The following is a 131,706-nucleotide window of genomic DNA, read 5'->3' on the forward strand; positions in this document are numbered from 1 at the left end:
TGCCGACAGAGCCGGCCCAGCAGGAGCAAGACGGGGAGAGCCCGCAGGGCCAGGAACAGCCAGGCTACAAACAAGCGGCTACCTGGGCCTCCCCTGCAAGAAAAATAACTCAGGAAACACAGCGTAAGAACATGAATTCAATCACCATCAAGTTCTGTGGGAAAGCATTTCACACATCCCTTCAGTAACAAATAGAACACAGAACAAGCAGCTGAAATCAGGAAGAGATACAGAAGATTCAGAGTGCAATTAGCAAACTTGGCGTATTGAACATACATAGAACTTTGCACTCAACTGAAAACTACAGAAAAATATATTCTTTTCAAGTTCCATGAATATTTACAAAAATTAACTGTTAACCGGGCCATAAAGCTAGTCCCAACAAATCATGGAACTGGCATAAAGCAGAACACGTGGGGGAATTCCCTGGTGGTCCAGTGGTTAGGACTCCGCGCTTTCACTGCCGGGGGCCCGGGTTCAATCTCTGGTCGGGCAATTAAGATCCCACAAGCCACTCAGCATGGCAAAATGAAAAAAAAAAAAAAAACCGAAAAACCAAACATGTGGTCTAGCCTCAGGGCAGCTAGTCTAGAGATGAACAACAAAGATTCAGAAAACCCCATGTTTGGAAATTAAACTTCTAAATTATCCATAGGACAGAGAAGAAATAAAAATAGATTGTTGTGTTTTTAGTATGTCATTATAAATTGGTTAAAAAACTGAAAGAATAGAATATAAATATGTATATTTAACTCACCAACTTGTAGAAGAATAAATGGAAAAAACCTTGGTTAATCTAATAGGGGATAGTAACGAGCCGGGGAGAGAAGCAAGTAGAAAGTACAAAAAAGGTGGCAAATCCAAGTCCAATATATCCAGTTACATCAGCCATCAGAGCAGCTGACGGGGTGGCCGCCTGTGTCCCGGGACTCTCTGCTGGTCATTCTGGTCACCTCCCAGCTGCCCGCATCCGCTGCTTCGTCTGATGCCTTTTTCCAGACGGCAGCTCCGCCTTTGCGTGCAGCCAGAAGTCCCAGGGAGCTGACACTCTAGCACCGGCCGGGGCGGGGGGGATACGGGTGAGCTACCCCAGCTCCTTCCACCCTGGAACCAGACAGGGAACATCTCCAAGGCACATGTGTCCCCCAAGTCCCAAGCTCCCCCCACAGGAGTAACCTTTGGTCACCATGAGGCTGGCTCAAGAGGCGGCCTCTTCTGTGCCAACGTCCTGCAGCCAAAATCCACCAGCAGTGCCCTGCAGCAGAACGAGTTAGGGAGAGGAAACACACGATGGGCGTCTCGGTGAGAAGGGACCGCTAGGATTTGGGGGACGGTGGGTGATTTGGGTGGAGGGTTTGAGGAAGCGGGCTTCGTCCTGGCTCAGGTGCTGTCAGGAACTGGGAGACTTTCTGTGATGGGGCTTCTCAGTACATCTCATCTGGAGGGGAGAGGGCTAGCGGGTAACACTGTGATTGCTAAACACGGCCAGGGTGGGGATGCTGGGTCATTTCTGTGGTCAACGTTTACATTTTGTCTGTGTTCAGATGCAGTTACTATGTGCTCTTGTTTATGTCTTGATCCATCAGGGCGGCTCTGCCTGGTGGTGTGTCGTGTGAAATTGCTTCTGATCGAAGGGGGACGCCAGCACCTGGTGGGGGGGGGGTGGGGCCGGCTCCCGGGGGGGTGGTGAGGGCTTAGCTCCTGGACGTCAGGGCTGCTTTCCTCTTTCTCACTGGCTGCCTTCCAACCCCGAATCTCATCCCTGCTTCTCATGTGGTAATCCCCGCACCTCCAAGTGAAGGAGTTGGACACCAGCCTTTGTGTTTGGGGTGACTTCTGGGTGAACTGTCCACACCAAAAGTGGACTGAGAAAGCAGGCCCTCAGGATGAGATCAGAAGGGGGGGCTTTTGGCCAATGGGGAGGTTACACCCAGTGACCACACCTGTCACCTGGTGATGTGCCCAGCACCATAACAGCCACGGCAAGGCTGCAAGGCAGCTGGTCACTGCTGGTGCCACCTGGTCCCAAAGGGTGTGGACACCCTGGCTCTAGGGGCCTCGGGCAGCCTATCCAGAGACCCTGTTTGTCCGGCTACCGCTGCCCAGGACAGGGCTGTGAGGGTGGCAGGCCACCAGGTCTCCCGTGCTGAGTTGGGCCTTGCTGGGGACAAAGCTCACCGGGTTGAAGTGCCCGGAGGGAGCCCGGGGCCGTCTTGAACCCCATTCCCTTGGAGGCCTGAGCGTGAAGGGTGGCCTCCCCACAAGCTGTCGCCCTCCTCTTGCAGCTGCTGCCCAGAGAGTGGGGTCCTGCCTCAGCCAGACTGGGCTGGGTCGGAGGGGCAGGGCCACAGGACCCCGAGCTCTGCCATCTGGGTCCGAGGGTGCCGGGCGGCAGGCAGGGCACAAGGCGGGTGCTCTCCTGCGGCTCCGAGATCTGCGTCCCGGCAAGGACTCTGGAGCTGGTCCTAAAGTGCAGTGTGGAGAAAACCAGTGCCCTTCCGTGGATGGGATGGAGACGCTGCAGCTGCCCCCAGCAAACACCGCGAGGGCCCCTCCCAACCCCAAGCTGCAGGGTGCGGATTCCAGAACAGATTCCAGAATGACGCGGCCGGTGGTCCCCAACGCCCCTTTACTTCACCGGACCCTCAGCAAGCCTGTGACCTCACAGGTGCCGGAGGCACCGACAATTTAAGCTGAGCGGCCGCCGTGCTGGAGGACGCCCCCTCCCCAGGGGTCAGCGAGGCCCCCGCACCTGGCGCGCAGCCGTTGGTCAGTGTGTCTCGGGGGTGGGCAGCCTGCACTCCGTAAAACAGCCAGCAGTGTGCGCTCAACGTGGACCCTCCTCCTGGTGGCCATGTCGTCTGAAGAGTGCCCAGGCCCCCTGGACACCCTGCAGGACATCCCACTGGCCCGTGGCATCAAGGCGGGCAGAACAGGCCACGGAAGCTTGAGAGGGTGGAGAAAACCCCAGAGATCCAGGGGCCGCCGACACCAAAGTCTCCTTTTGCGTTCTTTTTTAAAATCGTGGACGAATTTACATACAGAAATATGCACAGACCTTAAGTGCAGAGTTTGATGATTTTTGACAAACTCTAGTCACCTGTTCCTCTGGTCAGGATGCAGGATCTGTCCGTCACCCCAGGAAGGTCCCCCACGCCCCTCCCGTGCAGCCGCAATCCTCCGACAGAAGCAACTGCGGGGCTTCTTCCCTCCACCAGCTCTTGGTGTTTCTGCTTCTCACCCGGACACGAGTGGGGTCGTGTGGTAGATCCCCTTTGTGCCCAGCACTTTCGCGTGTCTTGGAGGCGGTGTGCCCACCTGGCGGAGCCGGGCCGTGGAGGCCCCACGCTCGCTGTGTCCGCACGGATGACCACGGGGTCGCGTGCAGCCCGGTCGCGAGGAGCTGCCGCAGAGCCCCGTATGGACGCCCGCCTCTGCTTCTCTTTGCTAAATTCCCACGAGTGGCAGTGCTGGGCTGTGGGCGGGTCCGGCCCAACTGAGAAGAAACAGCCGAGCTGTTCTGGGGGGGTCAGCGGAGCCAGCGATGCCTGGAGAACCAGTCCCACGTCTTCGTCAACTGGCCTGTCAGCCTCTCAGTCCGTTTGGGCTGCTTTCAAAAAGCACTGCAGGGCTTCCCTGGTGGTGCAGTGGTTGAGAGTCCGCCTGCCAATGCAGGGGACACGGGTTCGAGCCCTGGTCCGGGAAGATCCCACATGCCGCAGAGCAACTAAGCCCGTGAGCCACAACTACTGAGCCTGCGCGTCTGGAGCCTGTGCTCCGCAACAAGAGAGGCCATGATAGTGAAAGGCCCGCGCACCGTGATGAAGAGTGGCCCCCACTTGCCACAACTAGAGAAAGCCCTCGCACAGAAACGAAGACCCAACACAGCCAAAAATAAATAAATAAATAATTAATTAAAAAAAAAAAAAAAAAAAAAAAGCACTGCAGACCAGGAGCTTTAACAACACAGTTACTTCTCACGGTTCTGGAGGCTGGAATTCCGAGATCAAGGTGCCAGCAAGTTCGGTGTCTGGTGAGGGCAGCTTCTCGCTGTGTCCTCACGTGACAGAAGGGTGGACGGAGCCCTCGGGGGCTCTTCTAAAAGGACACTAATCCCGTCCACAATTGAATCGCCTCCGAAAGGCCCCACCTCGTAACATCATCACACCGGTGTTTAGGATTTCAACTCATGAATCTGCGGGGGACACAAACATTCAGTCTGTAACAGTCTAAAGTTTTAGTCGTTTTGGTGGGTTTGTAATGGTGTCTCTTCTTGGCTTTAACTTGCTTGCCTGAAGCTCGTGGTGAGCACTTCTTCATGTGCCTGTTGGCCATTGTCTATCTTCCTTTGAGAAGTCTCCGATCAAATCTTTTGTCCATTAAAAAAAATTCGGTCATATGGTAGTTCTAATTTTAGTTTTTTAAAAAGGAACCTCCACACTGTTCTCCATAGTGGCTTTATCAATTTGCATTCCCACCAACAGTGCAAGAGGGTTCCCTTTTCTCCACACCCTCGCCAGCATTTATTGTTTCTAGAGTTTTTGACAATAGCCATTCTGACTGGCGTGAGGTGATACCTCATTGTAGCTTTGATTTGCATTTCTCTAATAATTAGTGATGTTGAGCATCTTTCCATGTGTCTCTCTAAAAAAAAATGGTACTGATGAACCCAGCTGCAGGGCAGGAATAAAGTAGACATAGAGAATGGACTTGAGGACACAGGGAGGGGGAAGGGTAAGCTGGGATGAAGTGAGAGAGTGGCATGGACATATATACACGACCAAATGTAAAGTAGATAGCTAGTGGGAAGCAGCTGGATAGCACAGGGAGATCAGCTCGGTGCTTTGTGATGACCTCGAGGGGTGGGATAGGGAGGGTGGGAGGGAGGCTAAAGAGGGAGCAGATATGGGGACATACGTATGCATATGGCTGATTCACTTTGGTGTACAACAGAAACTAACACAGTACTGTGAAGCAATTATACTCCAATAAAGATCTATTAAAAAAAATTGGAAAGGTTCATGCACCCTAATGTTCACAGCAGCACTATTTACAATAGCCAAGGCATGGAAGCAACCTAAGTGTCCATCGGCAGATGAATGGATAAAGAAGATGTGATACACACACACACACACACACACACACACACAATGTAATTTACTCAGCCATAAAATAAAAAAAAAAAATGCCATTTTCAGAAACATGGATAGACCTAGAGATTATCATACTAGGTAAGTCAGACAGAGAGAGACAAATATCCTATGATATCACTTACGTGTGGAATCTAAAAAAAAATGATACAAATGAACTTATTTACAAAACAGACTCTCAGACATAGAAAACAAACTTATGGTTACCAAAGGGGAAAGGAGGGGAGGGATAAATTAGGAGTTTAGGATTAACAGATACACACTACTACATATAAAATAGATAACCAACAAGGACCTACTGTACAGCACAGGGAACTATATTCAATATCTTGTAATAACCTGTAATGGAAAATAATCTGAAAAAGGATATACCTATATATCTGAATCACTTTGCTACACACTTGAAACTAACACATTGTAAATTAACTATATTTCAATAAAAATACAGTTGCTGTCTATTTAAAAACTTAATAGACTTTATTTTTTGGAGCAGCTTTAGAGTTACAAAAAAATTGAGTGGCAAGTACAGAGAATTTGCATACATCCCCTCACGTCCCCTCCAGTTTCCCCTATTATTTTTATCTTGCATTAGTGTGGTACATTTGTTACAACAGTGAACCTATGTTGATACACTGTTATTAACTAAAGTCCATAGTTTACATTAGGGTTCATTCTTTGTGTTGTACATTCCACAGGTTTTGACAAACGCATAATGACATATATCCACTATTATCATATAAAATCGTTTCACTGCCCTAAAATTCCTCTGTGCTCCCCCTATTCATCCCTCCTTCCAAATCCTTCCAATCACTGATCTTTTTTTACTGTGTCCATAGTGTCGCCTTTTCTAAAGTTTCATACAGCTGGAATCATACAGTAGGTAGCATTTTCAGATTGGCTTCACTCAGTCATTTGCATTTAAGGTTCCTCTATGTCTTTTCATGCATTGAAAGCTCATTTCTTTTTAGCACTGAATAATATTCCACTGCCTAGATGGACCACAGTTTATTCATTCACCTTCTGAAGGACACCTTGGTTGTTTCCATGTTTTGGTACCTATGCATAAAGCTGCTATAAACATTTGTGAAGAGTTTGTGTGGATGAAAGTTTTCAGCTCATCTGGGTAAATACCAAGGAGCACGACTGCTGGGTTGTATGGTGAGAGCATGTTCAGTTTTGTGAGAAGCCACCAACCTGTCTTCCAGCGTGGCTGCCGCATTCTGCGTTCCCAGCGGCAGCGATGCGAGTGCCCGCTGCTCCGCCTCCTCGCCAGCATTCGGTGCTGTCACTGTCCTGGATTTTGGACAATCTAATAGGTGTCTCATTATTATTTTAATTTGCAATTCTCAAATGACATATGATTTTGAGTGTCTATTCATATGCTTATTTGCCATTTGTGTATCTTTTTTGTGATGTGTCTGTTAGGACTTTTGCCAATTTTTTGAGTTGTTTTCTTATTGTTGAGTTCTAAGAGTTCCTTGTATATTTTAGATAACAGTCCTTTATCAGATGTGTTGTGTTTTGTGCTTTGCAAAGATTTTCTGCCAGTCTGAGGTCTTTTTATTCTCTTGATGGTATCTTTCACAGAGCATAAGTTGTTAATTTTAATGAAAACCAACTTACGAGTTTTTTCTTTCATGCTTTTTGGTGTTGTACCTAAGAAGCTGCTGCCAAACCCAGGATTATCTAGATTTTCTATGTTATTTTTTAGGAATTTTATAGTTTTTAATTTTACATGTAGGGCTATGATGCATTTCAAGTTAATTACTGTGAAGGGCTTAAATTCTGTGCTTAGTTTCTTTTTTCTTTCTCTCGCTTTTTTTTTTTTTGGCATATCAGTGTCCAGTTGTTCCAGCACCATTTGTTGGAAAGACTACCTTTTCTCCATTGAATTGCCTTTGCTCCTTTGTCAACAGTTGACTATATTTGCATGGGTCTGTTTCTGGTCTCTCTATTCTGTTTCACTGATCTGTTTGTCTCTTTTTTCACTGATACCACACTGTCTTGGTTATTGTAGCTTTATAGTAAGTCTTGAAGTAGGGTAGTGTGAATCCTCCAACTTTGTTCTTTTCTTTCAATATTGTGTTGGCTTTTGTGGGTCTTTGCCTCTCCATATAAACCTCAGAACGAGTTTGTCAATATCAGCAAGAAAACTTGCTGGGATTTTAATTGGGACTACATGGAACCTATAAATCCAGTTGGGAAGAACTGACATTTTGACAGTATTAAGTCTTCCTACCCATGAACATGGAATCTCTCCCCATCTATTCAGATCTTTGATTTCTTATATCAGAACTTTATAGTTCCTCATGCAGATCTTATACATATTTAGTTAGATTTATACCTATGTATTTAATTTCTTTTTGGTACTACTGTAAATGGTATTGTACCATGAACATGGAATCTCTCTCCTTTATTCAGATCTTTGATTTCTTACATCAGAACTTTATAGTTCCTCATGCAGATCTTATACATATTTAGTTAGGTTTATACCTATGTATTTAATTTCTTTTTGGTACTACTGTAAATGGTATTGTGTTTTTAATTTCAAATTCCAATTGTTTACTGATGGTAGTTGCTGTTTTTTTAATTTATTTTTTAAATTATGATACACTAAGACCTTTTTCCTTTAGTATACAATTCTATGAATTGTGATGTACAGAATTGTGTAATTGTGTAACACTAAACGGTGAAATACTGAATGATTTCCCCCTAAGAAACAAGGTAAAAATGTCCTCTCTCACCACTCCTACTCAGTGTTGGAGGATCCAGCCAGTGCAATAAGGCAAGAAAAGGAAATAAAGGTAATATAGATTGGAAAAGGAGATACAAAACTTCTCCTATTCACAGACTACATGATTGTCTATGTAGAAAATCCCAGACTAATCTAAAACAATATGGTCACAGGGTAACACACAAAAATCAATCCTATTACTATGTACAAGCAATAAAAAGCAATAAAATATTGAAAACTGCAATTGAAAACAACAGCAGCCTTGAAAGAAAGAATGCATGTGTGAGGGAGAGAGAGAAAGAGAAAGAGAGAGAGAGAGAAAAGCAGACAGACAGACTTAGGTATAAATCTAACCAAACATGCACAGGATCTGTATGCACAAAATCCTGATAAAAGACATGAAAGAAGACCTACATAAACGAAGAGACATAACATGCTCATAGACTGAAAGACTCAACGTGTTATTGAACCAAACTTGGGTCCACTCACCAGCACACAGTAATGCCAATCTTCTGACACCGGGTTGTGGTGAAGCAAAGTGCAGCATTTATTGCAGGCATCAAGCAAGGAGTCCAGGGCAGCTAGTGCTCAAAAGACCCAAACTCCCCGATGGCTTTCAGGGAAAGGGTTTTAAAGACAGGGTGAGAGACGGGGGTCGAGGGGTGTGTGATCAGCTTGTGGACCTTCTTCTGATTGGTTGGTGGTGAGGTAATTAGGAGTCAACATCATCAACCTGGTTTCAGCCAGTCTCGAGTCTATGTGTTTGTGGGCAGCATACAGTTAACTTCTTCCACCTGGTGGGGGGTTTCAGAATCTGCAAAACAGCTCAAGAATATGGCTCAGAATAGTATCTATAGCCCTCGAGGAGGAACTAAAGGTCCTTGACTATTTAATGGCTAAACTATTATTATTTTGTCTTGCTTGGCTGTTTTCCTTTGTTTCTGCATTTTCTCACTTCTCTGATTAAATGTATTCTTTGGAACTCAGGGAAGGCCTAGGAGGCTAAAGGTTTTCTACAAACAAGAGGCAGGCGGTGGACATGGTGGGGGATGTTTGTCCCGGGAAGGCCCCCCAGGGTCCTGCTCGGTTACCAACATAGTCAAGATGTCATCTCCCCCAAAGTGATCTATAGAATTAACACAATTCCAGAACTCCCAGCAGAACATTTTTTAGATATAGATAAGAAGAGTGCAAAATTTATATGGCAGGGTAAATGAGCCAGGGTAGCTAAAATAATTTTTACAAAGAAGAACAAAGTTGGATAAATCACTCTACCCAATTTGAATGCTTTCCATAAAGCAACAACAATCCAAACAGTATGGTATCAGCAAAGGACAAATACACAGTCAATGATCAGAAATTAATGATAAGGAGTCCAGAAACAGATCCACATAAATATGGCCGTTTGACCTTTGACAACAGTGCAAGTGAATCCAGTGGAGAAACGACAGCCTTTTCAACAGTGATGAAAAGTTGATCAGTTGATCGTCCACATGCAAATAATCGAACCTCAACCTAAGCCTCACATCTTACAATTAATTCAAAATGAATCACACATCAGTGTAAAACACAAAACTATGAAATGTTTGTAAGAAAACAGAAAAATACCTTCATGACCTGGCCTTTGTCAAAGAGTTCTTAGACATGATACCAAAAGCATAACCCATAAAATAATTCATAAACGAAGAAATCAATTGGACTTCATCAAAATCAAAAACATTTGCTCTGCCAAAGACAGTGTAAAGAAAATGAAAACACAAGATAAATACTGGGAGAACTATTTGCAAATCACATATCAAACTTAGGACTTGTATCCAGAATATATAAAAACTCTCAAAACTCAGTAAGAAAATAACTCAGTTAAAAAGTAGGCAAAAAAAAAAAAAAAAAAGTAGGCAAAAGACATGAATAGACACTGCACCAAAGTTGATATAATGACAGATAAGCACATGAAAAGATGATCAACGTCAAAGCCATTAGGGAAATGCGAATTCAAACCACAATGACATACCACTACACACCATCAAAAACGTCTAAAATCAAAGAGAACACTGACAGTTTGGGATGTGGGGTGCCTGGAATGGCTCAGGCCTTGCAGCTGGAAATGCAAAGTCGGGCAGCCAGTCTGGAAACTGTCGTTCGGAGGTTTCTTTTCTCTTTTTCTTTTTTTTTGGCCACACCACGCGGCATGTGGGATCTTAGTTCTCCAACCAGGGATAGAACCCGTGCCCGCTGCATTGGAAGGCGGATTTTAACCACTGAATCATCAGGAAAATCCTGTTCAGCAGTTTCTTAAAGTTAAACATACACTCACCATACGACCCAGAAATCCTACTTTGTAGAGAAACAAACCTTATGTCCACATGCAAACCTGTACATGAGGTTCACAATCATCAAAAATTGAAAATGCAAAAGCCTTTCATCAGGTAAACTGGCAAACTGTGGTCCATCCATGTCACAGGAAGTATGAACTATTCGGCCACTCAGATAGATCTCAAAGGCAGTATGCTGAGTCAAGGAATCCAGTCTCAAAGGTGACGTGTACAATTCTATTTACACGACATTTTTTTTTTGACAGATCCTGCCTCAGGTTTACTTGTACAAATAGCACAGGACACCAGCCCCATGCAGACAGCAGCCCAGGGGTCACACTAGTCCTTCTGTCCTCACATGGGCAGATAAAGGTCTCTACTCGGGAGCCTTTGTGGGAACCTGAGCGGGAGCTGGAGCCGCCTTGGCCTTGGTAAAGGCAAGATTATAATGCCGCAGATCAGTGGTTGCCAGGAATTACGGGGGGTGGTGGCAGAAAAGGACCGGCACTCAGGAGGTCCTGGGATGATGGAGCCATTCTGTGTCCTGATTGTAGTGGTGGTTGCATGAATCTGTGTATGTGTTAAAAATCCAAAAACAAAACAGAAAGGTTAAATTTTTTTTTTTTTTACTTAAAATTTGTAATTTAAAAAATGGAAATTACACATTCTAAAATGTCTAGTGAGCTTTAACAGAAGGAAATTTCTCGACTTAGTCAACGGTATTTATCAAAACTCCACAACTGTGCTTAAATGGAGACGTTTAGAATCTCCTCACTCAAGTCGGAACGCACAGCAAGCTTCCTTCACCGCCAATATTCTTCGAGATGCAGCCGTGCAGATGCAGCCCGCAGAGGAGCAAAGGGGTCCGTGTGTTTGCTGTGACGCTGCTGCCTGGGTGGGCGTCCAGGACACCCACCAGCCGCTCTCGGGACCAGCAGATGCGGTACAAACACCAGTGTTTTCTCTATTCCACATAACCAGATGCCCCACCTCCCTGAGAAAATACAAGAAATATACCAAACTAGAAATATGTGAGGCCTGTAGGAGGAAAACCCGGAAGCCCCTTTGCAAGACCCTGAAGGGGGTCTGAGCGCACGAGCGTCATGGGTGAAAAGGCAACACTGGACGACAAACAGCACACACACCCTGCGATTCTGGCAGGTCCCCGGGGGCCCCACCGGACCAGCCGCAGCTCCATCAGGCAGTATTTCAATCTGTGTTGGCTGCGTTCGCAGGAGATGGGGCTCTGGGCCCCTCCCGCTGCCCTGGGTGTGGGCTCAGAGACAGCCGAGGGGCGGGAGGAGTAACACCTGTAACACCTGCACAGCCAAGGCACCACGCAGGACCCGGAAGAGAAGTGTGGATCCCGGGGACCCCTGACTCTCAGAAGCCCTGGCTGTCCTGGGACCATTCCCCATCTCTCTCCAGAGCCCTGGGGTCCTAGGACCACACCCCTCCCTCCAGAGCCCTGGGGTCCCAGGACCACACCCCTCCCTCCAGAGCCCTGGAGGCCCAGGACCTCCTTGCTCAAGCCCTGAGGTCCCAGGACTCCCCGCCCCCCCCAGAGCCCTGGGGTCCCAGGACCTCCCCGCCCAAGCCCTGGGGTCCTACAGACAACAGCCTGTAAACAGTAGAATCGCCAGAAACGCCTCCCAGGACCGAGCTGGAATTAATGCCTGCTTTGTGCTTCCTGAGATGTTAGTGGAAAAAGCCATTTCCCACCAACAAGAATACGTACTTAGTTGGTACATTTTTATACTTGGTCTGTTTGTTATAAAGGCCAGATCTGCTTACGCCTCAAAAGATTTTTGACTAAAAATGTTCCTAAAGAAGCAACTTTGTTATTATAGTATCCAATACACATTATAAAAAAAAACCCCACAGGATTCATTGTCAAATGATTTACATTTTCACATTCAAATAAAATCCAGAGACAATCAGGCTGCAACAAGAGTCCGACGGACACGTCAGCCTGCTGGTGGTTGAGACCGACAGGCCTCAGGCACTGGGCAGGCATCTCATGGCCACCTGCCACGTAAAACCAAAACACACCAAATGCACGGGGTGCTGCGTGCCACCTGGACGGAGGGGTCGCCTGTTACTTACAGGAGCACGGCTGCGCTCCAGCGCAACTGGGAGAGGGCGCCGCGAGGCTACCGACCTAGCAGGAGGGCCCCATCCCCCGGGCCTGGCCACAGCTGCCCCTACGAGGACTGCTGGCCCCACTGGGGGTTTTATCCGTTAAGAACCAAAAGTCAAAGGGAGACATTTACCCTCGGCCAGGCAGCAGGTATGGCGGAGGTCCCTGGCCGTGCGTGCTGTGTGCTCCTTTCCTGCGGCCTCCAAAGCCTCTGTCTCACGGCAGGGGATGCAGGATCACATCTGTAACAGCGCTGCCGGTTAAAGCGGGACTTACATGTTCATGCAAACAGAGTCTTGCTGGAGAAGCAGATCTCCCGTGAGCGCTACGGGTGGGCGCAGCTAACTGTCCGTCAGCAGCCCTTCCTCCCAGGCTCAGGCGCTGGGGGGCAGGGGAGCCTTGGGCCTGGCTAATCTCCTTCTCACTCTTTCCTGGAGTCGCCTTTTCCTGGCGTCTGGGGCCCCGGCTCGTTGCCCATGTGGAGCCCAGCGAATGGGGCCGGATGAAGCCTGCTTCCTGCCAGCCCTGCTGTTCGCCCAGCGCCTCGGTGAACGTGGACGTTTACACGCGGCTTTGGCATCTTGACATTCGTTAGGTGGAGTAAACGACTTACCAAACATAAGTAAAATAGGTAAAATCAGTTTCTTAAGACTAAATTTATCTTTTAAGTTTAATGATCTGAAACCCACGAGAGCATAATTTTGGTCAACATATTCTCCCTTTTTTTCAATTCTAGTTTCCTCAGATTTTCAAGATTGCTGTAAATTACTTAACCTTAAAAAATTAGAAGTTTTGGGTATAGTAAGCTGTCTGCGATAGCTGATTTCACATGTCGACCTGGCAGGGCCCCAGTGCCGAGATTAAAATTACTCTGGAGTGTGTGTGAGGGTGTTCCCAGAAGAGATGAGTCTTAGAGCCGGTGGGCTGGGCCCTCCCGTGTGGGTGGGTATCACTCACCGCCCCCCACCAAGGCCTGGACAGAACAAAAGCGAGGCAGAGGGCACCCTCACGAGAAACGTGTATGCACACGTGTCCTAACACGCCAAGAGAGGGTGCAACTCCCACCGGCGGTCCACCGCTCACGGGATCAGAGGTTTTCTTTAACACAGGCTCCCTGCACACACAGCTGCAAACCAAAGACAGTTCTCTCTCCAAGCAAACAGGCGAGTGTGGGCTCCCAGAGGCCCCACCAAACCTCGGGTGCCAACACTGGGCCAGCTTAATGAAGTTCTGCAACCAAGGTGACAGTCACAAACACCATGTGGGGCAGAGTCATTAACCTGTGAGGGTCCAGGCCGCGGGTGGGAGGGGAGGGCCTGGTGTGGCGTGTATGCGCCCTCACCAATACCCACGGACTCTTCGTTACACTGTATCACCTTAACAGGGCACCTATCTCACGCTCTTACAAACATCTTAGGTAACAAATGTCCAGCCTCAGAGAACTAGGTAGGTTTTCCTTTTGCTTTTATTACAAGCATATAATATCAATTGGCAAAACACTGAGTACAAGCTTCACTATCATAAAATCAAAACAGTTAAGCAATATTCCAAAAAAGATTTTAGATAAAAACTAGCCACCAAGAGTACAAAAAATTACACACCAACACAAAGCATAAAAAATGTAAACTTCCAAACTAAACAGTCAAAAACATTTGTCTGCAGCGTCACCTCCACAATCCCCCAGAGCCCCCAATCTCCACACGGGATGCCAGGGCCGGCAAGGGCTCTCGCCCCTGAACGCTGCATCATACGGGAAAAATGGTTTTCTTGCACCCAATGAAGCTGTTGAAATAGACATTTACGCTAATGCTACACACGTTCTAGGGGACACGTAAACTTCAGATGCACCCATGGACGCGGAGACTCACGTGAGCTGGTGAGGGGCCCGGCAGTCCCCAGGAAGGGACAGAATCTCAGTGATGATTTCGGTGTCACTTGAATCGTTTTCTAACCGACTTATCCTAACCTATTTAGTTTGTTTAAATACCAAGGCAGAGGAACACATTGGTTTATCACACTAAGGTCACATGTGATGTGCTGGAGTGTAAATGATTTCCTGAGGAAACAGAGAAACTGAACTTTTTGTGATTTATCTGCACTACATGTGTTTTCAATGTTTTGAGAGCACATCAAATATTCACGTACAAAGTAGAAATCAGCTGGCTTGTTCCTATAATATTCAATCCAATGACACACTTCAAAATCACTGTAAAATCCATCCTGTGGGCTTTGAAGAAAAAACAAACGAATTTCTAAAGACCTCAAATGCCACGAGGAGGCATCAAGGCCGCACGCCCTGGCGGGCTCAGGAGCCTGGGGAAGTAGCACCGTCACATCTGTGGTCGACACAGGGGTGCGTCCCGGGCCACCAGCACGCGGGGTCTGAGGCACGAGGCCAGTCTAGGCCACGTGTCACCTTGCGGCCGCTGGCCGGTCACTCACTCTTACCCACGGCCCAGGCCCCTTGCACAGGCCCACGCGCACTCCCAGCAGCAGTGTTTTCATGAGAACGACGACGGAAAAGGAAAACCAAAGAGCTGAACGTACATGTTCTGAGAGTCTGCCTACACTGCCTCAATTCAGCAGAACAGACGCTACGGACAATGCAACGTAAGTCTAGTGAACGCGCGCTGCAGCCTGTTGCACAGAAGCGTAAACTGCTCCTCATCCACGTACAACAACACACACAAATGAAACGCTACTCAAAGTAAAAAGAAGAAGCTTGCCAAACACCTCACAACTTTACCTTATATGCCTGTAAATAAAGCTGGACCACTGAAACCAAACAATTGGATGGGAAAATATGATAGAAGGCTTAAAATAGAATAAATAATTTTATAAAGTTAAGTTTTCTTCTTTTTAACCCCCCAAATCTTAAATTCAATATTATATATTCTATCTGAATCTTCTATTTTCATGACGCCTGTACCTAGTGAGACCCTGTGCTGCTGACGGGCCCACGCTGCTGATGAGGGTGCCGTTCGGTAACTGACAGCGTTTGTTTTACCAGCATAAATAGCTGTGAAAACTACTTCACAGTAACTCCATCCGTTAAAAAAAAAACAAAACAAAACTTAATAGGATCCAATCTCTAACTGATCCTGGCTTTCATGCTGGAAAAGATAAAATCCTGCCTTTGATGTTAAACGGACATGAGAGAAAAGTGAAAGTTTCCCTCTGACGGCGAGGCCCCCAGCTCCGTCCCCATAAGGCTGTGGTCAGACCAGAGGTGGCGGGAACAGGGATCTCTTGTGGTGAAGACGGTCTGCACGAGGACATCTTAGAAAAATGGGTACTTCTGCTGCTGAGGTTTCATCAGGGTGACACGGTTACAAACGTGGGATCAGCAGGTGGTCAGGGCCCAGTGGGGGTGGTGACGCCAGCTCTGACTCATCTCCACCTCTCTGTGTATTAAGTACATCAACTTAGCACCATAGCAAATTCAAGTGATTGCAAAGATAGCTGCAAAGTTACAAATATATACTATGAGATTATACAGCCAGGTCCATTTTAATCTGACCTGTGAATTAATTTTATTTGAATTTGGACGCTCATACTGTTTAATCCTTCCTTACTTTCATCACACAGGAAAATACCTAAATTCTAATGTTACACTTCAACTGCATTGAGAACACACGGTTTTACAGAATGCTTCAGCAGAAATGTGTATTTGAGGTAGACAGGTAATACTTAGTCATACACATCTACTCACTGAACCCTTGAATAGTAACCCTAAAAAATGATCTGGACGAACAGCAAGCTCAGGTAACTGAATAATTCAAACAGTCCCGGGAATAACAGGCTGAAACAAAGAGATGAATTTTGACCAATTCCTAAGAAACACTTGGTTTTATGTTTTTGAAAGGCCTTATATTAAAACCACTTGGACTGAGTTAATTTGCTTTTCCCATCACTAAGGAGCTGCTTCTGACATTTATAAGTATGAAACAGGAAGCAGAAAAAAACAAACAAACTTGAATGTCGATGAGCCCAACCACCACTGCCAAAGCAAGTTCAAGAAAAATTCTAGTCACCAAGGTGAAGTTCTTCATGGAAAACCCGGCTCTCAAGCCACTGTCAGGACCACCTACCAAATGAAGCGGCCCCAGGACCCCAGGGCCCTGGTGATGCAGGAGGTGACAGAAAGGGAGGAGCCCAAAGGTCAGGCAGAAGCCACCGGATGCGGACAGGGACGGCCATGGAGCGGGGACCAGCTTACCACCCGGAGAAGGCCCATCTCCTCGTTCCTGTCTTCACACATTCCAAGTTACTACCTTAAAGGAACAAAAATGGATGTGCCGGCAAAGAGTTTATTCTCCAATTCCACAAAAATATTAACATTTGGGAGGAGAAAGGGCTAACAGAGGGTGTGCTGCGTCTGCCCGCGCTGCAGGTCATTAAGTCACTGGACAGGCAGCCGCAGCCGCACAGGGGCCCGCCCGCCCGCCCTCTGTGGCTCCAGCGTCCCCGCCAACAGTGGCCAGAGTGCCAGCTGCTCCGTGCCCACCTCCGAAGGCGGGCGCGGTGGGACCCGGGGTCTGCACACGTGGGGCTTTGGTGGAGGCACGCCCCCTGGGCACCAGCCCCGCCGCGGACGGGGGCGCCGTCTCGGGAAAGGCCCCCCGCCACCACCATCAATCTCTTCAGCAAAACAAAAATGGGAAAGAATAAGCGGGAAGTAAAACGACGGCACTGAACCACCTGTGCCCTATTTAAGAGAAGCAATTTTTGAGAACAAGAATCGTCCTGCGAACTGTCGTCTTCCGGCCCGCCCTGCTGACCGGGCGGGGCGGCCGCATCGGGGTCAGGGTGCAGCCCCCCAGCCGGGCCGCGGGCCCCCGCGAGTCAGGGCAGCCCTCGGCTTCACGTTCCCTGACGTGGAAAATGAAATACCATGGTTAACTCACGATACTCATGGAAACCTCTTTTGGTATGCTTTTAAATTAAATTTTTATATATCTTCTAAGTCTTCAGGAAGCTAAAGGCAACATAAATATCGTCATTCACCGTGAAAAGACATTTTGTCAATAACTTAGGAAGGATTCAATAAACGTACAAGTTATTTTGGGGGCTTATCGTGAAACCTAATTCATAAACTGAACGGAAGTGACCGAGATTTTCAAGACCTGGAAAGCAAGCAAAGGTCACGGGTCGGGATGAAGGCCGTCGCCGCACCCTCCCGCTGGTCGGCGAGCCGGAGCAGAGGTGGCTCCGGCCGCGAGGCGCGTCCCGCCTGCAACCCTGTGCCGGGGCGGCTCGGCGAGTGTGATTCTCATACAGAAGTGATACGTATTCTCTGCTCGGGATCCAGTCCAAACGGCGCCCAGGGCAGCACCCTACGCGTTGGCGGCCCCACCTGGCTGCGTCCTCGCGGGGCCCCCGGGCGGCTGAGTCTTTGCTGTGCCGCGGCTCACAGCAGGTCCATCTTGGGTCTGTAGTGCAGCAGGAGCGGTGCTTTCTGCAAGACAAGGGGGCAAGGGAGCGGCACCGGTGACCCTGAAGGGGACAGGCTGGCGACGGTCCCACACTCGTCAGCGGCCGAGGATGGGCCCCACGCCCGTCCCCACACCTGCTCCTGCCCTTTCTCTCTGTGCCCCACTCGCCCTCAGACCTCGGCTCCAGCTGGGGGTGTCGGCCAGGCTGTCTCTCCCCTGCTCCCAGGCAGCCCCTGAAGATGGGGTCCCACTCATCTGCCTCCTGTTCCAGAGAGAGGCGCTGCGGCTCGAGGGGACGTGTCCTCTGATTGCAGCGGCCACTCCCTCCCCGGACATCGGTCACCTCCACCAGGAGGGGTGGGGCGAGTCAGGGCCTGGAGGCCACGCCTTCCCCGACCACACAACTCTGAGGCCGATGACTTCAGAACGGCTGCGTTCCCGACAACCCCGTGCCTGGTCTGGTAGTCATTCCTAAGCTCCAGAAAACAAATGTGCCCACAAAAGCAGCTGCTGTTCCGAGCAGATTCTGAAAATCACATACAACGTATCATGTCAAAGTCTCACCTTGAATCTCCACCTTGTGACAACGACGAATTTGAGCGTGTGGTCCTTGCCAAGGATCTCCTCGTTGCATAAAATGTCCAGCTGGCGGGAGAACAAGACCTCGGTCAGCGGGGCCAAGGGCTCGGCGCTCAGGACCCGTGGTCTCTGGTGCCGCAGCAGTCACGCCAGTCGCTGAAGGGCCACCTGCCCTCCTTCTGGGGCAGCACAGGTGGGAAGGAGTGCCTGGAAGGCCCATCCCCCCCAGAGGGCCCAGAGCACCGGGGGGCCTCCGTCCGCACACTACGAGGCAGCGCCCCCGTCACGGGGCTTCGGCGCCCAGACTGCCTTCACTGAAGAGCACGCTGTCCCCCAACATTAGTCCGCTCTTGGCCACGACTGTCCCTTTCACCTCGGTGGAAAAAGGTAATGGGCTCCACACACAGCTTTCTCGTTCTCAGTTTTAAAAGAGTTTTTAGAGCGGTTTTAGGTTTGCAGCAAAATTTCGCAGAAGGTACAGAGTTCTCATGTACCTCCTGCCCCCACCTCACAGCCTCCTCCACCATCAACACCCCCGATGAAAACGTTCGTTACAACCAATGACCCTCATCACCACCCACAGCCTGTAGTTTACATGAGGGTTCACGCTCCCTGTTGTGCCTTCTGGGGGTTTGGACAAACGTATGACGACGTGTGTCCCCCATGACAGCATCACACAGAGTAGTTTCCCTGCCCTAAAAAATCCTCGGCTCTGCCTGTTCATCCCTCCCCGTCAACCCCCAGCAACCACTCATCCTTTCACTATCTCCACAGCTTTACCTTTTCCAGAATGTCACAGAACTGGAGCACACGGTGGGTAGCCTTCTAGACTGGCTTCTTTCACTCAGTCATATGCACTGAAGGTTCCTCCATGTCTTTTCGTGGTTTGATAGCTCCTTTCTTTGTAGTGCTGAGTAATATTTCTCTGTCTGGATGGACCACTGTTTATGTATCCGTTCACTTTCTGAAGGACACCTTAGCTGTTTCCAAGTTTTGACAACTATGATGAAAGCTGCTATAAACATCTGCGTGCAGGTTTTTGTGTGGACGTACGTTTTCAGCTCCTCCGGGTAAGTACCAAGGGGCTTGATGGCTGAATCGTACGGTGAGAGGGGGTTTAGTTTTGCGAGAAGCCACGCAGCTGCCTTCCGAAGCGCCGCAGCGTCCTGCGCTCCCGCCAGCAGCGAGGAGGGCTCCTGCTGCTGAGTGTTCGTGTTGCCAGTGCTCTGGATTTTGGCCATTCTGACAGGTGTGGAGTGGGATCTTGTTGTTGTTTTAATTTGCATTTCCCCGATGACAAATGCTGTTGATGGTCTTTTATTTTTATAAAAGATGGTCTTTTATTTTTATTTTTTCTAGTTTTTTCTGGCAGCACCGCACGGCTTGCGGGATCTTAGTTCACGACCAGGGACTGAACCCGGGCCACCTCAGTGAAAGTGCTGAGTCCTAACCACCGGACCACCAGGGAAGTCCCCAGATGGTCTGCTAAACTTCTCCCTCAGGGCAACGGAAGAAGGGTCCAGCATCTGCGTCTCCTGTGGCTGCCATGGAAACACCATAACTTCGGGACGTGTAACTCCACAAACGCAGCCTCAGAGTTCGGTCTGGGAGCCCACAGGCTCGCACCCTCTGGAGTCTCCAGGGTTCCCTGACCTGTGGCTGCATCCCTCCAACCTCTGCTTCCATCCTCGGGTGGCCCTTCCACTCTGTGTCTCAAAACTCCCTCTACTCTTTTCTCTGTGGGTATCAATAGTTCATTCCTTTTTATTGTTAAAAAAAATTGTGGTAAAATACACATAAAATTTACCATCTTAACCATTTTTAAGTGCACAGCTCATTGGTATGAAATACATTCATAACGTGCAACTGTCACCACATCCATCCACAGACTTTTCATCTTGTAAAACTGTAACTCTGTCCCAATTATAACTTCCCATCCCCCTGTCCCCAGCCCCTGGAAACCCTGATTCTACCTTCTGTCTTTATGATTATGACTCTAGGGACCTTGTATAGTGGAATCAGACAGTATTTGTCCTTTTGTGACCAGCTTATTTCATTTAGCATAGTGTCCTCAAGGTTCATCCATGCTGTAGCAGGTGTCAGAATTTCCTTCCTGTTTAAGGCTGAATGTTCTATTGTATGGACGGACCACATTTTGTTCATGTATCACCCATTGATGGACACTTGGGTTGCTTCCACCTTTTGCCTACTGTCCATGATGCTGCTACGAACATGGTACAAGTATCTCCTTGGGATCCTGTTTTCAATTCTTTGGGGTATTACTCAGAAGTGGAATTGTTGGTGCTCATGGTAGTTCTATGTTTAATTTTTTGAGAAACCTCTGTACTGTCTTCCAGAGCGGCTGCACCATTTTACATCCCATCAACAGTGCACAAGGGTTACAATTTCTCCACATCCGACTCACCAGCACTTGTTTACTTACTTTTTACAGTAGCCATCCTTCTGGGTATGGGGTGGGTCTCATTACAGTTCTGATTTGCATTTCCCCTATGATTAGTGATGTTGAGCATGTTTTCATGTGCTTATCAGCCATTCGTATATCTTCTCTGGAGAAATGTCTACTCAAGTTGTCTGAGTTTGTGTTGAATTTTAGGAACTGTCTAGATATTCTGGATAGTAATTCCTTGTCAGAAATATGACTTGCAAACACTTTCTTCCATTCTGTACAATTTTTTTTTCTTTTTAAATTTCAAGGAAGTCCAAATTGTCTATTTTTTCTTTTGTTGCCTGTGCCTTGGGTATTCTATCCAAGCAATCACTGCCAAATCCAATGTCATTAAGTTTTGGTCCTATGTTGTCTTTTAAGAGTTTTATTGTTTTAGGTTTTACATTTATACCCCTGATACATTTTGAGTTAATTAAAAATATATATATTTATTTACTTATTTGGCTGCGCTGGGTCTTAGTTGAGGCATGTGGGATCTTCGTTGCGGCACGCAAGTATCTTTAGTTGCGGCATGTGAGATCTAGTTCCCTGACTAGGGATCGAACCCGGGCCCCCTGCACTGGGAACACGGACTCTTAATCACTGGACCACCAGAGAAGTCCCTTGAATTAATTTTTGTATATTGTATTAGGTAAGGGTCAAACTCCATTATTTTGCATGTGGATATCCAGTTTTCTCAGCACCAATTGTTGAAAAGACTGTCCTTTCCCCCACTGAAGGGTCTTGGCACCCTTGTCAAAAGTCAGTTGACCACATATGTGAGGGTTTATTTTTGAGCTCTCTATTCTGCTCCATTAGTCTGTTTGTCTTTATGCCAACACCACACTGTTTTGATTAGTGTTATCTTTATAGTAAGTTCTGAGTCCTCCAGTTTGGCTCTTTTTCAAGACTGTTTTGGCTATTTGGGTCCCTTGAGAGTCCATAAAAAATTTAGGATGGATTTTTTTTTTTTCTGCAAGAAACATCTTTGGGATTTTGATAGGAATTGCATTGAATCTGTAGATTACTTGGGTAATATTGACATTTTAACAATATTAAGTCTTCCAATCCACGAATGTGGGATGTGTTTCCACGTGCTTGTCTTTCTTTCAGCAATTTTCATAACTTTCATTGTACAAGTCTTTCACCTCCTTGGTTAATTCCTAAGTATTTTATTCTTTATGATGCTATCATAAATGAAATGAGTTTTGTCATTTCCTTTTCAGATTGTTCATTGCTCATGTACAAAAATGCATCTGATTTTTTTTAACATCTTTATTGGAGTATAATTGCTTTACAATGGTGTGTTAGTTTCTGCTTTACAACAAAGTGAATCAGCTATACGTATACATATATCCCCATATCTCCTCCCTCTTGCGTCTCCCTCCCACCCTCCCTACCCCACCCCTCTAGGTGGTCACAAAGCACTGAGCTGATCTCCCTGTGCTATGAGACTGTTTCCCACTAGCTATCTATTTTACATTTGGTAGTATATATATGTCCATGCCACTCTCTCACTTTGTGCCAGCTTACCCTTCCCCCTCCCCGTGTCCTCAAGTCCATTCTCTACGTCTGTGTCTTTATTCCTGTCCTGTCCTGCCCCTAGGTTCATCAGAACCATTTTTTTTTTAAGATTCCATCTATATGTGTTAGCATATGGTATTTGTTTTTCTCTTTCTGACTTACTTCACTCTGTATGACAGACTCTAGGTCCACCCACCTCACTACAAATAACTCAATTTCGTTTCTTTTTATGGCTGAATAATATTCCATGTTATATATGTGCCACATCTTCTTTATCCATTCATCTGTTCATGGACACTTAGGTTGCTTCCATGTCCTGGCTATTGTAAATAGTGCTGCAATGAACATTGTGTTACATGACTCTTTTTGAATTATGGCTTTCTCAGGGTATATGCCCGGTAGTGGGACTGCTAGGTCGTATGGTACTTCTATTTTTAGTTTTTTAAGGAACCTCCATACTGTTCTCCATAGTGGCTGCATCAATGTACATTCCCACCAACAGTGTGAGAGGGTTCCCTTTTCTCCACACCCTCTCTAGCATTTATTGTTTGTAGATTTTTTGATGATGGCCATTCTGACTGGTGTGAGGTGATATCTCACTGTAGTTTTGATTTGCATTTCTCTAATGATTAGTGATGTTGAGCATCCTTTCATGTATTTGTTGGCAATCTGTATATCTTCTTTGGAGAAATGTCTATTTAGATCTTCTGTCCATTTTTGGATTGGGTTGTTTGTTTTTTTGATACTGAGATAATGCATCTGATTTTTCCGTTGACTTTGTATTCTGCTACCTTGCTGAATTAATTTATTAGTTCTGACAGGTTTTTTTTCATGTCTCTGTGTGTGGAATTTTTAGGGTTTTCTACATATAAAATCATATCATCTGCAAACAGAGATAATGTTTTAAATTCTTCTTTTCCAATTTGGATGTGTTTTATTTCTTTTTCTTGTCTAATTTTTCTGGCTAGGATTCCCAGTATTATGTTGACTAGAAAGGGTAAAAGTGGACATCCTTGGCTTGTTCCTTATCTTAGAGAAAAAGCTTTTTACTTTTTCACCACTGAGTATGATATTCATAACAGGTTTTTCATATATGGATTTTATTTTACTTTCATATATGGCTACTATTTCTAGTTTGTTCAGTGTGTTTATCATGAAAGGGTATTGAATTTTGTCAAATGCTTTTTCCGCATCAATTGAGATGATCGTGTGGTTTTTCCTTCACTCTGTTGATGTGGCATATTATATTAATCAATTTTCATATGTTGAACCATCCTTGCATTCCAGAAATAAATCCCACTTGGGCATGGTGTGTAAAACCTTTTAACATACTGAATTCTGTTTGTTAGCATTTTGTTGAGGATATTTGCATCAATGTGCATATGGGATATTGGTCTGTAGTTTTCTTTTCTTGTAGTGTCTTTATTTGGCTTTGTTATCAGGGTTATGCTGGCCTCATGAAATGAGTTGGGAAGTGCTCCCTCCTCTTCGACCTTTTGGAAAAGTTTGAGAAGGATGGGTATTAATTCTTTAAATGTTTGGTAGAATTCAGTGAAGCCATCAGGTCCAGGGCTTTTCTTTGTTGGGAGATTTTTGATTAGTGATTCAATCTTCTTATTAGTTATAGGTCTATTCAGATTTTCCATGTCTTTGTGATTTAGTTTTGATAGGCTTTGTGTTTCTAGGTATTTGTCCATTTCATTTGGTTATCCAATTTGTTGGCATACAATTGTTCATAGTGCTCTCTTATAATCTATTTCTGAAGAATCAGTAGTGATGTCCCTACTTCCATTTCAGATTACATAATTTGAGTCTTCTTTCTTAGTTCATCTAGCTAAAAGTTTGTCAACATTGCTGACCTTTTTGAAGAACCATTGATTTTCTCTATTGTTTTTCTATTCCCTATTTTGTTTATTTCTGTTCTAATCTTTATTATTCTCTTCCTTCTGCTAGCTTTGGGTTTAGCTTACTCTTCTTTTTCTAGTACCCTAAGTTGTAAATTTAGGTTGTTGATTTGAGACCTTCCTTGTCTTTAACGTAAGTGTTTATAGCTATAAATCTCCCCCTTAGCACTGCTTTCACTGTATCCCATTAGTTTTGGTATGTTGTGTTTTTGTTTTTATTCTTCTCTAAGTATTTTCTAATCTCTCTTTGATTTCTTCTTTGATCCGTTGGTTGTTTAAAACGGTGTTGCTTAATTTCCACAATTCTGTGAATTTTCCAGTTTTCCTTTGGTTATTGATTTCTAACTTCATGCCACTGTGGTCTGAGAAGATACTTTGTATAATATGTATCTTTTAAAATCTACTGAGACAATTTGTGTCTGCCCTTCTCTTATAAGGATACTTGTTATTGAATGTAGGGCCCACCTGGATAATAAAGGATGGTCTCTTCATCCCAAGATTCTTTACATGTCTGCAAAAATCTTTTTTTCAACTAAAGTCATATTCACATGTTCTGGGGGTTAGAAGTAGACATATCTTTTGGCTGGGTCACCACTTAACCTACACCACTTAACATACTACAGTCTGCCTTCTGACCCAACAAAATCCACATCCATCCCACATGCAAAACACATTCACCTAACCCCAACATCTCCAAGAGACCCAATCTACTCGAGCATCAACTCCAAATCCCCAAATCTCATCTACACACCATCAGCTCAAAGTCCCTGATCTTATCTTCTAAATCACAGGAATCAGGTATGGGTGAGACTCTGGGTATGATGCCTCCTGGGGCAAATTCCTTTCCAGCTGTGGATCTGCGAAACTAGAAAACACATTATCTGCTTTCCAAATACAAGGCTGGGGCAGGACAGATATTCCTAGTCCAAAAGGGAGACACATTAGAAGGCATAAGGGATCACTAGTCTCAATAAAGTTTGAAATCCAGCAGGGAAAATTCCATGAGGTTTCAAGACCTGAGAACACGTCACTGTGGGTCAGGGTTCTGCTCTCTGGGCCCGTGATGGCTTCACCCTCTGGGCCCCAGGCTCTGCCTTGGAGTCATTCTTCCTTTTTCTTTAGGGGTAGCTCACCTTGGCAGCTGAGCAGCTCTATCAGCCTCTTTCCCGCGTGCAGAATTTTGGAAGTCTGATAGCCTTCTCTCATTTCTTCCTGTCTCTGTCCCCTTCAGCACGAGTTGGTGGTGCTTCTGCTGATAGCACATTCTTAGAAACCCTGTGAGTCTCCCATGTGTGTCAGAGGTCCAGGCTCTGCAGATCTTTCCTGGATAACTCCTCTCTATTCCTCCCATGAGATGGCTGAGCCACCATGAGTCAAACAACTAATCCCTTTAGCAAAAGGCTGAACAGCTACACACTTGGCCTTCTCTCCAGAGCATGTTTTTCTAACAGTCAAACTCCTAATATTACCATCTTTTTGCCATCTGGATAGGCTGTGAATTTTCCAAATCATCAAGTGCTGGTTTCTTTTTGCTTAGCAGTTCCTTCCTGAATTCATCTCTCTCCTCTGACATTTTATTACAGGCAGCAAGAAGAAACCAGACCACGTCTTCAGCACTTCGCTTGAAAATGTCCTCAGCTAAATATCCGTGTTCATCACTTCCAAGTTCTGTTTTCCACACACCGTAGAACACAACTAAGCCAGTTTTCTGCCACTGTGTAGCTAGAATCACTTTTCTTACCATTTCCAATACTATGCTCCTTCTTCCCTTCTGAGCTCTCGTCAGTAGCATCTTTAATATTCCTATTTCTACCAACACTCTGTTTGTGTAACATGTACCTTCAAAGATGACGGGTGCTTTCTCTACCATGCTCCTCGCTTCCTTCTGGGCTATCACCAGAGTCACCTTTAATGACCATATTCATAACAACAGTCTCTTCAAGGCAGTTAGGGTTTTTAAAAATCATGTTTCTCAAAATTCTTCCAACCTTCCAACCTGTGGCACCGCCACATTTTTAGGTATTTGCTACAGCAGCACTCCACTTCCTGGTATTGAAATCTGTTTTGGTTTCCCACGGCAGGTATGCCAACGTACCACAAACCTGGTGGCTTAAAACAACAGGTACTTATTTTCTCACAGATGTGGAGGCCAGAAGTTCAAAATCAAGGTGCCGGCCGGGCTGTGCTCAGTCTGGAGGCTCCAGGGGAGGGTCCTTCCTGCCTCTGCCAGCTTCTGGGGGCTCCAGGCATCCATTGGCTTGTGGCCGCATCGCCCCCATCTCTCGTCTCTGTCCTCACACCATCTTCTCCTCTGTGCGTGTCTCGAATTTCCCTCTGCCTCACTTTTGTGAGGGCACATGTCACTGAATTTAGGGGCAACCCAGATAATCCAGGATTATTTCATCTCAAGATCCTTAACTTCAGCATATCTGAAAACACCCTTTTTCTGGCAAAGACCATGCTTACAGGTTGCGGGGTTGGCTGTGGACACACGTCTTTGCGGGGCCACGTCCAACCCACTGTTCTCTACAGCCCACCTCAGAAGTCGGCCTCATTTCTCCATCCTTGCCACACTACCCTGGCCCGTCTCTCCTGGGACTTCTGCCACAGACTCTCCTCAACTGGTCACTCCTGCTTCCGTCTCAGAACCCCAGCAGCCCATCTGCCTCACAGCCTCAGGGCTGTTCTCATCACAAGCCCCCGGCTTAAGGCCCCCCAGGGCCTCCTCTGACACTTGCTGGTACACAGCCAGCTCCTGCTGACAGCTTATGTCTGAGCAGAAGTGAACGCCCTCGGGAGGGTTCCCCAACGACCCCTAAGCTGATGTGCTCTCTCACCCCTCTGTGCATCGCCCTGCTCTGCACCACTAGGGCACACGTTTTACTTTATTCTCAGCGTTTATTGGAACTGGGAAGTATCTTCTCTATCTACCCACCCGTCCTATCCATCCCCATACACCCATCTATCCGTTTGTGAAACTGAAGAGCAGAACTTCTCTTTGTGGTGAAAATATTTAACATATCTTGGGCTTCCCTGGTGGCACAGTGGTTAAGAATCCACCTGCCAATGCAGGAAACACGGGTTCGAGCCCTGGTCCGGGAAGATCCCACATGCCGTGGAGCAACTAAGCCCGTGCGCCACAACTACTGAGCCTGCGCTCTAGAGCCCGCAAGCCACAACTACTGAGCCCACGTGCCGCAACTACTGAAGCCCGCGCGCCTAGAGCCCGTGCTCCGCAGCAAGAGAAGCCATCGCGGTGAGAAGCCCGCGTGCGACAACAAAGACCCAACACAGCCAAAAATAAACAAATTAATTAAAAAAAAAAAAAAAATTTAACATATCTTGTTGTAGCCCCCTTGGCATTTCCTCTTCTCTTAACAGTGGCTTCCCGTGTTTGTGGGCTCTGGGCCTCCACTGTCTTCACCGCTATTTACTATCACACTATCTGGGGGTAGGCAAAGCAAATTCAGATTTTTTTTTTGATTGAAAATGTCCAAACAGAACCGTAAAAAGCAAACAAACCCAAAGAACTTCAGAAGTATCACTTTTACAAATAAGAAGTGACTCGTTATAGTTTCTATTTACCTCGTTGAAAGACGAGAGGTTGAGTTTTTTGGCAATGAACTTCTTTAGGTGCAGGACTGTGGCCTGGGCTGAGCAGCGGATCCATTTCCGTTTCAAGCCCCGCAGTTTGCTGCTGTTGCATTCCAGACAGATGCTCACCTTCAAGAGAAAGGACACAGCTGGGCAAGCTCATCAAGGGGGATCCTACTGGGCTACTCACTGGAGGCTTTCTTAGATATCTACTGATTCCATTAAATCTAAGAATGCTGACTTTTTTGAAATCATAAATCCGTTTTGACCTAAACACCGTAGAAAAAGAATTTTACTTTAATCATTTTACATACACTGTGTTAAAATCTGTTTACTATTTGCCATTTTGTGAAATAAAAATCTAACACTATTAATTCTGTCTTATTAGCACAGTACTTTAAAGTAAACCCGAGAATTATTTATTTATTGTGGCAGTATGTGCTGGCCTCAGAGTTAAACCGACAAAGACTGGAATCCTGTTCTAAAAGCTTCTGGCCGATGGGACACACACGCGTCTCCCCAGAGGCTGTGCTAAGTGCTCTGCAGAATGACAAGGAAAGACACGCCACACACATGGCAGGCACCACGGACCCTTCACCGAGGAAGGTCTACAAAGGAGGCACATTACGCTCAGCCTTGGAGAAGACAGCAAACTCACTAGAGAACAGAGCACTCTGAGCAAAGGCACAAAGTCTGAAGCTCACAGTTCTATTCTGGAAGATCAAGAGTTCAGTGGGATTAGAGTACTCAGTGTGTGACAAGGAACTTCAAGACAACAGACTAAGTAAAAGTGATTCTAGGATCAGGTGGTGCCTGGCAGATGCAGAAGGGAATCTGCTGAGGAGGGACAGCCCTGGCCACAGTTGAGAAAGTCCCACCTTTAGACACCTCACCTCACCTCACTCACGGGCAAGTAATTCTCTAGCAACAGCCACAAAAAATGGCACAAGCAGACCCCAAAAATTCAGACAAAAGAATTAACAAAGGAATTAACTGAAATATGTATGTCTAAAATTACTAGAGGTATGAAAGAAGGAATTAAAAACATAACACACTAAGAATAAAGAACAGGCAGGTATAAAAGATAACCAAATGTAACTTCTAAAAATAAAAAACCTATTCACTTAAATTAAAAATTCAATGCATGGTCAAATCACAGATTAGTCTCAGCTGAAGGCAGATCAATTTGAACAAATTATACAAAAGAAGTATAGAGACAAAGATATCAATTAAAATAAGAAAACAAAAGAAAGGTAAGAGACGTGAAGACAGATCAAAGAGTCTAACAGACACATCACAAGAGTTCCAGAGGATAGAAGAGAAAATAAGGGAAAGGCAAAATTTGAGAAATAATGACTAAGGATCCCCCCAAACGATGAAAGACATAAGTCCTCAAATTCAGGAAGCAAAAGAACCCAAAACAAAGGAAGTAAGAGGAAACCTGCACCCAGACAGACATGGCGACCCCTCAGAACACAGTGGGCCAAGGCCCAGGGCAACCACAGAGGTGGGCCCACAGGCAGGGCTGGCGCTCACGCCACTGAGCCCAGACACTGAGCCGACAGGAAGGAAGAGCTAAATTATCATTCAGAGTGGAAATGAATAAAGTCATCTGCAAACGAAAACAGAACATAAGTAGGAGAAGATGTAGCTCAGGAAGAAAAAGGCTGAAGTGGACAGACTGGCTGGGGTTTAGGAGGTGCCCAGGCCGCAGGCAAGCTCTGGTGCTGTTTAGGAGGGACAGGAAGAGACTCATTAATTCTGGACTTCTAAAAAATGCATTCATTTTAGAATTTCATTAGCACTAAAATAATAAAAATAGGACATATAACCTGCTAATCAGAGGCAAAAAAGAGATTAAATAAAATTTATTAATTCTACAGAAGGGACTCAAGGGAGGGGGCATAAAAAGTATAAATGGAAAGCACAAACTAAAGCAGAAATAAACCCAACTTTACTAGCAATCGTGGTAAATGTAAAATAACTTGCCAGTTAAATAAATTTTCTGATTTGATTTTTAAAAACCCCCCAGCTCTCTGCTGTAAAAAGTGTCACATTTAAGAAAGATGTTAAAAAAACTGAAAATACTAGGCAAATATCAGCCAAAAAGAAAACAGACAGACCTGTATTATTACATAAAACAAATTTCTTAATAAGAAAATACTCCCTAAGGATGGGAAACATTTCTAAAATTGAATGCACCTAATAACAAAATTAAGTTGACAGAATGATGAGAACTAAAGTCCCCAGCGTAGCGGGGATTTCAGAGTCTCTGTCAGGGATGCTGAATTCTGCCGGCCTCAGGCACATGGACCAGATGGGCGTCTGTGTCCAGGCCCAAAGCAACAGGCACAAGACCCCAGCAGCAACCAACCGCACACAGAACCCTAAACTCAGCACCGGTAGCTGTGTGTGCACGGGCAGGGCCGCCGGCTGCACTCCTGCACCCCAGCCGGAGAGGCCTCGTGCCCATCAGAGGTGCTGACCAGGTAAAGAGGGCACAGGCTCCCCAAGTATGGGCATGTCACCCGACGAGGAGGCTCAGTTTGTGTGAACGCAGGAGCGACCACAGAGTGTGGCCTACGTGGGGGAACTCAGGACTGTGACACGTTTAAACCTTTCACACAGTGTTAACCTCTGGACTGTATGAATGTATTACCTATTTAAACGCACCAAGATAAAGGATGCTTGTAAGTTTTGAACCGCTTCACTGTGGTATAATGTACGTGTATCTGTTTTAAGTATACCATTCAGTAATTTGTAGTAAATTCAGAGAGCTGGGCAGCCGTCACCACCATCCAGTCTGAGGTCGGTCCCATCAGCTCATAAAGACTCTCGGAGCCTTGGCGGTCAACCCCGCCCCACCCCAGGCGGCCACCCCTCGGCCTGTGTCTGTGGACCGGCCTCTCCTGGATGGGCTATAGATGGGATCATACAAGACACAGTCTTCCCGTCTGACTTTCCTCACACAGTAAAGCGGTGGGAGACTCAGGTGCACGGCAGCACCTTGCACCGCTGACCAGTTCCCACTTCTCCACATCCCCGTCAACGCATGTTAGTGGCTGTCCTTTTGATTGTAGCCATCCTGGTGAGTGTAAAATGCTACTTCATTATGCTTTTAATTGGAATTTCCCTAATGACTAAAGTTGTTGAACATCATTTCACATGACTATTAACCATTTGTAATTCTTCTTTGGTGAAATGTCTACTGAAATCTTTTGCCTATTTCTTAATTGGATTGTTTATCTTCTTATTGAGTTATAAGAGTTATATATTATAGATACAAGTCCTTTTCAGAAATGTGATTTGCCAATATTTTCTCCCAGTCTGTGGCCTTTTAAAATTTTCTTAATAGTGTCTTTTGAAGAGCAGCAATTCTTTTTTTTTTTCTTTTTTTGGTGGCACTGCCATTAGTCCCCTGACCAGGGACTGAACATGGGCCCTCGGCAGTGAGAGCGCGGACTCCGAACCACTGGACCACAGGGAGGTCCCAAGAGCAGCAGTTCTTTTTTTTCTTTCTCCAAGTGCTGTTTGCTTTCATGTTCTATTTGTCTTATTCTCTGGCCCCACCATGCGGCATGCAGGATGTTAGCTCCCCGATCAGGGATCAAACCCACACCCCCTGCAGTGGAAGTGTGGAGTCCTAACCACTGGACTGCCAGGCAAGTCCCAAGAGCAGCAGTTCTTAATTTGATGAAGTCAATTTATCAATTTTATTTCCTGAGTTGTGTTCTTGGTTTTGGATCTGAGAACTACAGGCCTAACCCAAGGCCCTAAACAGTTTCTCTCATGTTTTCCTATAAAAGTTTTCAAGTTTTAGCTCTTATATATATATTTTAATCAATTTACTTATTTTATTTTATTTATTTCATCTTTGGCTGCGTTGGGTCCCGGCTGCAGTGCGCGGGCTTCTCGTTGCGGTGGCTCCCGTTGCGCAGCACGGGCTCCAGGCGCGCGGGCTTCAGCAGCCGCGGCAAGGGGCCTCAGCAGCTGTGGCTCGCGGGCTCTAGAGTGCAGGCTCAGTAGTCGTGGCGCACGGGCCCAGCTGCTCTGTGGCATGTGGGATCCTCCCGGACTAGGGCTCGAACCCGTGTGCCCTGCACTGGCAGGCAGATTCCTAACCACTGCACCACCAGGGAAGCCCGAGCTCTTATACTTTGAGTTAACTTTCGTATGTGGTGTGAGGCAAGGCACAAATGAACCTTTCTCCAACTGTCCCAGCACCATTTGAAGAAGACACTATCCTTTCCCCAGTGAAGGGCAGTGGCACCTGTGCTGAAAACCAAATGACCCTAAATCTAAGGGCTTATTTCTAGACTCCAGAATTGGTTCTATTGACTTAAAAGTCTACCTTAACGCCTATAACAAACGTCTTGATTACTGTAGCTTTTTAGTAAGATTTGATGTTCTAAATTTTCAATGCATGCTTTAAAAAGTAACGAGTGGGTCAAAAAGAAATCACAATGAACATTTCAAAATATTTAGAACCAAATAGTATAATGGAAACTATACGAATATTCAACTCAAGAAAGGAGAGAAAGAACACGAGGGAATGTAGAAAACAGCAGAAGGAAGGAACGACTGGCAGAAGAGAACGTGGTTCAGCCTCTGGCAACGACGACCAAGAAAGCGGGAGGCATGCTGTGATGCCAGGGAGAGAGACGGAGAAATAGGGGCACAGGTGGCAAGGCCCGAAGACAAGCAAAGAATTCTAGGAACCGTTTCATGCCCCAAACGTTGAAAACCTAAGTCCAAGCAGAAAGTTTCCTAGAAAAAATATAACTGATCAAATGAACTAAAAAAGAAACAGAAGATGTGAGTAGGATTAAAATCATTAAGGAAATTTAATTTGTACTGATAGTTAAAAATCTTCCTACCCCTCTCCAAAAGAATTAACCAAGATCTGATGGCTTTATATAGGAAGTTTAACCAAAACATTCAACAAAACTGATGCTCTTAATCTCATACAAACTTTCCTAGAGAATAAAAATGGGAAAAGAGAGCCTATCCCCAGCTCTGAGACTTACTACCTTGATACCAAAACTAAACAAACGCACATGAAAAAGGTGTAGGCCAATTCCTGCAAAATGATTGAGAAAAGGTCAAAACACCCAACACACAGGTCCATGAACACAACAAGTGATCTGCACGTAAAGGAACCCAGAGAGCCGCAGCCCCTCCCCAGGAGCTGGAGATGGTCAGGAAACAGACCCGCAGAACCAGGGAGTCTGGCATGGGCAGCGCGGGGAGGACGTGCCCAGGGAGCCTGGCGCCAGCACCCAGGAGTCCGCGAGGGTTGGAGTATTCAGAACATCAGACAGAACAGTGAAATCCTCATCCTGCGGCGTGTGCTACGCACACGACACAGGACTCACTGCCGGTCCTACAGCTGTTCCGTGTCACACGGCACCTCCAGGAAGCGGCTACATGACGCACCTCAAAAAACCTCAAAAGTATAATTTTACCTGAGAAAAGGGAGCCGCACAGAGACACCTGTTCTCGGGCTCTGTGGTTTGTGGCTACGTCATAAACATGAAGATTCAGGACCCTGCTCGGTAAACAGTCTCTGTAGAGCCCAGCAAGTCCCGCGGTTGCTTCCTAACCCATCCCGGGCTGAGCGCTCGGCGCCCTGTGCCACGCGCTGCCCACGCGCCTGGCAGGCCCTGCTCCCCGGCCTCGTCTGACCACCCTGCTCCAGGCCTGGCCCACCCTCTCCCCTCCTCTGCTCCCCACGCCTGGAGCCCCTGGCGCGCCCCCGCCCCGTGGCTCCAAGGGTCCCGACCCCAGGGCGCCTCAGCCCCACGGGGCAGGGGTCCTCGCGGGCAGCGCATCCTGGGGGAGGGCAGGCCGGGCGCCGACCGACCGGGCGCCCCCCTCCTGGCGGCAGGACACCTGATTCCCAAGGGAGCCGCGGGGCGGGCGGCAGGGACACTGCCGAACAGGCGGCTGAACAGACCCCCTTTGAGCCCCACCGTGGATGAAGCCACCGGAAGGACAGAGTGCCCTGCAAGGAACAGGACCGGGACAGCCAGGAGCAGATAAGCCGACAGGGTCCTGATGCCAGAGAGGAGGCGGGGTGACGGCAGCAGGTGGGGGGGGGCGACCCCACCCTCGAAACTGCCTGTGTAATCAACAGCAACCCACCCCCCGCACAGGCTGAGGAGGAAGGAGCTGGCCCTGCCTGGCGGGCCTGCAGCTGCCCTGGAGGAGGGAGGGGCAGACTCTCGGGAGGAGCGTCCTAGAACTGAAGTAACAACAGAACAACTTATTTGAAAAAGAGAAGAACAGCTGTGAAGGGGCCTGAAGTTGAAGCCCGGGGGCTCAGGGTCCCAGAAGGCAGCGCAGAGAGCGGGGTTCCCCGAGTGGGAGGAGAAGGTGGGACGCCAGACACAGGATGGTAGCAGAGACGGGCTCCCGAAACCCTGACCTCCCAGGGACAGAGATCCCGCCAAGCTCCGAACGGGGGAAACAGCGCGCTCCTGAGGAAGGGGAACGTCGGAGGAAACGAACGTTCCGGTTACCGGAAGCCACCTGGTGACAGCACGCGGCTCAGAGCAGTGACAGACCAGGTGCGCGGCGCTCGGCCTGGCACTGACTCTCGCCCCACAGCGACACAGCAGGGCCCGCCCCCCGGGCAGGCTGCTGGCTCTTGAAAGCAACTGATCAAAGAGACAAATCTTCGGCATGTTCGGGGTAAAAAAGAAAAGGGAAAAATTAGGAACGATAAACACAGACACTGGAGGTTAAAAACTGACGGAGCAGGGGTTGAGCGAGAGGGCCCTCCCTGTGCCTGGAGGGGCCGGGCCGGCGGCTCTGACCCCAGATCCCGGCGGGGCCTCCAAGCCCAACAAGAGGTAACTCGTCAGAGCCCAGGAGAGGGGACACGCGGGCCCCAGAGGGGTGCCCTTCACCCCAGTGTTTATTCTTCTCTCCATTCACGTGAAACGTATCTGAGCACACCCAGCATTCCACACAGACGTGCTTCTACTCCTGTGATGCTCGTGGCAATGTTTTAACAACACAGAAGCATATAAACTGGAAAATTAAGGTTCCGTTATTCCACTCTTATACCCAAACCACACTATTTAATTATGTCTTTAATAAATATAAGTGTACACATACACACGTTTTACTTATTAAATATATATATACTGACTAGAATATATATATATAGATAGGTAGATAAAAGCAGACCTTGCTTTATTGTGCTTCGCAGATACTGTGTTTTTTATGAACTGAAGGTTTGTGGCAGCCCTGCGTTGTCAGATGATGATTACCAATTTTTAGCAATAAAATATCTTTTAATTAAGCAATGTACGTTGCTTTTTAGACATGACGAAACTGCACACTAAATATACTACCGCACAGTGGAAACATAACTTTTATATGCACTGGGAAACCCCCAAAATCCACAACCTGTTTTATTACAGTGGTCTGGCACCGAACCACAGTGTCTCCCGAGGTGTCTGTCTGTGTAAACACGTGTGTGGGTAGCTATGCTACATATATACCCTGATACAGCCAATACCCCTACGTTTTCATGGCCATTCCCGAGCTTTTCCTCTCCCACATGAGGCTCAGAAGCAGCTGGTTAAATTCCTATTTATAATAAATGGTTAAAATCACAACCACTGAGATTAATCTGGGGAGAACTCACATCTTAACATCAACCTTCCATCCAGAAACATCCAACTCTTCAGCTTTCTCTTATGTTCTTCCATAAGAAGAACGTGTCTTTGTTTCAGCCTCACACATTTCTCGTTAGGCGGCCTCAGCGTTTTTATTAGTTATGTGAACAAGGCCGCCCACAGCGTCTGAGTATGACACACTGGTCCCATCACCCAAACGAGCAGTTTCCCTGCGCTGTCCGAGGTGCCACGTCACAAGACGAGTAATCTGAGAGCCATGGCACACCCGGCTCACGTTCTCCCCATCTCCTAACTGTTCGGGCTGGATCCCCCAACTCATGCTGAGTGACAGCTGAGAAGGGACATTTTCTTGTTCTGACACTAATGAGACAACTCGGTTCCATCATCAAGTGTGACAACGGCCGTAGCTATCGAGTCAAGGTACTCCAATAAAAAGATCCATAGACATGGATACGGGATTTTATCAAACTCTTATAGCAGCACTGTGATGATTTAGTTTTCCTTTTCTAATCTGATAAGGTAGTAAGTGACATATGAATAGCGCCCTCAAGGTTACATTCTCACCTTATTTTGCATGGAAGATGCCTGCCCCACATTCTCCACATGACAACCCAGGGTTGGGGTCGGGGGGAGCTGAAGATACCCACGGGGGGTGGAGGCTGAACTTTAAACTTTTTATACCTAAAATGTTCTACAGTGAGTATGCGTTACTTTGGCAATTAAAAAAAGAAGGAAATGGGAATTCCCTGGCAGTCCAGTGGTTAGGATTTGGTGCTCTCCCTGCCGAAGGCCCGGGTTCGATCCCTGGTCTGGTCGGGGAACTAAGATCCCGCAAGCCACGTGGCATGGCCAAAAAAAAGGAAAAAAGGTAAGCAAAGGAAGGAACTGGAAGGAAAAACTAAGAAAGCTGCCGACACTGTAACATGTGTACTGCCTGCTGCGCTCGGCCTGCTCCTCTGTCAACGAGAAAGCGCCCGCGGGAGGCTGGGGGCCGAGGCCGCGCCCACCTGCTCGTCGCTCCTGTGGTAGTCGCCGTCCTCCTCCTGCTTCTCCTCGGCCGCTTCTTTGTTCGAACTGTCATCCGCTTTGGTTTCTCCTTTTAGCAAAAACAGAAAATACTGGGTCATGAATCCAAAGCGTTAAACCATTGTTTTTTAACTCTACCGTACACTCAAATGCTACAAAAACCCACGGTATTAAGAGTTTGCACACGTGAGAGTCGGGGGAGCGCTGCTCTCCACGGTGCTTTACGTGCTGCGCCCTCGGGGCCAACGGCACGTGCCCAGGCAGAGGCGCCCCGCCAGCCCAGCACCACCGACGCCTCGCGCCTCAACTACGCCAGGCAGCGAGCCATCCCCGAACTCTCACTGTTCCAGCACGGCTTTAAATGTTAAGACCCCACCTAGGGAAAGGCGGGATTCCTGGCTCCCTAGCTGCCTCTTGGCCTCGCCTCCCCGGGGGCCCCGAGCTCACACCGTCTGCAGCCCCCGCTTCCCCAGGCCGACAGCCAAGCCTCTCCCTCCTGCTCACATTGTTAGAAATGCACACGGCGGACTAAAGGGGCTTCGGAATCTGTGTGGTCCACGGCGTCAAAGATTCAAATAAGTTGTTATGATATGTACAGATTCTAAAGCACCATTAATTTTACGTCAAAGCCAAAGTGGAGTTTGGCCATTCTGCAAGAAAACAGACAAAGCCGGGAGAAGAGCCCTGGGAGGCCCGCCGTCCGCATGCCCGTGCCCCCTCCACACCCCACCTCCAGGCACCTTCGGGTACCCCCTCAGGTTTCCTCTCGCTGGCCCACCACGTAACCCCTCGGTCGGAGACCACATTTCTCAGCACCACCTGCTACCGTCAGCACCAAGTGACGCTGACACCTGCCCACACCTCTGTCAAGAACCTGTGTGGCGGGGAGCGGGGGGAGTGGGAGGGACACAAGTGGCTCTTAGCAAAAGGTCTAGTAAATAAAACCCAGCTCACTCACCATTTCGATGGGAATCTAGGTGCTGTTTTGCAGAACAGGTCTCCCCCTTGACGTCTCCAGGCACTTCCAGGCCTAATTTGTGGTAGAATTCCCTCTGTTTTCTCATTTCCGCTATTAAAAATTAATACATAATCCTTAATCTTAAGTAGGCAGTGGATCACATTAAAATTCTGCTCACAAATATCACATGAAGAAAACTGAAGGTTTGGATTAAAAGTCTGAAGGCTTCTACTCGTGAGAAAATAACAGCTTTGGACCGTGCCCCCTCAAATTTTGGAGCAGCTGCCAGCTGTGGGCCGTGGGACGCGTCCCGGCGTGGGGCCTGAGCCCCCCAAGTGGAGGTGCTGCTGGTTCTCTGGACGCGCGTTCACAGCCCCGCGGGCCCCTCCCAGGCAGGGCTGCCGTCCCCACCCCTGCTGTGGCCGCCCGTAGGCGTGCCCGACGGGGGGAAACCAGTACCCCTTGGTGTCTGCGGCTGGCGGTCACAGCTCGCTGAGTCCTGGAGGCACGGAGCCGCCCACCACAGGGGAAGGGTCCCTACTGAATGGGGGCGACGGGCACCACGCGGCCTCCCGCCCTGGCCGTCGGCCTCCGGCCACTGAGTGGGGACGGGGCCAGGCGGCGAGAGGACAGCTGGTCCAGGCTGGACCCTCGCACGTTCCTGGGAAGGGCCGACTCTGTGACACAAGGTAGCTACTGACATACAGCTCACATGCACGTAACGAAGCAGCGGTCACTGCCCAGGGCCACACGGGAGGTAGCAAAGGAAATTTAAACCCAAGCTGCTCAAACCAATAACGTATAAGTCACGCTGTGAAAAATATTTATGTGCAGGTGACCAAGGAAAGCTCAGTGGCACTTTTCGCCTGCACGTCTGTCTCGCCTAAACACCACGAGCTCCGCGAGGGCCAGGAACATGCCTTGGTCACGTCCTGGACCCACACAGACATTCCAAACTATCTGATTGTGCAGCAAAAAATAAGTGTGAGGCAGCGGACTCGGACGGAAAGAGGGACGCCTCTCAGAACTGAACTGGTGGGCGCAGGCCAGCCCAGAGCCGGCGGCGTTGGAACCAAAGACGGCGAAACCACGAGTCTGGAAAGTCTGGGATCAGCTTGAAAGCAAACATTTCCCTTAAACAGTCACATAAATGCCGGCAGAGGAATGGAGGCCTGAAACGCACTGCTGGTGGTGGGAGCCCGTTCCCATCTGTCTTTCAGGGAGGGCGGGGTCTGCAGGTAACAGCCCCACTGGTCAACGCGAAGAGGGACTCCTCACCTGACGGGTGACAGGATGCAGCTTCACACATGGGCAGACACTGCACTTGGAACGCAGGGAGGGTCTGTGGCCGCCCCGCGTCAAGCGAGTCTGTCGGCACCTTTTTCCAACAGCATCTGCTCCCTTTGGGTCTCTGGGTCCCGTTTTGGTAATTCTCGCAATACGTCAAACTTTTCCATTATTGTTTTATTTGTTATGGTCTCTGTGATCAGTGATCTTTGATATTACTACTTTAATTGTTACTTTTGTTTTGTGTTTTTAATTAAAAGATGTATATTGTTTTTTAGGCATAATGCTATTACACATTTAATAGACCACAGTACAGTGTAAACATAACTTTTTTATATGCACTTTTATATAATTGTGCGATTCACTTTATTGCGATATTCGCTTTACTGCGACAGTCTGAAACCGAACCTGTGGTATTTCCAAGGTCTGCCTGTACCTGGTTTTAATTTCCATTTCTTTAATTTTCACCTATAAGAATGAAAAAGGATTGAAAAATAACAATACTCAATGTCAGATATACACAGGTGTAGAAATGTCAATTGGGATAACTTTTCAGGAAAGTACCTCGGCATATATATAAAAAATATTTAAAAACTTAACTGCTGACCCAAAAGTCCCTACTGCTAGTAATCTATCCCAAGGAAATAACCAGGCAAGGGCATAAGGAGATAAAACCTTATTTGCAACACTGAAGTATCAGAAACAACCTAAATGCTAAGTGTCTGACAATGTGGGCTGGGCCAATCAGAAGAGCTGATCCCCTGGGGCTTCCCTGGTGGCACAGTGGTTGAGAATCTCCCTCCCCGGGGCTTCCCTGGTGGCACAGTGGTTGAGAATCCCCCTCCCCAGGGCTTCCCTGGTGGCGCAGTGGTTGAGAATCCGCCTGCCAATGCAGGGGACGTGGGTTCGAGCCCTGGTCCAGGAGGATCCCACATGCCGCGGAGCAACTAAGCCCGTGCGTCACAACTACTGAGCCTGCACTCTAGAGCTCGCAAGCCACAACTACGGAGCCCGAGTACCACAACTACTGAAGCCCACACACCTAGAGCCCGTGCTCCACAACAAGAGAAGCCACTGCAATGAGAAGCCCCCGCTCGCCACAACTAGAGAAAGCCCACGCACAGCAACAAAGACCCAATGCAGCCAAAAATTAAATAAATAAAATGAAATTTATTAAAAAAAAAAAAAAAAAAAAAAAAGAAGAGCCGACTCCCTGCCAGCCTCATTCCGTCCCAGCAGACATTTCCAGACAGGGCCACAGAGCCTCAGAACCCTTCTCAACACCACACTGGAGATACCACCACCATCCACTACTGACAGCTGACATGCAAGATAAATCTAACTTATCTGCTACGCTGGGGTAAGAGAGTGGGCCATTTACTCAGTGAATACTTTGCAGCCAACAGGAAAGATGACAGAGATCATATTTATGGATGTGGGGCAGCTCTACAACCAACTGTTATGAGAACATTATAGACAGAACATGACCCCATTTTTGGGTGAAAGTTATGATAGTGGTATGGCTAGGACGCCGTGAGTTCAGGGGAGGGAGGAAAGGCTTATAAAAAGTAACACTGCCCTGGGCACATGTATTTCACTGCACCACAAACCTCGGGATTATCACAACAGATGCAGAAGAAGCATCTGATGGAATCCAACATCCACCCGACACACAGTGGCCGCGCCTGATGAAGGGCATGCGGGAGCCTGCAGCCGACTTCAGGCTTGCGGGTCAGAGACTGAACACCTCCCCGGGATCAGGAACAGGAAGGATTCCACATCACAGAGTTCTAGCCCAGGGCTGGCAGACGCTGCTGTGAGGGACAGACAGTAAATATTTGGGGCTCTGTAAGCTAAACATCAAAACTGAGATATTTTATCAGTACTTACATAACAGAAGAGAGAACAGAATTTTTATTGAGGAAACTGAAATAGATATATATTCAATACAATATGTACATAGGCATACATATCGGGTGCATTGCTGCCATTATTATTTTGAACAAACTGTTATCTATCAGATAAATGAAGAATAAGAAAATTAAGCGTCTTCATTTTACTTTCACTTATTTCTTCTTTGATGCTCTTCCTTTCCTTAGTAGATCTGAGTTTCCGACTTTATCATTTTCCTTCTTTCTAAAGAACTTCTTTTAACAACATTTCTAGAAGGCAGGTTTACTGGCAACAAATTCTCCCAATTTCTCTTTGTCTGAGAAAGTCTTTATTTCTCCTCACTTCTGGAGGATAATTTCTCAGGGTACAGAATCCTGGGCTGCTGGTTTTTCTCTCAACGCTGTAAATATCTCACTTCACTCTTTGCTTGCATGGTTTCTAAGGAGAGGTCAGATGTAATTCTTATCTCAGTTCCCCTGTAGGTAAAGTGTCCCCCTCCCCTCCCACCCCCCCAGCTCCTTTGGGATTTTTTTCTTTATCTTTGATTTTCTCTTAAGTTGAAACCGACATGCCCAGGTGTAGTTTTTCCAGCATTTGTCCTGCTGGGTGTTCTCTGGGCTTCCTGGATCTGTGGTTTGGTGTCTGACATTGATTTGGGAAAATTCTCAGTTAAAATGTTTCAGTATTTCTTCTGTTCTTCTCTGTCTTTTTCTTCTGGATTCCCCATTATGTTACACCTTCTAACCCCACAGGCCTTAGATGTTTTGTTCTGTTCTTTTCAGCCTTTTCTCTTCGCTTTTCGGTTTTCAGGGACTCTGTTGAGATGTCCTCTCACTCAGAGGTTCCTTCCTCAGCCGTGTCCAGTCTAATCAGCCCATCAAAGGCAACCTTCACTTCTGCTGCAGGGCTCTGATCTCTGGCGTTTCTTTTTGGTTCTTCCTTAGGATTTCCACCTCTCTGCTCACATTCCCCATATGTCCTGCATGCTGTCTACTTTTTCATTAGAGCCCTCAGCACATTGACCACAGTGTCTTAAGTCCCGGTCTGATAATTCCAACATCCCTGCCACATCTGTTTCTGATACGTGTTCTGTCTCTTTAGATTCTGTTTTTTGCCTTTTAGTATGACTCATAGTATTTTTCTTGTTAGCTGGACATGATACTGGGTAAAAGGTACTGCTGTAAATAGGCCTCAGTGCTGTGGTGGTGAGGTGTTGGGGAGGGGACATCCTACAGCCTTGGTGAGGGTTGTCCTTGGTGAGCTTGGGCCTCTGGACTGTGAACTTCGCTTGTGCTTCTCAGGTTTTCCTCCCCACTCGGGTGGAGTTGGGTCTTTCCTGCCCCCAGGCCAGTTTTGCTCTGATAATAGTCCAGCAGACAACGTTGTGGTAACTGGGTCCCCGGAGGTCAGGTCTTCCTCAGACGTACACGGGGCTCGGGGCACTTCTTTCCCCTCCCCTGCTGGGGGAACCTGGTCGAGTTCCTGGAGGCGAACCTCACAGCATCGCAAGGCCCGCTGTGACAGCCCCCGGGCAGGTCTCAACTCTTGGACTTGTCCACCAGGAGCCTCAGCGACCCCTCAGTCACAGGTCAGGCTCTCCTGTCCAGGCTCTGCTTCCTGGGCGTTTCCAGTCCTTAGTCTGCGGCAGGCAGCCGTGTGCCCCTGCATTCGTGGTCAGTCCCCCATGTCGGGGGCAGCGGCTGGCCCTGCACCTTCCTCTCTTACAATCTAAGAACTGCTGATTGTTCAGTGCGTTCTGCCTTTTACTTGTCGTTGGGACGAGTGGAGACTTCTAAGCTCCTTACGTGAGGCACCAGAAACATGAAGTCACGAAGTTAAAAACACAGTAGTAATAACTGAGCATGAAATTTGCAGTGCAGGCCACTAACGAGAAGAACAGATGCCTGTCGGGGTGGGGGGGGATAACATTTGTTCAGTGGGGTAAAAAGTGAGTGTTGCTTATCGTCAAAATTGACTGCTCATGTTCATCTGTAATGAGATCTTACATATTTCACCTTGAAAATGTCTTTGCACACAGAAATACTGACCTCAGTCCAGAGCAGTCATCACTCAGAAGGCGTTGAGGGAATTCTATTAGATTCTTCTCTTGGGACTTGCCTGTGTTCTGCAGACTGACCACTTCCCAGTGGAGGTCAGGTGGATGGCCCTCGACTGCACAGGTATATGGATTCTGAAGCACGGAAGCTGCTTCCCCTGCACCAGGCCCCCGACTCCACCAGGGCTGCTTGCTGGCGCTCAGCAAACAGGCCTGCTGTGAGTCCGGGGGCGGTCTCCGCCCCCCTTGAGCTGCCGACAGCCCGGGGCGTCTGCACGGCAGCTGGATGGGGCTTGCGATTCGAGAGATGTTCGTTGTTGAAAACTTCCCACGTTGTAGGTTTTGCATTTCAGTATTGCTCTACCTTATGACATTAGGCTGGATTCATCAAGAAACATTATCAGGTCTTTAACAAAAGCAAATTTCCAAAGCCATTCAGTTTGACGTTGTTAAAGGTGTTTCTTTTCATTCAGAAAAATTTCAATCTGCCCTTAGCTCAAAAAACCCCCCAAAAAACAAAAAAACACACACACCAAAAAACTACCACCGCCAAGGCATCAAAATATTGTGTGGCTGTGATAAGGAAAGTCGGGATATTCAGGTTTTAATTCTGACAAAAATTCACACAAATGATTACATCCAAAAGCGTGAATGAATTCCACCGTGGACACCACTGGTTCAGAACATACGAAAGATCCAAGTATTTTCTGCCAAGTATCTACTGATGAGTATCGTGATGAGCTTTCATTTAAAACCTAACGTTTTCACAAGTTTACTTAATTTGTTCAACCAAGTATTTCCCTGACCCCCACACACGTTTACCAACACGGCTGTAACACATCTCAACAGAGCCCGCTTCAAGTTGTACTGAATTAGCATTTTCTCAACTTCCTGGAAAACCCTCTCTCCTGCAGCTGTGCCCCGTAGACTCTGCGCAGAGGCCCATTCGCCCGTCACATCAAACACACCCAATAAACACCGCGCAGACTCGGAGACTCCAGAGCCAGGGAAAAGCCCTCAAACCGCCCGCCTTGCTTCTGAGGGTCGGTGCTGCTCCTAGCTGTCCGCTCCCTGAGCGACAGCTCCCGCAGCGGCTGCTGCCCTCAAACAAGCTCGCTTTCTCCGGACAGACTTCCTCAGCTGCCGCAATCAAACAACATTTAATCAACTTACCATTAGTAAGTGATTTTCCTTGCGTGACCAACAAATGAACCAATCAGAAACTTACTCTGATTGCAGCCTTATAGGTTATTCTTATTTTTGTGAAGAACTCCTGCTATGATGAGACATTCCATTTTAAATTTTCAATTCTTTCTAAACGTTGCTTTCCTCTGAGTGTTCAGTCTGATGCCTACACGTGTCATAACTTTTTATTTTAACACAGATGTAGTGTCACCGCAAGATAAACAGGATGCTTCCCTGGCTGACAGTGACAATCCAAGGACAAAACCATCCACCCGTCACCATGGCTGAAAAGCTGGACGCTTCTCCCCTTGTTCTGACGTGGCGGGTGCTGGTAATGCAGCCTCCACGGCGTCTGTGCCGACGGGGCGGGTCCATCTGCCGCAGATGCTTCCCCCGCCGTCGAGTGTGAGACAAACGTGCGTCCCTGAATGAGCGGGGCTGTGTTCCAACGAACTCTCCATGGACGGTGACATCTCAACGCAAAGCTTGCACGTCACAAAATATTCTTCTTCGATTTTTTCCAACTATTTAAAAATGTGGGGACTTCCCTGGTGGCACAGTGGTTAAGAATCCGCCTTCCAATGCAGGGGACACGGGTTCGAGCCCTGGTCCGGGAACTAAGATCCCACATGCCACAGGGAAACTAAGCCCGCGCTCCGTAACAAAGAGCCCGTGCGCGGCAAAACACAACGAGGACCCAGCACAGCGGAAAACAAATAAAAGAAAAAAGTGAAAAACACTTTTGGCTCAGGAGCTGCATATGACAGGCAGGGGCCGGATCTGGTCGGTGGCTGGGGTTTGCTGGTCCTGCTCCAGCCAGCGCGAAGAGGCAAGAGAAAGAAATGCAGATGCAGATGCAGATGCTTGGCGGAGCAACCCTACTTCCAGAATAAAGCCCACAGACATACTCACCCACGTCCACAAAGTCTATAAGAGAACGTTCACTGCGCCCCCTCCCCTAGGTTAAAGCAAAAGATGAGACCCACGTGAGTGTCAGTCAGGAGAGGACCCTGGACGAACAGGAGGAACCCCAGCAGCCACGGTCGAGACCCTGGAGAGGAGCAGCTGCAGCCGAGCAAGGGGGTGTGACACACAAAATAGGTCACTGCATAAAGTTTACAGATAAAGATGCTGCCTCGGGGAAAACAGACTTTTTTAAATTATAAAAACAAAAAGAAACAACAAACAACTAAAAAACTCATTTTCCACCTAAAAGGCTTCATCTACAAGGGAAAAGAAAAATAGTCTACCGGCCACCTGCTGGATCCAGAAAGCCAAGCCGCTTTTTATTTCCCAAAATTCGTGAGAGGACGGATGCCAGAAGTGAAGCCCACTGCCACGGGGTGGGGCAGCTCGAAGGGGCTGCAGACCGCAGAGCAGGAGGGCGTCCTCCAGACACCGCCAGGCCCCCAGGGTCACTGCTCTGTCTCAGCACCACACGTCATGGTGAAATGTGCTCTAGATTCTCCGGAGGACCAGGAAGAGGGCCCATCTGAGAAATCAGCTTTACAACGCTGGCACAAAACCAGAGAAACTGCAGACAGCCCACATTCAGAAAACAGCCCGCTGCTACGGACTTGGACACTACAGTGATCTTTTAAAGAGCAACGAAGGACTGAAAGTCTGAGAAAACAGGGGAATGGATTATTTGCCTACCCAGAAAATACCCTGGACTGAGGGCAGAGCTCAGGCTGCCTTGGGCATTAGTGTGAACTTGGGGAATTCTGGACTCTCTCCAATTCTTCCACTTCAGGGCGGTGTTCACGGCTCCACGCTGCCTGTGGAGAGGACGAGGGGACGCATGCACAGGACAGACTCGGCAGGAGTCAGCAGTCTTACACCTGCCCTCTCCCCTCACAAGCCAGAGCTCGACTAAGAACGCGTCACCGTGCTCCCCACGCGCCGACTGCTGGCCTGAGACACCACCGCCCCCAGGGGTGAGCCCAGACCCTGCAGACCGGCTCTAGGGAGCCAAGGGGGCAGTGCCCGCCAGCCACAGATCGGGGAGGCTTTGAACTTCAAAAAGGACAGTAAGTGCAATAACGTGAGAACAACAGACGCTCAAAGCCATCTGATCGTGACCGGAGGGGCCGGGAGACCAGCTCATTTTCTGTAAACAAATGAAGGAAAACGTCACGCATTTGCTCTGCTGTTCTGTACAGAGTGGATCTCGGGAAACCAAGTCAGGGAGCGCGTCCTGATGGAGGCCTCCCCGCCATCAGTGGAGGCGGGTGATGGAACAGGGGGCGCGGTCTGGGTGCCTCCAGGCCTCAAGGGCTCTGCGGGGCCTGGCTGCCAGGACCGCATCTGCGAGAGCCCCGTCCGGACCGAGGGACACTGGAAGGTGCCAGAGTCCGACGGGGCCTCTTGGTCCCACACACACACAGGAACGTGGAGACAGGAGGGGCGGGGGGGGGGGCCTGCGTGGACCCTGGACCAACTAAACCCCGAGAGATGGGAACGCCTCACCCACTAGTACCTGACGCTAATAAGGAATCAGCACTGTCGTCTCGGTTTACAAAGGTGCTGTAGCTCCGTGTTTTAAGAAAAATCCTTCTCTTTGGGGAACGAATGGCAACGTTTCCAGATGAAACAACAGGAAGGGTGGGGGAAGGAGATGAACAGGTTTCACCACAAGCTGACAACTCCTGACTCTGGATCATAAATACATCGAGTTCTTTACGAGATCTTGACTTTTGTACGCTGAAAATATCCTATAATGATTTTTAACGGTGTCAGCATTTTATTTTCCTGCGTTCTTTGCCTTTCCCCAGCACTAGAAAACCCTTCAAATATCCAAATATGATTCTTTTTATCTACATTTACTCGAGAAATTTAAACTCTTCTTTTATGAGTGAATTCTATGAACAATGAAAGAAGACTTTAACAATATCACTCCCTAGGTTGTGTCTTAAAGATCAGACGTGACATCCACTGACCTAACAGAATAAGCCTGTACTTGAAATTATAACCCTCTTCTGAAACACAACAGTGAGAAAACACTGCCCAAATGAATTGCTAACGTATCTTATCTTTGAAAGAAAGTTGTGCCTAGGTTTTATCAGCTGGCACTGCTTCACCAGCCACCTCCCACACTGAACAGATTTCTGAGGCCTGTGTCCCCACCCCCCCCCACCCGCAATCACTGCCCCTCAACAAGGGCAGGACAGTCTCAGTGTTCAGAATTGCAGAAAAGTTTTAAAAAGAACAGCCATTTCCACTTTCAGGATATTTGTACCACACAATATTTCTTCTCAACTCTCACAGATTTGACTTCAACTGCAGTTAAACTTTACTGACACAGAGTTCCTGGCTTCACCTCCGGGCGGCACGAGTGAGAGGTCACCCTGCGCCTCCTGAGCGAAGCGGGAGGTGTGAGTGACGATGGATGAAACCGGCCAGCACATGGCCGTGAGCTCAGAGCAGGGTCGAGCGAGACGTCCAAAGCCAGGACCCCGGAGAGAAAAGCCCCTCAAAGGCCGTGCTGCGGACGCAGGGGTCCAGGTGGATGTTCTGACACTTACCTTCTTGGAGGCCTGGGACCAATTTGTAAACAATATCTTGCATGGTTCTGTCATGACTGCCAAAAAGAACAGAACAGGTGGGTTAGCCAGAAGCATCAGTTCTCTAATTCTCGAACGTTTTCCATCTAACAATAATAAGCTCCACAATCACAAATTTGGAGTTTTGGTTGAATTTTGCTTCTAGTTTGCACTTCAAAACAAGTCTGTGCTAGCAAAAGTGACATATGGCCGGAAGGAACCCGTTGCTGAATTTGGGCTCTAGATGCTTGTGAACATTTCAAATAAGGAGGAGGACACAGGCAAGGTCCTTCGGTGACCAGCTCCCTCTGCCCCTGGGCTTCTCAAGTCCTAACAGGTATCAGGCAGCCTGGGCTGTGCCAGACCAAAGGGAGTTTCTTACACTTTCCTGACCAGGGTCCGCGACAAGAACTACCTTTCACACTCCCATGTACGTGAACGCGTGGCGCGCGCGCACACACAGAAGCATAAAACACAGCTGGCCTCCAGCAGACACGACACCCTCCGTATTTCCTACTAAAGTCACCAGCTTCTTAGAAAGCTCGTCCGACCCACAAGGACAGGACGCTGGGTAGAACCGCTGCCACACGGCTTGACATCCAGGCCGGCTGGTTCCTCGGTCTTAACCAGAGAGCGGCCTCTCCCGCCCACGACACACCTCAACTCGGGGGTGAAAGTGCAGCCGGCCCCCTCCTTCAGCCCCGCCCCTCCTGGCAGGGCCCCCACCTGCCCGGGGCCCCGGGCCAGCGCCTCGGCAGAAACGGCAGAAACGGCACCGACGGGGCGGGCCGGCCGAGCTGAGCGGGGCCTGAGGCGGCGCCGCTTACCCGATGTACTGCAGAGGGTGGCTCTGGTGGATGACGATCCTGCACGTGGGGCACGTGTTGTTCTCCTCCAGGTACTTCACCAGGCAGCTCCGGCAGACTGCAGGGAGCGCGCACGTCAGGGGGATGCGCGCGCGCGCGCGCGTCAGAGGGGCGGGGCGCGCGTCAGAGGGGACGGGAGCGCGCACGGCAGGGGGATGCGCGCGCGGGATGCGCGCGCGTCAGAGGGGACGGGAGCGCGCACGGCAGGGAGCGCGTCGCAGGGGTCTCCGCTCCTCCCGGCGGGGGTCCCCGAGGCCATGACGGGACACTGGTGACAGGCCCGCCGCCCGGGTCCACCACCACGGAGGCGCGTCAGCTGCCCCTGGACAGAGCTGAGGCCCAGAAACAGGAGGGGAAACGGGAGGAGCAGCTGAGGGGGCCGCAGACGCGCCTTCACGTCCAGTCACAGGGGCTCCGCCACAGGGGCGAATAGTTACATTCTAGAAGTTAGCCTGAAAGATCACCGGAATTTCTTTGTACGACAAAATTAGATAAAATTCGCTGAATATAACATAAAATACTGCCAGCCAATATCTAAAAATACAATTAACTTTAAAATAAAAATTCTATCAAAACTGGCAAATATTTTATTTTCTAAACTGAAAAATACAGGATCAAAACTCGTCAGTGTTAGAGGATTCGCTGTACTTTAGGAAGTGCCCCTCGGCATCCTGGGCCGGCCTCACAAGAGGACCCAGCCTCCAGGTGAAGGCTGCAGCCTGCTGTCAGGGGCAGGGGCGGCGGGGCGTAAAGAAAGGCGCGCCCAGCTCAGCGCCAACCCGGAGTCCAGACCTCCCGACAGGCCACTGGCCCGAGGGGCAGACGAGCAGACTTCTCTGTCTACAGAGTTTAAGGAAATCATTTGCAACCGGCAAAAATAAGCATTTCTGCCCCCTAGAAGCGAATATTCTGTCATACCACACGTCATGGTTTAGTTGTTATATCGAAATACCTAAATTTTCCTGTTTTTATTTGGCTTTCTTAAATGACATCGCTACTGAAATTACCCAGTGTTTTGACTTCAGACAATTTTTCTCATTTATCTTCAAGATCTCCTTTATTCCTGCTGCCGTGTCCTGCCTTGTACTTGAGCTAAAAGCTTTTGGTCAAAAAAGTCCAAGTATCAAAGAGCACACAGAATATTCCACACATACATGTGTGCAGATGCTTGGTCAGACACCGTCCCCCCCACCATGGCTGTCTAAGGCCACGTTCTAGAATATTCCACACATGTGTGCAGTCACCGCCCCCCCCCCCCCCCCCGGCTAAGGCCACATTCTAGACTATTCCGCACATACACGTGTGCAGACACTCGGTCACCGTGGTCGCGTCGATGAGATACCCGCTGCACAGGCGGCAGGTGATGTGGGCGTTTATGTCCCAGAGTTTAATCTTTCTGGTCAACATCTTTGGCTTCTGCAAGAAAAAAACACGTATTAACTAATACATGAAATGGTGTGATGTGTCATCAAAGGTTCCGGTTCAGCGGAAATCGAGCTACAGTCTGTGTGTCCAGGAGGAGCTCAGCGTGAGCAGGGCTGAGACCAGGTCCCCGCCCTGTGGCCCTGCTTCCACCACGAGACAGGCAACCACCCAGCCGCCCCGGGAGGACTGGATCATCCTGCCCCCAGGGCAGCACTGGGCCGCAGACGTGCTGCCGCTTCTCCCCCTTCCGGGCACCCGGGCCCTCTCTTCCTGCCCAGAACCCCGCGAGGCCGGCTGGCGAGGTGGCGCGAAGCAGGGGAGGTTTGTGGAGCAGCGGGAGGAGAGGCCAGGGGGCAGGCAGGCCGAGCTGAGTCTGGGTCCGGGCAGAAGAAAACGTGGTCTCTCTGGAGCTCTGGTTCCTCCGTAAAGCTGACCACACGGGAGCAGCTAAGGCCCCCCCACCCTGGGAAGCACAGCCCACAACACGGCATCGTAAAAGTCCAAGCGTCTGTGCACTGAAGTGTGGACGCGTCGTCTCTGCCGCGGTGGGTGGGTGCCCTCCAGAGCTGTGGTGGCTCTGACTGGCTCTCCTGCCAGACCGCAGGCGCACGAGGGCAGGGTCTTGTCATCTGACCTAATACAATGCTGTGCAGCAGGGGAAACAGTCCCCAAGGTACCACGTCCTACCCAAAACCTGTGTGTCACCTCACGTGGCAAAAGGCCCCTGAGGCGGGAGATGGCCCTGGAAGCCCCAGGGGGACCTCGTGTCACCGCAGGGCCCTTACGAGGGAGCAGGAGGCTGGCAGGCGACAGAAGCTGCCTGTGGGCTGGGAACGGGGGGGGCTTCTGGGGGCTGGAAGGAGCCTCTCCGGGAGGAGCAGCCCTGCCCACACCTGGACTTCAGCCCCGTGGGAGCCGTTCTGGACTCTGGCCCGCAGCGCTGGCAGGTGAGACGCCCGTGTGGCTGCAGCCGCTAGATTGCTGGGGACCCCCTGCAGTACAAGCAGGAGGCTCGCGGGTGCTGCCGCCCTGCAGGGTCCCGGAAGTTTCAAGACAAGCGTCACTAAGAGCACTCCGCAGAGAGAGACAGAAACACGCTCCGGGAGACGGAGGGGCTCCGCGTCTGCGGGGGCGGCAGGCCGGACAGTGCCGCCTCGCCCAGCGGCCACAGCGCACGTGGCGCACGGGCTCCCGCGGCTCAACACTGTTTGAGGGAAGGCAGAGGGAAGGAGACGGCTGGGCGGGCGGACAGGCCGAGCGGGACCCGGAGGGGCGGGGCCCCCTGGCGACTAAATGGTCAGCTGCGCTGAAACCCAGCAGAATCGCGTGTCAGCGCAGGTGACGCAACCAGCAAGGCTGCCAGGCTCAGCTCACCTATAACACGGGAGAGCCTCTAAACCAGCAAGAACGCCCTACGACTTTCATAGAAAGTAAGACGTGAGGCAGACACTCGTGGTTCGCACCCAAGTCTCTCCTCTCCCCTCGGTCACAGGCGTGAGCCGACACGTGGTCCCCGCTAGAGACACTTCTCCCTCGGCCCCTGCAGTGGGTTCTGAGCTGTCAGGAGAGACTAAAAGGGGTGGTTTTCACAGGGGCTCCACGGGCCAACCCACGGGAAACGAGCCCACGTCTGCAAGGCCCACTCGCTCTGGTGTCATGGTCACCACGTGCTGTGCCAGGCCCGGCCTGACCACTCGGACCCACTAGGACCGGCTCCGTGAAGAAGGGCCCACACGCCTTGTGGAGCAGGAAGTAATGGGAAATAACCTACAAGAAGAGGAACCCTAGTCATTCCCAAGGGAAGCAAAGCAGAGACGGGAGAGCGCTGACCGGGCAACGTCCCCGCTGGACGCCGAGGCCCAGGCTGTGCCGTCCACCACCGGCCCGACCGAGCCCAGCACTGTGCCCTCAGCTCACTGGGCGCTGTTTACACACTGGACATGTTCACACACGTCACCAACCCAACAGCCAGACCAAAACCAAAACCAGCTCCGAAGTCACACAGACCAGGGGTTGGGGTCAGTGTGAACTCATGTTTAGTGGCAACCAGGCAAACAGACACAGATGTGTCTGCACACGAGTGTGGACTCACCCACTCACTCCCAGCTCTGTCTGCTGGGAGCGCCCAGGAGTGACCACTCCGGGGCAGCCCTAGGACCCGGCGTGTCCACACCACGTCTGCCGCAAGGGGCCAGTGCTGCCTGGACACGCAGCCAGCTCCGGGCTGGGCAAGGAGCATAGCAGGACCTGGGGTCCCCCTGTGCTCAGACAGGGGACATCTACCATCACTGCTTACTACAGCAGGATAACACAGAAGCCCATGAGGCTACACAGACAGACAGACAAGGGACACCCTTCCTCACAGAATGTGAGCTGATGAACGGAAGGAGGGCTGCAAGGTCATCACCCAAGGACAACTGCAGTGACCACTCGCTTAGGAATCCTCGGTGGGTGGTCACCAGCAGCGAGACTTCGCCAAGGAAGTGAAGGTTCATAAAGGCTCCAAGCGTCTCCCCACCAAACACTCATCAGCCCCAAGGGAGGGCGGGACCCTCGGGGGAGAAACCCCTAGAGGTCCCCGACTGGGTGACCAGGTGACACCCAGGTGAGGACCGGCCAGCCATCACGTGGAGAAGGACACAGCACCCCTGGCTGGACTCCTGCCAGAGGGCCCCCCACCCCGAGTCCCCAGGGGAGAGGTCACTCTGCAGTGCCATCAGGGTCGTAAAAGCTAAGGCCAGACAGGGGGCCAGGCTGTCCAGGCGCAGCGCCCGCCAAGGGGCCTGGACAGCCAGCTCTGCCCACACGGGGCCTCCATGCCGGCCTCAGGCGCACAAGCAGCTGCCGTCGCGAGAGGCCAACGCTCACGGTCACCACCGCCGCGGCACGGTCCCCAGGCCGCCCTGCACAGTACCCGACACCCAACACCAGACACCAGGTGGGCGCCCATCCGGACAGAGAAGGAGGGTGGCTCGAGGCTCTGGGTCCTGTGCTCCCCCGCCAACTGCGGGGCCCAGGCGGCAGCTGGGACACTTCCTGGGACAGCAGACCCGCCCGGAGAAGGCCGCATCTCCCACCTCCTCGCGAGGCCGTCTGTCCCCTCCTGCTGCCTCTGCATCGGACGCTTCCGGCTACGGGTGCGACGCGGTCACTCCTCGTCCGCCGTGCCCTCTGCGCTCTGGCTCGTCACGTCTGTGCCTGCCTTGTGTCTCTCGCTGTCTTTCCATTTTCTAGCACAGAAACGGCACCTGCTATTCAATTTCATGTCATTTATGTGATGCACACAGCCCTGTAATTACAGTTTTGCTAGAAGTTTTAGATGAGTCCCACGTAGCAAACAGTGGAACAGAGTTGATCAGAAATGTTAATCAAGAGAAAACTTGAGTATATATAAATAATTGTGCCCTAATCTGCTCTGGAGCTGCCACACATTAAATTTTAAAGGAGTTACAAGGCACTGGCTTTTTCTATGGCTACAACAGACTCATAAGGTGTAATTCATGGTAAATTTAATCAACCCACATGCACTGAAAAAAGAGGAAGATCAAAGTTTACACTGCATTTACCTGTACACACAGCCGGATCGTCCGCTACATTTTTGAAGCCTGTGGAGACACACGGGACGAGGCGTCACCCACACGTGCCGTCCACACAGAGCCTGGCTTCCCGGACCAGCAGCTTCGGCTGCTCAGGCAAACGGTCTCTTCCTTTACCTGCTTAAAACAACCAAAAGGAAAACAAGCCTGGTTGACAGGAAGGCACGGACCACGGAGACACGGGCAGGTCTTGGTGGCAGCCTGGTGGCACTGAGGCCCAGGGGCTGCTGGGAGGTGGGGGCGTGCAGGGGCTGCACCACGTGCTTTGGGGACCAAGAAGGCAGGTCAAGGGCCCAGGAAACCTCCTGGGGAGGCGGTGGGCTTCAGGGTGACCTAGTGGGAGGCTGGGCCTCAGGGACGCCGGGGAGAGCAAACCGTGTTATTTAATTTCTGTGATGCTTTTCGCATCTCACGCCCTGTGAAGCTGTCCCCCGGGCCGCTCACTCAGTGACCCGAAATGAGGACGCCCACAGGCTCGAGCCGGACTCTGGGCCACCACGGACAACAGACAAACCAGCGCGTGGGGGTGGAGCAGGCCCATGCAGGCTTGCGTGGGGCCTTGGGGCCTCAGCCAGGTGCGCACAGGCGAGCACAGGTGCGGGGCTAGGACGAGCGGCAGGCCAGCCAAGGGGCAGCGGAAGGGCGGCAGTGAATCGGTAGCGCAAGGCCCCTGGAAGGACCTGGCCTCAGCTCGGGGCAACGGGAGCTGCGGGACCAGAGAGCCCAGTTGCTCTCGGAGCCCTGAGGGGTGGGGTGGCTGGGCGTCCAGAACCTCGGTGGACCCCCCCTCGTCTGCCCGTGCTCCCCCTCCTCATGGAAGCCCAAGGTCTCCCCACCCATCAGGGGGGCAAGGGGGCAGGGCCCGGGGGCTGCTCCCTTCTGAAAAGCAGGGGTGGAAAGCGCCAGGGCCCCGATACCACGAGAGGCACCTGTGGCTTAACAACAGTGGTTAAATGCCACCTGGGGACAAGGGGCCTGACACTCAAGTGATTCATAGCACACCCAACTTGTATCACTTTTACTCTCCAAGTTTTCCCATAACTGCATGTTTTAGTAACTAGTCCTTAAAGCTCAATTAACTTTTACAAGAAAAAGGAAGAAAGGGAGGGAGGAAGTGGGTCAGTTATTCAGGGAGATTAAAAGGCACTTGAAAGAGAACAAAGCGGAGCCCCGAACGTGGGTGTAGACCAGACCCCTGTGAGGGTGGAAACTGCTCCCCCTACCGTCCACACAGCGGCCACCGAGCCCCTGAACTCTGGCCAAGTCTGAATGCAGCACCTCAGTGTACGCAGTTTGATTTAATCTCGGTGTGGCCAGCTACACAGTTATAGATGCTTGACATGAGTTCTTAGACATCAGTGAGCAAAAAAGACACAACTCCCTAGAGCCCACATTCTCATGGAGGAAGACAGACAATAAGTAGTAAATGCCACCAACAGGTACATTATTTAGATGTCAAAGGTGACAAACACGACAAACCAGAGCAGGGAGAGGGGGTCGGGAAAACAGGGTGGTCGGGAACATTTCACTGAGAAGGTGACATCTGAGTAATAATATAATATTATGAACAACTTTATGCCAATCGAGTTGAAAGTTCGTAAGAAATTGATAAATTCCTAGAAAAATAACTCAGCAGAATTGAGGCAAGTGGAAACAGAACCTGCAGAGTTCTAAGGAAGCTGACCCAGGCCGGTTCTACCAAACCTGTGGGAGCCCCCATCCCACACAGACCCGCCCAGAGAATCCAGGAGACAGTGTTTCCCGACTCTTGTGTGAGGCCTACACAACACACACCGGAGCAGAACAGGGGGACAGACCAAGTGACAATCGTGACACCTCCTCCAGCGTGTGCAGGAGGGCCACCCGAGAATACGAGGGGCTCGTGTAAGAAACGGATGGAATTTATGACAAAAGCTAAAAGGAGGGAAATGATAAGATCTTCCCAAAGACGCACAGAAATCATTTGATGAAACTCATTATCCATTCATGATTCTCAAACAACTCTCAGCAATTAAGAATAGAAGTAACTGTCCACACCTGATAAAAGCTCTCCATTTAAGAGCCACTAACACACGTATCCACTCGAAGGTTTATGCCTGACGTTCACAGCTCTCTTCCCGGCAGCCGCCCGTGGGGAGCAGCGCGGCTGAGTGTCCCGTGTCCTCTGGACGCGGTCTACGGCAGCAAGTCAGCACCCCTGGGGGGCTCGTGACTGGACAGACGCTCCAGGACACCAACGCTCCAGGAGGCCTGGCCTCCCCCGAGGGGCCCCGACACTGCCAGGCGGCCTCTTTCCACCTCCCCACTCCCCCTGCACCCCCGCAGCACCCGCTTTCCAAGGGGACCCTGCTCCCTCCTCCATGCGGGTAGAACATCAGCTTCCAAACCCCCTTCTCTGGTCTCCAGGCTGATCCAGACCCCACTCTGCTTCTCAAGGGCTCTGATGGTCCCAGCAAGCCCTTCTCATTCCAGAACCTCCCATACCTCCCTCCTGACAGGACCCACTCGACAGGACCCACCCACCCGCTCAGCCCTCTCCCTCCCGTCTTCCGTGCCCCACCCCACACATCTGCTCTCGACAAGTTCCCGTGACGAGGACAGCGCCAACGCCCCCACCCTGCAGCCCGGCTGACCCCTCCCATGTGGCCCCCGACACGGGGGAAGCAGCAGGTCATGGAGACCGACCCCAGCCCGACACTGCAGAAGGGCCAGGCCGCGCTCCCCACACCTCTCGGGCTCACCCCGAAGCCGGGGGCATTCGCGCCTGCGAGAAGAGGCCCTGCCTTCCTGTGCACTCGCCTCGGGGATCTCTGCCCTGTCCAGGCCCCTGCCCACCCTGTCTGCAACGCCCCCACCCCTGACTCCACAGCATGTCTAAGGGGTCTTCCCCGCACTGCTACCCTCGTATTACACCTACGTTATCCCTTTTCGTCCTCTAGGGAGATGCACCGGGTTTGTTTTGCAGCATAAACGCATTTTCTAATCACAATCTGGAATTCTTTACTGAATGTAGTTAAGGAGAAAGCCCTACAGTCCTAACCACCCCACGTTCACTGCTGCTCCTAGTGTAACAGTGCACTTCCCTCCAATACCTGTAACGCACACACACCCGCATCCTCACTCAAATGCACCCTCAGACCCTTGCGACGCACGAATAAAATGTGAGGGTGCGCTGGCTCCCGGCACTGGGCAGAGTCCGGGGTCTCCGACTGCGGCCGTGGCCACGTGTGGCCGGGGGCCCCCTCGGCCCCTCCCGGAGGCGCCGGCCTCAGCCAGTCCCACCCCCTTCCCCTCAGGACCCCCGGGAGGAAGAACTGCCGCCCCACACAAGCCCACCCCGGTCATGCTTCCTGCCGTTCACGTATCTTACGAGAACCTTAACGTTTTCTATTTATTTGGGGGTTCGTGTTGCTAAGTTGTACTTTCCTAGGAAACGGGTCATCAAATTTATTGGCACAGAACTGCTCACAGTAGCCTGTAAACTCATTAAACAGCTGCCCCGCGGAACGTCTGCCAAATAACGACGGCACGTACTTAAAGGACCGCCGGGGCCCTGGCTCTGGAAGCTGTGAGCACGGGGCAGGCCGCCGTCCTGAGACCCGCGAGCGGCCGCGTGGGCAGCGGCTCCCTCCTTCTGTCTGAGCGGCGCCTGCCCTGACGCTCGGCCCCTCGCCCACAGCGGGCAGCCTGCCTGTGTCCCTCGGGGCTGTGGGGACGAGGCGCTGGGCGGACGGCCGTTCTGGGGACACGCCCACCGTGGAGGCCGCCTGTGCCCCGGGGGGCCGTTCTCCCAGCCTCGCCCCGCCACCATGGCCACCACGGCCTCCGCGGCCTTCCGCGCCCGCGGCCCTGCCCTGGAAGGCGCTGCGGCTCCTGGCTGCACGGCCCCCTCAGCCACTGGCGCCGCCGATCCCTTCTCCAGAGCAGCCTGAGCAGCCTGAGCAACACAAAGCAGACACAGCCCCCTGAACAAACCCACCGGAGGAGCCCGAGCGCCGACAAGGGGGGCCCTCCCTCCACGTCCCGCCGTGTCCACGTCGGTGTCCACGGCGGCTCCATTGCCCTTGGCCTTGCCCACCCCTCGGCTGTGTGCGTGCCGCTCCCTGGCAGCCTGGCACCCCATCCTCAGGGCGGCCACCAGAGACCCCGAGACTCCTGGAGAGGCCACCCAAGCCCCAGCCTGAACCCGCGCTGTCCTGTCCCCACGCTGTCACCACCCTCAGTGTCTGTGCCCGGCGCCCCCGGCAGCGCCGAGGCCGTGTCCTCCCCACGGGCACCGCGTCCAGCAGCGCGCCCGCCCCACAGCCGGTGCCCAGGAAGGAAGCCCTGTCCCGTCAGCTGGCACCCACGCACTCTGGGAACCCTACTCCTCATTTCACACAGAAATCACCAAACTGCCAGCCTCTGCTCCCCGCCGACACCCTCTTCTCAAGACGAGGCGCTCCGAGCGGAGGCTGTGCTCAGCTCCCCCCGACTGCACCCAGCGGAGCTGGACAGGCCACCCCGGTGCCCCGGGCGGGCCATGAGAGGAGCCCCGCGCTGTCGGGTCCCCCGAGGCCCTCCCCCCCCGGCCGGCCTGTCCCCACGGCCTCACTGCTCCCCCTGCAGCCCCGGCGACCTCGCTCGCGCGCCCACCGCCCGAGCGCTGCCCGGTCCTGCTCACCAGGCGAGGCCACACCCATGACGGTGCCTGGCACACAGCGGGTCGCGGGACTCACACTCTGGCCGCAGCGCCGGGTCTGCGCGAGGCCTGAAAGGTGGACGGCCCCGCAGGGCTCTGCGCTCACACCTGCCCCGCTCCCGTGCCGTCCACGTCGGGCCGCACTGACCCCAGCACGGCTCGAGGGGTCCCCGGTGTGAAATCCTGCAGAGGCTCAGGGAAAGCTACGGCCTCCGGTGGCCCACGAGGCCCCAAGGCCACGTTCCTTCACGACGGCCATGGTGGACCTCCTTGGGGGTCTAGAACACTCTTAAGTGCAGTCCCGCCTCGGGGTCCTCACATTACTGTACTCTCTGCCGGAACGTTCTCTCTCCAACGGCCACGTGGCCCCTCCGTCACCCCCAGCAAGCCTCTGCTCCAGTGCCACCTCCCTAGCGAGCATTCTGAGACCACCTGTTTAAGGTCCACGCGCACGCACACAGGACTCTGAGCTACCCCCCCAACCTATAACTTACTGATTCTGTTTTTACCCACCTCCCTAGACTACAGAGTCAGCCCTGTGACCGGCAACATTGAAAATTCAACAGAAGGACTGTATGATAGAGTTGAGAAAATCCTGGGACCTCCCTGATGGTCCAGCGGGGAAGACTCCGCACTCCCAACACAGGGGGCCCGGGTTCGATCCCTGGTCAGGGAACTAGATCCCACGTGCCACAACTAAGAGTTCGTGTGCTGCAACGAATGATCCCGCGTGCTGCAAGCAACAAAGATCCCGCGCAGCCAAATAAATAAATAAATAAATACATATTTTTTTTAAAGTTGAGAAAATCCTTCCAAAGGGTAGAAAAGACAGGAAAGAGAAGAGATGCAACATCCAACTAACAGGTGTTTCAGAAAAAGAAAACAGAGAAGGAGCTTTGACGTCCAGTCTCACGTTTTACTTCTCAAGCTGGGTAATGAGTACCCGTGTATTCCTGTGTCATCCGCTATGCTCGTTTACAGGCAGTATTTCAAGACTTGGAAAAAATGATTCGAGTATTTCCCCAGCAGGAAGAATCAGACGGCAAGGGACCAAGTGCCGACCCATATCCAACCAGGTCCCCGCACCTGAAGCCATCAAGGGCACCAGGAAGGATCCTAAAGGTTCCGGGGAAAGGAGGTGCCCCACGCGGGGCAGGAGTCAGCCAGCACCAGACCCTTCACCTGCAACACCGAACTCTACGAGGCAAAGCGGTGACTCTTTCCAAGGTCCAAGGAAAGACAACTTTAAGGTAGATTCTACATTCAGCCAAACTACCGACCAAGTGTGAACTTTCAGAGGTCTCAGGAAACGTGCTCAAGCACTGCTTCAAAAACGCCCTTGAGCACGTGTTACGTGCCCACAGGTGCTCACAGGTCAGCACGGGTGCAGCGACGAGCAGGCTGGGCCGTTCTGACCGGGACCGAGGACAGCCATGCGGAGGGACGTCGCAACTTTGACCCTGGGGGGCAGGGCACCGTGCAGACAGGGCGAGGGAGCCCGCACGCCCAGCACCAGGCCTCTAGACAGGACGGGGGTGAAGACAGGGGGCCAGGGAGGGTGCGGGGATCAGGCCCAACCCTCGAGAACCTGGACCAGGACAGTAACGTCAGACAAAGTCAGGCCAAAGGGAAGGTGCAGTTAGAACGTAGCCTGAAACAGGCTGTATTTACATAATCACATTGATTTCCCACTCTGATCTAAGCTTTGGAGAAGCACGAAAAATGCCGCGAAAGGACTCGGGACCCCAAGTTTCCACTGGCAGGCAGCTGGCTGCGGACGCTACTCCACAGCAGACACGGGGCGCCTTCATGAAAAAGCCACGGGCGGAACCACGGACCTGGGCCGGGATCCCCACAGGGTCTCAGAACCGCGCGGCAACTCGACTCCTCGTCACCCCCCACTTCCCACGTCTGAACTAGAACAGTTGCGCCTGCTGGCACGTCCGCCCTGTGGTGCTATGGGGTGGGCACAGCGCCCAACTCGCTGGTTCACAGCTGCACCTGGTGGGTCACAACAGACAGGTGACCCAGGGGATGAGACTCTGCGGAACCTTGGAAGGGAGGGGCAAGTGTGTTTTGCATTTGGGGGATATGAATTTTAGGGAGGCCAGAGGGGAGACTATGGTAGGCAGAATTCTGAGAGGCCCCAAGATTCTGGGCCCTGGTGTACACACACCTCTGGCCTTACTATCCCACGTACTGCTGTAAAGGGGTTTTTGAAGATGTAATTGAGGTCTCAAGTCAGCTGACCTTAAAATACGGCGAGTATCCAGTGGCCTGACCAAATTGCATGGTCTTTCAAAGCAGAGTTTTCTCCAGCTGGAGGCAGAAGAGAAGGTCAGAGGGATGAGTCCTGCTGACCTGGCAGAAAGCAACATGGTCTGTCAACTGCCCATGGCCCCCCGGGCAAAAAACGGGGGGGCCTCTAGGAGCTGAGGGCAGTCCCCAGCCGTGAGTCCCAGACAAGAGCTGCAGCTTGGCCCACACACTGACTTCAGCCTCTGGGGCCCTGAGCGGAGGAGTCAGCCACACCCGGCTGGACTCCTGACCACGGAACCGTGACTAATAGCTGGGTGTCCTTTTAAGCCACTAAGTTTGTGGCAATTCGCTTTCCAGCAATAGAAAACAAAGACAATAGTGTTTAGAGAAATGGACGACGCTGGCACAAGTCCCAAGCGTGTAAAATACAGAGTCGCCACCAACTCTGGAAATATTCTCATTAGGCAAGTACTCTCCCAATTCGAGAGACCAGAATCAGGTTAATAAACATATGGAAGCAGCGGGAGTCCCCTGGTATGGACTAAATTGTGCCCCCAAAATTCATGTGTTGAAGCCCTAACCCCATCTCCAAACATGGGGCCTTTGGGAGCTTGAGATTCAGGACAGTGGCGCCAGGATGGGATTGGTGCCCTGCGAGGAAGGGATCGGCAGGCTCCCTGTGTGCCTGTGCGGACACAGCAAGAAGGCGCGTCTGCAGGCCAGGATGCGGGTCCTCACCGGGAACCAAACCCACTGGCAGCACCTTGAGCTTGGACCCCAGCCTCCAGGACTGTGAGAAATAAATGCCTGCTGTTTAAACCTCCCTGTGAAGGACTTCCCTGGTGGCCTAGTGGTTAAGAATCCATCTGCCAATGCAGGGGACATGGGTTTGAGCCCTGGTCCGAGAAGATCCCACATGCCGCAGAACAACTAAGCCCGTGCGCCGCTGCAACTACTGAGCCTGCGCTCTAGAGCCCGCGAGCCATGACTACTGAGCCTGTGCGCCATGACTACTGAGCCTGCGCTCTAGAGCCCATGTGCCACAACTACTGAGCCCGTGCGCCACAACTACTGAGCCCGTGCACCACAACTACTGAAGCCCACGCACAGCAACGAAGAGCCAATGCAGCCAAAAATAAATAAATAAATAAATAAAAACAACAGAAACCAGCCGGTGACACTCTGTCCCGCAGCCACGCTGAGGCATGCTCTCCGGGCCCCTTCAGTGAAAGGCCAGGGAAACCCGTCTGCCTCCAGCAGCTCCCAGCTCCAGCGTGCAGAAGGCAGTTTCTCTGCGATAGCATAAGCCCTATTTCCTGTAACAAGTTCAAAAAATTCTACCCACTAAACCTTTTACATATATATATATATTTTTTTTAAAATAAATTTATTTATTTATGTTTGGCTGCGTTGGGTCTTCATTGCTGTGCGTGGGCTTTCTCTAGTTGTGGCGCAGGGGCTACTCTTTGTTGTGGTGCGTGAGCTTCTCATTGCAGTGGCTTCTCTTGTTGCGGAGCATGGGCTCTAGGCACGTGGGCTTCAATCGTTGCAGCACGTGGGCTCAGTAGTTGTGGCACGCGGGCTCTTGAGCACAGGCTCAGTAGTTGTGGTGCACAGTCTCAGAAGTTGTGGTGCACGGGCTCAGTAGTTGTGGCACGCGGGCTCTAGAGCGCAGGCTCTGTAGTTGTGGCACACGGGCTTAGTTGCTCCACGGCATGTGGGATCTTCCTGAACCAGGGCTCGAACCCGCGTCCCCTGCGTTGGCAGGTGGATTCTTAACCACTGCGCCACCAGGGAAGCCCTAAACCTTTTATAACGTCTGCTAAAAGCAACAAAGCCGACTGGAGTGGGACTCACCACCATGTACCTGCAAGAAGTGATGCAGCGGCTCCAGGACACCTCCCCGTCAGACACAGATGGAGGCGGCTGACGGATTCACCCTCTTGCAAGAGCGAGGGCAGCTCTCCAGGACGAAGGCACGACTCCCCTGGGCTCCCAACAGTCTCTGCTCCCTGGAGACTCAGCCCAGCCCACAGGGCCCTGGGAACCGAGGCACAAAAAGTGGGACCGGCAGCGCTGACCGAGTGGTGCCACAACCTGATGGCACGGCACGAAGCACAACAGTGCCTGAGAAGCCAGCTCAACCCAGAGCCTGGCCCAGCCTCCGTCTCACCCCCTTTAGTCTACGGAGTAAACAGGACAACAGACAAAGGTGGACGACACCGTAAGTGAAGAATCAGAAAAACTCAGATGTGACAGATGGCCTGGAAAAGTCGATGCTGTAGGGGGAAAGTGGGGAGCCTGAAATGAAAGACACTACAGGGGGCATGACCCCCAGTGCCCCACGGGGAACTGCGCCTGGTTCAGGGAAAACGCCCTGGAAGACACTGTTGAGACAACCAGGGAGAGTTGAAAATAGACAGGAAATTAGCCAGTATGTGGAGTAAGTGTCTACTTCTCAGGTGTGGTCATGACATTACAGTCGTGTGCAGACCATCCTCTTACTAGGACCTCCATGCTCTGAATTACCTAAGGAACATGGCAGCTGGTTTGCAGCTACTTTCAGATGATTCAGCAATAAATATGTATTTAAAAAAAGAGATAAGCAAATGTGGCAAAACATACGTAATTGCTGGATCTAGGGGAAGGGTAGAAGAGTGCTCATTGTCTAATTCTTTTGGTTTTTCTCCACTGTGTTTTTTTTTCTCAAAAACTTCAGTAAAAAAGAGTAAATTACTTGAAAAAAAAAGAAGAGGCTAACCCTTCTCTGCTCCTCACCACCTGTGACCGTGCCCTGTGCCTGCACTTCCTCACCAGGCAAATGCGGGTGAGCAGAGAGCATCCTGCGGTGACTTTAAGATCGAAGGTGTTGGGACTTCCCTGATGGTCCAGTGGGTAAGACTCCGCGCTCCCAATGCAGAGGGCCCAGGTTCAATCCCTGGTCAGGAAACTAGATCCCACATGTCACAACTAAAAGATCCCACATGCCGCAATTAAGACACAGCACAGCCAAATAAATAAATAAATATTTAAAAAAAAAAACATTGAAGGTGTTAATACACAGAACACCTTCAGAACAGGGCCACAAAAGGGAACAACAAGGTCAGCTTTTAGTTATTCTTCATTGAGCACCTATTACAGGCCAGGCCCTGCTAAGAATCAGCAAATATAGCAGCTGACACGACCCCCACAAGACCCACATAGGTCAAGAGGTCTGTGGACAGCTTTCTACTGTTTGCTTATTTCGTGTTAAACAGCTGGAATTTGCTGTTAGTGTAGCAAAGTCCAGCAAATATTGATGCATTTGCCCAAAAAAAAAAAAAAAAATTCCAGTTAACCTCAACTCTCTAAATTCACCTAAGCATTAGAAGTTCTTTTCAAAAAAAACCCACTCAACCTAACAACTGGTTTTTAAGGACAATATTTTCTAGTGAGTTTTAGTTCTTCTCAATGAAGGGTTTTGCTTAATTCAATGGACAATTCTGAAGCAATGCTCCCACCTTAACCCTCTCATCACATGTTAAGTGTTTCATTATTGTCGTCTGGGCCTTCATATAATTCAGTGCTGTAGGGAGAAACATGCAGATTAGAAAAGACAATCTAGTTATTTTTATTTTTTAAATTATTTTTAAATAAATAAATAAATAAATTTATTTATTTATTTTTGGCTGCATTGGGTCTCTTGCTGCACGCAGGCTTTCTCTAGTTGCGGCGAGCAGGGGCTACTCGTCATTAATGTGCATGGGCTTCTCGTTGCAGTGGCTTCTCTTGTTGCACAGCACGGGCTCTAGGCACGCGGGCATCAGTAGTTGTGGCCGGCGGGCTCAGCAGTCGTGGCTCGCGGGCTCTAGAGCACAGCCTCAGTAGTTGTGGCGCACGGGCTTAGCTGCTCTGCAGCATGTGGGATCTTCCCGGACCAGGGCTCGAACCCGTGTCCCCTGCACTGGCAGGCAGATTCTTAACCACTGTGCCACCAGGGAAGTCCCTCTAGTTATTTTTAAAAACCTCACTTTTTAAAATTCAATGAAAAACTATCAACTTGTAGAACTGAAGAACAGTTCCATTTTTTGACACACAATGAATTGTGCAGCATTTTTGCAATAGTGACAGCAAATATCAGAAGGGTAGTAAGAAACTGTCCCCAAACCTCAACATACTTCAACAGAGAAGAAAATTACATTTTCAGTCTCAAATTCGATTCTGACCATTAACCAAATAAAGCTCCAATGAAGTAACAAATCCTGCCATTTAGTAGATTAAAGAGTAACAGTACAGACAAAAACAAACCTTGCTTTATAATCCAAATCAAACAACCCAAACAAATAATTCCAATCACTGGCAAAGGGCCCTGCCTCACCCCAGCAGGGTGGAAACCTGGCAGGTCCACAGAGCAGGGTGGCAGGAGGGGACACCTCCCTCCGTGTGGTGACAAGTTCTCGAGGGAGCGTCCCTTGCGGGCCCTGCATGGGTGCCCTTCACAGCCCTGTGCTGCAGCCCCAGCCCAAGCACCACGAAGTCCAAGCACCGGGGAGGAGAGGCCACAGGGCTGAGCACAGAGGCCCTTGAACTCAGGTTCCTGGAGCATCCTTCCCTACAAAGGTCAAATAAAAACAGTTTGGGATCTCACATCTTAAAAACGTCTTACAAACGTCAGTTGATCATTTCTGGAGGAAAATAATTGGCAGGAATAAAATGAAGCTCTAGAAACAACTAAAATCACTGTACTTGAAGCTTCCAAGAACTCTATATCACCGACACATACACACCTACAATTTAATTGTATGTGGGAAGCGGGGGAGCCTACGGTTTGCTACAGCTGTTCTAAGTTAGTTCCTAAAAATCTTTCTGATTTGTAATTTCTCTCCTGTCACGCGTAAGCTCCGGCGTCATCACATCATCACAATGGTGACATCAGAGCAACCTGTGTAACTAAAGAGACAGCTGAGCTGCCGCAACCCTGGGCTGAGCACACGGCTCTCCGCAATTCTGTGCACTCACCTGCAGGGCACTTCTCAGGCACAGGCCCCTCAGGAGCTAACAACACCTGATCCACGCCAGGCATCAGGATGGCCCAGGGGCCCCCGCCCCCTCCCAGGAAGCACACCCTTGTGGAGTGCCTCCCCCTCAAGCGTGGGCTGGGCCTGGAGACTAGGTTCTAACAAAGGATATGACAAAAGGCATGCGATATCACTGCCAAGATGAGGTCATGAAGACTGCGGCCTCCTGCTTGCTCCCTTGTCCTGTCGCCGGCCCTCGAGCTGCCCCACGGATGTCTCCAGCCAGCAGCCTGGAAGCAAATCCTCCCCAGCGGAACCTCCAGACAAGACCACAGCGCCGGTGGGCACCCTGACGGCAGCCCTGTGAGACCCTGGGCCCGAGGACCCAGCTAAGCTGTGCCTGGACTCCTGATCCACAGAAACGGTGACATAATAACTGGTATCGTTTTAAGGCACTACATTTCGGGGTAATTTACGGGACAGTAATATATAAATACAACCATCCAGCACTGTCACACCTTCAGAAATCCAAAAATGGGAAAATAAAGAGCCTAACCAAACCTGAATGCCCAGTTTTACAAGTCTTTTCCAAAGCTTCACAAAGCAAATTAAGTTTTTTAAAAAGCAAAGTACATGTTAAAAACAAAAAACCCACAGGGACTTCCCTGGTGGTCCAGTAGTTAAGAATCCACCTTCCAATGCAGGGGACGCCGGTTCGATCCCTGTCGGGGAACTAAGATCCCACAGGCCGTGGGGCAACTAAGCCCACGCGAGCCCTAGAGCCCACGGGCCACAACTAGGCAGAAGACCGCGCACCGCAATGAAAGATCCCGCGTGCCGCAACTAAGACATGCCACAACTAAGACCCGACGCAGCCAAATAAATTTAAAAACAAACAAACAAAAAAACACACACACACAGAAAAAGTAAGCATTGAGTAACAAGGTCCCAAGTGTGGTTACATTTGACAAATAAAAATAGGCTGGACTATTCAGGGGCTCCATTCACTTAAGCTTAGTTACAATGAAGTGTTACACTGAAAACGCAAAGCGGTTTTCTCCTAAGTAATCAAGAAGTGAAGTTATGGCACAAAATGAAATACTGAACTGACCAGTTCAAGCATCTCCCTTGGGAATTTTAGACTCGTGCCTCACCCTAGCGCAGGTCGACCTTTCTGAAAGCACGCCCGCCTCCCATCCGTGCAGTGACCGTGCTGCATGCCCACCCCGTGCCTGCCTGGGCTGTCCATCCTCTCAAACCCCGCCAACAGCATCCTACTGGACACACTCTGGAGGCCCTCCCCAGCCAAAGGGCAGCACTCCTCCATCCCCACTTCCAAATTAAAGGACAACACGGGCAAGATCTAGATGAAGTCTGCTTCCAAGGTTTCAGAGAAGCAAAGCTCCCATCCCAAGGTCCTTTCCTGGAGTGGAGAAGGTGCCTGATGGCTCACCTGACACGCACTGGGCCGAATGGCCCCAAACCCTTCCCTCAGCCCACACTCCCAGCTTGGACCCCACCCCTCCAGGAAATTCCTGGACACAGAAAACACCTCCAGACCTTGAGAATGGGGCTCTTTTGGTGACACCACTGGAGGGAGGGGAGGGCAGGAGTGGTTGAAGGTGCCTGACACTGACCACAGGGCCCAGGTAAGGAAAGGATGGCAGCCCTGGAGCAGGGACGGGAGAACAGGGTAGGGGACAGCTTTCTGGGTCTGGGGAGGGGCAAAGCACTGGCCTGGGGCATGGAGCCAGTGTGGACTAGGAACCCCCCCCCCCCCGCCCCCCGCCACGCTTGAGTCCCCAGAGCTGGGAGGATGGGCCTCAACCCTGCCTACCCCCAGGGCCCAGCCCAGGCAGCACCTGCTGAAGGTCAGAAGGTTTGTGAGGCCGAGGTGCTCAGGGGCCTCACGGAGAGGGCTGGTTTGCACCTGTGGGGCTCAGGTGACCAGGATCCCTGATGCTCCAGAGCCTTTATAGAAGCTGGGTCCAGTTGAGTGGGCTGGGTAGATTCTGGGCACCTCTGGAACCTGCCCCAGGGCCCAACTGCCTGGGGGTCCAGCCTGGGGTCCCAGCACTCCTTACATACCACCCTTGAGGTCTGAGTGCTTCTCAGTGACTCATTCAAGAGCCTTGGCCTCCCTGGGGACCTGTCTCCAAGTTCCAGCTCTTATCACGGTTGTGGCCCTCTCTGAGAGCCAGCCTTCTTCACGGCTGCCCCAACATCCGACTCTCCTACATGACCTACCTGGGTCATCCCTGGAGCCTGTCACAAGGCAAGAGCCCTCCACATGGCACAGTCCCAGGGTCATGGCTTCCTGGGAAAGAGGGGCTGTCCCAGGGTCCCAGAGGTGCTCAAAGGATGGTTCCAGAATTCTGGTCCTACTGGGGGCCAGTCCTGGGGTCCAGACCTCCTCCCCAGGTGACCCATCCTAAGGTCCAGGCCTCCTCAGTGACTTGTCCCAGTGTCCCAGCTGTTCCTGGGTCCTGGCCCTGCTCGGTGACCTGTCTCGGGTCCAGCTCTCTCTGATTCCTGCTGAGTCTTAAGGTTCCAGCCCTCCTCTGTGACCCATAGTGAGTCTGGACCCTCCTCCATGACCCATATCAGGGTTGGGCTCTCCCACGTGATCTGTCTCAGGGTACAGTGAGTGCTTCCTAGTCCTTTTCTTGGTGGGTCCCGGGGTCCAGCCCTCCCCGGTGACCCGTCCTGGGGTCTGGTCCTCCATGGTCCCTCCGCGGTGGCCCTTCCTGGGGTCCGGTCCTCCCTGGTCACTCCGCGGTGTCCCGTCCTGGGGTCCGGTCCTCCCTGGACCCTCCGCGGTGACCCGTCCTGGGGTCCGCTCCTCCCTGGTCCCTCCCCGGTGACCCGTCCTGGGGTCTGGTCCTCTCTGGTCCCTCCCCGGTGACCCGTCCTGGGGTCCAGTCCTCCTTGGTCCCTCCCCGAAGACCCGTCCCGGGGTCGGGCCCTCCCCGGAGTCCCGGCCTCGCCGAACGGAGTCGGGGATCCGCAGGCCGGGCCGACGAGGGCGCAGGGGCGCGGGCCGGGGTTCGGAGCCTTCCGGGCCCGGACACGGGCCGAGGCCGCGGCCTGTGTAGCGAGCGCCGCGGGCCGGGCCGGGCGGGGCGCGGACTCACTGACCTGCCGTCTCAGCTTCGGGCGAGCGGGGCGCACGCGGGGGCCGCGCCGGGAGAGGGAGGGGGCGCCGCTCCCTCCGGGTCCCCCCCAAGAGCAGGAGAAAAAAACCCGTCCGGAGTTTAAAACAAAGAGGCGGAAATGCACGAGCAGAGCCGAGCGCAGAGTCGGGGGCGCCGCTCTTGGAGCATGCGCGTTGCGCGGACCGGCTCCCACCCGGCAGCCGGGGCAGGGGCGGGGCCTGGAGTCGGTGGGTCCCGGGGCGGGGGCCAGGGCGTGGTCAGAGGGCGCAGGCGCGTCCGGGCTGGGCTCGGCCCTGGGACCTGGAGAGGTGAGGGGGTCGGGGGCGGGAACCTAGGAGGGGGCGTGGTCAGGAGGTGTGGGTGGGGACAGAGGGCGGGGTCAGAGGGAGAGGGACCTGGAGAGCCCCGGGGCCGGGCTCTGCGCGGAGACCCGTGAGGGGTCGGGGAGGCGGGGCCAGAGATGGGGCGGGGCCTCGAGGAGGTGTCGGGCGATCCCTGGCCTGGGGGCGGGGCCGAGGCGGGGCCGGGGCGTGGTCGGCTGGCGCCGCGCCAGGAGGGGGAGCGGCTTGCGGAACCCTGGAACCTGCAGGCAGCTGGCGCTCCGGGACCAGGGGTTTCCTCCGAGGGAGGCGGTCTTGCTCTTGCATTCCTGTTCTTTCTGGGAACTAGCACCAGGCAGGAGCGGGGGTGCCTCAGACAGGGACCCTGCCTCCCGGGCTCCCGGACAGTAGGCAACAAGGCTGACCCCGCAACTCGTCCCTGTTTCCGGCTTTCCGCAGGCCCCGCCCTGGAGCTGTAAGCTGTGACCGTGACGTCCACGCCCTCGTGGGGTCCGCACTGCGAGGGGGGGCGGGAATAACAGAGGAGAACGTAAATGCGGTGTCCTGTGGGAAACAAGCCGGGTGGGGGAGGCAGTGGGTGTCCGGAGTTGGTTACATAGAGTGAATGGGCACGGAAGGGACGCAGGGAGCGAGCCCTGCAAGTGTCTGGGGATGGGGCTGGTTCACAGGCAGGAAGTCCAGCCAGCCCCAGGCCCCGAAGTAGGAGGGGGGTGTGGAGGATGCTTTCCAGAGACCAGCCCAAAAGCTAGAGGGCACAGAGAGGCTGGAGATGAGGTCAGATGCGAGGTGCCTGGGCTGAGCAGAGGGCTGTGGGCACGGGGCTGGGCTCCCGCTGCCCTGTGTCTGCGGGGGCGAGGCTGGAGCAGGAGGAAGTGCAGGGGTGCCAGGGCGCTACACCTGGTGGTGCCCTGGAGGGCGGGAAGGGTGGGACTGCTGAGAAGAAGAGGCGGGGTGGGCAGCTGCTGACCATCTGGGGAGGTGATGTCGCTAGACCCCCAACTGGGACTGCTGTGAGGCTGGGGGCTGCAGGAGTGCAGCGTGAGCTTGTAGTGTCTGGAGGTGATGAGATGGTCAAGGGAGCGAGTGAGGGATGGGGGACCGAGCCCCCTGCAGCCCTCCCAGTGGAGAAACCCAGGAGTCCAGGAGGAGCCGGTGAGAAAGACCCAGAGGGAGCAGACTGAGGAGGAGGACCCCAGGGGTGAGTGATGTCCATTTGGCTGCTGGAGGGATGAGGGTTGTGAGGCCCCTCCGGGGCCATGGCCAGTGCAGTGTGGATGCATTGTTGGGGTGAAAACAGATTGCTCAAAGGAAGAGGGCAAATATAGACAACTTTTCAAGGTTGTAGATGGAAGCCACAAACAGGGCTCGGAGGCCAGGAGGAGAAGACAGTTTGCTATCTGGGCTGGAGCCCTGTTGGCCTCAGTGGTCATCACTGGGTGCAGGGGGAGAATGACCGCGCTGCATGAGCCGAGGGCCCCACCTAGGACTGGGGGCTGGACGCAGGGGGCAGTTGGCAGCACTTCATGTTGGGGGGAGGGGAAGACCCTGATGCATGGTCTCTTCTAGCTGCTTCTGTTTTCCAGTTAAATGGGAGCTCAGTTGACCCAGATCGGAAGTGGAGGCCCAGGGGACAGCAGAGTGGGAGCAGCCCTAGGCTGAGGGCAAAGTGACCCCAGGAAGTCGCCTGACAGCCCTCTGACACCGTGGCCACCTGTCTGCAAATACGGCAGAGCCAGGAGCAAGTGTGTGAGGCATGGCAACAGTTCCAAATTTGTTCCAGGCCTGGGATCTCTTGCTGAGGATGCAGACCAGACATCTGGGCTGCCCGCCTGTTCTCCCAGGTGACCTCATTGGTGACAACACCCCAGACCTTGACCCTGAACTCTGGGCTCCGCTGTCCAGCTGCCTGGCCACATCTCTGCTGGGATATCTTTAGGGAACTCAGGTTCTGATGTCAGAAGGTCAACCCCTGGCCTTCCCACAGCCCCCATCGCAGGGCTCCTTTCTGCCTGCTGAGCCGAGGCACCAGGGTCCTTCCCTCCATGCTCACGTGGGCTGTCAGTAGACCCCTCAGAATCTGCCATAGCGCCCCCCCCACCCCACCCCTGGCCCAAGGCCAAGCAACTCCCCCAGTTGGAGTATCACCTCAGGACTGGCCTTCTGCTTCTTTCCTTGGGCCCCAAATCTATTCTTAACATGAAATAGTAACTCTCATAACACATTAGCCAAGGAATGTCCCTCCTCTGCCCGAAACCGTCCAGGGGCCTCACTCAGAGCAAAAGCACAAGAGTGGAGGTCAAGGGGGCCCAAGGACACCTGGGATGATGGAAATGTGTGTTTTGTTGATGGTGGTGATAAGCTCCTGAGTGTGTACATGGGTCAGAACTCACTGAAGTGTACAGGTTACCTTGTGTGGCTATACCCCAATAGGGCAGAACAAAAAGAAGGAACCAGAAACCAGGTCACAAGCAGTGCGAGGTGACCCCCCCCCATGCCCACGCCTCCCCTTTCCCCAGAGGGTGAGCGGCCCTCGCTCCTCTGCCTCTAGCCACCCCCTGGGGACGCCCATACCCCACACCCGCTCGGGGCCTCCTCCCTGCCCCTCTCCTGACGGACCTGTCCCCTTCCCCTCTGGTGGGCCATTCCGGCGAGGCTGCCCATCTGAACAGCAGAACAGAACAAACAGGCTCTCTCGACCGAGGGCTTCTCTGCTCGTCTTTGTATACAGCGCGACTCCTCAGAAGTGCTGTCTACACTCGCCCGCCCCAATTTCCCTCCCTGTTTTATCTCTTAACCCTGCCCCAGCTCTGGCCTGGCCTCCACGGCCCTCCTGGACATGCCGGGCCCTCGCACCTCACGGCCACGGCTGAGCTGCTCCCAGGCCTGGGTGGTGCTCCCTGGCCGCCCACATGGCTCCTCCCGCCCTCAGGCCTGTGCTCAGATATCTCCTGAGGCCTCCCTTGACCGATCTGGCAACAAACCCCAGCGCTTGACCACTTACCTTGTTGGCAAGACTCTCATCTCATGTATTGTTGGTGGGAACAGAGGGGAGATGGCCAGTATCCAGCAAAATGACACGGGCATTTATCCTTTGGCCCAGCAATCACCAAGTAGGAATTTATCCCTAAGATACACTGGCAAAAATGCAAAAGATCCATGAACAAGGCTACTAACTGCAAGATAATTTGTAATAGAAAAAACTGGAACGGTCCACATGGCATCAGGTGCAAGTCCTTAATAAACCATTGACCCTCCACACGGGCTTGCAGCTGTAAAAGGAGCGCCAGACACCTGTACGTGCCGTCATGGGCTCGCCTGCAGGACTGTGTCCAGGGCACACCGTTAAGATGGGCAAGATGGAGAAAAGGGTCTTCAGCCTGCTACCGCATACCCAGAATGTGGGGTTACTATTATGCGTTCCACGTATCTGCCTGTGTTAGAAATCCATGTGGATTCCATGAAGGTGGTGCCAGGAGCAGGACTTATGTCTCCCTGGACCCCTCATAAAGCACAGAGGGGGACGCAGCAGCGCAGCAACAGTCAGGTGGCCAACACTGACCCCAAAGCTCCATGACAAGCAGGTGGCTACGGCCTCCGGCCTCCGCTGCCTGAGGTCAGCATGTGTGTGGAGGGTCTGAGCTCACCCTCCCACCGGAAGCAGCTAAACGCTGGACCACATCAGGCAGTGCAGGCCGTGACTCCCGAAAGAGAGGGACAAATGGAGTGAGCCAAGGACCAGAGGCCAAAGTGCTGGAGGCTGCAGAGCGGGGGGCCAGAGAGGAGGGCCTGTCCGGAGGGGCGCTCCAGAGCTGGGCGGAGGGTGCCGAGTCCAGGCGAGCCCGGATCGGGATGTGCATGGAGGAAGCTGCCCAGGGCTGCGTAGAAGCCCTGAGAGGCGCCAGGAGAGGCGTTCTGGGAGGTCACAGAGGGCTGGGCCTGTCCTGCCAGCCCAGGAGCCCTGGGGGCCAGGCACCAGGCCAGACGATCACCGCCTCAGCAGAAAGGCAGCCCCCGTCAGCCTGCAGAGGAATCGCATGGAAGGGACCAAGTGCGCCCAGGAGCCCCACCTCAGCCAGGACAAAGCATGATGCGGGGGCACTCGACAAGGACGGTGCCCCGCATCTGGGCTCCAGTCACACTCACAGGGTGAGGAGAGGAGGGACCTGTGACTCGCAGTGGGGGAGGAAGTCAGTCACTGAGGCAGACGCACTGCTGACACTAATGCCAGGACCGATAGAACAGGCGTTAAAACAGTTCCTGTAACTGTATCCCACGTGTTCAAAGGCCGGGAAGATGGCTGGGCACGCTTGGACGTGGATCAAGAAACAAACAAGGCCACAGGAAGCAAAGGCGCTGCACGGACTGCTGTGGCCAGGAGCCAGGAGCCAAATGCGGGCCACTAAGCATCAAAGAGAATAACAGCGGCAACAGGTTAAAATACACCAAATATGTTTAAGCCACAAATACATATGCTACTTAAAAACCCAACATGGTGTTGCTATAGGGCTCTGATGAACCAACTTGTGATTTTCAAACCTGGTAGATGATGGGAGAAAACCCATCATCCACCTGGCCTTGTATACAGACCGCATCGCAGGGTAACCAAAGACGTGATGAGGGTTCCGTTTTCTTTGTGAATATTCCAGCTAATACATGAAGAAGAAATACAGAGTTAATGGGCTTCCCTGGTGGTGCAGTGGTTAAGAATCCGCCTGCCAATGCAGGGGACATGGTTCGAGCCCTGGTCCAGGAAGATCCCACATGCCGCGGAGCAACTAAGCCCGTGCGCCACAACTACTGAGCCCGCATGCTGCAACTACTGAGCCCGCGTGCTGCAACTACTGAAGCCCGTGAGCCTAGAGCCCATGCTCTGCAACAAGAGAAGCCACCACAATGAGAAGCCCGCGCACAGCAAGGAAGAATAGCCCCCGCTCGCCGCAACTAGAGAAAGCCCGCACGTAGCAACAAAGACCCAACGCAGCCAAAAATAATATAAATAAATTTTTAAAAATACTACCATTTCACAGCCCTAATGGTAATGCCAACCCAAAAGGGAGATGGTCAGACATGCATGCCTTCTGGTCAAAGGCCGCACCATAAAACCGAACCTGAATCCAAGTGCAGCCGATGCTCTGTGCTTCACCCCACACCATTCCCCGTGAGCGCCCTCAAGTGGCCAGCACAGTCTGTTCAGTCTGTGTCGCAGGTCTTCTCCAGCAAGGGGCGGGGGGCCGGGGGAGAAGCCCCCGTGACCACACACGCGAGGAAGAGGCGCTGCCTGGGTCAGCCCCCGACAGGGCTGGCAGCGGGGGAGCACCTCTGGAGCCACGTTTTGCATCCCTCCAGCACCGGGAGGAGTCAAGTGCCCTTCCTGCAAGCTGCCCTGTTAATGTGCCTCTGTGTCTGGTGTTTCCTCCCTGCCTGTGTCTCACTTCTCACTCTTTCCTGCTTCCTAAGGTCATCTCCCGAGAGCAGCTCCTGACCCAGGTCTTTATCTCAGGCACCCCGGCAGAAGGGAGGCAGCTCGGGAAGCTCGGAAGCTGCCGCATGACAGGCTCCGCTTCTTCCAAGAACAACTTGCGAGGGACTGAAAAGATACAGCGAGGGAAACTAGAGATGGAGAAGGAGGTGAGTGTAGACCAATGACTGATTTGTATCCTGAGTCAAACAAACTGAACTAAATTAAACACAACACACATGCATCAGTTGGAGCGACTGGCTGCAGCGATATTTGATGGTCAATTTTCCAGGTGTAATCATGGAATTATGGTTATCTTTATCTTATCCTTATCTCTCAGAGATAGATGCTAAAATATCTAGGGATGGAAATGATATGGTGTCTGAGTAATTTCTCAGAATAATTTGGAGGAGTAGAGGTGGGGAGGAATCGGGAGAAAACAAGGTTGGCCACAAGCTGATCATTACTGGAGCTGAGTGATATATTCATGTGTATTTATTATACAATTCTCTCTCCCTTCGTGTTTGTTTCAATTTTTCCATAATAAAAACTTTAGAAGTTGCAAGCACATTCACTGCTGGCCCTCTCTGCTCTTTTTCTGAAGTGCTCACCACCTTTGGGCGCAGTACAGACTCTGTCTTCTTCACTCTCCTCTCTGGAAATCAGGCTCCCCTGGGAGGTGGGGATGCCTTCGTCAGTTTCTTCAGAGCTGTAGACCCTGCACCTGGAGTGGAGCCTGGCCCCGAGGCCTCGTCCACGTGCAGATGACAGCCAGAGGCTCAGGCTGGGGCAGTGGAGCAGGAAGGCAGGTGAACACTGAAGGGTGGTCAAGGGCTGGCCCGGCAGACAGATTTAACAGAAGAAAGGTGAGAGGACACAGAGGCAACAGTTGATGAGAGAGTAGCTGAAGTTTCAGATTTAAAGACTAACGTGACCCCGCAGATCCAGACACTAACGTAAAGATAAGAGCACGCTGAAACCCCTGAAGCCAGGGAAGGACCAGGGAGATCAGCCACCCACCAGCCTCCTCTGGCCAGAGTAGGCAGACACTGATGGGAGAACAGCACCTAGACCATCAGAAGACACCACGTTGGCAACAGCTGAAGCCTGACTCTGACCAGGTATTCAATCACAAAGAAAGTCTCAGACAATTTGAAAAAAAATTATTTCTTACAAATGACACTTTCTGACATCTCTGCAAGTAATATGGAATTAAACAATAGGACAGTTTTCTAAAAATTCTTGTTTGGAAAATTAGAAATACATTTAAAAATAACTTGTGAATTAGGTACAGAAACTAATATGGAAAACTACAAGTCTCTGATGAAAGAAATCAAGAAGATCCCAACAAATGGAGAGATATTCCATGTACATGGATAGGGTGACTCAACATGGTCAAGATTTCAGTTCCTCCCAGCTGGATCTATTGATTCAGTGCAATCTCAGTCAAAATCCCAGCAAATTATATTGTGGATATGGACAAACTGAATCTAAAGTTTATATGGAGAGGACTTCCCTGGTGGCACAGTGGTTAAGAATCTGCCTGCCAATGCAGGGGACACAGGTTCGAGCCCTGGTCCGGGAAGATCCCACGTACCATGGAGCAACTAAGCCCGTTCGCCACAACTACTGAGCCTGCACTCTAGAGCCCGCGAGCCACAACTACTGAGCCCACGTGCCACAACTACTGAGCCTATGCGCCTAGAGCCTATGCTCTGCAACAAGAGAAGCCACCGCAATGAGAAGCCCGCACACTGCAACGAAGAGTAGCGCCCGGTTACCGCAACTAGAGATAGCCTGCACATGGCAACGAAGACCCTACGCCGCCAAAAATAAATAAATAATCATCTTAAAAAGAAAAATAGTTTATATGGAGAGACAAAGGGTCCAGAACAGCCAACCTAGTATTGAAGGAGAAGAAAAAAGTTGGAGGACTGAGGTTACCCCACTTCCAGACTCACCGTAAAGTTACAGTGATCAAGTTAGTACAGTATTGGTGAAAACAGATAAATAGATCAATGGAAGAGAATAGAGAGCCTGGAAATAGAATCACACAGATTTGGTCAACTGATCTTCAACAAAGGAACAAAGGCAATTCTATGGAGAAAAGACAGTCTTTTCAACAAATGTTACTGGATCAAGTAGACACCCACATGCCAAAACACGTAACGTGTAAAGACACAGATTGTACAACTTTCACAAAAATTAACTAAAAAATGAATTATACACCTAAGTGTAAGACACAAAACTATAAAACCCGTAGAAGATAACATAGAAGAAAATACAAGTGACCGTGGGTTTGGTGGTGACTTCTTAGATACAACACTGAAAGTGTAAGCCATGAAGGAAAAAAGTGGATAAGTTGGACTTCATTAAAATTAAAAACTTCTGCTCTGTGAAAGACACTGTTAAGAGAATGAAAAGAAAAGCCACAGACTGGGGGGAAATTTGCAAAACACATGTCTGTTATGCAAAATATGCAAAGGACTATTAAAACTCAACAATAAGAAAATAACCGAAGTTTAAAATGGGCAAAAGACCTCACCAAAGATGATTTACAGATGGCAAACAAGCACATGAAAAGATGGTCCACATCATATGTAATCAGCGAAATGCAAATCAAAGCAACATTTTGATACCACTACATACCTAATAGAATGGCCAAAATCCAGAACACTGACAACACCAAATCCTGTTGAGGATGTGGAGCAACAGGAACTCTCATCATTTCTGGTGGGAACGCAGAATGGTGCAGCCGCATTGGAATACAGTGTGGCAATTTCTTAGAAAACTAAGCGTTCTCTTACCATTAGAGCCAACAGCTGTGCTCCTTGGTATTTACCCAAAGGAGGTGAAAATGTATGTCCACACAGAAAATCACACATGAATGTTTATAGCAGTTTTATTCATAATTGTCAAAACTTGGAAGCAACAAAAATGTCCCTCAATAGGTGAATGGACAAACTGTGGTCTATCCAGACAATGGAATACTATTCAGCACTAAAAAGAAATGAGCTATCAAGCCATGAAAAGACATGGAGGAACCTTAAATGCATATTTCTAAGTGAAAGAAGCCAGTGGGAAAGGCTGCACACTGTATGATTCCAACTTTATGACATTCTGGAAAAGGCAAAACTATGGAGATAAAGAAAGGATGAGTGTTCACTAGGGGTCTGGGCGGGAGGGGCGTGCAGGTGGAGCACAGAGGATTTTTAGGGCAGGGAAACTGCTCTGTGTCATATACTGTAATGGTGACACACGCCATCATACATTTCTCAGACCCACAGAATGTACAGCACCAAGAGTGAGCCCCATGTCAACCATGGACTTTAGTTAGTAACAGTGTATTGATACTGGTTCACAATCACAACAAATATACTGATGTTAATAGGGGACGTGGTGTGCGGGGGCTGGGGGAGAGGGGACATGTGGGAACTCTCTGTATTTTGTGACGAATTTTTCTGTAAACCTAAAACTGCTCTAAAAAGTACAGCGTTATTAATTAAAAAACAAATTACTAATAAATGTAATGAAAGAGTACAATACTTACATTCTGAAAACTATGAAACATTTTTGAAGAAAATTAAAGAAGACCTAAATGAATGGAAACACATCCATGTTCATGGATTGGAGACAATATTGTTAAAATATCAATATTCCAGGACTTCCCTGGTGGTCCAGTGGTTAAGAATCCGCCTCCCAATGCAGGGGATGAGGGTTCAATCCCTGGTAGGGGAACTAAGATCCCACATGCCATGGGGCAACTAAGCCTGTGCGCTCTGGAGCCCGCGCCACAAGTAGAGAGCCTGTGCACTGCAACTACCGAGCCTGTGTGCTCTGGAGCCTGTGAGCCTCAAATAGAGAGAAGCCCTTGTGTCACAACGAAAGATCCTGCATGCCCTAATGAAGATCCCGCGTGACACAACTAAGACCCGATGCAGCGCCCCCCCCCAAAAAAAGATATCAGTGTTCACCCAACTGATCTACAATCCATATCAAAACCCAGCTGGCTTCTTTGCAGAAATTGATAATGTGATCCCAAAATGTGTATGGAAATTCATGGGACTCAGAATAGCCAAAACAATCTAGGAAAAGAAGAACAGGAACTTCCCTGGTGGCTCAGAGGTTAAGAATCCGCCTGCTTATGCAGGGGACACGGGTTCGAGCCCTGGTCTGGGAAGATCCCACATGCCGCGGAGCAGCTAAGCCTGTGAGCCACAACTACTGAGCACGCATGCTGCAAGACTGAAGCCCGTGCGCCTAGAGCCCATGCTCCGCAACAAGAGAAGCCACAGCAATGAGAAGCCCGCGCACCGCAACAAAGAGTAGCCCCCGCTCGCCGCAACTAGAGAAAGCAACAAAGACCCAATGCAGCCAAAATATATATATATATATAAATTAGAAAAGAAAAGAAGAACAAAGTTGGAGAACTCCCATTTCCTGATTTCAAAATTTATTATAAAGCTACAGTGAACAAGACAGTGTGGTACTGGCATAAGAACAGACATACAGATCAATGGATTAGAGTTGAGAGTCCAGAAATGAGCCCTCACATTTATGATCAACTGATTTTCAAGAACGATGCCAAGACAAGTCAATGGAGAAAGCATAGTATTTTCAAGAAATGGAAAACTGAATATTCATGTGCAAAAGAATGAAATTGGACTCCTACCACACACCGTATACAAAAATTAACTCAAATACACCAAAGGCATAAATGTAAGAGCTCAAACTTTTAGACTCTTAGAGGAAAACACAGGTATAAATCTTGGATTAGGCATTGTTTCTTAGACATGATACCACAGGTACAAGCAACAAAAGGAAAAATGGATAAACTGAATATCATCAAAACAAAAAACATACGTATTCAAAGGACGCCATCAAGAAAGTGAAGAGACAGCTCGAGGAATGGGAGTAAACTTTTGCAAATCATATATCTGATAAGAACTTCGTACCTAGAACACATAAAATATGTAAGAATACAAACAACACATAAACCCTTATAACTCAACAATAGAAAGACAAACAATCAAAAAATGAACAAATTGGGACTTCCCTGGTGGCGCAGTGGTTAAGAGTCCGCCTGCCAATGCAGGGGACACGGGTTCGATTCCTGGTCCAGGAAGATCCTACATGCTACAGAGCAACTAAGCCCGTGCACCACAACTACTGAGCCCGTGCGCCTAGAGCCCGTGCTCTGCAACAAGAGAAGCCACCGCGATGAGAAGCCCGTGCATCGCAAGGAAGAGTAGCCCCCACTCGCCGCAGCTAGAGAAAGCCCACACGCAGCAACGAAGACCTAACACAGCCAAAAATAAATAAATAAATAAATTTTTAAAATGAACAAATTATCTGAATAGATATTTCTCTAAAGAAGATGCACAAATGGCCAATAAGCACATGAAAAGATGCTCAACATCATTAGCCATCAGGGAAATGCAAATCAAAACCACAAGATACCACTTCACACCCACTAGGATGGCTAGAATCAAAAAGACAGGCAAAAACAAATGTTGCCAAGGACGGAGATAAATTGGACTCCTCAGGCATTGTTGGTGGGAATGTAAAATGGTGCAGCTGCTTTGGAAGAGTCTGGCAGTTCCTCAGAAAAAATTAAATGTGAAGTTAGCATATGACCCAGCAGTTCCAAACCTACAGACCCAAGAGAAACGAAAGCAAATGTCTGCCCCAAACTGGCATATAAATGTCCATAGCAGCATTATTGATAACAGCCCCAAGATGGAAATAACCCAGTGCCCATCAACTCATGAATGGATAAACAAAATGTGGTCCATCCATACAATGAAATATTATTTGGCAATAAAAAGAAAGGAAGTACTAACACATGCATAAACATGGATGAACCTTGAAAACGTTATGCTCAGTGAAAGAAGACAGTCACAAAAGACCACATATTATGATTCTACTTATATGAAATGTCTAGAATCGGCCAACTGAAGAGACAGAAGACAGATTAGTGACTGCCAGGGGCTGGAATGCTGGGGGGGACTGGGCTTCTTTCGGGGGTGAGAAAGTGCTCTAGAATTGATCATAGTGACGGCTGCATATATATGCAAATACACTCAAATCGATTGAATTTACACATTAAATGGGTGAATTACATGACATGAGAATTATATCTCAATAAAGCTGTTATTTAAAAAAGAGAATTACAAAGGAAAGTACAAAATATTTAGAACTGATGAAAATGAAAGTGCTACATGTTTATCTCCATGGTAAAAATAAAATTAGATAACTCACAGCATAAATACACACAAAGATATACATAAATGACCATCTCACACAATACACGAAACAGATACCCATCTCAAAAACACATATATGAAAAATTAGATACCCTCTCGCACCATACATACAAAAAATGAGATATCAATTTCATATCATATACAAAATATTAGATATTCAACTTACAGCACACAGACAAATAGATACCTATTTCCAATGTATACCAGAAAATTTGGTAACTATCTCATACCATACACAAAATATCATGCCACACAGTAGACAGAAAAATGAGATTAATTTCAGCCATATAGAGAAAAAAGCTAGACACCCACCTCACATTTTAAACAAATAAATTAGTCACTCATGTCACACACACACACACACACACACACCCCATACTTTTCCAGCTCAGAACACCATGCTAAAAGATTTATCACGCCATATCCACACATAGAAAATTAGACACCCATCTTTTTTTTTTTTTTAGATTTTTTAAAAAATTATTTATTTATTTATTTATTTATGGCTGTGTTGGGTCTTCGTTTCTGTGCGAGGGCTTTCTCTAGTTGTGGCAAGCGGGGGCCACTCTTCATTGCGGTGTGCGGGCCTCTCACTGCCGCAGCCTCTCTTGTTACGGAACACAGGCTCCAGACGCGCAGGCTCAGTAATTGTGGCTCACGGGCCTAGTTGCTCCGCAGCATGTGGGATCTTCCCAGACCAGGGCCCGAACCCGTGTCCCCTGCATTGGCAGGCAGATTCTCAACCACTGTGCCACCAGGGAAGCCCTAGACACCCATCTTGAAGTATTTTAAACAATAGATGCTGTTGGGAAGCAGTTATCCATGAACATCTCACGTCTCTGTTTCTGCGAGGTCCAGGTTCTCAGAGCAAGGTCGTTTACAGCCAAATCAAGAAGGTTTGTCTCAGAGACATTCCAGGGCAGACAGGAATGTCCCCACTGGGAGAAGATTTGCTTACATTTCAGGGTAAAGGAAGGTTTCTCTCTCTGGAAGGCAGGATGGAGAGGTCCCCAGCAGTCCTGTATAAGATCAGAGTTTCCTAATTTCAGGGTTCCTCTGAAACACACCCCTCTGTGGGTGCGGGTGCCACCTGCATGCCCGTGGCGACGAGGTGGAGGAGCTGGTCAGGGGCATTGCCGCGGCTGCAAGGAACCAACACTCTTTGCCTCTGACCCGGGGGTCGCGATCCCACAGATGCACACGGGGGAGACTGCTGGGTCACCTTGTTAGCTGCAGAGAGAGCGGTCTCAGACCCTTCACGGTTTCTGACCTAACACACGCATTTTACACCAAAGAATGTGATGCCCATTTTTTCCATTCAGGCAGAAAAATTAGGTAAACTTTCTACCCCATATATACACACAAAAGACAAAACCCATCTCACACCACACATACCTTACTAACCACTAGTCACACAGCCTTACATAACACACTGTGAACACACACTGGATACCCATCTCATAACAGACACACAAAATAGATGGACATCAGGCCATTCACGACGTTACATACCCACCTCCCTCTCTCCCTCCCTCTCTCTCCCCCTCCCCCCTCCCTCCCTCCCCCTCCCCTCTCCCCCTCCCCCTCTCTCTTTCTCCCCGCCCCAACAATACGACCTCACATCATGCATATACAAAAAGTTGTCCATCTTCTGTATACACACACACACACACACACAAGAAGCTCCTACTTCTTCAACAGGCTGAATGGTTCTGAAAAGTGTGGGTGGATGGGGCCACAGGTTCCCCGGTGGGAAGGGGCAGCAAGCTGGGTCCCAGATACTTGTTGCCAGGACCTTGGGGTGTATGTAAGCCCGTGCTGACCTTCCTCAGCTATGCTGGGGGAAGACAGAGGGGCAGACGTGGGTAGTGGGGAGCGGCCACCCTAAGGGCTTCTCTCTGGGAGAGCCAACTGCACACAGGCCAAGGTGGCCAGAGCGTTCCTTTGTTTAAGTAAATAGGCTCATGGTCCAGTGCAGGTTTGTCAAGTGTTTTCAGTGGACAGATTCCCTGCTCAGACTCGCACACGGATAAGGATGAAGTCACTGTCATTTTGATGCAGCCAGAGAATCCAGATACTGATTTGCTTACTCACTTCCCTGTCAGGGTGGTATTGGGGTGTGTGGCCTTCAGCAGCTGGGAACCGAGGGAAGCAGTAAAGGCTTAGACTCTGGGAGGGGACACTGTGCTTCGGGACCAGACAGTCTGGCCCGCTGTGCCCCAGGGGTGCGCTCTGGGGAAGTGGGCCCCCTCCGAGAACCTCCCAGGCAGGCCGGGGCTGGAGACGCAGGGGCTACGGATGGGGGCACAAGGCAGAAAGCTCACCAACCCCATACAGTCCCCTCTCAGCCACAACCGCATGCCGGCCCCATCCTGCTCCAGGGATTCCAGTGTGGACAGACTGATTCCTGCCCCCACGTAGCTGGTATTCTCCTGAGGGGAGAAGATAAAAACCAAGTAAACACCAAACAAATGGGATGAGGCAACTCCTCTTGGAAGGTGAGCTTTCTTCCCTGATATTATCCTCAGCAAAGACGTGTTGCCTTTGCTCCAATCTTGGCAAAGAGACGCCCCTCAGTTGCCTAATCACGAGCAGGAGACAGTTTAAGGAGGACACATCAGCCTGAAAAAGCTTCAGTTAATGGTAGTGTGGGATGCTGATCGGAGTCTATATTTGGTTAAGAAAAAAGGAAAAAAAGAAATTGAAACACAGATTTAGTCATAATTGTGTGCGTTGTATGTTATTTTAAACAAGCCTTTAAAGATGATTTTCTAAAGTAAGATGCAAGGTGGTTTTTGTGCGGAGATCACTAAAGGGTATGTATCTCCAAGATGTGATGGTTCCAGAGATATGCACATGGATTCCAGGTGCAGAGAGACACTTGTGTAGATGCTGGTACAGCTTGAGTCAAAACCTGAACAGTGTAGATGCTTACGGTAAAGATAGTTGTCCAGAATTTAAACAAAACTCTTTCATTAAATGTGAGTACAAAAAGTCATTGTTTCCAAATGAATATACTTTCCCATTATGTAAGTTTTAAAAATTAAGCTTCTTATTTTGAGATAATTATAGGTTTAAATGCAGTTGTAAGAAATAATACCAAGATTCCTTGTACACTTTGCCCAGTTTCCCCCAAAAGTAACATCTTGCAAAACACAGATGTACTCTATCACAGCCATAACACAGTTGCTGATATAATCCACGGTCTTTTTAAGATTTCTCCAGTTTCACTTGCATTCACTGTGTGTGTATGTGTGTGTGTACCTGACACGAGTGTGTCATGTGTGTGGGTCTGTGTATCCATGCCACAGTCAAGATACAGACACATGTCCCTTGACGGCTTTTGCCCATTTTCTAATTGGACTTGTTTTGTTTTTTTTTTTACTGTTGAGTTTTGAGGGCTCTTTATATACTCTGAATACCAGTCCTTTGTGGGGTACATGGTTTGCAAATGTTTTCTCCCAGTCTACGTCTATAATAACCCTTTGACAAGAGTTGTGTTACACCTACGGATGAATCTGAGGAGACTTGACATCTTTACTATGCTGGGTCCTCTGACCCGTGAAAATGGTATCTCTCTCCATCTTTTAGGTCTTTATTGGTTTCTTTCATTACTGTTGCATAATTTTTAGCATACAAGTCCTGTGTACACTTTGCTGTTTACACCTGAGTATTTAAATTTCTTTGACACAATTGTAAATGGTATGTGTCTTTAATTTTGGTTTCCACACGTTCAGAGTTGGTGTATAGAAATGTCATTGATTGTTCTGTGCTGCCTACTCCACGTAAGAGCCCTCTGGGTGGGGAGGGGGTCCCACAGCAGAGCAGGAGCACCAGAGAGGTGGAGAGGAAGGAGAGCCCAAGGCCAGCACCATGTCCACTTACGCCAGCCCCACACAGGGAGCTACACAGGTGACCTCAGCGGGAGTAATACTAGCGGGGTCATGGAGAGATGCCCAAGGTGGACCTCGGGGGAGGGAGGAAGCTGGGCAAGAGACTTCCTGCGCCCACAGGGGAGCTCTTGTGGAAGAGGAACAGGGTGGTACCTCCCTCCTCCCTGCCTTCCTGCGCACAGAAACCTACATCTCCTAGCTCTGCTCCAGCTGTTTTCTCAGCTGTAAACTGCAGATAATAACCAGGTGGGAGAGGCTGCCTGCCGCCTCCCTGGGCGAAGGTCCCGTGCTCTGGCACAGCCCTTTCCCCCGTAGGAGGACAGGTGGCCCCGCCCTCCTTCCTCTGCCAGGACCACCTCTGCCCGCTCTCCCGAGGTCCTGCCGCCCTACGGGGCTGAGTCTAATGACTAGTACGGATTCGAGGCGCTTTGCAAACTGACCCCAGCCTCCTCTTCCAGGCTGGCCTCCTGCTGCTCCTCGTGACTTGTTTGGACCTCAGGAATTGGCGGGGTTGTGGGGGGGGGCGGGGGGGGGAAGGATCTTTCCACAACTCCTTTCAGGAAGTGCGGGCCTCCTGCGGGGCGGTGACTTCCCGGCGCCCTGTCCTGCACCCGCCGCGTGGGCGCCGCCACCGCAGGGACCACACAGAGGCCGCGCCTGCGAGGGGACCTTGTTCTTGTTTCTGCGGCTGACTTATGTCCCGGCCGACGGGGGAAGATCCAGTTTCTTAGTTCGTCCCTTTTCCGCCGGGCGGGGTGGTGACCCCTGCCCCTGGGGCGGGGACGGTTCGACCCCACCTCCGAGGGCGGTCCCAGCCCACGCGCGGCTCCAAACGCCGGCAGCCGGGGCGCGGCGGCGATGGCGGGGCAGGCGGCGGCCTGGCCTGGGGCCGCCGCGGCTCCCGCCCGGAGCGTGCTGGGCACCTACGCGCCCCGCTGGGTCTCCCTGCCGGTGCTCAGCCGGCTCAGCTGCTCCAACGCCACGGAACGGGGCTCGGGGCTCGGGGGGCTGGGGCGGGGGCGCGAGCCGAGGCCGGGACCCCGCTGAGCCCCACCTGTCGCGCCCCTCGCGCCCGCCAGTGTCCCGGTGCTCGCCGGGCGCCCGCCTCTCCGGAGAATCGGACAGTGAGAACCCGGGTGCGGCCGCTCTAGGACCGGCCCTCCGACCTCTCGGGATCTGCGGGACGGCGGGAGCGCGGGGCGGGGCCGCCGGCGACCTCAGGGTGGGACAGGGACGGAGAGCCCCTTCCCTGGCCGAGGCTGAGCAGGGAGAACGGGGCTTGTGTCTGCCCTCGCGGTGACTGCGCCTGGGTCCTGTGACCCTCGCTGGTTTGGAAAGGATCCCTCTCCTGCCACAGGAAGGGGTCCCTGTCCACAGCCAAGAAGGTCTCCTCCAGTGGTCCCCGCCTCCCTTCTGCAAAGCACAACCCCTGGCACAGGCCTTTGCATCTGGCTCTGGCTCTTGCCCTCCGCACCCCCTTACCTGTGCCCTGGACGCCCTCCTTGGGTTTCTGACTCAGTTCCAAGGTCCCTCACAGGAGGCCTCCCTTACCTGCCCAACCGTTCTCTTCATAGCTACCCAGCTGGGGTCTGCAGTGACCCGTCAGCTGTTCTAGAACTGTCCCCACTGCTGTCTGGGACTGTGTTCATCATCACAGCCCCCGAGACCAGAGAAGCAGGCAGTGAGAACCAGGTCTGCCAGTTCCAGGGACCCAGCTCTCCCTGCCTGCTTCTCCCCCAGACTCACCCCTGAGGCCCCAGTCGCTCTGCCCAGCCCATCACACGCTGCCTGCCGGGCTCAGCCGGTGGACCTCTCTCCTCCCTTCCAGCCCTGGGCCGGGCCACCCTCGTGTGCCCTGGGTGGGCATCTATCTGCACGCCCTTCCCAAAGCTGAGCCCACGTGGCCGCCTTCCCTGGGGATCAGGCTGCCGCGCTGCCCCCGCCGGTTCCCTGGGCTCCCCTCCCCTGTGCTGCCGCGTCTGCCGAAGGAACATCGCTTGGCCTCCCTCAGGATCCCAGGGACTGGTTGGGCAGCCTTGGGTGGCCACAATCACGTAATGCAGAGCTGCAGGTGGCAGCGGGACCCACAGCTCAGGGAGGTGCCAAGTGGCCGAGGGACAGTCAGAAGCAGAGACCGAGAGGAGGAGGGGCGTCAGGCGAGGCAGGAAGACACCGCCTCAGAGAGGTTCTCGGGCGGCAGCCCCTCTTGGATGTCATTCCAAACTTCTTGGGGCCTTTTCTCTCCTCTCCTTGCTGGCTAGCCCCATGCTGGGACAGGTGGCCTCTGCTGCCTGGGCCTGGGGTCTGCCGGGACTCCAGAAGCCTCTTTTCTCTGCAGGACTCACCACGTCCCTGTGTCTAGACGCTGTGAAGCCAGAACTGGGTTTGGGTGCATTGGTCTGAGAATGCAGAGCAGCGGTCTCCCCCAGCCCCCTGAGCTGCTGTGATGAGTCTGGGGGTGGGCAGGCATTGGGCGGCCCTGAGAAGGTCCTTGGACACCGAGGCTGTCCCACTGCACTTGTCTTGTTCACAGGTCATTACGGAGCAAACAAGAATCACACCCGGAATTGTCATGATCCCTGCGTGGTCACCACTGGGAGCAGGGACCATCAGGTGTGTCCCGGCCAAGTCCACGTGGCCCCTTGCTTATGCCCTTTGCAGCCAGATGAGCAGGGCCCTCGGGTTCTGAGGGGCAGTGTGAAGGGCAGGTGGGGCTGTGCTTGGAGTGAGGTCTGGGTGGCCCTGGAGTGGGTCTGGGTGAGAGCCAGCGTGTGGGGCGGCCGCCAGCGTTCTCAAAGGACGTGCGGGGGCACCTGGCAGGCTGGGAACGGGTGGAAGGGAAATGTGCAGTGGGGGCAAACAGTTGTCCCCACGTCGCTGTGTGTGTTTTAGACCTGTCTCTGCCCCTCCGGCCACAAGCTCTGGGGATAAACGAGGATGGGGCGAGGCTGGCGAGGGATGAGCTTGGCTGCTCAGCAGGGCAGGTGTGGCGACCAGACACCAGGCTTTCTCGCCGCTGGATCAGGCCGGGCAGGAGGCCGCTGGGTCAGGCCGGGCAGGAAGCCGCTGGGTCAGGCCGGGCAGGAAGCCGCTGGATCAGGCCGGGCAGGGAGCCGCTGGGTCAGGCCGGGCAGGGAGCCGCTGGATCAGGCCGGGCAGGAGGCCGCTGGGTCAGGCCGGGCAGGGAGCTGCTGGATCAGGCCGGGCAGGGAGCCGCTGGATCAGGCCGGGCAGGGAGCCGCTGGATCAGGCCGGGCAGGAAGCCGCTGGGCCTGCGTGGAGCTCTCCCTAAACCTGGGAGATCTGCGCCCGGCTCTGTCCCGAAGAAAGGGAAGGAGAGGCAGCCGTCGCCTAAGCTCGGAGTCGTGTGAGGCTTTGTGGTCAGAGCTCTGTTTGGGTTAGGAAGCCTGGCTCTCGTAGCCTCCACTGTGGGGGGCGCGGCCCGGCGAGCTCCTGCGTTGCTGGGTCCCCCGAGGTGGAGTGCTCACGGGCTTGTTTTGCGACACCTTCATCTCAGGGCCAAGCCAGGCCTGCCTCCCCCTCCCTCCTGCAGAAAGCCCTTGTCCACCTGGCTGTCCCCCACAGGCACTGAGTGTCCGCTGAGTGGCCCCCAGTGTCCTCCTCTGCCTGGCCCATCTGGGCAAACTACGCATCCACGTGGCTGGGGGCGGGGTCCCCGAGTGCGGGCTCGAGAGCCATCACCCCCTCCCTAGATCCGGGTCCCCAGCCATTGCATGGTGGGTGGAGGTTGGGGTGCTGGAGGGGGTAGTCTGGGCTGGTGGGCAGCTCTTCTGACCCCAGCCCTGCAGACCATCCTATGTGCGTGCCTGAACTTTGTGGGTAGCGTGATCCGCTCCCAGCCCTGCATGATCACCAGCAGCCAGGACCCATTTGCTTTCCTCATGGGTGGGCAGAGCCTCTGTGCCCTCGCCCAGACCCTGGTCACCTCTCCAGCCAAGCTGGCCGCCTTGTGGTTTCCCGAGCGCCAGAGGGCCCCAGCCAACACGATCGGCACCGTGTGTGAGTCCCGGGGGTGAGGCCGACGTCCCCGCTGGCTTAGTGCGTGGCCCGGCACCTCTGCGCTCCCCGCTCTTGGAGGGTGGGGACTCCTCCTGGGGGCTGGGGACCAGCCTGCCACTCTGAGCTGACTCATGTCCCCGTCCATTCAGCAAACCCCCTGGGCATCCTGGTGGCCAACCTGCTGACTCCCACCCTGGTGAAGAAGGAGGAGGACATCCCCTTGATGGTGAGGGAGCTCAGGAGTGCACGCACGTGAGTGTGTGTGTGCGGTGTGTGTGCATGCATGCTCATGTGCATGTGTGTTTGTGTGCATGTGTGTGCACCCGTGTGTATGGTGTAGAGTGTGTCGGTGTGCATGAATGGCTACGTGTTTGCGTGTGTGTGTGTATGTTCATGGGCTGTGTGCTAGTGCGTGTGTGCACAAGTGCCGTAGTGGCGGGCTCGTGCATCCACACCTGTCTGTGTGAGTGTGCACTTGCCACCTTCTGCGGTCACACATGGGTCGCACTCCATGCACGTGGGGTCTCCTCATGTGCAAGTACTGGGCATCTTCCCAGCATCAGGCACAACTCCAGGGACCGGGATGTTTGGCGGTTTCCTTGGCGGGGAGGCAGCTCCGGAGGGGCGAGAGGCCGGCTGGAGCAGGAGGAGGCGTTTGTGGGGGGCAAGGGAGGGAGATGAGGGACCAGAAGACTCTGAGGTGGACGTGAGGCCGAGGGGTGGGGCCTGCAGCCAGAGGCCAGTGTGTCCGCTGAGCAAGGGGAGGGTGGCGGGAAGGGTCAGCGCAGGTGGCAAGCATTGGCGTGATGGACACCTGGGGGGGCGTCGGAGGGGAGAGTGACTCCATCTGGTCCAGAAAGACTCGGAGAGCCAAGGGTGTGCCCAGAGTGTCCAGGGAGAGAGCCAGGGCTTTGATCGGGTGGGGCAGTGGGGCAGGCTCAGGGCTGGGGGTTTGGAGGTGCGCCGAGGTGAGAGGGGCTTCCAGCTGGGCGAGTGTTGGGGTCGTTCACAGAGGTGGGAGGGGGGTTCCAGGTGGCCGCTGGATGGAGCTCCCGGAGAGGGCTGAGGCTGAGGCTGTCGCAGTCACCTTTGGGTTGCAGACGTATCTTGAAAGCTGGGTTTCCAAACGCAACGAAGCAGAGCAGGCCCAGCACAACGTCGGGGCTTGCCGCCGTCCACCTGGGCACGACCTGCGGGGTAGCCGGCAAGGAGCCTGGAGCCGCGGGCACGAGGCACACACACGCGTGTGCACGCATGCCCGAGGGCCTGGGCCTGTGCCTGCACACACACGCGAGTGCGCTCGTGCGTACCCTCCCCGCAGCTGGGCACCTGCATCACCCCTGCTGCCCGCTGCGTGCGTCTGGGAGAGCACGCCCCCGCCCCGCCCCCCGCGGGGGCTGTCCACTCCACCTCGCGGGAGTTCCTAGCCGGCTGGAGCTGGTCAGCGCGGTGTGTGCTGGGGGAGGCCGGGAGGGGAGGGGGGCGGGGCTGCCCCGGGGCGCCTCTGGCTGCGCAGCTGGAGCTCCTGGACCGAGCAGCCCCTCCCCTTTAGCTCGCAAGGAACGAGGCCTACGTCATCCTGGCCGTGTGCTGGGTGGGGGGGGGGGCAGCATTGGCATCTTCTCCAGCTTCTCATCCCTCCTGGAGCAGATCCTCTGCGTGAACGGCTACTCCAGCGTGGGTGCCAGCCCCGCCCTGGGGGCCCCGCGGCAGGACGGAGCTTTGGGGGCCTGTTACCCCACAGGCTCTCTTCCGCCGCTGCTCTCCCGCTGGTGGCCGTGGAATGGCCCATGACCTCCCCAGGCGCTGGGTTTCCATACCTGGACGGGGTGATGTGGGCGCTACTGAGATGCTGTGTGAAAATCTGTGTCTGCAGACAATGGGGTGGTGGCCGTGGGGACGGGGTGCTGGCAGAGCCCAAGTGTGTTCCACTGGGGTTTCGTGTGGCGCTTCCCCCATGCCCCACCCACCCCAGCCCCGTGGGACCCGCTGATCGTGGAGATGCAGAGGAGAGGGCCTTGCTCCACTCATAGCACCTCTGGCCGTGCCCTCCACTGTCTGCATCAGCCCTGGGTGTGGGGTTCGGGCCCCTCGTGTTCCCAGTTTTTCAGGGGTGATTGGCACTGAGGGGTGTCTGCAGTAGCCAGGCCCTTTCTCTAGCAATTGTTGAGTTCCTGGGTGGGGGTAACGCAGGGAAATGGCACCTCCAGGGGAGGACACCTCTTCCCCCAGCCAACGGTGCAGCCGAGCCTTCCGTGTCATCCTGCCTGGGCCTCAGGCTCCGTTCAGTGACCCTGCCGTGGGCCCCCCGGTGATGGCGTACATCCTAAGGATGAGGGCCTCCTCCTGGAGCCCAGATGAAAGTGCGCCCCCGCCTCCTCTCCTCCTCCAGGAATTTGCAGGCCTCTGCGGGGCTCTCTTCATTGCGTTTGGGGTCTTGGGGGCGCTGACTCTTGGCCTGTACGTGGACCGGACCAAGCATTTCACTGGAGCTGTCAAGATCGGCCTCTGCCTGACATCTCTGGTCTGCGTGGCCTTTGCCCTGGTGAGAGTCCTCTGAGCCGAGACCACCTTGCAGGAGTCAAAGTGGGGTGCCTCGGGGTGGGGGAGTTGGCAGGTCGGCCGTAACAGACATCCAGACCCACTCGGGCCCAGGCACTGCTCGTTGGGGTGGTCCCTGCGTGGGACAGGCTCCGTGGCCTCTCCGACCCTGGGCACTGCCCCGACCCCCCGGTGCAGGGCCTGGCTGGGTCTGGGCGTCTAGGGCTGTGGCACGTCTGACTCCCGCCCCATCCATCTGTGCGGCTCGCTGCCCCCAGGTGCCCCGGCTCGGGGGACAGACCATCTGCTCGCTGCTTGGGCTCTTTGCTTCTCAGCGGCGCCTGTCGCCATGGAGCTGGCTGTCGAGTGGTCCTTCCCTGTGGGCGAGGCTGTGGGCGCGGGCCTGGTCCTCGTGCTGGGGTGAGTGCCCATTCCCCAACGCTTCCCTGGGGACCCGGAGACCCTCCCCTCACCCCACCCCAGGCCACACAGCAGGTGACCTGCGCGCCTGCCATGTGCTGGCCTGGGCTGGCCGCTGGGCCCATGGTGACCAGAGCAGTGCCCTGCCCTCGGGCTGACTACGGGTGCCGGGGCAGCAAGCAGTGCCCCGGGCAGGGCTGAGGGCCTCGTGGCTGTGCAGGCAGGCCGAGGGTGTGCTCACCATGGCGCTGCTGACCTCCCTGACCGTGCGCCGCGTGGAGCCGTCCTTCTCCACCTGCCGGGACGGCCAGGACCCGCTAGACCGGAAGGGTGAGGGCCACAGCCTGTGGGGCTCCGAGCGCGCAGGCCGGCAGGCCGGCAGGTCGGACCCCACCCAGCCCTGGGAATCTCCCCTCCATGGGCCTCTGGGCGACTTCCGCTGTCCTTGGTGGGCGGGTGCAGGGCACCCACGGCGGGGGTTGGGGGATCGGGGTGGGGTCAGAGGGCAACAGGCCGAACCTCAGGCTCAGCCTGGTGGGAGCAGCCCTGAGGCCCTTATGAGAGCTCAACCTCTAACCCCTACGTGACTGGTTTTGAAATGAGATCAAAGAGAGTCAGGAAGAGACAGAGAGTGAGAAAGACAAAGACAGAGACAGAGTGTGAGAGAGACGGGAGTGGGGTCGGCCACCAGAGAGATGGCGTGTTGCACGCCCACGTCCCCAGACCTGGTGCGGTGACCTTGGGGCTCATGGCTGTGAACCCACCTTTGGGGCCTCTTGGGGCTGGGACAGGATCTGTCTCCGGGGTCACTCTGAGGTCATGGTTAGTGGGGTCCGGGGTCCCCAGCACCCGGGTGGGCACTCCGGCACTTGGGGGGCCTCGGCAGAGCTGGGCCACGTCTCCCCAGTGTCCACGCTGCTGATGGCCGGCCTGTGCGTCCTCTTCAGCTGCCTCGTGGTACTCTTCCTCCACACCCCACACCGGCGCCTGCAGGCCGAGGCCGACGCCAGCCCCTCCATCCAGGAGGACGTGCACCCGGCAACCTCGGCAGCCACCCCCCGAGGCCCCGCCGCAGCCCCCCGTCCCCAGCAGCCCCTCCTGGGGCCGGTGCTCCTGGCTCTGCCTCCCTCCCCCTGGGAGTCCTCCGAGACGTCATGGGGCCCCTGCAGAGGACCAGAGGCCGGGGAGCAGTTGGTGTGATGGGAAGAGGGCCTGGGGACGTGAAGGGGCGGCCAGGAGAGGCAGGCCCTGGTCCCCTCGGCTGCACCAGTCACACCTGAGGCCGGGATGGTGTCAGCATCCGGGGGGCCCGGGGTCCTGGAACACAGGCGGGCTGGCCCAGGGGACTCCCTGTGGATGTAGCAAGGAGAGCTGCTGCTGTGTAGACAAGAGGCCGCCGACCGGGCGGGGCGCTCCAGCGGCCAGGACAGACCCAGGGTGGCTGGGGCAGGGGCTGCGTGTGGGGAGGCTGGCCTGGCCTGGGGGCACGGGCTGAGGGGGCGCTGAGTGGGCTGGGGATTCTGAGGGCCCCAGCGTGGCCGAGTCTGGAGTGGACAGGTGTGGGGAAGGCCTTCCTTGAAGGAGCCTATCCCAGAGCCATGCTCAACCTCTGCAGACCCCTGAACGAGCAGCCCCCCAGCCTGGCGCTAGCACAGGTGGGACCAGGCTGGGCCGGAAGCAGAGGGTGGGCCCCAGGCAGACGCTCCCACCCCCTGAATACCCTCCTGCCCCCAGGGGTCACTCCCACCCCCAGGGGGACACATTCTCCCTCCAAAAGAGACACTCGCAGGCTGGTTTGTGGGTTCACGTTTATTGAACTGGCCACGGCCCAGTGGGGTAGGGGTGCCCCTCACTCCTTCTCCTCCCCGTGGGTGAGCACGTAGCTCAGTGCTTTGTAATCCAGGTTGCCTGCAGTGTCGATGGTGGAGAACTGGAACATCTGGTCAACCTGCGAGTTTGGTGGGTTGTGAGGCCCAGGCAGGGGTGGGAGGGAGTGGGAGGGTCCCTGAGGCCGTAGCCAGCAGGTGAATTAATTACAGGAACTGGACTCCAGGCTGTCTTGTTTCTGTGCTTGGGGGGAAGGAAGTGGGGGGAGACCCTGCAGAGCAAGGGTTGGGGCCGGGGCGGGTGTCTCCCCTCCTGGACACAGGGCGTCCCACCCTCCCCAAGGCTGCAGCCTCTGGGGGCTGAGGCACGTCCCCCTCCTGAGCCCCCAGAGCCATGCTTGGGCTTCACAGAGGGCCTTGGGGAAGGAGGTGGGGTGGGGGTGAGGGGACAAACCTCCTCAGCAGTCATCCTGTCGGCCTGGGACATGAGCAGCCGCCTGATGCTGAGGACAGGGGGGAGGGGCCAGATTAGGCTGCTCTGGAGAAGGCATGGCCCTGACCTGGAGGGGTGGCCCTGGGGGAGCCCCGTGACGGGGCCACGTGGGGGGACAGGGCTGCTCCGAGGTGGGTGTGCCCCCCCTTCAATCCCACCCGCTCACAGGGCAGGTGCCTCTTGGGAGCCTGGCTCTGGGTGAGTCCTGGGCACTGGGGTGGGGTGGGGGGGTGCCCACAGGGAGCCTTCCCTGACCCCCACACCCCTGGGGGCCAGTGCCTGGCACACCGAATAGGTCCGTTCGCGGTGCTTGGCTGAAGTAGCCCCCAAAGGGGCTAAAGACCCAGCGATGGTCTGAATGGCAGTGACCACTGGCCCCGTGTGGGTAGGGCTGATCCTGCCCTCGGTTACCCTGAGGGACTCAGGATCCCGGGCAGGCCAATCAGGACCTGAAAGCTGGGCGGGGGGGTTGGCACCCCTCCTACCCTGGTGATGCCCGGGCGCCTGCGGCCACACTTACTAGTCCTTGTTGATGCTGCCTTTGCCGTCGGAGTCGAGCATCTTGAACGCGTTGAGGATGGTCTCCTCGGCATCCGTGCCTGCCCACAGGAGGCCTTGAGTCCTGGGCGTCTTGGGGTCCATGCCCTTGCCCACTCAGTGCCCTGAATGGCCTTCCCACTCTGAGCACCTGGGAGACCCTCAGCTCCCACCCCAGGGGTACTGTTCTCGGGGTCCCTTGGGTCCCGCTAGGCCCAGAGCTGGGCGAGTTCTCAGTGAGGGACAGAGGCCCCCGTCAGTGGGCGAAGAGTTGGGTCTGGGCTGTCAGCTCACCCACCCTGGGGGGCTGACGGGGCCCCACAGATGTGGGTCCCAGAATGCCAGGTCCTGGGGCTTTTCAAGAGATCTGCAAATTTGGGTTTTTATGTGAGACGTGTGGATCTCTAAGTGCTTGGAAGCAAGTAAGCGCACACACTGCGCTGGCAGACCTGCGGGCTGGCCCGGCACTCACCGCTCAGCTTCTCCCCGAACATGTTCAGGAACATGGTGAAGTTGATGGGCCCCGAGGCCTCCTTGAGCATGGCGTCCAGCTCCTCGTCCTTGACGTTGGTTTTGCCTGTTGCAGACGTCGGGGGTGGGGGGGTGGGGTCACAGGGCAGGAGTGTCGCCCGCCCTGGCTGCCTTGTGGTCCGTACAGATGCCCCACGGGGCCACCCCCCTCCATCATTCTCCAGGCAACCCCAGAACGAAGATGGGGAGACCGGAGAGAGAGGGGTGAGCCAGTGCAGGCACCCTTGGCCCAGGCGTGGTGGATGCGGGTTCTGAAGGTCAGCAGAACCCCAAACCCCAGCCCCAGGAGGTGGACTGAGTGGGGGAGAGGAGCCCAGAAGGCCTGTGATCTGTTATCTGGGTGTGAGGGGGCCTGGAGGAAAGGTGGGCACCCCCCAGGTAGAAGCCAGCCTGCCCCCGCCCCCGGCTCCAAGGGCAGGACCGCCTTGGGCAGAGGTGGGGAGTGAGGGAGGGCCGCGGGCTGGGCCGTGCAGCCTGCCAAGGTGGGTCTCCCTGTCCCCTCCCAGCTCCATTCCTGGGCCTCCTCACCGCGCCCAGGGGTGGGAGTGCCAGCCGCCCCCGCGCAGAGGCATCAGCCCCTTCCTCGAGCTCTTTACCCAGCCTCCCGCTCTGGGACGCCCATGCTCGGGTTGTGCCACCCACCCCATGATGCCCTCTGCCAGCCCTGGTCAAACTAGAGGGGAATTTCTCCCCAGGAGAGGCCCACCTCCTCCTCCGAGCCCACGGGAAATCAGGTCAGGCTTGACGGCCGAGGACCAGAGCGAGGACACTCCTGGGAGCCAGAGGGCGGGGGAGTCGGGGTGCTGTGGTGGAGTTCTGCCCCTGGGGCACATACCCAGGGAGGCGTAGGTGTCCTTCAGGTTCTCCTTGTCAATGAAGCCGTCTCGGTTCTGGTCCATTAGTGTGAATGCCTGGAACCGAGGCCAGGTTCACTGGGCTGCCCCGAATGAGGGCAGGCGCCCCCTTTCCTGGCTCTGGATCGAGGGCCTTGTCACCTGCGTTACATTTCCCAGGGGACCCCTCAGGCATGAGTTTCTGGGTGGAGGGGTTCCCGGTACAAGAGCAGGGCCTCACCTCCTTGAACTCCTGGATCTGGGTCTGCTCAAAGTTGGAGAAGACATTGGATGATGCCCTCTGGGCCCGCAGGGCCCCCCCTTCCTTCTTCTTGGTCTTCCTGCTGGCCTGAGATGAGAACACCAAGGCTCAGGGTCCCCCAGCCTGCCCGAGGGTCTCCTTGGGGGCACCCAGGCATTTGGGGAGACAATGCAGAGGATGGGTGGACCATGGCATTTGGGGCTCCAGGGGGCCCCAAGCCCGTATCCCTGGGCTGGGGCAGCTGCAGGTGCTTGGCACGGTCAGAGGGGCCCCTGGGGGGCCCCTGGCAGAGCACAGCACCCAGGTTCACCCTGAACTATGCCCTGCTCAGTCTGCAGTCCAGCCAGGAGGACCAGGGAGCAAATGAACCGTGCCGGCGGCCAGAAGGTGGAAGGGCTTGTTCTGGGGATCCCACTAGGGTGAAGGCCAGGACCCCCACCTTCCAGCCCCAGGCTGTCACCAGGGCTGTCATAGGGCACAGATCTCCCCCAAACCCCAGCACACGCAGACCCTCACACATGCGCACAAACTCAACTTGTATGCACACATAATCAGGCAAAACACACTCATGCATGTGACACGTGCACACACACCCATCCACACGGTCCCACACGCACATCAGGTACAGACACACTCGTGTGTGTACACGCAGCACACTCACCATGCCTGGGTCTGCCTGATGCAATGGTCTGTGCCCTCCCTGCTGAGGTCGTCCGTCTTAAGCTCCTACCCAGTCCCCCAGGACAGCTCAGACTCCGGCTGCCACTCCCTACAAGGACAGGCTCAGGGCTACCCGGGGGACTGGACAACTGCAGAGCGAGCTCTGGCAGCCAGCAGTGAGTCAGACGCCCCCATCCTGCTGGCCCAATAGGCCCCCAGCCTCCCGGCACCCCCCCACCTGCCCCCTACCCTGGAGCCTGTGTTCTCCTGGATTCTGTGCATCTCTGGGGTGACCTGCACATGGGTCAAGGGCCTGGGGACTGCGGGAGCCAGAGGAAGGGGCACCTTTCCCAGACTTGCACACAGTTACTGTGAATGACCCTGGTGGCCAGTCAGCAAGCGTTCCCCAAGTATGTCTGTCTGCCCTTGCCTCCCCGCCTTGGTGGCAGAGACGTCCCAGGCCCCGACCCCAGCCCTGGGGCCAGCTGGGGCCCTCCTGCCCCCACGGCAGGGAGCTCCTTGCCTGGCCCTCAGAGGGGGAAGACATTTCTGGGATGGAGGATGGCCCATATGGGCTGGGCTGGGCCCAGCACTCAGCCAGATCTTCCTGCTACACCATGGCCCCAGGGGCAGAGTCTGGGGAGGGAACCTGGCCCAGGTGCCCGTTGGTGGTGCCAGATGTTGGCGGCCACCACAAAGTCAGGGAGAAGATGCCCTGGTCCTTGGCGGTGGGGAAGTGCAGAGCTGGTGGCAGGAAGGGATGCGGGGGGTGGGCCTGCAGGCCGAGCACCAGGAGGAGGCCAGCGGGCAGATGAAGTGGGCAGGTGGGATTCCACAGTTTCATACCTGGAGAACAAGTTTTCTGAGCCTCCAGGGCCAGGTCTGGGTGGGGTTGGGATGAGCTGCAATCACTGGGTGGGGGTCCTCAGGGGCACATCTCTGAACCACACAGCACCTGCTGTGGCTGGAAGGCGAGGGGCACACACCCTCCGTCACGTGCTCCTGAGGTGCTGCCATCCGCGATCCCAGGGCCAGCTCACCATTTGAGGAACCTGGCTGGGGATGCGTGACCTGCCTGGAGGGACCTGGGGGCTCCTGGGGGCTCTGTCTGGAGGACCCCTGGGGGGCTAACGTGTGACCGATGTGGGACACCTGGGCCTGGGCTGCGCGGGGACCCCATCACTGCCAGCCAGGCGGGTCTGGGTGCGACGCCGGGACGGACCTCGGCCGGGCTGCGGGAGTGGGGAACAGCACACCGAGAGAGGGTAGACCCGTGGGGTCTGTGCTCAGGAGGCCCAGACTCGGGCAGGGCCAGAGGAGGCTAGCTGAGCCCCTGGGGAGGTGTCCTGCGGCCGGCCTCGGTCTGAGCGCAGCTCTAAAGATAGCCGCAGAGCCTGGCTCCTGGGAGAATATCGAGATTCAGCACGGACAGCTGGCCCTGACAGGTGCAGGGGTGTCAGCAGGCGGCCCCTGCGTCTTGAGCCAGGTTGGATGCGCCCCCCGGCCCCACCCCGCAGTCCCCAGGAAGGACTCTGGGCAAATGAGGGTCTCCCCAGCTTCAGGGGTCTTCCCTGGGCGGTTTCCGTAAGCGTGTGTTCCTGGGCCTGTGCGTGCCCTCCGCTGGCCGCCACTCCCCCCGGCACCGTGGAAGCTAGTGGTATGTGGTCCCCCCACCAGCACTCTGGCCCCACCTTCAGCCCCAGAGAAATTTATTTTTGATTCTGGAAAGAGGAGTTGCTGAGAAATCTGGTTTATTTTAAAATCCAGGGAAGGGAAACCACATTTGCCTCCTGAGGTCATCTGCCCGGCTGCTCCAGGGCAAGGAGGTGGAGGCGTGGTGCTCAGCGTCGCCACACGGCCTGTGGGTGGCGGACGAGGGTTACTCTGTGCCTTGTGGGGTCAGTATGTGCTTACAGCTTCCTTGGGAAGGAATGAGCGGGGAGGGGGCGGGTCAAGAGGCCCTCCCCCCACCCCAGGCCCCGCAGAGGCCACAGAGGACGGGCGTCAGGCAGGAGTCCTCAGGGTTCAGAAAAGAGCCCAGCTGCCCTGCAGGATCCGCCTTGGCGTTCCCACCGCCAGCCCAGGAAACAGCACAGGTGATTTACTAGTTTCCCAGTGGAAGGCCCAGAGCCAGGGCTCCCCAGCAAATGGAGAGGGAGCAGGGTCTGCTCAGGCCCCTGGCGGCTGCCGAGGGGCTTCCCCTTGGTGCAGAGTTACTGAGCACATGCTACGTGCCCTGGAATTTCTGTCCCTGCATTGTGTTCTCTTTAGAATCAGAAGTGATCTCCCCCAGCAGTGGAGCAGGGACGCTTGTGAGCCCCCAGCCCTGGTTCTCCGGGAGTTTATGCCTGGAGCAGCACAAGGCCCAGGGCATGGGTGGTCCTCCCACCGGACCCCCAAGCCCCGTTGCCGTGGGAACTATGTGTCAGCACAGCAGGCTCAGTTGGGAGGCTGTCTGGCCACCACTGCCCATCTCTGGGCAGCCTGTTTGCACACCTGGGCTCAGTCAGCTGTGTCTTCACTGGGGCTGACCACAGATCTGGGGGAGACAGTCTTCTCCTCTGAGGGGGCCAGAGTACCACACCAGTGCAACCCCTGCCTCCCCAACAGAGGGCAGCAGAAGTGAGAGTGAGGACCTGCCTGATGTGAAGCTTGGGGCTGCGTGATCCTGAGGGCCGGAGGTGGGGAGATGCAGGCAGCAGGCTCTGCTGGGGTGGCCTTCTCAGGAAGACCTGAGCGCCCTTCTGCTCGAGAGGCTCCTAGGGTGAGGAAGCTCTAGCTCTGCTGCGGGGCTGGGTCCGGGACTGGGGGTGGGGGTGGCAGGAGGGGGCACCCCAGGCAGTGCGGCCCTGGGAAGCGACTCGGAGGCCACATGGTCAGCCTGGCCTGTGAGCCCAGAGGGGATGGCCACGGCCACCCCTCTCTGCTGGGAGCCGGCCTGCACTCAGGTTACATTTTGTACCCGGACCCCGGATTCCCTGCCCAGAGCCTCGAGCCCCTTCCTGGGCCGTCCTCTGGGCTGACCTGGGGCTGCTGCGGGCCTGGACGAGCCTCGGCGTGGCTGGGGCCGCACTGCAGCAGTGGGCGGGGCGGCACAGCCCAGGGAGGGAGGATAGCGAGCACGCTATTTCGCACTTTGTAATGTGGACTTATACTTTTCAAATATTTGTACCTGTGGTGTGCGGGCCTCGATTTGTGCTCAACCTGGTCCGAAAACTTCAGTACCTGGAGGGGTCGCACCCGCTCTGGGGAACCAGCACGTGCCGCCGGGGCCACTGCGCATGCGGAGCCTGTCGCGAGCCGCGCGCCGGGTGACGTCACCCCTCCGCGAAAGGGCGCGCGCGCCGTTCTCCCTCCGGCCGCCAGGGGGCAGCTCTGGCGCCTTCTCGCTGCTGACGGCGCATGCGCCCACCGGGGTGGGCGTCTGCGTCTCCCGTGTTTTCCGGGCCCTTGCGGCGTCCTCCTCGGTCCGCGTTGTGCTTCCGGTGCGAAGGTCACGGGCAAGATGGTTCCGCCAGTGCAGGTCTCTCCGCTCATCAAGGTGAACCAGGTTTCGCGGCCGCGGCCGGGTGCTCGGCTCCGCGTGGGCCCGCGCGTAAGCGACTCCGCGGAGCTCGAGACGTGCGGCCCGGCCTCCGCCCGGCGGGACAACCACCCCTGTCTCACCCCCCCGCGCCCCGACCCGGAGGCTGCGATTCCCCCCCCACCATCGGCCCCAGACGCCGTGGGTGCGAGCCCCCCCTTCCCCTCACCCGTCCCCCGCGCCCGGGGCCCCCGCCCCGCGGGCTGAGAAAGCCCCCGGACCCCGGTTCCGCTCCGCCGGTTCTGACCGCCCTTTCCCCGCAGCTCGGCCGTTACTCCGCCTTGTTCCTCGGCGTGGCGTACGGAGCCAAGCGCTACAGTGAGTGACCACGGGCGGATACAGCCGTCCCAGCCCACGGGGCGCTCACGGGGCTTCTCGAAGACGGTGCGGGGTCCCCGGTGCCGGGCAGTAGACGCGCTCGGGCAGGAGAGGAGCAGGGCGGGAGGTGCCAGACCCAGAAACCCGAGCGGGCTGGACCCCCGAGCGCCGCCGCGGCAGGCGTGTAGTTTGGCCGGGCAGCCCCTTGCAGCACAGAGGCCTGAGTGAGGGGCGGCAAGACGCCTGGGGTGGCAGCGGGGACCCTGTAGCTGCCCTCCGGGTTGGACTCTCTGTTGAGGAGTGAGTGTCAGGGCTTTATGTATATCTAGGTAAAGGAGAGTGGGAAGCAGGTACCTCTGGCGTTCACAGTGCCCTTGAAGATGACTTTGCTTGTGGACTGAATTCCTTTTACTCAGCGCTTCGGTGAAAAAGTTCATTGATACCACCCCTCCTCTTCCCTTTCCTTTAACAGATTACTTGAAACCCCGGGCAGAGGAGGAGAGGAGGATAGCAGCTGAGGAGAAAAAGAAGCAGGATGAGCAGAGACGCATAGAGAAAGAACTGGCAGAAGGTACTCGTGTTGCCGAATCTCATAGATTTGTTCTCCACCCGGATTTTCAGAAACAGCTGCTGCTCCGGATGAGCCCCACAGTGGAGGGGAGGGGCCGCAGTCTTGATCCCTACTGGCCCCTGGGTCCTTTTCTGGGGGAGTGGGAGGGAGAGCAGGTGTGGGTGTTGGGGGTACACGGCGATACCTGCCTTTAGTGAGGCCTGGGCCCCTAGGCCTTGGAGGCGAACCATCTGCCACCCTCAGAGAGGCCCCAGGACCAGAACTAGGCTCACCTCTCCCTGCCTGCGGCGGCGGGTTCCAGTCTGGACGGGCGGGATAAGGAAGGCCCAGGATGGGGGTGGCAGCAGCGCATAGCCGGGCTCACCATGGAATGAGATGCCGGGTGGTTCAACACCGAACGTCGAAGGTGGGCCCTTTGGACGGCCCGAGTGTGTAACGGCGCGTCTGTTTTCCTTCCCGTTTTTCAGCCCGAGAGGACAGCATATTAAAGTGAGCCTGCCTTTCCCTGGAGCAGTGTGGATGAATAAAGCCTCCTGTACTGTGTGATTCTCTGACTTTCCTTTATTGTCCCCGGTTGTTTGGTTTCTGGACTCAGACTCAGCAGTTGTGTGCCTGCCTTTTCAGGTTATGTGGGGTGTGGATGGGGAGGGATTCCAGAAGAACCAGTCAGTGACCAGTGCATAAACCGGGCGGGATGCACAGAACCTCCGTGGCCTGCCCCGGGGTACCTGCGGCGGAGCCCAAAGGATGCGGTCTGTAGCGGAGACACAGCTGGCCAGGCGTGTGAGCGCTGCTCGGCCTTCTATGCTCCGAGCCCGGCCCAGACCCTTGGATGGGCAGGGGAGGGGCAGGCTTTGCAGATGGTGGGGGTGGAGATGGCCTGATGCCTTTATGGTTGGGACCTGGATTTCCATCGCCCTCCAGCACATTCTCCCCTTGACCCCAGGGAGGGGATGTGGCCTCCTGAGGACCAGGCGGGGGTGCAGCTAGCTGTTCAGGGGGCTCAGGCCTTTGTGCCTGAGCAGACGGCAGGCTCCACCCCTGGTGGCTGTGGCCTTTCGTCCCCAGGCCTGGTGTCAAGTCGCTGTTCCCAGTTTTGTGCCAGGAGCAGGTTTCCTAGGCTTAGAGCCCCAGTTCATTTGTCAAATGAGTTCATCTGCAAACGTGAGGAGAAAGTGAGAAGCGGCGTACAGCTCTGTTTTCAGTTAAGGTGAGGCTGGAGTGCGTGATGGTGCACACCCCCTGGGGTATCCTGAGGTTGGTGTTTAGCTGGCACGGGGTCCCCCTGGGAACCTGGAGGAGCCCCCAGCCGCAGGCCCTTGTCACCACCAGGTGCCACTGAGCTGAAGGTTTTGTGGGGCGTGTCCATCCCCCCCCCCAACCCCCCCCTGCCGGGAGCGCTGGCAGAGGGCAGCATCTTGAACTGGCCTTAAAACAACTCAATTGGCCTTGCAGTCCTGGCCAAGGGTGCAGCCAAGAAGAGTTTCCAGTATCTGGAAACATTTGCTTTGGAGCTAACGTTATGAGTTAAAAGTCCTTAATTTCTATCAGGTAATTTAGTACCCATTTCAAGCGTGAGTTTTGCGTTGTCCCATTTGGGTCTGACTCGGCTTTTCTTCCCGGCTCAGAACCATTAATTAGGTCCTTGGAGGCATGTGGTTGCTCCCATGAAGGAAACCTCAGTGGTGCAGACCACAGGCGCTGGTCCGTCAGTGCGGTTCAGAGCAGCTCCCGGGCAGGGTTTATTACAGATTATTTCTGCACAGATCACTCAAGTGTGATCACTGCTGTTCTCACAGCCTGGACCTTTCTGGCAGGATTTTCCGGTTGGTCACAAATGAACGTCTTCCGCCAAATAAAAAAAGGGCAGTGTGTTTTCTTTTGATTTTATTCTAAATTTTTGTGCATATATTTTTTTCCTAAACCAGATGGGAATTGGCATCTATCCATTTCTCCACCCATATACACATAGATACATGTGCAGTGTGAATATATTCACCCATTGCTTTTAGACACACAGTTCACAGACCGTTTTTGAAGATCTCTTGGTGGTATTACTATGCATCCAAAAGATGGATGAGTGTAAGGTAGGCTACACTGTTCAAATTGTTCGTAGTTGGCTTTGGTTCGTAAACACAAACAAACCTTAAAAAAATTCAAAATATCCAAAATGGTCTCCAGTTATTTTCTCAGGCTTCTTAACCTCTTGTACCGGTGGTTAGAGGCACAGCCCCGGTGGGGTGAGGGGGCAGGGGGCCCGCTGACTGGCTCACAGGATGCAGCAGGTGGAAGATTGGGGTGCCGGGCCGCCATTGCAAACTTCTGTGCCCACTGCGAGAGAAGACAAGATGGTGAGCGAGAAACCCGAGCTCCTCCCCTCCACACACCCTGCAGGAGGAAGGGCAGAGACTCCCCTCCACACACCCTGCAGGAGGAAGGGCAGAGACCGGCTGGTTGGCCTAAGCCGATTAGCCCAGCAGTTCCTAGTTTAGCCCTTGGTGACACTCCAGCCTGGGCCTCTCTGAAGCTGGCTTGTTTCTATTGGTTCCCTCCCCTGCGGGACATTTCAGGGAATGGCGACAAAAGTTGCAGAGCGCAAGCAAGAACCAAGGCAACAGCTCGCAGGTTCTGATTTGGGGGGGCGTGCTGACCGGTTACAATAGAGCCACGTCCCCACAGTGCGGGGTGAAGGTGAACAAGTGGTCTGCACGCAGCGCAGGGAGAGACACCGCGCACGCTGACTCCTAGCTCGCGTTCTGTCGTCTTCTACGGGTCTGCTGTTTTATCTCTGAGGCTGGCATGGGAGCGTAGGTGGAGTTCCTGAGCTCCTTAAGAGGGCACTGCTGACTGATTATGGAACAGAGGAGCTTTAAGAGTTCACGATGTTTCAGCGGGGCTTTCCTCCCCTCTACAGAGGAAGTAACACTCAGTTACCTCCCTCCTGAGCCCCCGGCTAGGACCCCGAGCGCGCCCTGTCAGTCCGTGCTCGTCAGCTACACTGAGTCAGCGGGGCTGTTGCTGTGGGATGGGCCTCCCCACGGTGGCCGCCCGTGCAGCCAGGAGCCCTGGTGCGCCGACCGCAGGGCCGCCTGGAGCCTGGCTTTTCTCCAGGTTGAACTCTGTTGCCTCGCGCCCGCCCCCTGCAGGCGAGGCGCGGCTGTGCGGTCTTGGCGGCGGCAGGCGTGGAGCGCAGACCTTTTTTGGCCGCTGTCCTCTCGGCCGCCTTCCTCTGCTCCTCCTCCAGGGCCTTCACCTTCGCCTCGTACTCGTCGGCCAGGGTCTTCCACTCCTTCCTGTTGTTCTGCAGCCGGTCGAACATGGGCAGGATCTCCTCGTGGAAGCGGGAGAACTCCTGGAAAGGGAACCGAGAAGTCGGACCACACCCTCAGCGGCTCCTGGGCAGGCTGGGCCGGGGTGGGGTGGCGCATGGAGGTGCCACGTTCCCAGCAAAGGGAGAAGGACTCGGGGGTTTGTGTCCTTGGGGTTCGAACAGGAGCTGCGGGGCGAGGTCCCCAAGAACAGAGTAGAAAAATATCAAAGCAGAAGGGACGTTCCCCCGGCAGCGGGGCTGGGAAGGCTGGGCAGACGCGCAGGACTTGGGGCTCCTTCACCCGCTCTCATACGCACGTCGCACATCACACAGAGCACATGCTTGCCCAGGAACACGTATGAACGCCCAGAGGCTGTGCAGGTGGATGCAGGCGGGGGAGGCAGTGGGAGGGGAGTGCCTGGTGGTTCCCGGCAGTGACCACCTCAGGACCAGCATGTGCACCCTGGTCCCGCCTCCCTCCCCGGCACTGACAGCCCCCCCTTGTCGGGGGCAGAAAAGGGAGCTGGTGTTTCAGTAAAGGGAAGCGTGAGACCTTGGGGGCTGGGGTGGGGAGTAGGGCAGGAGGGATGTCGCTCAGAACCTGAAAACCTCCTCGGAGTGTGGGGTCTGCCCCCCCCCAGATGGGCGGGGCCTGTGACCTCGTGGTGTGTGTCACTCGGGAGGGCTCTGCCCCCTCACTCCCTTGCCAGTCCCTGGAGCTGATGTCACAGCACCTGTCCCAGCTCCTTGGCATGCATCCCACTGTCACTCGGCTGTGCCCGGGTGTTTGCTGGGCTGCGTGCACCCAGCTGGCGACAGTGGACCACCCTCCTCCTCCCAGGGTTCAGACACTGAACAAATGCACTGCACACATACTGCAGTCAGTGCCCTGCAAACAGTGTGCAGGCCCTGGGCGGGGGTGCCTTAGATGGGGTTCGGGAAGGGACGTTTGAGGTACGACCTCGAGGTGAGCAGGAGGACATTCTGGGGGGGAGAAACTGCGGGGGGGGAGGGCTCATGGTGCTTCTGAGGAACTGATGGGGAGGGGACCCCCTTGGGGTGACACTGAGGATCTCGATTCTAAGTGCAGATTCAAAGGGATGGGAGCCACCGTCCCCCCCGCGCCCCCCCACGCCCACCCCCCACCCCTCCCCTGCAAACCCAGCCAGGCCCTGGGCCACCCCGCTCACCTTGTACACGAACGTGCACACAAAGTCAATGAAGCCGACCTGCAGTTTGGGGAGCTCGGCCGCCTTGTTCCGGTCCATCATCGGCTTGTGGGGGAGCAGGGACACCGTGAGGCACCTGGTGGCAGGCATGCCTGCCACCTCCCCAAGCCCCCAGGACTCAGCCCCACCCCAGCGCGATGAAATTGTCCACAGAGACAGGAGTGAGCAGCGCCCCGGGGATGAGCTGGCCTCGGGAGGGAACGCCAGGACGCCCCTTCCCTTCCGAGCCACCGCCCCGTTCTGGGGAGCTGCCCTCAGCAGCGCTAGGCTCAGGCCTCGTCGCTGGGGGTGGAGCGTGGAGCCCCTTCCTCCAGCTTCCCCCTTGAGCTATCCATGGTGCTGACCCGAGGCCTGGCCCGTGACTCCCAAGGGGGCAAACCCCGGATGCTCTTGAAGGAGCTGTCCTTGGTGTCCAGACTCGGGACCCCCTCCCGCACCCCCCACCCCGCCCCCAGCTGCCTCCTGGCAGTCTCTTCCTCAGAGCTGCCCTCTGTCTGGGGCTCGGCGTGCTGGAGTGAGCCATGCAGGACCCTAGAGGCCTGGCCCAGAGGAGACAGACAGGCTGCCTGCCCTTCCCCCGAGAGACTTGGCTAGTTGGTCAGGGCACCCTTTCCTGCAGTCTGCGCCTGGCCCCAGACCTTCCCAGCCCTCTGCTCAGAGAGCTCTTCAGTGGCTGGAGCTGGCTTGTAAGACAAAATCTCTCTCCACCTCTTCTGCTCATTGTTGGGTAATGCTCGTGTCCTTGTCCCCACGCAGGTGCCACTTCGGTCTAGCAACAGTTTCCTGACCCCCACATTGCTGAGCTGAAGATCCCAGCATCGTTATGGCCCTGAAGGCAGGCTGGGTTCCAGTCACGCCCAGACTGGCCTCCCTCCCTCACCTCCGCCCCGTGAGGCCCGGTGACCGTGGCGCACAGGTGCAAGCCCCAGGGTCCTTCCAGTACTGGACAGCCCTACCCTGCACACCACGCCAGCCCTCCCTCCCGCTCCCCGCCTCCTCCCCGCCTCCTCCCCGCCTCCTCCCCGCCTCCTCCCTGCGGCCTCAGCCACGCCCGGGGTGAGCCCTGGTCTCCAGCCACCAGCTCTCTCCCCACGGGCCAGGCCCGCCCTGCCCTGGGCCTTCCTGGAGCAGCTCGCGGCCGGGCAGGGGCTCACTGCAGAGCTGCCTGGGCCCCCGGAGGCTTTCGGTCGTGAGCCACAGTCTGGCTCTGCAGCTTCGGCAACGGCTTTCCATCACTGCAGGGCACCACGGTTTTACCCAATCCCTGTCTTTTCCACAGTTTACCCAGATTCGGTCCCAGCTAAATTCTCACCAGACTCATGTCACATGACCCCACAAAGTGAGAGTTAGGTCCCAGGACCCCAGAACCCCCGGGGGCCCCCTGTCTGCACCGAGCCAGGCCTGAGGCTCCCAAGCACTGTGATGGGTGTGGAGGATTCTGGAAGCAACACTCACAATGGGCTGCTGATCCAGAACCGTCCTCTCCAGGTCCCCTTGTTCCCAGAACTCAGCTGCCACCAGCAGAGCGACCTGAAAGGCACACAGAAGGCAGGCATGCTGTGATTCAGTGCGTGGTCAGATGGTGTCCTGAGATCCTGTCAGGTTGGCCAGTGCCCTTGGTCTTCTGCACCCCAGACTCTGGTGTCCCTACTATTCAGGTTGGGCCTGGCACACAGGAGTGCGGCGGCCCATTCCACCGTGGCGGCACTGGCTGGGCCCCAGAGCTGGACGGCAGCCCTCGGCACTACTTGCAGACGAATGGGTCTGTTCCCGCATCCCAGGCTCCACCTAGATGCAACCCCGTGAGGACTGGCAAGACATCTGGGGCCCCGCGTGACTCTGACCTTGCTCTGGACTTCCCAGGGCTTGGTGATGGCAGACAGGTCACACGCCGTCATCATCATGGCCCTGTGGGCAGACGGAGCTCCAGGCACGTCCACACTGGCCTCCCTCCTTCCCCTCCACCTCTGCAAGGCCCAGTGACCGTGGGGGCACAGGTCCAAGCCCCAGTGTCCTTCCGGCAGTGGACGGTCCTACCCTGCACACCACTCCAGCCCTCCCCCCACGCTCCCCGTCTCCTCGCCCCTCTCCCTAGGCAGCCAGGGACGACGAAGGTCAGCAAGTGATTCTTGGGGACCAGTGATTTACACATATTTCCTAACTGGACCTCTGGGACAGGCCTGGGGCTGGATGTAGTTCTGCATCTCCACTTTGCAGGTGAAGGGACGGAGGCTCGTGAAGTGAACGAGTTATTTAGTTGAGGACATGGCCTGTCCGACCCCAAGTCCCCCCCGAAAGGAGAGCAGGCGAGGTGAAGCGTTTGTCTGAGGCGTTGACGCGGCCCAGAAGCGGGCTGTTCTTGCTCCGGAGCGTCTGGGGCCCCGGGGCTCCGCGTCCCGCAGGGGGAGGCGTTGCCCTGCACTCACATGACAATCTCCTTCCGCGTCGTCTCCAGGGAGAGGTACTCCACCCAGCTGCTCCTGTCCTTGTAGTTCTGGGACTCATCCACAATCTTCTGGAACATCGTCCTCTTCCTGAACCCCAAGGACAAAGGGAGGGAGTCGAGCCCGCCCCCTCACGCCACGCAGGACCACACGTCCTCCTTGATCTCAACCCCACCCGCCCTTCCAGGAGAGGAGCCGAGGCGGGGAGTGCAGGCTTTGTGGGGCCCCGGGGTGGGCTGTCTGCCTGGAGCCCCAGGTAACCCCCAGCCAGGCTCCCTCCCCATGGGGCCTCCTGGGGGTCTCCGCGGGGCGGGTGGGCGGTGGTACCCACTTGAAGTAGAGCGCCAGGTCTGTGGCGATGATGGCGATGTCCATGAGGTGGATCACGTGCTCATGCTGCCGCCGGTTCAGGTTCTGATAGATGTTCAGGGTCTGCAGGTGGGGCTCTGGTCACAGGTGCGTCCCCCGCACCCCCCCGTCCGTTCCCCTCCCCCACCCCTCCTGGAGGTCATCCGTCTGTCTCTCTTGGCGTTGCTGGCCAGCTTCTACCCAAGGGTCATGGGCCCCAGACCCAGGTGGCCGTACATTGCACCGGGAGGCCCCCAACCCCCCTTCTCCCCCCCCACACTCCGGGGACCTGAGCCCACCCCACCCCCCGTGGGGGCATTTCCAAACTGGAATCACCAGGCCCATCCCATCACCCCCATGGCCACCACCACAAAGCCTGCCTCCCTCCTCCAGCGCCAGAGCTGTGTGGTGTGGGCGCCGGCAGTGGGGTGCCAGGGGTGCGGTCAAAGGTCAGTTGCCAGGAAATCCAGCAGGAGAGGAAAGGGAGGGCACCGACCTCCTCGGAGAGCAGGAACTTCCCGAACTCCAGGTGGTGTCGTTCCAAAATCGAGGAGCCATGGAGCTTGGCTAAAGGGTCCTGGGATCTGTTACAGAGGTTTAGTTAAAAACAAGCAGTGGTCAGAAGCCCCAGAGCAGCCTGTTTGCCCCCAGCTTCCCCCACGAGGAAGGGGCACCCCTGTGGGTGCGGCGGGCCCTCAGGGGTGAGTGCTTTCCCCAGCCGCTCTGCTGGGAGGCGAGCTCTCTGAGGGCCCCTCCCCGGGGACGCTGTGGCTGACTCCCGTGCACAGCCACGTGGGCACCCCGGGAGCGCGCCTACTTCATCTGGTACAGGTTGTTGGTGCCCCGGTGGTCGATGTCATGGCACAGGCCGGCGGTCACCATGGCGAAGGCCTCCAGGTCCGTGTAGTAGCTCTTCAGTTTGCCCGTCTGCAGAGACAGGAGCCCAGGATCCTGCAGCCTGGCCAGCACCCTCGCCCGCCCTTGCTTCCCTGCTCCGCTGGGTGGGGGCAGGGTGGGGTGGGGGTGGGGAGCTGGGCCTGACCCCACTGCCCCTTCCCCGCGCAGGTGCTCTCCATCCACTTCCCGGGCTGGGGGTGTGCACCAGTCGGAGGGGCCTCTGCCCTTGAAGGCCCCCACCTCCCACGTGGAGGAGCCACCGCCTAGGTGCTGCCCTTGGAACCAGGAGGGTCTTCCCCACCCTGATCGGACGGGCGAGCCCTCTCCCCACCCCCGCTGCACCCACGCACCATGAGAAGCGTGAACATCGTCTGGGCCACGTTGAAGCCGTGGCGCCAGTTGTGGTAGGTGATTCTCCGGTACCCCTTGCTCACGGAGAACAGGAACCGCACCAAGACCTGAGGGAGGCGGAGATGTGGGCTCCAGGCACCGAGCGCCCGGTCCCACCGTTGCTCTCCCAGCTGACAGCTGTGGGAAAGGCCCATGTCCCGTCGCCTGCCCCACCACTGGCCTCCAGCCACCTTCGTGGGTGGCACCTGCGGGGTGGACCAGGGTGGCAGGCAGCCGGAGGGGCGGAGCCAAAGCCAAGAGCAGCTCTGGAGTTCACAGGGCGTCTGGGGCCTCCGTCCTATTGCCAAGCCCCAGACTGGGACAAGGACCCCAGGAGAGGGGGCTGGGATATTTCAGAAGACAAGGTCCATTTCAGCCATGGGTATCTGAATGGGGCAGGATGTGTGGGCACCTGGCTCAGTGATGGGGGAAAGGGGATGGTGGCTGAAGGTCCAGAGGCCGAGGGGTGGCAGGAGAGTGAGCAGTTATCTCTGGACCATAGAACATGGGCCCAAGGGAGCCTCTCATTGCTTCCACTGTGGTTTTTAGGGCCAGAAATTATTTGGAAATTTTTTATTCTGTTAATATGTTCTACAGTTTATTTCTTTTGTGTTTTCCCTTTGTTTTTTGTACAGTGTCTTTAGAAAATGCCAGCCTGCTGCACTTGTTCTCCAGGGCATAGAGAAAGATGGTTCCTTCACTTGGCCTTGGGGAAGCAGATGCTCCCTGAGGTGAGAAGGTGGAGGCAGGGCAGAAGCTGGAAAACCACAGGGAAGCAGCACAGCGGGGAAGGCTGTCCCCCCTCCTCGGGACCGCCTCTGACGGGCTCTGTGCTCACACCTAGAGGGTGCTGTGTGCTTTCTGCACAGGTGCTGGGCTGCTTCTGTCTCCTCTTCTCCCAAAACCAAACACCCACTGCTGCCCAGTGATGCACTTGATGATCAGACTGCCTGGAGTTCCTGTGTGACAAACTTCCCATCCAGCCAGCCAGCCAGTCATGTATTCTAGGCACACTTGCCCTGTGTATTTTGCTGGCCTGCACTGTCCACTCTGTAATGAACACGTTTGCCCCCAGACTTCCTGCGGGACCTGGGACCCCTGACCACCTCTCCCCGAACTGGGACCCTGATCATGAATGACCCCTCACCTCCTGGGGGATCTGGAACTTTCGAACCACTCCCAGCTCGTAGTACATCTGGATGCCGCATTTGACCAGCTCCAGCTCCGTGCACTCCAGATCAGAGAAGTGGAACTCATAGATATCAAACTTGGTGGGCCCCGGCAGCTCTTGCTTCTGTGGGAAGGATTGTGGGGCTGAAGGGGGCAGGCCCACCGAAGCCCCGCCTGTTCCTCGTCTCTTCTCCTCTCAGGACATTCTGTCCAGCATGAGACACCCCAGGTGTCCGGTAGCATCAAGCCAGTAGCCTGGGGCACTCACATCCCCTCCCAGCTCAGCCCCCTTCCTCTCCCCTTCCCCCACCTGTGGCCCAACAACAAGAACTTGCCAGCTGGGCAGACATGGTGATGTTGTCAGGGAAACAAACACAAAGATACGCACATACACAGGCACACGCAGAGAGAGACAAGGACACGTGAATATACAGGCACACGGAAGGACGCACAGACACACACGCCCTGACGCGGGCACACACGACGCACAGGAACATGCCTGCATATCAGCAGCAAACATCACAAGCGCACACTCTGGGCCCGAGCTCACGCTGGCCTCCTGGGAGTGGAGGCGCCTCCCCCGCCCGCAGGCCCTCCCAGTCTCCACCTGAGGGCGGGGGTCGGATTCTGACCAAGATCTTCCCCAGCTCGTCCTCCTCACAGTCCGCAGGCTCCTTCCCGAGGCGTTCCCTTGTTGGCTGGGAGAGAAAACGCGTGTCATGAGACAGAGTGACGGTGTCAGCTACACCCCTCGCGACTGTGGGGCAAAGTGACGCTGGGCACAAAAGAACAGCGGGAGCCTCCAGAGCCCCAGCTGGAGCCTCTGGCTTCAGAGACGGTGATGATGAGAGCCCAGCCGGCTCTCAGTTCCTGCACGCCCCCGCCTCTCCACGCCTGTCCAAGCTCTCCACTTGGACCACGATGGTGGAGGCCTCGCCCTGCACGACCAGAAGGGCTGTGGTCACTGCCTGCTCACCGCTGAGGGCTGGGGCCCAGGGAGGGGCCGCCCCCGGCCGTGTGCAGCGGGTGGGACTCCAGCTTGTGCCTTCCCTCCTGGGACGCCCCGCCTCCCCGCGGGAGCGCTGGACATACCAGGATCGACTGGATTTCGTCCTTGTCACATCTCACGTGGTACAGAACCATGTCCTGGGCGATGTCCTTGCGGTTCTCCAGCTTGTTCATCTTGTCGTAGGTGTCGGTGTTCAGCACCGACCAGCCCAGGAACTGTGTGAGAGACTGCAGGCACGCGTCACCCACCACGGGCGCCCTCCGGTGCACGGGGAGCTCCCGGTGGGCCGGCCTCCAGCCCCCGGAACGGGGCCTCTCAGCTCTTCCTGGGGTCTCGTGCCGGGTCGGGGCCCGGAGCAGACGGTGTCCCCACCACACAGGTGTCGCCTCTGGGGCCCTCCGGTGACAGGTGCTTACCTCCATCAGGACTTCATCCTGCTCGTCGAAGGGCTTCCCGTCTTTCCGGTTGTAAAACGTCGCGACCCCCACAATCTCCTCCTTCTTGTTGACGATGGGCATGGAGAGGACATTCTTGATGATCCACCCAGAGTCGTCCAGAGGCCCTTCCTGCAGGGAGAGGCGTCCGGAGCTGACCGCTGCCCCGGGTCTGGGCCTGGCCCGGGCCCGGCTTGTCACCCAGGGAGTGTGAACCTCGCTTCTTCGGCCCTCAGACTGCGGAGACTGGGTCACTGTTCCTGTCTGTTGGCCCCCAGGGGTGCGTGTTGTAACTTCTCCCCAGAGGAGAAGGGCGGCCTTGTCCACAGGGGCGGCCTCACTGTGTGAGCGCTGTGGTCGCACAGGGTCCCACTCTTGGAAGGCCCCCTGCTTGACTGAATGCCCTGCTGCCAAGTTCCTAATAATTGTTGAGCAAGGGGCCCAGCACTCCCATCCCGGTGGGCTCACAGTGGGTGGGTCCTAGCTCACATCCCACTGACGCCTGGCCTGTGAAACAGGGACCCTGGCCAGTTCCTGGAGGAGGCCCCGAGAGACAAAGCCCATCTCCACTGGCCCACTTGACCTAGGCCTCCTTTAGAAAAGAGCCCGCCCTGGTCATGTGTCCCCACATGGAGCAGACGTGGACCCTCGCCAGGCACAGCCGTGCCCAGCCAACACGCAGACCTGTGTGTACGGAACACGTGTTTGCTGCCGTTAGCCTGTGAGACTTGAGGTTGTTCCTTAAACAGCAAAAACGAATTCAGTCCATCATTTCTGAACCACAATATCTTCTTTCCTAAGTACAATACACTTTCTATGAATGAAGAGACAGATACCTGAAATTTGAACATTTCATCAGCCGGGGCATTCATAATGTTACAGATCTGAAAAGGGATCAGAAACACAGTTTCACTTGAAGCAGCCAAATATACGGTATGATTCTAAAATAGACTGTCCGAGCTGATGAACTTCCAAGTAAGCAAAGCCGGGGCACACAGGCCGGTGGGAAGGGGTGGGGCGCCAGCGATCAAGTACAGGGCTCTGGGGGACTCACAAAGCCACTTTCTGCCACGTAGGTTGGAAGGCCACTGGCAAGGGCCCAGTGATCGGCCGGGGGTGAGCTGTGGGGAGAGAAGCAGAGGGTCAGATGGGCCAGACGCTCAGATGTGTGTTCGTGCTGAGTCCCTTCTCTGAGCTCCAGGTGGGTTGTGGGAAGAAGGCGAGGGGAGGCCAGGGGTGGGGTCTGGGGGCACCTGAGCTGCCTCATTCCTCCTTCTCTGCCCACGCTGAGGCCCCTTGCCCTGCAGGGCGCCGCATGCTTCATCCCCGCGGGCCTGGCCCTGGATCCCAGTCCCTGCATGGGACCTGGGGGGTGGGGTCCTGACAGGCTTATGGGGCCACGGAGGTCACATGGCCATGCGGCTGTAGGGCTGGTAATGGCCAGCTGCCACCTGCCTGTCTCTCCAGGCTGCCCTGACCTCCACCCGGCTCTGCTGCCCGCCGGGCTGGGTCCCCTCCTGTCCCACCCCGCTGGGGGTGCAGTGTTGGGCCTCCCCGTCTGGGGGCTCCGCCTGCTGGGCTGGCCGGGTCAACCAAAACGAGACCCTGAGGGCCTCAAAGGCCAGTCGCTGCTGACAGGGCCGCCTGGACAGTTCATGTGATCCCCTGGACATCCACGCCAACATCCGTGGGGCTTTGGGCCTCCTCACGCCCCCGCTCATTTCCTCCCAGACCAGTACGTGGGCCTCCCTCCCCACCGCATCCTGCCGCACCCCCCAGCTCAGGGAGCACCAAGGTGTGCGGGGCCGAACCAGGGGCCGCTGACTCCGCCGTGACAGGTCCTCAGGCCAGTCCAGCCTGGGCCCGGGGTGGTCCTGCCCTTGGGTGATGCTTCTCACTAAACCCTGACACTTACGGGATGACCTTGATGTCTTCCTTGCCATGGAGGATGTAGTCGATGACTTTGTAGAAGACGATTTCCTGAGAAACAGACCACAGCAGGCGTGAGGCGCTCCCCGATGGGAACCCCTCACAACATATGCCCACATACTCGCACATAGGCACACAGGTGCACACGATGTACACACGCGCCAACCATCGTGGGACACACATTACACACTCTGGTTTACATTTGTCTTCCCTCCGTCTGTGTCCCACTCAAGCCCACGCAAAAACTGGGCCCTGTACTCCTTCACACCTATGCACGCAGCTGACCCAGGCCTGTACGTCTGTCACACACACACACACACACACACACACACTCACTCACACTCACATAACTATGAGAAGCCGTGGTCACAGCCAGCCTTTGCGCAGAGACTCCTGCATGCACTTGGCACACAGAACCCATGGAATCCTCTGATGCCCTGTTATTACCCCCATTTGACAGGAGGGGAGACTGAGGCATGGCCAGGCTCTGAAGTATGACCCGGGTTGGACGCACAATAAGTGGCAGAGATACCTGCGCATGTCCCTACCCTGCTCACACACACCCACGAAGCCCCACCCGGGCAGATGTTACAGTGATTTAAGAATAGGGCTGCAGGAGGACTGGTCAACCAGAACAGATGTTGGTCTTTACAACCAGGCTGACAATCCTCGTCAGGAGACCAGGCCTGGCCCTCGGCCCCAAAGCGCTGCAGGGCTGGAGTTGGGGGAGATGGCCCCGGGGGCCTGACCTATGCAGCGGTCAGATAGCCAGCCGGCCCACAGCCTCGTCCTCGGCCCCCTCACCCTTCCCCTAGCCCTCCTTCCCTCTCCCACCCTGGGTCGGGCTGGGACAGGCCCCTTCCCACCCCGGAGTTGGAGCCAGGAAATCCAGGGTGCACAGGCAGGGCCTGTCCCTCCCCGCAACCCCATGACTCACACGGCCGTCAGGTGTGCGTGGGCCTGAGTACGGCTGGGCTTCCCCCATCAGCACAGGCCACACGTCAAAGAATTCCTGGGCAGAGGAGAGAAGGGAGTGAGTCACTGAGTCAGCGGCGGAGCTGGGCGAGGCTGGCCAGGAGGCCTTTGGGGTGCTGAGGCCTCACCTTCTCCTTGGTCATGTCCAGGAGGCCCACTGAGTATCGGTCACAGTTCAGATAGGCCCGCACAGTGTAGAAGGCCTTGTGGAACTGCCTCTCGATGTCCGTCAGCTCCTCAAACACCTTGTTGGCTGACCACAGCAGCACCTGGGGAGTGACATACCTGTGGGTCGTGGCCACACCTGCCCACACCCGTCTGACCACAGCGGCACCAGGGTGTGAGCTGTCACACCTGAGACACACACATTCACACATGCTCTGACCCCGGAGCCCTGGGGGACACTGACGACGGTGCCTCTCCCAACAGAGTGCTGGCACCCAGGCTTTGATCCAAGCACATGACTCTCTGCTCCCCGCCTCAGGGGCCCTGCAAACCTTCTGGAAGGTGAAGTCTCCAGTCTTTGGCCACATCCCTGCCGCTCACTGCCTGGTGCTGGCCTCAGGCTAGGTTAGTGAGTGAATGAGTGAAAACTGAAATCAATTGCCATGAGCTTGAAAGGCAAAGATCTGACCAGCCAGCCCTTTATAATTAGCCCGTGAGAAGCTGGGGCTTGAAAACATGAATTCATTGTTTTCTGGATGTCAAGTGCTTTTGTGGTCTCTGCAAAGTGAGTTGAGAGTGGCCCTGGCCAGACCCTGCCCCAGACATTGACGTCCAACTGGGCCTCAGGCTGCTGTCCAGGGCCACCCATCAGGCTCTCCTCCCCACCTCCTCAGCCACGGCCCACAGGCAGGTCCCTCTAGGCCCCACCCTTTCACACTCACTCACCACCTCCGCGCCTTCTGACCTTTAATAAGGGCGGCCTGGTGCCCAGCCCCTCCTCCTCCACTGCAGTTCTTCCTTGCCTGGCTCCCTTCCTGCCAGCCACCCTCGGGGCCCTCTGCAGCACCCGCACCCTTTGTTGTTACAGGTAGGGATGGGCGTTGGAGACCCCACTTGCCCTAGAGTCCTTTCACCAGGAGGCAGCCCACTGCCCATCTCACTCTATTGGTAGAGGAGGCTTTCCCAGCAGCCCGGCCCCGCCCCCTCTGTGCCCACCTCTCCCCATTGGTGGAGGAGGCTTTCCCAGCAGCCCGGCCCCGCCCACTCCGCACCCACTTCTCCCCATTGGTGGAGGAGGCTTTCCTGGTGGCCTGGCCCCACCACCTCTCTGCCCGTGTGTCCGAATCGCACTCCCACTGTGACCTCAAAGCTCACTCTGACCAACCACAGGGCCTTTGCACAAGCTCTGTTCTCTGCCTTCACAGCCCTCAGCCCAGAACTTTCTCATCCTTGAGTCTCAGCCTAAAGTGGCTCAGGGAAGGCCCTCCTTGAGCACCTGCGGTACCAGATCCCCTGAAGCACCCCATCTCGTCCCCGGCCTCACAGATGTACAGTCTCATTGTCTCCGGACTTGACCACAAACTCCATGAGGTTGGGAGGCACAGCTTTTTCATGGCTAGAGCAGCGCCTGGCCCCTGAGTGCTCAGTGTGCATTTGCAGAGTGCATGGGAGGCGGTGAGATTCGCTGTTCTAAGGATCTTTAATCCTCCCAGAATTCAGAGGGCGGAACCTCGCTATCCCATTTTATAGGTGGGGAACCTGAGGTCTCAAAGTTACTTGACTTTCCCGAGGTCAAAGAGCTGGGGAGCGGCAGATCGGCATCCTTACCCACTGCGCGTGGGGGGAAGGTAGAGAGTTCCGTGCCGGGTGCATTCATTTCCAGGCCATTAGCAGCAGGGAACTGAGGTGCTTAGTCACCAGCTGACAGAGGAAGGACATGCAGGGCAGTGGGTGTGGGTGACCATGGAGCCCCCCCTCCCCCGACACATGTGGGAGACTCCCAGGTGGCAGACTCTCTCAGGAGACCCGCGTGCCAGTGTGAGCAAGTCGGTGAGTGTGGGTGTGTGCGAATGTGTGCATCTGAGTGTGAGTGTGTGTGAGTGTTAGTCACCTGTGCATCTATCCCACAGGTACTCGCTGAGCTATCCCTGGGCACCAGTCCTGGTTGGGACCAGAACCCATGTCACAGATGTCAGGGTGGGGGAGGTCAGGCGCTCAGGGATGTCCTGGAGAGCTGAGCTCAGGGGTCAGGGTGTCTGGGCCACACACCTATGTTCTGAGCCATCTGAGTACTTCAGTGCCCAAACTCATCCCCTAGGATGGGGACAGAGTGAGAAGGTGTCCCAGCACCGCCTCTAGGCGAGACCTTCCTCCACTCCCCACCCTGTCCCCTCCTTCTGTCCCAGCAGAGAGTATCCTGTCTCCCTTGCCCTTCCAGTGCCCCAGTAGGACCAAGGACCAGTCCCCACATTGGACCCTGCTCTGAAGCAGGTTCTAATATGGCCCCAAGGAAACGGGGGCTCAGCGGGCCAGGCAGCGTGTCCACGGTGGTCTGAAGCCAGGCGCACGGGCCACCCCAGGCCTCTGCCCTTCCCCTCCTTCCTGTTCCATTTTTAACTCTCTGAGTTGAGTCCAGGGTGCACCCTGAGTGAGGTGCAGGCATCTTCGGAGGCACCTGTAGCCACTTCCAGGTCAGGGTTTAGAATTTTCCAGCCCCCAAGAAGGGGGCTTTCACTGCCAAGGGAGTGGGTTCAATCCCTGTTTGGGGAACTAAGATCTCACAACCCATGCGACCAAAAAATAAATAAATTAAATTAAATTAAAAATTAAGAAAATTACATTAAGGCAAAGGTAATAAATATGCAAACGCATTGCTTCCTCATTATTTCACTACAGTTCACTGTTATTCATACTCTTAAGGTTTCTGATGGTGGAAAGAAGGTCCACACTATGGCACGTCTCTTCCCAACCTCATGTCCAGTGACATCACGGTGGGAGCTGCAATGACAGAAACCAGCCTGCACTGCCCAGGGTGGAGAGGAGAGCCAGCCCCTCCTTGCTGTCTCCAGACTCACATATCCTGACTTCTGAATGCTTCCACTTGTTCACAGATCAGGGATGTGCGATAGCATTTGAGCCTGTATGCTCTCTATGTAGCTCCTGAATCGGGACGTCTCCCACCCCATCCTGGGAGGGGCAGGACACATGCTCCAGTCTTCACACCAGCCAGTGGGTCGTGGACAAAAGCACAGCCTGGGGGGCAGCACGGAGGCCAAGGTCCTGCACCCCTGGGGACTTTCATCCAGCTGTGGTGCAACATGGACTGTTGGGCAGTGGGAACCACAGCTAAAGCTGGCCAGTCAGCTTGACGCAGCAGGTCTGAGATAAATTCCAACATCCCAGGGCCAAACCTATGATTTCTTTGTCGCTTCTATGGCCTCTGACCAAAGTGGCTGAGACACCCTCAGAAAGGGATTAACGGGAGCCCCCGAGCCAGAGTCCATGGAGATAGTGAGCAAGACTGACTGACAGTGGTTCTTGACTTGGGGAGGGGGGCTAGGACCCTGGAGGCTTGCTAAGGTCTGGGGGAGGGAAGGGTGGGCACTGTGCTGGGAACTGCTTTAATTCGAGGTCGGGGTCCCCTGCAGCACGAGGAAGAAGCGGGCGCCAGGCTGAAGCACGGGCAACATGGCAGCCAGGCTTGGTTCATTTTAGACTTTTCTTTTCAAAAAGAGCTGTGAGGTAGAGCTGTGAAGTAATTAGGTTTCTTTAAAATGCTGTTCAGAGTGTAAGGTCTCAGAAACGGCTTTCTACTGGGATTAGGCGACGTCTGAGTGGAAATCAAAGTACTTAATTGAGACATGTATGCCCATTGTTGGAAGTCCCCTTTAGAACCCCCACCGAAAGCACATCTGTACACGCATGCGGTCTGAAGAGCTGGAAACGATGAGTCTCCAGATAGTCGTGTTCCCTAAGTGTCAGGAATTCATTTGCTGGAATGATATTTATTGCCTGCTTTAGGTCTGGTATAACTGGACAGCAGAACAGACAAAAATCCCCAACTCTTAGAATTCACTTTCTAAAGTGGGGAGGGGGTGGCAGCTAGAACATGAACAAACCAACCAACCAGATGGCTTGGTACAGGGAGATGAGTAAATGCAGGGGATACGGCAGGTGGAGTTGGGTAGGGAATGCAGGGCCAGAGTGTGGGGATGCTCAGGTCGGGGGAGATCTCTCCACAGCGGAGCCCCAGGGTGTGCGGGACAGTGTTCTTGGCAGAGGGACCAGCAAATACAGAGGCCCCTGAGGGGGCATGGCTGGGGCAGAATGGTGGAATGGGGGGAGCCAGAAAGGTGCAGGGGAGTCCCTGAAGGCCACCAAGTGACAGGATCTAAGTTTTCAAAGTGTGGCTCTGACTGCTGAGTTGGGGCGGCTGATGAGAGGTGCAGAAGGAAAGGGACCCTGAGACAGTATGCATGAGGGGGAGCAGAAAAGCAGGGGTATCCAGGGAGGGAGGTGGGGACTCAGGACATGACAGGTAGAGAATCAAAAACCCGGCTTCTCCTGAGATCTGACTTTCCTAGAGGGAACACGATCCCCCTGGGTGAGATCCACTGGGGGAAAGTGTGTGTGGTGGAGCAGGACCCAGAAAGTGCTCCAGACTTGCCTCATTAAGCCCGCACCTGGGGTATGTGGGGTTGGATTTGAATCTTGCCTTGAGGCCACTCTTTTGGAGCTGCTGATACGAATTTGGGGAAATGTCTTCACAGCAGTTAGGTTAAGGGGCTTGGCTGAGAGGAAGCTGGGAGAAAGCAAGCCTCAAAGCAAGGGAAGAATGAGAGCCACTCAGAACACCTCCTCCAAGAGAGATGGGCTAGACCTCACCTAGGGCAGGTGGACACACAGCAAGAATCTTTGAAGAAATAAAGCCTGGAAACCCCTGGAATTTGATGAAAGACATGCATATTTCCACCCAAGAAGTTCAAAACACACCAAGTAGGATGAACTCAAAGACACCCACACCAAGACACATTATAATCAAGCTGTCGAAAGACAGAATCTTGAGAGCAGCGAGAGAAGTGACTCATCACATACAAGGGATCCTCAGTAAGTTTATCAGCAGATTTCTCATCAGAAACTTTGGGGTCCAGAAGGCAGTGGCCTGATGTATTCAAAAAGTGCTAAAAGAAAAAAAAATAACGGCAAAACTGTCCTTCAGAAGCGAGGGAGAAATAAAGACATCCCCAGAAAAACAAAAGTTGAGGGGGTTCATGACCACTAGACCTGCCCTGCAAGAACTGTCCTGCAAGTGAAATGAAAGGATCTCAAAGCTGTATGGAGAAATAAAGATCCCAGTAAAGGTAAATACATGAGCAATTATAACAGCTAGAATTATTGTAACAATGAAAACTATAAAACGTTGCTGAAATAAATTAAAGAAGGCACAAATACTTAGAAGGACATCCTTTGCTCATGAATTGGAAGACTTAATATTGTTACAGTGTCAATACTACCCAAAGTGACCTACAAATTGAATGTAATCCCTATCAAAATCTCAATGATGTTTTTGCAGAAGTAGAAAAACCCATCCTAAAGTTCATATAGAAGCTCAAGGGACCCTGAATAGTCAAAACAATCTTGAGAAAGAACAAAACTGGAGGACTCATATCTTCTGATTTCAAAACATAGTACAAACCTACTTTAATCAAAACATGTGATACTGGCATAAAGACAGACCTATAGACCAAAAGAATAGCTTATAGAGTCCAAAAATAAACCCTAGCATATATGGCCAGATGATTTTTGACAAGAATGCCGAGAACATTCAGTGGGGAAAGGGCAGTCTTTTCAACAAATGGTACCAGGAAAACTGGATATCCACATGCAAAACTATGAACTTAGAAGAAAACACAGGAAAAAAGCTTCATGACATTGGATTTGTCAATGATTGCTTGGATATGACTTGAAAGACACTAACAACAAAAGAAAAAAATAGACAAACTGGACTTTCTGAAAATTAAAAACCTTTGTGCGTCAAAAGACACCATCAACAGAGTAAAAAGGCAACCCACATGGGAGAAAATATTTGCAAATCACACTTCTGATAAGGGATTAATACCCAGATTATGTAGAGAACTCCTAAAATTCAACAACAAGAACAAAAACAAACAACCAGATTTAAAAATGGGCAAAGAACTTGAATAGACATTTCTCCAAAGAAAAAATACAAATGACCAATAAGCGTATGAAAAGATGACCAATATCATTAGGATGACTACTGTTAAAAACAAAACAAAACAGAAAACAAGTATTGGCAGGGATGTGGAAAAATTGGGACTGCTTTGCACTGTTGGTGGGGATGTAAAATGGTGTAGACACTTTGGAAAACAGTATGGAAGTTCTTTAAAAAATTAAACAGAATTACCATATGATCCAGCATTTCCACTTCTGCGCATACACTCAAAAGAATTGAAAGCAGGGTTTCAAAGAGATATTTGTACACCCATGTTCACAGCAGCATTACTCATAATAGCTAAAATGTGGAAGCAACAAAAGCGTCCAACAGCAGATGAATAGATAAGCAAAATGTGGCATATACATACAATAGAATACTATTCAGCCTTAAAAAGGAAGAAAATTCTGTAATATGATACAACATGGATGAACCTTGAGGACATTGTGCTCAGTGCAATAAGCCAGTCACAAAAAGACGAATACTGTAGGATTGCACCTATATGAGTTAAAATCATAGAAACAGAAAGTAGAATGTGGTTTCCAGGGGCTGGGATGGGGGTACTGGGGAGTTAGTGTTTAATGAGGATAGAGTTCCAATTTGGGAAGCTGTATAGAGTTCTGGAGATGGATGGTGGAGATGGTTGCACATCATGAATGTAGTTAATACCACTGAACTGTAGATTAAAAATGATTAAGATAGTAAATTTTTTGTTATGTGTATTTTACCACAATGAAAATAATTGGGAAAAAAATTAAAGGGATGCAGAAATATATACCATGCTGACACCAATCAAAAGAAAGCTAAATAGCTATATTAATTTTATACAAAGCAGACTTCAGAAGAAGAAAAATGATCAGGAGTAAAGATGGATATTACGTAATGATAAAAGGGTCATTTCTCCAAGAAGACATAACAGTCCTTAATGTGTATGCACCTAACAACAGAGCATCAAATTCCATAAAGCAAAAACTAATAGAACTGCAAGAAGCAATAGGTAAATCCACTACTATAGCTGGAGAAGTCAATGTTCTTCTTTCAGTTAATCGATAGATCCAGCAGGCAGAAAATCAGTAAGAAAATAGTTGAACTAAACAGCAATGGCTATAACGAATATCTATAGACTACTTCATCCAGCAACAGCAGAATACACATTCTTCTCAGGTCACATGGAACATTCGCCAAGATAGACCATATTCTGGGCCACAAAACACATCTTAACACATTTGAAAGAATTAAAAATCATAAAAAATACATTCTCATACCACAGGTCAATAAACTAGAAGTCATTAACAGAAAGATGTTGGAAAATTCCAAAATAGATTAAACAATACACTTCTAATTAATACATTTCTCTTGAGAAGAAGTCTCAAGAGAAATTTAGAAAGATGTCGAACTAAATGAAAATGGAAATACATGTCAAAATTTGTGGGATGCAGTGAAGGCAGTGCTTGTAGGGGAAATACAGCATTGAATGTACATATCAGAAAAGAAGAGAGCTCTAAAATCAATAGTCTAATCCCAGGAAACTAGAAAAAGAAGACTAATTTAAGCCTAAAGGAAGCAGAAGAAAATAAGTAATAAATTTTAAAACTCTATGCCCCCCAATTTAACAATCTAGATTAAATAGCTTAGATTAAATGAATGTTTCAATGCCTTGAAAGACACAAACTACCAACACCCACAGAAGGAGAAATAGAATAATCTGAATAGAGCTATAAGTATTAAAGCCATTGGATCAATAATTAATAATCTTCCAAAAAGAAAGCACCAATCCCTGATGGATTCACTGGTGAATTCTACAAAACATTTAGGGAAGAAATTACACCAATTCACTACAATCTTTTCCAGAAAATAGAAGCAAAGGAAGACCTTTTAACCCATTCTCTGAGGCCAGCATTACCCTAATACAAAAACCAAATAAAGCCATTACAAGAAAGAAAAACTACAGGCCAAAATCTCTCGTGAACATAGGTACAAAAATTCTTAACAAAATATTAGTGAAACAAATGCAATAGTATATATAAATAATTATGCTCCATGACCACGTGAGAGTTATCCCAGGTGTGCAAGGCTGGTCCAGCATTTGAAAATCAATTAATGTAATCCACCATGTTACCAGGCTAAAGAAGAAAAAAATAACACGATCATATCAATTGATGGAGAAAAATATTTGACAGAATCGAACACTCATTCGGAATAAAAGCTCTCAGCAAAGTGGAAATAGAGGGGAACTTGGTCAACTAGATAAAAATTCTACAAAAACCCTACAGCGAATGTCATACCTGATGGTGAGAAACTGGTTCTTTCCCTAATACTGGGAGCAAGACACGGATGCCCGTCTCACCACTCACAGTCAGCATCGTACTGAAAGTCCTGGCAAGTGCAATAAGACAAGGAAGGGAAGAACAATGGACAGAGATGGGTAGGGAAGGAAAAAAACTGTCTTTGTTTGCAGATGACATGATCATCTATGTGAAAATACCAAGGGATCAATCTTTAAAACCTCTTGGAACTAATTAGTTATTGTCTTAAGGTCACAGGATAACAAGGTTGACATACAAAAGTCAATTGCTTCCCTTTATACCAGCAATGAACAATTGGAACTTGAAATTAAGAACACAATACCACTTACATTAGTATAAAATTAAATTCTTAGGTACAAGTTAACAAAATATGTACAGAATCTATATGCAAAATCAACAAAACTCTGAAGAAATCAAAGACGATCTAGGTAAACAGATATTCTCCGTTCATGAGTTGAAAACTCCTTATTGTTAAGATGCCAATTCTTCCCAACTTAATGTACAGATTTAATGCAGAACCAATTAAAATGTCAGCAAGCTATTTTGTGCATATGGACAAACTGATTTTAAAGTTTATATAGAAAGGCAAAACCCCACCAAATAGCCTGTACAATACTGCAGAAAAAAAAGTTGGGGGGTTGATATTACCAACTTCAAGACTATAAAGCTATAGTGATCAAGACAGTACGGTATTGGTGAAAAAAATAGGAACATAGATCAATGGAACAGAATAGAGAGCCCAGAAGTAGACTCACACAAATACAGTCAACTGCAGTTTGACAAAGGAGCAAAGAAATTCAATGGAGAAAGGCTGGTCTTTTCACTAACTGCTGTTGAACAACTGGACATCACCTGCAAAAAAAAGTGTATGTAGACACTTACACCTTTCATGAGATTAACTCATAGACCTGAGTGTAAAATGCAAAACTATAAAACTGCTAGAAGATGACATAGGACAAAATCTAGGTGACCTTGGGTTTGCTGAGGTGTTTTAAGATACAACACCCAACTACAATCCATGAAGGAAAAGTTTATTAAATAAATTTATTAAAATTTAAAACTTCTGTTTTTCAGACTCATGGACATAGAGAACAGACCTGTGGTTGCCAAGGGGGAGGGGTTGGGGAGGGATGGAGTGGGAGGTCGGGGTTAGCAGATGTAAGCTTTTATATATAGAATGGGTAAACAATAAGGTCCTACTGTACAGCACAGGGAACTATATTCAATATCCTGTGATAAACTATAATGGAAAAGAATATTAAAGAAGAATGTAAGCATATGTATAACTGAATCACTTTGCTGTACAGCAGAATTTAACACAACATTGTAAATCAACTACACTCGATTTAAAAAAAAGAGAATGTAAAACTTCTGTTTTTCCAAATACACTGGTAAGAGAATGAAAAGACAAGATATACTTTTGGAGAAAATATTGGCAAAATACATACCTGATAAAGGACTTAAACCCCAGTTTTACAAAAAAACTCTTAAAGCTAAACAGCAAGAAAACAGACAACATAATTTTAAATTGGGCAAAAGATCTGAACTGACACCTCACCAAAGAGTAGGATGTACAGCTGGCAAATGAGTATATGAAAAGATCCTCAACATCATTTGTCATTGGAGGGCTGTAATTTAAAACAATAATACGAAACACCTATTAGAATGACTAAAATCTAAATAACTGACAATACCAAAAGCTGACAAGGATGCAGAGCGACAGGAATTTTCATTCATTGTTGATGAGAATGTAAAATGGTACAGACACTTCTGCACAGTTTCTCACAGAGTTAAACAGGATTATACCATATTATCCAGCAATCACACACCTTGGTATTAACTCAACCGAATTGAAAACTTGTACCCACACAAAAACCTGTCTACAAATGTTTATAGCAGTTTTATTCATAATTACCCCAAGCTGGAAGCAATCAAGATGTCCTTCCATGGGTGAATGGATAAATAAATTGTAATACATCCAGACATTGGAATACTATTCAGCAATAAAAAGAAATGGGCTGGGAGGAGATATGGGGATGTATGTATATGTATAGCTGATTCACTTGGTTATAAAGCAGAAACTAACACACCATTGTAAAGCAATTATACTCCAATAAAGATGCTAAAAAAAAAAAAAGAGAGAAATGGGCTACTAAGCCATGAAAAGACAGGGAGAAACCCTAAATGCATATTACTAAGTGAAAAAAGCCAGTCCTAAAAGGTTCCATACCATATGATTCCAAGTATATGACATTCTACAAAAGGCAAAACTATGGAGACAGTGAAAATATCAGTAGTTGTCAGGGCTTTGGTGGAGGTGGGGGTCTTTAGGGTGGTGAAATGATTCTTTATGACACTGTAATGGTGGGTACGTGTCATGATGCATTTGTCAAGACCTATAGAAATTTACAGCACAAAGAATGAACCATAATGTTTGCAAATTTAAAAATCATTTGGTAGGTTGGGGGATTCCAGGAAAGAATGCAGACTGTGACAAGAGAATGCAAGAGACCTCCTCACTGAAGGGGATGGGGAAAAGGTGCCGACCTCAGCGTTTTTGGAAATACATGGCGTCTGCAAGAGTAAAGGCAAAGGAACTGCACACATCTCTGTGCTCCAGTGATGAACTTGTTTCTCATGGGTCACAGGTACCCTGCTGTACACGTGCAAGGGGGCTGGACAATGACGTAAGTGGGCAGCAGAGGACAGGAGCCAGGGGTCTCCATGTAGCGTGGAGGGGGCGGAGGCCAGAACGATCCGTGTGGGGATGATTGGGGTTGGTGACATCAGCAAGAACTCGGGCTTAACTTAATATAGATGCAGAGGGTTACACGTAGAAGTATTTACAGACGTGCACACTCATGGGCTTGTAGACACACACCTATCTCCTCGCTCTGTCAGCTGAGAGGGCCTAGAAGCTATGACACGCTAAGCCAAGATCACACCTGGTGCCCAGGTCGTTGTTTCTAACACCGTCTCCAGCAAAAAGAACCAGTACTCCTTGAGGAATGGCTAATTCCAGGACTGGGCCGGAAAATACAAATGAGACTGAAGCATTTTGTAGTGCCAGAGAATAAGGATGTGCAGAACCCCCAAACCAAAAAAATCCACCCACCAAACAACCAAACAAATGGGGTCGATGGACATGTCAGAGGGCACAGGAGCTGCTGAGAAAACAAGCTGAGCAAAGAAGTCAGTCAGGTCGTGCTGGAAACACCCGTGAGTCCAGACTGATAGACAAACGACCGCAGAAAGAAAGAAGCGGGCCTAATAAATCCCCCGTGCAACCCCGTCCCCACAGCGTGGGGCTCAGGGTCCGCCCGGTGGCCTTTCCACGTGCACTCCGGAGCCCTCAGTGGGCCCCGAGGCCCCGCTCCCAGCCCCGCGCTGCCGTCCAGCTGGCCGCAGGCTTCCAGCTGCTCCGCGGCGTCAGGCCCGGCCCAGGGCCCTCTCTCACGCCCTCCCCTCCCCACCGTGCCCGCCCCCCCACCGCCTTCCGCACGGGCCACAGAGGGTGGAGCGCCGTGTCCCCCCGGGGCCCCCAGGCCTCCTTGCTCAGGGGGAGGCAGACTCCAGTCCTGGAAGCCATTGCTCCCCTGTGTGGCCAGAGGCAGAGCCCCCCGGGAGGCTCGGCCGCGGAGTGGTGGGACCCTCTGCCCTGCTCTATGTTCATAACCCACCCCTGCTCCTTCCGCAGAAGGTTTGAGGCAGCTTCTAAGGAGGAATGCTGACGCCCGCGTTTGCAGGTGGTCACAGCCCTGGGGCCAGAGGGCGAGGCACCCGGCCTCCCTGCCCTCAGCTCGGTATACTCACAGCTCCGCGTCCACAACCACGAAAGCCCCGGGCCCTCTCCCTCGGCTGCCCAGGTGCCCACAGAACCATGTGCCTCTGTCCAGAGAGACCAGGGTGGGGGGACCTGGACACGCTCAGGCAGCCCAGAGGGCCTGGAGCCGGCGGGGGTGCCCTGGCTGGCAGCACGTGCGGGTACCTGGCCTCGGCGTGTCTCGCAGTTGTGCAGGTAGCTCAAGTGGTAGATCTTCAGGTTTAACGTCCCGAAGTTCAGATACTTCAGGAAAACCTGAAACAGGAGTGGTGACAACAGCAGGTAAAAACCCTGGTTTTCAGATGCGTGCCCAGGTGTGCGTTTGTGGAGGAGACACCCAGCTGCCTGGAGGAGGGGGCGCACACGCAGCATGGACCTCAGCCCGCGGGCCGTGGACTTGTACACACAAGATGCGTAGGTGGGCCCTCGGAGCCAAGCCTAGGAGAGGTGCCTACACAGACATCACCTGCCAGGCACGGGCCCCGCCAGGCACAGGACTGTGAGACTCAGGGACAGACGGGTGTGCGCGTCCAGAGGGCTCCCTGACACTCACGCCTTCATCTTCACTTGTGAAACACGGGCCGTCCAGCTTGTTCACAGCCATGATCACAGCCACAACGTCTTTGCCATTCATGATGGGCGTGGCCAGGATGCTCCTTGTCACATAGTCGGTCAGCTCATCAGCAAAGGAGCTGAAGTGGGGACACTGCGAGGCAAGAGGAGAGAAGGGAGAGGCCGTCGTTCTGTGGACCTGGAGTCTTGGTCTTCCTGGTCCCTGGGGGTCAGGGCTAAGCTGCCCAGGCCAGTGCTGAGACCCAGGTGGCCATGCCCCGGTATCAGGAGCCTGGGTAGCACATGAGGACATGGCCAATGGCCTGTCCTCGGGGCTCCAGCCTGGCTCAGTCTCTATCACCCCATCTCAGAGCGAGCGACCCCCAGCTCTCGATCCACGGGCGCTGCAGAGTCCTTGCAGGCTCTGCACGCCCCCCTGGGCTGCGGGCAGACCTAGCTCCTCCCACATCTGCCGCCGTCTGGCCGATTGGCCTTCTAGATGCCTCTTGAGTCTGTCTGGTCCACCTGCCCCCAAGCCCCGCCTAGTCCAGGCTGCCGTCTCCTGCTGCCCTCAGCCACTGTGGGCCAGCTCCCATACCCAGGACCTATCTGCCAGGCCCCGGGGGGGCGTCTCCTGGGCCCCGCTCCAGCGGGCTTCTTGCCCCCGCCATGAGACCTTTGCCCGACTCTGGCCCCCAGGGCAGGTTTTCCCGGCCTTAGAGCGGCTCTTCGGGGCCGCTCCCTGGTCAGGGGCCGGTTGACGGGCTCTTAGGTCTGTCTCCACAGGGGGCAGCTCATCTGAGCTTTGTCCAGGCCCAGCTGACTGAGTGTGACCAGCCTCAGGCCCATTGCCCCTGAGTCGCACTGCCAGAAACGCCTGCCCGCCCCGCCCCCATTCCGAGGACTGGCATCCACCCTCCGCCCCACAGAGAGGACCCGGGCCTTGGTGCCTCCCTGCCCCTCCGGCCCAACCCACTTCTTTCAAGTGCCCCCAGCTCTCTGCTTCCACTGCCCAGACCCAGTCATTGGTCACCACAGCGTCCCTGGGCCCCCCCCCCACCCCCCCCTCCGCCTCCTGGCCCAACTGTGCTCGGCATGGCTTGCTCAGTCCTGCCCCCTCCTCCCTGATCTGAGCCATCCCGGCTCCTGGGAATTTCCTCCCACAGCCAGCCGCCCACCTCGACAGGGTCTAGATGCCTCGGTGACATGCCGGAACCCCATGACGCGGTTTCAGAGACTACTGCCAAGCCAGGCGCCCCTGCTGAGCCTTCTGGGACCTCCTGCCCGGCCGCCTCCCCATGAGCCCCGGGGTCTCAGGGGCCACAGAGGGGTGGCAGGGTGACATCACAGCCCTGCGGCACCCCCTCTGGCCACCGCTGTCCACACACCCCCCACCACGGTGGGACACAGGCTCTGCCTCAGTTTCCCCTCCATAAAGTGACATCTGGGCTTCATGATACACTTATTGGAAACTCGATTTTTTGCTGATTTTGACTCTGGTCTCTGTTCCACTGCAGCTATGACAAACGAGACCCAGCATAGCCCTGAGGATTAAGGCCAGTGCCATGCCCCTGCCCCATGAAGGAGGCATCTAGCTGTGCTGGGCAGTTGGGGAAACATCAGAGGGAGCCGTCCGGTCCGGGTGAAGGCTGGAAGGGAAGCTGAGCCCCAGGGAGAGACAGTCCCGCCCCTGGGCGGGCACAGGCAGTTTGAACCAGACCCTCAGAGACACCAGCAGCACAGGTGGGGGCGCAGCTGGAGGCTCAAAGAAGGGAGGGGGCAAGATGTAGTGTGGGAGAGGCGGCGGGGGGGCGGGGGGGGAGGGAGAAACAGGAGGGAGGGAGGAGCAGGGGAGGCGCTCGTTGTAGCCCCCCCATTCCTGCCGAACTTTTTTTCCTGGTAATTTATGCTCCTGATATTCCAATTCACGGGTGACCCATTTCCTAAAAAGGAAGTGAAGATGAAGCTAATCTGAGAGATTACTATATTCAGGTCGCTGGACTGAGGCTTGTTTGAGCAGATAAGTCTAAGAGGATTGCAGCCAAGGAGCCAGGGGTCTGGGGGTCCGTCCACAAGTCCGTTTGTCTCCAGGGACGAGGGGATATTGGCTGCTTTGGCGGAGGTCTGTCCCGCTGGGTAACGCCCTCTGGATTCCTTCACAGAAAAGTGGAGGAGATGAGCCAGCCCAAGGCTCCTGCTTCCCGCTCCCAGGCCATACCAGCGGCCCCCTCCGAGGTGGGACGGAGGGGACGGGAGAAGGCAGCCGGCTCTCCCTGCGCCCCCTCGGGGCCCTGCCCCTCACACATGTCCAACAGGTGTGGTCCCCCCAGTCCCAGCCCCCTTCTCCCCTGGGGCATCTGTCCTCCCGGCGCCCCGCCCCACCCCCAGAAGTGTCATTGGCCTCTCCCTCCCTCCCTCCCGTCCAGCCAGAACCTGTCCTCCCAGACTTCTCGGCTCCAGGCACTGCATCCACCCTTCCTGCCCCCTCCTGGACCAGCTGCTGCTTCTTTTTTTTTTTTTTTGGCTGTGATGCTTGCAGATCTCAGTTCCAGGACTGAACCCAGGCCGCGGCAGTGAAACCGCCGAGTCCTAACCATTGGACTACCGGGGAACCTGGATCAGCTTCTCCTGAACCCCCAAACTTGCTCGCCCCAGTGAGCAGTATGGTTAGGGCTCTGGGGTCCACTGGCCCCTCCATTCTGGGCCTCTGCGCCAGCCCCTGCTCAGACCCCGTCCTCCCCAAACCCCCATCCAGGGAATCATAGGTCAAGGGGGCAGCAGGGCCTGCCCAGGCCGCCCTCGCAGCCACCTCAGGGCCTCCTTCCTTCCCGCGAGCTCTGGCCTGGACCTGTTCCACCTGCCTCTCTGGCCGCCTTCCTAAAAGCCGAGGGTCCCCTCACAGCCAGTGGGCTGACCCGTCCTTCGGGGCCTGTGGGAACCCTTCGCCAACTCCCACGAGGCCCAGGACCCACCTCCGTCACATCCTTGACATTCACCATCTTCTTGGTCTGAGCCACGTGGCCCACGACCCCAATGTCCAGCGGGAAGACGATCTCGGAGTCAGGAGGCACCAGGCAGTCCTCCAGGACACTGCCGGGCTGCACGCTGAAGAGGCGTGTGGCGAGCTCGGCCATGCCGTTGCGCTGGCGGTACATGAAGAGGCTGCAGCGGTCGGCATGCAGGATGGCGCACAGACGCCGCAGGATCTTGAAGACCACCCGCTCCATGTTCACGCTCTCCTGCATGTCCTGCACCAGCTCGAACAGGGCCGCGCTCTCCTCCACCTGGCACAGCTCTTGGAAGCTGGTGCAGCCCGCCGGGCACCCATCCCCGCAGGCGCTGGCCGCAGCCTCAGGGCTCAGCTTCCTCCCGAAGTACTGGTCCGCGAAGCCGGGGTTCTGGTCCAGGAACGCCTGCACCTGTTCCTCACTGAGGCTCATGGTGCCCGGCTTCCCGACTGGAGGAGCGCCGGCCCCCAGCGCACCAGGCCCTGCAGCAAACACTGTCATCAGCAAAGCCTTTCTTAGCGATGATTACCACACCAGCTGACTCGCCCACGCCTGCCCTCCCCCCACCCCCAGGCCCCGGACTGCCCGCTTCCTGGGAAAACCAGAGCCCCTAGACCGGGGGCTGCAGTGTAAGAGCTCAGGCCTTCTGCCTGAGGCAGGGATTCTGGGCGCTGGGATAGGCCCTCACACCCAACCCCTGGAGAGGGGTAACCCCCGGAGTGCCATGACCCCTTCTGCCCGAGCAGCCGCCTGAGGAC

At 53.6% G+C, this 131,706-nt stretch overlaps 5 protein-coding genes across 14 annotated transcripts; 2 read left to right on the forward strand and 3 right to left on the reverse strand.

The window, feature by feature from the left end:
• Window positions 1-6,928: 6,928 nt before the first annotated feature.
• On the reverse strand, window positions 6,929-68,652 carry PCGF3 (polycomb group ring finger 3). Of its 9 annotated transcripts, XR_014243958.1 has the most exons (12): window positions 68,377-68,628; window positions 53,272-53,418; window positions 52,783-52,935; window positions 49,579-49,696; window positions 48,242-48,338; window positions 47,397-47,452; window positions 37,452-37,562; window positions 36,475-36,563; window positions 27,810-27,947; window positions 18,336-18,416; window positions 12,470-17,794; window positions 6,929-11,190 (listed from the first exon to the last, which is right to left on the reverse strand). XR_014243958.1 is itself a non-coding variant. In XM_082389968.1 (11 exons), the coding sequence occupies exons 4-11, from the start codon at window positions 49,685-49,687 to the stop codon at window positions 17,747-17,749; spliced, it is 729 nt and encodes a 242-aa protein (XP_082246094.1). In that variant the 5' UTR covers window positions 49,688-49,696; window positions 52,783-52,935; window positions 53,272-53,310; window positions 68,377-68,628; the 3' UTR covers window positions 13,784-17,746. The 9 variants fall into 9 exon arrangements, 8 of the variants coding, with proteins under 8 accessions (XP_082246094.1, XP_082246096.1, XP_082246095.1 ...); XM_082389968.1 differs by lacking the exon at window positions 6,929-11,190 and having other exon boundaries at window positions 13,784-17,794; window positions 53,272-53,310; XM_082389970.1 differs by lacking the exon at window positions 6,929-11,190 and having other exon boundaries at window positions 13,784-17,794; window positions 52,783-52,953; window positions 53,272-53,310.
• Window positions 68,653-85,068: 16,416 nt separating this feature from the next.
• SLC49A3 (solute carrier family 49 member 3) lies at window positions 85,069-92,666 on the forward strand. The gene is given in 12 exon segments (XM_082389859.1): window positions 85,069-85,342; window positions 85,431-85,487; window positions 86,885-86,964; window positions 88,161-88,371; window positions 88,521-88,597; window positions 89,924-89,965; window positions 89,968-90,048; window positions 90,764-90,916; window positions 91,191-91,236; window positions 91,239-91,332; window positions 91,553-91,662; window positions 92,240-92,666. Coding segments are annotated over 12 exon segments (1,377 nt in total). The 5' UTR covers window positions 85,069-85,209; the 3' UTR covers window positions 92,533-92,666.
• Window positions 92,667-92,841: 175 nt separating this feature from the next.
• MYL5 (myosin light chain 5) lies at window positions 92,842-100,011 on the reverse strand (the record flags this gene model as incomplete). Of its 2 annotated transcripts, none has more annotated exons than XM_082390963.1 (8): window positions 92,842-93,280; window positions 93,613-93,661; window positions 94,172-94,250; window positions 94,661-94,765; window positions 95,555-95,630; window positions 95,794-95,901; window positions 97,321-97,438; window positions 99,647-100,011. In XM_082390963.1, the coding sequence occupies 8 exons, from the start codon at window positions 100,009-100,011 to the stop codon at window positions 93,182-93,184; spliced, it is 999 nt and encodes a 332-aa protein (XP_082247089.1). In that variant the 3' UTR covers window positions 92,842-93,181. The 2 variants fall into 2 exon arrangements, with proteins under 2 accessions (XP_082247089.1, XP_082247088.1); XM_082390962.1 differs by having other exon boundaries at window positions 95,426-95,630.
• Window positions 99,884-101,492, forward strand: ATP5ME (ATP synthase membrane subunit e). Its single transcript, XM_082390964.1, has 4 exons — window positions 99,884-100,015; window positions 100,321-100,375; window positions 100,848-100,946; window positions 101,414-101,492. Exons 1-4 carry the CDS (start codon window positions 99,980-99,982, stop codon window positions 101,437-101,439), a joined length of 216 nt encoding a protein of 71 aa, XP_082247090.1. The 5' UTR covers window positions 99,884-99,979; the 3' UTR covers window positions 101,440-101,492.
• Window positions 101,493-103,132: 1,640 nt separating this feature from the next.
• On the reverse strand, window positions 103,133-131,380 carry PDE6B (phosphodiesterase 6B; the record flags this gene model as incomplete). Its single annotated transcript, XM_082390961.1, has 22 exons — window positions 103,133-103,277; window positions 104,142-104,298; window positions 105,447-105,530; window positions 106,941-107,015; window positions 107,330-107,393; window positions 107,912-108,019; window positions 108,261-108,361; window positions 108,774-108,861; window positions 109,095-109,204; window positions 109,525-109,632; window positions 110,712-110,858; window positions 111,367-111,432; window positions 111,827-111,970; window positions 112,160-112,309; window positions 113,014-113,061; window positions 113,232-113,298; window positions 114,093-114,157; window positions 115,044-115,118; window positions 115,210-115,350; window positions 127,554-127,643; window positions 127,942-128,094; window positions 130,913-131,380. The coding sequence occupies 22 exons, from the start codon at window positions 131,378-131,380 to the stop codon at window positions 103,216-103,218; spliced, it is 2,571 nt and encodes an 856-aa protein (XP_082247087.1). The 3' UTR covers window positions 103,133-103,215.
• Between the last annotated feature and the right edge of the window lie 326 nt (window positions 131,381-131,706).

This window comes from Balaenoptera borealis (assembly GCF_965194805.1).
Source record: "Balaenoptera borealis genome assembly, chromosome: 4".
NCBI classification, from domain to species: Eukaryota; Metazoa; Chordata; class Mammalia; order Artiodactyla; family Balaenopteridae; genus Balaenoptera; species Balaenoptera borealis.

Coding starts and splice junctions, on each gene's coding strand:
- PCGF3 (XM_082389968.1), bottom strand. CDS start 49,687: ATGTTGACCAGAAAGATTAAACTCTGGGACATAAACGCCCACATCACC. Junction 36,564..37,451: donor CCTAGATTCCCATCGAAATG/GTGAGTGAGCTG, acceptor TTTTGCTAAAAG/GAGAAACCAAAGCGGATGAC. Junction 18,417..27,809: donor ACCTCTCGTCTTTCAACGAG/GTAAATAGAAAC, acceptor TTCTCCCGCCAG/CTGGACATTTTATGCAACGA.
- ATP5ME (XM_082390964.1), top strand. CDS start 99,980: ATGGTTCCGCCAGTGCAGGTCTCTCCGCTCATCAAG. Junction 100,376..100,847: donor GTACGGAGCCAAGCGCTACA/GTGAGTGACCAC, acceptor TTCCTTTAACAG/ATTACTTGAAACCCCGGGCA. Junction 100,947..101,413: donor AGAGAAAGAACTGGCAGAAG/GTACTCGTGTTG, acceptor CCCGTTTTTCAG/CCCGAGAGGACAGCATATTA.